The 123,638-nt window shown below is 56.6% G+C and overlaps 5 protein-coding genes and 1 non-coding gene across 12 annotated transcripts; 4 read left to right on the plus strand and 2 right to left on the minus strand.

The window, feature by feature from the left end:
* The first annotated feature begins 11,973 nt into the window (after positions 1–11,973).
* RBFOX3 (RNA binding fox-1 homolog 3) lies at positions 11,974–31,494 on the plus strand. Its single transcript, XM_022589433.3, has 10 exons — positions 11,974–12,854; positions 19,973–20,110; positions 22,102–22,155; positions 22,975–23,067; positions 24,650–24,710; positions 27,985–28,038; positions 28,328–28,460; positions 28,931–29,111; positions 30,022–30,083; positions 31,043–31,494. The coding sequence occupies exons 1-10, from the start codon at positions 12,486–12,488 to the stop codon at positions 31,155–31,157; spliced, it is 1,260 nt and encodes a 419-aa protein (XP_022445141.2). The 5' UTR covers positions 11,974–12,485; the 3' UTR covers positions 31,158–31,494.
* A 5,313-nt stretch (positions 31,495–36,807) lies between these two features.
* Positions 36,808–47,458, minus strand: ENGASE (endo-beta-N-acetylglucosaminidase). Of its 4 annotated transcripts, XM_089901586.1 has the most exons (15): positions 47,320–47,458; positions 46,581–46,648; positions 46,234–46,435; positions 45,091–45,239; positions 44,128–44,285; positions 43,477–43,625; positions 43,049–43,214; positions 42,056–42,159; positions 41,617–41,725; positions 41,247–41,437; positions 40,731–40,879; positions 40,172–40,280; positions 39,787–39,901; positions 39,527–39,589; positions 36,902–39,377 (listed from the first exon to the last, which is right to left on the minus strand). In XM_089901586.1, the coding sequence occupies exons 1-15, from the start codon at positions 47,439–47,441 to the stop codon at positions 39,159–39,161; spliced, it is 2,073 nt and encodes a 690-aa protein (XP_089757712.1). In that variant the 5' UTR covers positions 47,442–47,458; the 3' UTR covers positions 36,902–39,158. The 4 variants fall into 4 exon arrangements, with proteins under 4 accessions (XP_089757713.1, XP_089757712.1, XP_022445135.2 ...); XM_089901587.1 differs by lacking the exon at positions 39,527–39,589 and having other exon boundaries at positions 36,808–39,377; XM_022589427.3 differs by having other exon boundaries at positions 36,910–39,589.
* An 11,527-nt stretch (positions 47,459–58,985) lies between these two features.
* Positions 58,986–81,076, minus strand: C1QTNF1 (C1q and TNF related 1). 3 transcript variants are annotated; one of them, XM_030762104.2, is made up of 4 exons: positions 80,642–80,755; positions 64,199–64,361; positions 61,773–61,912; positions 58,986–61,191 (listed from the first exon to the last, which is right to left on the minus strand). In XM_030762104.2, exons 2-4 carry the CDS (start codon positions 64,345–64,347, stop codon positions 60,641–60,643), a joined length of 840 nt encoding a protein of 279 aa, XP_030617964.1. In that variant the 5' UTR covers positions 64,348–64,361; positions 80,642–80,755; the 3' UTR covers positions 58,986–60,640. The 3 variants fall into 3 exon arrangements, with proteins under 3 accessions (XP_030617964.1, XP_022445147.1, XP_089757720.1); XM_022589439.3 differs by having other exon boundaries at positions 64,199–64,364; positions 80,642–80,754; XM_089901594.1 differs by lacking the exon at positions 64,199–64,361 and having other exon boundaries at positions 80,642–81,076.
* LOC115803067 (U6 spliceosomal RNA) lies at positions 73,950–74,056 on the plus strand. Its single transcript, XR_004023691.2, has one exon. It is a non-coding gene; the product is annotated as a U6 spliceosomal RNA (small nuclear RNA).
* A 6,339-nt stretch (positions 81,077–87,415) lies between the features above and the next one.
* Positions 87,416–103,315, plus strand: CANT1 (calcium activated nucleotidase 1). 2 transcript variants are annotated; one of them, XM_022589440.2, is made up of 4 exons: positions 87,417–87,535; positions 97,577–98,229; positions 100,005–100,208; positions 101,063–103,315. In XM_022589440.2, exons 2-4 carry the CDS (start codon positions 97,599–97,601, stop codon positions 101,431–101,433), a joined length of 1,206 nt encoding a protein of 401 aa, XP_022445148.1. In that variant the 5' UTR covers positions 87,417–87,535; positions 97,577–97,598; the 3' UTR covers positions 101,434–103,315. The 2 variants fall into 2 exon arrangements, with proteins under 2 accessions (XP_089757719.1, XP_022445148.1); XM_089901593.1 differs by lacking the exon at positions 100,005–100,208 and having other exon boundaries at positions 87,416–87,535.
* A 7,289-nt stretch (positions 103,316–110,604) lies between these two features.
* LGALS3BP (galectin 3 binding protein) lies at positions 110,605–121,296 on the plus strand. Its single transcript, XM_022589441.3, has 6 exons — positions 110,605–110,735; positions 112,612–112,686; positions 113,761–113,952; positions 114,424–114,555; positions 116,834–117,086; positions 119,653–121,296. Exons 2-6 carry the CDS (start codon positions 112,635–112,637, stop codon positions 120,683–120,685), a joined length of 1,662 nt encoding a protein of 553 aa, XP_022445149.2. The 5' UTR covers positions 110,605–110,735; positions 112,612–112,634; the 3' UTR covers positions 120,686–121,296.
* The last annotated feature ends 2,342 nt before the right edge of the window (positions 121,297–123,638 follow it).

Consider the following 123,638-nt stretch of genomic DNA (forward strand, 5'->3'; position numbering starts at 1 on the left):
AGCTTCACCGTACTCACCTGTGAGGTGGGGGAAGCAGGTGGATGGGCTTGTCCCCAGACACAGCACCTCCGAGGGGCCAGCACGCTGCCTCCCAGCCCTTCTTGCTCTCACTTCCCACCTGGTTTGAAGAGGGTCCAGAGGGGTTGGCTTTTCCCAAGCACCTCCCTTGCCTCTCGCAGCCGAGGATGTCTCCTCCCAGCGCTCCTGACTTTCCTGGTCGGGAGGCCTGCTAGCAGCAGTTGAGAGATGCTTGGGGGCAACTGGGCAGCCACCTGACTCCCCCCACCCAGTGCTCCAGCGGGGAGCAGGGAGAAGAGGGTGTGGCCTCCAGACTCTGCAAAGGGGCCCATCAGGTGACAGACAGCGTCCCACCCCCAGCTCTGACCCCACCGGCTCCCGCATCCCTGCACAGCCACCATTTCCTGTTAACCACGGCCCCATCTGTCCCCAGAGGGGAGCGGCCCAGGGCCTGGTGCTGGTTCTTCATGGTGCCTGCACACACATGTGTGGACACACACGTACACACACACAGGGCTACAGATTCAGGGCCGGGCAGCACCCAAGGGGGTTTGTGAAGTGGGGTGAGGACCCCACTCATTGAGGGGCAGCGACCGGCCCCAGCTCCCTCAGCTCCCCTGTGCCACCCAGCGCCGTGCTTGTCCCCCTACCTCCCGCCGTCCTGCAGAGACGCGGCCCCGGGGGTCCCTGCCTGGCCCAGCAGCCTCAAGCTTGGCAGGGCCCCCGGGAGTCAGGACCTGTTGGGGGTCTTGATTGACAGCACCCTCACCCCACCCCTGCTTTCCTGGACCCACATCTGCCAGATGGCAGCTGCTGGTTCCTCACTGATTTCCCCAGGCAGGACGGACGGCGGGGTGGAGGTGAAGCTGATGGGAGAAGGAGATTTATGGGGCCACGTTGTGTATGATTTGTATGCAGTGAGCTTGGAGGGAATTATGGCTTAATCTTGCAAAAATCCGTCCCCTCCCCTGAGGCTTTTCAGCTGAGATCTGGGCCCAACTTGATGCAGGAAGAGGATGAGTCTGGGCTGAGGGACCAGCGTGGGCTCTGGCGGATGGCTGGGCTCCATTCTGGGGGATGGGGGTGGCATCTCAGTCAGTAGAGCGGGAGGGCCCCTGGGGTCCATCGGGTGGAGGGTCTTACCCTTTCTTGTGCCTTGAACCCCCTTAGCATCTGTTGAAGCACATGGACTCCCCCTCAAAAAATGGTCTTCAATGCATAAAGTACATAGGATTACAAAAGACACCATTTTATTGAAATACACTTTCTGAAAGAGAGAGAACATTTAAAATCGTAAGCTGTGGCTTCTTTACAAACGTGTGAAAGAGCCAGGCGCAGGGTCGGGTCTGCTCACACCCTAGTTTTGGAGTTGGGGTGAGTGTAAAGCGCGGCACGGTAGGAAGGACCTGCAGTTTGTGTTGGTGACGGGGTCTCGGGTGGTGCACACACCCTGGGTTTGCGGCCACGTTCACGGGTGCTGACATTTCAGTTGGAGGATAAGATGGAGTTGTAGGGTGTTCTTCTGTCCAGGACCACAGGTGCCCTGAGTTCTTTCCCCAAATAGCACAGAAGCACACACGAAGTACACAGAGCACACATAGAGCACGACCACGCTGCTTCCAGGCTCTGTGCCAAGTCGGTGCATTTTGTTCTGGAGCCACGGTGGCTCTGGGTCGGCACTGTCGGCCTTCGTGGTGCAGATGGTGGAAACCAGGCCCACCGACAGGGACACTCGAGAGGGAGTGTGGCAGGGCTCCCCCACCCTTGTGCCAAGCCTGGGCGGAGGGCTGGGTGACCAGGGCACCCCAGAGAGCTGTGTCAGGAGACTGGCCCCTGTGCTGGGGGCTAAGTGGGAGCCCAGGCTCAGGCCCCACATGTGCTCCATGTGGAGGGGCTCCACCATCAGGACTCACTGTTTGCCAGGGTGACCCGGCCCATTACCCACCTGGCAGCCACCAGGAGGGGCGTGAGGCCCTACTGGAAAATAAAGGTCTTTGGACCAAAGGAAAAGGAGACATAAAGCGGGAGAGACCCAGGATTCTGGAGGGAAGGTGGCAGGGACAGTGGGAACCCAGCCCGGGCCCGCCCGTCTTTGCCACTGCTGCCAGGAACGGCAGAACACGAGGCCACAGTGTCAGATTATAAACTTGCCGAGCGATGCAGTGTCCTAGGGGCTTACCTCTAGGGGCTCTGCTTGGATTTCCCCTGAAGTCCCTCTAGGTCTCAGGGGTGGGAGCAGACACGCAAGGCACCCTGTGCTCTCTAGAGTATCAGGTCTGCTAGACTCTCCCCCATCACCCAGCCCAGAGAAGGAGGGAGGCAGGGAGCTGGCGGCTGTGAATACACAACCCAGTGGGTCCTGAATGAAGCAGTACAGGGTGTGACGGGCCTTCCCACAGCCCTAATTAATAAAAGATATTAAACTGGCTGCCAGGGGACAGAATGGACTGGATGGGACAGAAGGAGCAATCGCTCAGGTGGACTCTCATCGCCGGCCTTGGAGCCTCTGCATCTCCCTCCCAGCAAACCCTCCCGGCTGTCTTCTGGGGGTCCCTGGTCTCCCCTCCATCCCCGTGCAGCCCTCCCCCAGCCTCCCCCAGAGCCCCCTCACACCTACCACCGGCATTGCTGGCCTTCCCTGACCTCCAGTTGCCTGGATGAGGAAAGGTGAATTGGAACCCGGCTGGCGCCGGCGTCCCCTCTCCCCAGGGGTGTGCTGGAGTCCTTCATATGAGCCCTGGATTGTGTGCATCCCTTCCCAGCTCCACGTTCAGTGACTCCGAGCTGGTAGCTTGAAATCAGTGGAGTGGGAGTATTTACACCACGGAAATCTGCAGCCACCACAAGGCAGGACATTCCCTCAACAGAACCCTTGTCAGACACTTAACTCCCTCCCCCTCTGGTGGGGAGGGGAGGGGAGCCCAGGTCAGCCTGTCTTCTGAACACTGGAGGAGAGCGTCAGTGCCAGAGGTGGGCACCTGCCGCCGGGTTAGAAGGAATTCTGTGAAGCCGGGAAAGCCTGCTCAGCAGAGCCCCGGGATCTTTGGGGAGGGGAGTGAGGGCGTTGGGCTGCCGCTGACCCTCCCCCTGGGGCCGTGGGTGGAGGCCCACCCTCTCCTACTCCCATCTGGACAAGAGTCCATAGCCGTCATGCAGCATCCGCTTGTTCCGGAGTCAGATGAGTTTGGGTTCACGTCCCAGCTGTGTGCTCACGGGCAAGTGACTTCTGGCTCTGAGTTTCTCTCCTCACACAGAGAATGCCAGTTCACGGGTTGTTTGACGATTACGTGAACTAATGAGCGCCTTTTTGTTGCTTATCACAGTGGTGGGCTCTGAAAAGCCCTCAGCCGATGGCTGTCACTCCTGCAGTCAGCATTATTCAGCATATACTGATATAGCCCACCCGCTATATCCCTGGGCTGTGTCAGGTGTTGGGGACTCAGTGGTGAGCCCTTGCCCCCGGGGGTCTCCACCCTCCACTGCTGAGGTTCTGAAATGTTCGGGTGGGCTCAGGTGCTAAGGCATTGCCCTTCCCACTCGAGTTCCCTGCACCGTGATGGCAGCCCTGCTCTGCCCTGAGGCATTTGTACCAGCGCCCCGGCTTGCCAAGACCATGCCCCAAAGTCTCTGCCTTGAAGTACTGGCCTGCAGGGATCCACCCACCCTGCACGCCTCTGGAACGACATCTTAAAGAACTCTAGGAAGGGAGGTGTGAGATTCCAGGAGGGGGATATTCCTGCCATGCATCTGGGGTGGCGGGCTGGAAGGGGGAGGAGGGGTCTCGAATGGAGATGGGCACTGGGCCTCCGGGACTCACCACAGGCTAGGACCTGGCTTTCTTCGGGTGCCTGGGCTGTTTGGGGCCTCTGTTCCTGTCTGGCAGGGCCACTCTTCCACAAAATTTGGGGGCAGGAGCCTGTGAGCCATGGAGGTGGCCTGTTTCTGGGCTGTGAAAGCAACTGTGTCCGAGGCCAGAAAGAACCTGGTGAGGGAGAGGGCTGTGGCCAGGCCGTGTGCTGTCCTGCCCAGCAGGACCCCGCTGCCGCCCTCCCACGTGTGACATCTATCCCGGGGCAGCCCCAGCTGAGTCCTGGATCCGCCCTTCCTTTCGCTCTGGGTCTTGGCAGGTCCTGGCAATCTCAGCTGTAACTGTTTATTTCCGTATCGGTGCTCCCGGGAAAACAAGCTCCCTCCCCTCCTTAAGTTACACAGGAAACACTCAGAGGCAACGGAGGTGCCCAGCCCGCGCACGCTTCCGCCAGGCCCCTGCTGTCAGTTGGCCGCCCAGGAAATTGGAATGTTAGCGTGAGCCCAACACAGTGGCGAGGTTAATTGGTTGTCCCCTGAAAGTCACGTCGTGCATTTCAGATTTAGCTGATGCTCACGGGGCCTCCCCGGGGTGTCCACTCCCAGAGGCAGGGCACACCCCAGCACCTGGAACCTGGCCTAGTGGGTGCTTGGTGTGTATTCAGCGAGCGAGTTCGCGCACACCGTTGTTCCCACCCCCGCTGGCGCGGATGTGGGAACACACAGCAGCAGGCGGCCCTGGACGAATCAGCCTCCCAGGGTGCTGATTCCTCCTCAGCTGAGTGGACAGAGCGTTCTCGGTCTCGGAGGTCCCTCTCTGGGATCCCAGTTGTCCTGGGTCTCCTTGGGCAGCGCCAGGATCCACCGTCCTTGGAGAAAGTCAGAGGACCCATGCTTACTCCTGCTCGTGCGCCTTGAGTCACAGCAGGACATCTTGCCCAGACCAACGAAACTCCCCCACGTGTCAGCAGGAATGTGAGCAGGCCCTGATGTGCGGGCCAGCGCGGACAAGAGTCCGGGGGTCTCCGGCCCCTTCCCTTGATATCGTCATGTGTCCCAGCTTCACCTTCATTCCTTTTCGATAATCTCATCATCTCTTTTTCCCCAAAACTTCACTTTCCTGTGATCAGCATGTTAAGAAAATAGGACTATCACGTCCAAGAAAACAACTAAATGTGTTAGTCTCATGACTCCCCTTCTCTCCTGTTCCTCGTATTCTCCCCTCCCCCCATCCTTTTCCCTTTCCCCTCTGTGAGCATCAATCCTCCCCTCTGTTACCATCACGTTATCGCCGGTGGCTCTCTTGCTCTATGAAAACTCCGTCCCTCTGCTCCTGAACCAACCTCCCTGGGCAGCCACAGCCAGAGGGAGCCTCCCTCTGAGCAGGTGGGTGTCGACCAGGCCCTCAGCCCCTGGGAAAGGAAAGGTGCGGTGGTCGCGAGGACAAGCGGAACGCAGCCTGGATTCGGATTCACACGGAGCCATGGACCTGCGTTTCCTCACCTGTAAGATGGGAACAGCCATCCCACGTATTCCTGGAGCTGCACCAAGGAACAATCAAGACGGGTAGAGTGTTGTGGATTCTTCGTGCCCTCAGAGGGTCAGCGAGTGGAGGACAGTCCACAGACTGCAGTAGTGTAGGCATGGGATGGAAGTTTCCAGAAGGCAGATTTCTGCTCTGCGTGTGGAAGAGCTTCCCAGCAGAGCAGCTCTGAGAGGGAAGGAGCCTCCATACCGGTAGTGAACATGCATCGCTAGGCTCGCTCAAGCAGAGCCAGGCGGGATGCCGGTGAGAGCGCAGAGATGAAAGTCACTTTGTCTGGCAGGCCGGGTCTGGTGTCGCCTGCAGTCACCTCCTGTCTGAGACTCGGAGATTGAAGGAGTCTCGGGTTTGCTCGGGTTGCAGATTCCCCAGTGTCCAGAGATTTGGGGCAAGGCCTCACTCGTGCATGCCCTGGGATGGGAAAGGCAGGACCATCCTGCTTCCTGGCTGAGAGGTCAGAGCTGTGAGGTCCCCTGGCTCAGCCGTCACTGGGGACTTGAACCCACACATCCTGCCTGCCAGCCGTCAGCCCCTAGGTCGGCCCCTAGGTCAGCTGCCTCCCCTTCTGACACTGATCGGCACGGAACAGGGGAGGCCTAGAGGCCAGGCCAGGGATGCTCACAGAGGGCCCTCTGAACCAGCCTCTTCTGGAAACTGACCCACCCATTCTCCTGGTCCTGTGAATTGTCACACATGGCATGAAGGCTCTGGCCGGGCCCCTGCTCCGGCCTTAGGAAGTTGACATCTGTCCCTCTTGTCCTGGGAGCATGGGCGGTGCATCTCCAAGACCCAGTCCCAGGTCTCTCCTCCCCACAGCCCTCCACCATGCCTGTGTAAGGACACTGTCTGTGCTGTGAAGTGTGGAGTGTGGTCAGGGATACCCTGGGGCGGCGTTCCTGCCCACTCTCCACGTGGCCATGGCCTCCGTACCCCCTCCGTGAAATGCAGCCTGTGACACCTGCCTCTTCAAGTCACCCAGAGGATTAAATGGCCAAGTTCGCAGAGTGCCAATGGCAGTCCCTGCCCACACGGGCACTGTGTAAATCCAGCCTGTTCGCCTCCTGTGTGTCCCCGGTGCCAGGCAGCAGCAGCTCAACAGATGCCAGTGACTTGGGTAGAGCTCAGTATTTGGGGGCGTGGCTGTGAGGGTGGAGGTCTGCCCCCCTCTCAGGGCAGGTGAGCCTTGTCCAGAGCAAAACAGGCAGGTCACGCACCTAACAGCTTGGCCCTCGGGACTGGTGGTCGTGCTGCGCTCCCCTCCTTCACCCCGTCTAGAAGCCGGCTTTGCCCAGAGGTGGTGGAGAAATGGCTTGGTGCCCAGCCTTTGCCGCCAGCCTCCCTTCCCTCTGCAGCCTGGCCTGTGGACCAGGGGCTTACGGTGCCCTCCCTCCTCGGGTGAGGAGTCTGGGAAGCAATTAGCCTAATTGTCGTGGCGGGGCTGTGAGCAGAGGGGTCCCCAGGGGACTGCACAGCGAGGGGCTGGGAGGGGCTCTGTCTGCTGCCACCTCCGCTCTTCCCTTCCCCCCAGCACCCTGCTCCCTGAGCATCCCGCCCAGCACACCACACACACAGGGGACCCTCACCCCGAAAGATGGGAGCTCACTGGCCGAGGCCTGAGTGTAGGGATTTCCATTGGGCGAGTGAGTGATGTGGGCAGAAACACTTGGGAGGGTCTTAGCTCTAGATCTTGAAGATAGAAGGTCCTCCCGCCCAGCCCCTGCCTCTAGGCAGACGAGTCACTGTTCCCTTCCCACAGACTAAGAGGTTGGGCTGTGCCCAGGGCCACCTAGAAATGGACGCATTGAGTCTGCGCTCAGGGTCTGGTACCAAAGGCAGTCCCACCCCGGATGCAGGAGCAGAGACAAGGCCGTTAGCCACAGGGCCTCCCTGAGAGGCTGGCCAGGCCCTCCCTGGTCAGAGCCCCTCCCTACCCATCCCTTGGGCTGGACAAGCCCTCCCATCCCACGTCGCCGTGTCATCAGGATCCAGCAGGGAGCAGGTGGCTCACTGGCTCTAGGATAACATGAGTTTATTTACAAAGAGACTCTCTGCAGAGGTGTCTGGAGGATGGGCAGAGGGTCACCACCAGGAACAGCGCAGGACCCCAGAGCTGGTGGTGACAGACCTGTTACCACCCCAGGCCTAACGGTCAGAGGAGGAAGCAGCAACCGAGACTGAGAAGGAGGGAGGATCCTGGAGCAGCCCCTCGAGAGGGGGGTCTAGGTCCCCCTTGGTCTAGGACAGAGACGGCCTCCCAGGGAGAGAGCAGGGGAATAAATACCCCAGACTCACTCCCCTGCTCTGGAAGCCAGAGGACAGAGCCCTAGCCTCACCCTCATGGCCAGCCACACAGCCTCCCCCGACATCTTCCTTCCTCCCGAATCGGTCCACCCTCTGTGTCCGTTGCCCTCAGCTCCCCTTTGCCAGATGAAAAAACTGTGATCTCTCTAGAGCTTACTGCCTTCCAACCAGCATCACTGTCGGCTTAGAGTGGTCGGTTCCCACTGGGCCAGAAACTCCTCCAGGGCAATAAAGAGACTGGTGAGTAAGGACCAAGAAAAGAGAGCGCGTCTGGAGAGAGACTAGGAGTCGGCACATTCAGTGCAGCCGAGGGGTCAGGTTGGATAAGTCCCGTGAGCTGACCGTTAGGTTGTCAGGTGGCAGAGGTGGGAACCTTGCCCAAGGTAGTTTCAGGGGATGGTGCCAGGGAGAACCGGCTTGGGGTGGGATTACGAGGGAATGGGAATAAAGGAGTTGCAGCTGCAGGTCTAGGCAACTCATTCAAGAGACTTTGCTCTGTAGGGAAGCAGTGCACGGGCTTTGTAGCTGACAGAGCCGTGTGGTCAAGGAGGGTTTTCCTTTCCCATCATGGCAGAGAGTAGACAACTTGCCGGAGCTGTGAGCACGTGCTGGTGACAAGGACTGGACAGCAGTGTGCACTGAAGTGATTGGTCACAGACAGGAGCGGGGACGGGAGGGAAGGCCGAGGGTAGGACCACAGGCAGGGAGGTGAGCAGGGGAGCATGGACGTCGTCTTCCATGTGCCGCGGGAAATAAGAAGCACGGTCGTCACTGAGAGCGAGGCTAGTGGAGCATGGCTGGAGGGTTGAGGAGGGAGAGTGAAATGGTCATTGAGAGTGAGGGGCAGTGCCTGACAGAAGAACGTGATCTAAGGAAATCAGGGTGATTTGGTGCTTTTCTCCAGTTGTGGGCCACGGAGTGGAGTGGGCAGAGGTGATCTTACTGGTTTGCCAGGCCAATGTGATGACAGGAGAGAGGAACAGATTTGCAGAGGGAGTGGGGATACGTGACCCGACCATAGTCTTTAAGCTTTAACCCGTCTGTCCATCGACCCATCCATTCACCTTTCATCAATTCACTCTCCATCCGTCTTTCCATCCATCTTTTTATCCATCCATCTATCCACCCATCCACCCCTCTGCCCATCCATCATTCCATTCATCCATCCACCCACCCATCCAGTGTGCATTGAAAGTCCTGGGAGTACAGCAGTGTTGTGCTGAGGAGGTACAGGGATGTGGGGATGGAGGGTGAGTGAGTGGCCCCCATTCTCTGGGAATTCATGAACCCCTGGGGAGCCAGACAAGTTCACAAGCTGCTCTGAGATCATCTGAAACCATGAGGCTATCTGAGATGAGCCCCATGGCCTGGCAGGGGGACTCTGCTCAGCTCATGCCGCCAAGCTCAACCCCTCCCTCATTGTGGCCCCAACAGACCAGGGAAGAAGGAAGAAAAGGAAAGTGACAAACACTCACTGTTGCAGCCCTCTGTGTGCCAGGCAGCTAGACAGCCTCTCAGGATGAACCTGATTACTCACTGCTTTTCCATCCTAGTCTGGTCTGGCGGCTCTCAGCCCAGGCTACACTTCAGAACCTCATGGGAAAGTTTGGTTGTAAAGTTGAGCTGCCCTTTGGTGGGGTCCAGCCATGCGTGTGCAGCCAAGGTGAAGGCCACTAATGGACGACAGCCACCATGCGTGGGCGTGGAGGACACCCAGGGCGGGGGTGTCGAGAATTGCCCAGGACCCACTGAATCACGCCAGAGATGACCACCGCAGACGGGGAAACAGAGAGGATAAACGGTGACCTGGGGCCACTCGGCGGCCAAGATGGGGGATTGGAGCCCTCCCTGTGCTTTTGCGCATCTAGACTGTCACTAGGCTGTGGAATCTCACCTCCCTCCAGTCCCCCCCGTCCCCCGCACGAGGAGCAGAGGGCCAGGTTTGGGAGCCAGTGGCCACTGCCAAGTCACTTTGCCCCGTACCTCAGCTTTATTAGCTGTGAAATGGGGAGGTGGCGTCTACCTTGTAGGTTGGAGGGAGTTCGATGAGTTCACGTCTGCAGAGCAGGGAGCACCAAGTGCTCAGATGTGCTGACTTTATTACGTTGCAGATGTCCCTCGATGTCCCCGTCCCATAGCTGCTTCCTGCCCACCCCAGACCCCTCCAGACCCTGGCACTCAGGACTCCAAACACACCTCCCAGCATTCCCACTGGGTCGAAGCTTCCCCTGACAGTCTGGGCTCCGGGCTTCTGCCCAGGAACCACGCAGGGGGAGTGAACAGCGTCTGCCCCTCTGCCAGCACGGGACCCGGGGAAGAGTGCACTGGGGAGAGCTATGGGTGGGGTGCTAAGGAAGCAGACGGGAGAGGAACCCCCCTTTCCTGGAGCCTTGGACGAGGTGGGGAAGAGGGGGCCCTGGGCAGGTGTAAGTTAGTGAAGGTTCTAATCAAATATTTATCAGTTAATTGATATCCGGAGGCTGCTGACAGCACCCTCTCCCTCACCCTGGCCTGTCCACACTCCTCGCCTGGCTCTCCGCCCCCTACTCCCCTCGGCCCCTTGCCCTCGCCGTCCTGGAGCCTGGCTGCTCGACCTCTGCCAGCCTCCCTCCCGCCTTGCTGGCCCCCTCCTCCCTCATCCTGAGCCCACCCCTTCCTTCTCCCTCGGGCCGGGAGCCGGGGACGTTGCCAGCACTTTGGCCGACTGGGTAATGGGGCTTTTCGGCTACTTGGGATCAATGAGGCGGGACCCTCCAGCGAGGAACGGGCCCTCATGAGTGTGTGCACGTGTGTACACGCGTGTTTCCCTCCACTCGTAAGGGGCGTGATCTCTGCCCCAGTTTCTGCAGAGAGAGGGGAGGGATCTGGGGGCTTCACCAAGGAGGACGTAGAGGACGGGACTTCTCATCAGGCGTCGGGTCACCCCAGGAGTGAGGGGTGTCGGCTGCGAGGCAGTGAAGGCTGGCACTGGGGCCTGGGGAGCAGGGCAGGGCTGGGCCCCGGGCAGAAAGTTGGGGGCCTCAGGCCTCCGGCTAGAAGGGAGGTGAGCAGGCAGACAGTGGAGGGGCAGGGCTCCAGCCTGAAGGCAGAACACCAGGCCTTGCGCTCAATCTCCATGGCGCTCAGGCCAGCCCCACCCTAACAACTGATTCAACATCTGGGTAGTTGGATTTACTCCCCAATGGATAGCAGACGCCATCAGGGCAGGGGCTGCCCATCCGGGTCCCCGCCGGAGCCACAAGCCTGGCACCCCCAGCTGCCCACTAAAGAGTTTTGGGTGAATAAATAGTCACCAACTGAAGGAACAGCGTCGAGCAAGCCAGCCCGCTCACTGGGAGAAGCACCTGTCTCGCGGGGGAGATGGACAAGGAGACAGACGCTAAAACTGAGGTCAAAACACGCAGAGGAGGGCTTCCCTGGTGGCGCAGCGGTTGAGAGTCCGCCTGCCGATGCAGGGGACAGGGGTTCGTGCCCCGGTCCGGGAAGATCCCACGTGCCGCGGAGCGGCTGGGCCCGTGAGCCATGGCCGCTGAGCCTGCGCGTCCGGAGCCTGTGCTCCACAACGGGAGAGGCCGCAACAGTGAGAGGCCCGCGTACCGCAAAAAAAAAAAAACATGCAGAGGTTGATGGGGGAGCGCGGGAGCACACGCGAGGTCCCAGGGCATCGGGAAAGCAGTCACAAGGGTCAGCCGTCCCTGTGTGTGCAAGGGTCCTTCCACACTGGGAGGCTACTCCAGTGAGAGGTGGCCCCTGTCCTTCCAGGTGGTGAGGAACCCTCTTCCCTGGAGACACCCTCAGAAGGCCAGGGGCCGCCTCCTCTGCTCCCCAGTGTGTGTCCACAGCAAGGGACAGCCAGAACCCTGCTCCACCCCTACCTCCCCTGGCACCACGAAGGACCCCAGTGGCTTCTCTGGGGCTGAGGGACCTGCTACCAGGGCTGCTCTTTATGCCTGACGTCAGTGGTTCTCACAAGCCCCCAGAGTGCAGGAGGAGGTCTGGGGCGGGGCCAAGAGTCTGCCTTGCTACCTGCTCCCAGGTGATGCTGTTGCTGCAGGTCCTGGCACCCCATGTGGAGAACCATGTGTTTCTGGGCCCTGCTAAGGGTCAGTGCTTCTAAGAGCCCCCGCGTGGCTGGGATCAGCGTCGAGGGAGCACTTTCCCTCCTGGGGCAGCAGGCCTTTAAGAGGGTGGGAGGGATCTTTGGCGCATCTCCGGGATCCTCAAGACAGAGGCGGGGACCCTACTTGCCCCCCTGATAGCACCTCACCCGGTGGCCACCGTGAGGCCGAGCGGTACCAGGCTCCACGTCTGCACCATCAACTCCAATCCTCTTCCCTGCAGGCTGTGAATCGTTTTCCCTCACTCCTGCTTTACTGATGAGAAAACCAAGGCTTAAAACCAAGGCTTAAAACTAAGGCGGGAGGGAGAGGGTGTGGCTATCAAGGGCCACAAGAGGGATTCTGGTGCTGCTGGGACGTTTTGTATCTTGACTGGACCCATGTCACTCTCCTGGTGGGGAAGGTTTCACAAGATGTCGCCACTGGGGAACACTGGGTAGAGGGTACACGGGATCATGGGGAGATATTTCTTACAACTGTTGTGTCTACAGTTATCTCAAAATATTTAATTTTTTTTAATTAGGTGGATTAAAAACAAAAAAAATCTTCAGTGTACTCAGGCCTGACGAGTTCGCACAAGTGGCCTCAAACACAGAGGTGTCTCACCCCAGACGTGGGCTCCCCAGAATTCCCCCTGCAGCCCGGCTCTGAGCTGGTGCCCAATGCTGGGGGAGCCCCCCTCCTAGGGGGCATGGAAAATGCTGCTGAAAGCACAGTTGGAGACCACAGAACCTTCTGGAGAGGGGGCAGTGAAAGGGGGCAGTGTCCAGGCCGCACGGAGGTCTAACCAGCCTTGCTCTCTCCTTCCCCAGGGCAATCAGGACGCCACGGCTCCGCCTGAAGCGATGGCCCAGCCCTACCCCCCGGCCCAGTACCCCCCTCCGCCACAGAACGGCATCCCCGCCGAGTACGCCCCGCCGCCACCGCACCCCACGCCGGACTACTCAGGCCAGACCCCGGTCCCCCCAGAGCACGGCATGACCCTGTATACACCAGCACAGACCCACCCGGAGCAGCCCGGCAGTGAGGCCAGCACACAGCCCATGGCAGGGGCCCAGACAGTGCCGGTAAGGGCCCCCCAACTTCAGAACTTCAGGGGGAGTGCCGGTGGGGAAGGGGCCTGGGGGCCTGTGTATGGAGAGGCAGCCCCATGGCAGGAGTCCCCGCCCCCAAGAAGGAGCTCCTAGCCTCCAAGCTCATCGCCATCCGACCCCAAGGATCTTTCTGGTGGGCAGGTGCCACGGAGGGGCAACCAGGCCCACCGCCTCTAGCTACCCCCCCACCCCGGTCTCCCCGAGCGGCAACTTCAGGCCAACTCTCACCTCATCTGGGAGATGGAGCGTGTCCTCAGCGGTCAGTGACCTGTTAATGGGAAGTGAGAGAAATGGGCGAGGCCAGTGGCCTGGGCTCGCCCGGCCCAGCGGCATCACGGGAGCAAGCAGGGGGCGGCGGGGGTGGGGGGTGGGGGGGGCTGGCGGCAGCAAGGAGAGGCCCAGGGCCCCTCAGGGCTGTCTCGGGTTGCAGGCACTCCTATCATTGCTAATCACTTGTAATCTACCTGCTTGGCTGCCCTCCAATCAGATAGCTTCAATTATGTGGTTGTAATGCAGCCCCAAGGAGAAAGTGCTGAGCCGGGCACTTCTCAGAGATTTCCTGATAGCCAGGGTCACGTCCAGGAGTGGCCGCCGCCCCTGGCCAACCGGGGTGGGCACCCTGTGAAGGTAGCCCCTCTGGAGACCAGGCTGCCGCATCCCCTCCCTGACCTCCTCCGCTGCGTTCTCCGGGCGCCCACGCCCCGCCGAGCTCTGGGGCTTTGCGCTCGTCCAGTTGGCCCTGCTGATCTGTCCCACTGCCGGCTAGCGGGGCCTGGCAGGAGGCCAGCACGCCCTGTGCTGACCGGGAGTGGTACCACCCATCTGACGGGTGCCCCCCTCTAACCCAACCTGGCTCCCACGGTGTTCCCCTGGATCCAGATATCACCTACCCTCCCTGTGCAAGCAGCAGCATCCAGGCTCTGGGGAGACACAGCCCCCCCAAGCTGCCCCCTGGGCTGGACCAGACCCCAGCCAGTGCCCTTCCTGCCTGCTCGAAGCACCGCCCAGCCTGAGTCAGCACCAAAGCCACCAGGCTTTTCCATTATCCCAGTGTCCCTGGTACAGGGTGTCTGCCATAGACGCCCCCAGGGTTCCACGGATGAGAAGGGCAGCGCCCACGGGCCTTAGAATGGGGAGGCAAACCATACTTCCCTGGTTTAGCTTTTCCACCTCGGAAAAGAGAGGTGAGCACGGGAGCCAGAGGGGCTCCCTGTGAACAGGTCATGGCCAGCCAACTGGTCTCTTTCTGATGGACAATAGCAGACGGGGTGTATCTGGAAAAACCTCTCACAACCTCCTTGTGAACAAATACTGACCCCCAGAGGTTTGCCCTGGAAGCAAGCCTGGGAGACAAGAGGATCAGCCTTGCAGCTGACACAGAGGGTGCCGAGACCGACAGCTAACACCCTCTAACGCCTCGACAGCACAAACGGAGGCCTCCTGGACCCCCTGACACAGCCTCACCACGACAAATTCAAAGTCGTCTCCCTTCGGGGCTTCCCTGGTGGCGCAGTGGTTAAGAATCTGCCTGCCAACGCAGGGCATACGGGTTTGAGTCCTAGTCCGGGAGTATCCCACATGCCGTGGAGCAACTAAGCCCTTGCGCCACAACTACTGAGCCTGCGCTCTAGAGCCCGCGAGCCACAACTACTGAGCCCACGTGCCACAACTACTGAAGCCCGCGTGCCTAGAGCCCGTGCTCCACAACAAGAGAAGCCACCGCAATGAGAAGCCCGCGCACCGCAACGAAGAGTAGCCCCCGCTCACCGCAACTAGAGAAAACCAGCGCACAGCATCGAAGACCCAACACAGCCAAAAATAATTAATTAATTAAAAAAAAAGAAAGTCGTCTTCCTTTGGCAGACATTTGTGGGGACCTGCTTGTGCCAGGTGCTGAGCCAGCACCGGGGACACACGGGGAAAATGACCGGCCCTGCCCCGCGGGAACCGTTGCTTCCCACCAATCAGGGACATAAAGTGGAAGGGGGCCAGTGTTGACCTCCGTGCCTGTGAGAATCCACGGCCCCGGAGAGGACCCAGGAGTCTCGGAGAGAAGCCAACTAAGACATGAGAGTCTCCCTGCTCAGCTGAGCGCCTCCCCAGGAAAGTGCCTGGGCCAGAGAGCCACTGAGCCCGTGAACGGGCAGCCTCGACCTTCCTTTCTTTACCTGAGGCTCTTCAGGTCCGGCAAGGGGGTCAGAGTCTGCTGCTGTTCCATCGGGATCCGGAGACAGAGGCCCCAGGGGTGAAAGTTACTGGATTAGTAGGTGACCTCGAAGACACCCAGAGCTGCCCGGCAAAGATTTTGGCGTGAGTGCTCTGACTGGGAGTGTTTCTTCAAGCAGGGGCTTCCCACCTTGGGAGCAGCTGGGGAGGGTGGCCGCCGGCCGTCCCGCTCTAAGATTCCAGGAGCCACTTCTACTAGAGTAACTCCTGGCACTCCCAGCCCTGCTTCTCAGCTGTCTTATGTCCCTCCTGTGTCAGGCCTCCGTCACTTCTCTGACTCTCCTCTTGGCCTTCCCCAGGCAGCCTGACGCTAGAAGCAGGAGGTGCGGGCTCCAGCTTTTGTCCAGACCTGCCCTCTCCTGTCTGTGGATTCCGTTTGTCATCACGGTGTCATCTACGTTCTTTTGTCAAAAGGCAGCAGGGGGAGCTGAGGGATTGGGGCTGCTGATGGAGCGGGCCCACCTTACTACCCTGCAGGGCCCCCCAGGGGTACGAGTTGGGGACCACCTCCCTGGAATACTCATTCATTCAAGGTCATGCGGGTCCCCTGCAGGTGTCCTCCCCACCCACTTGTCCACCCTCCATCGTGGGACAGCCAGAGGGACCTCCTCTCAGAAACTCCTCCCCTTCTCCCAAATCTTCCTCTGGGGCCGCCTCACCTTTACACCATGGGCCTCACACGGCCTGCCCCTTGGCTGTCTCTCCTCCCCCACCAGCAAGCGCTGCAGCAGCAGAAACTCCACCCGGAGCAGCGGCCTTTGGTCCCCTGTGCTCCTGGCTCTCGGGGCTTAAGAAAAGTAAAAGGGGTGGACCGTGGTGGGAGTGCAGCACTGCAGGGTGAGACTCAGCCGCGTGCCGCCTCCACGCAGGCATGGTGCGAGCAGACGGCACCATCAACACCAACGCAACAAGCACAGCGGCCAGCAGAGAGCTCCTGGAGCGTGGCATCATCCACGGAGTCCAAAGCGGACACACAGCTCCACTCAAGGTTCGGAAGAAGACTTCATGAGTGAACGGCTTGAGGCCACATGTGGAGAATGCCTCCTTCAAGGCTGGCTCACCGCCCACCAGGGGCGAGCCATGTCTGGCAGGCAGCTGACAGTCACTGCACGAGTGCCCAGGAGGTCTTGGAGGACCAAAGATGAGGAGAGATGGGGCCATAAAGAAAGGGCATTTCCAGGAGTCTCCCGTGCGGCATCGGCAAGCCTTGACTCCATCCCAGTGACGGCCACCAGGTCCTGGCCTGCTGCCTGTGGCCCTGCCAGACCTAACGAACCCTGCCCAGGGCCCTCTTGGCCTCTCCCTGTGCTGGGCTTGGGGAGGCCCAGGTGAATAGAGCTGCAGGCTCCTCGGAGGGTGCGAGGGTGGGACATATGCTGTCCCACCGAGATGGGCCGGCTGCTGCCTTGAAAGGTGGAGGGGGACCCACGACGACTCAGGTGACACAGAGATGGGGAAGACACAGAAGCAAAGCGGCCGAGGGCAGCTGTGGGAGGGGAGGGAGAGTTGCTGCCGCTGTTTCTCTTTTCCCTGCATTTGAGAACCAAAGACAAAAATTGCTTCAAAAAAGAAAAAGGAAGGGCTTCCCTGGTGGCGCAGTGGTTGAGAGTCCGCCTGCCGATGCAGGGAACACGGGTTCGTGCCCCGGTCCGGGAAGATCCCACGTGCCGCAGAGCGGCTGAGCCCGTGAGCCATGGCCGCTGAGCCTGTGCTCCGCAACGGGAGAGGCCACAGCAGTGAGAGGCCCGCGTACCGCAAAAAAAAAAAAAAAAAAAAAAAAAAAAGGAAGTAAAGTCCCTTGGAAGGCGGTGCAGGCTGCCTGGACCACTGTGATAAATGGTGGGAAGGCCTCCATCTCGCCTTGGGGCAGCCAGTGTGCTGTTGCACTCTGGGGTTTCTCTGCACATCTTACAATTTCACAGTCATTGAACCCATTTATCTGCCTCTGTCTGCAGCTGCGCTTGGGGGCAAGGGGGGCTCTTTTCTTACTTGTGTCCTGCCCCCATCACCCCATTTCTCCCACCTGACCCTCAGCTGCTCCCCTAAGGGCCTTTGGGGTGGGATGCAGAGGCAGGAGGACCCTGGATCTTGGAGACACACAGTGGGCTCAGTTCTGCTATTAGGAAGGGCCCAAGGCGGGACAGAAAGGACAGCCCAGCCCAGCCCCAGATGCCCCAGCTTCGTCAGCACCCTCCTGTGGTGTCCCCGCTCCAACCCCTGCCCCGCCCAGGGCTCCCCATCTCCTCTGAGCGCAAGCTGGGCCTTTCCTGTGGCCCTGGCCACTAGGTCGCGCTGACCGCTGCCCTCTGCTGGCCCAGAGTCAGCATTGCATGCCCCTCTCCCACTAGTTTTCCAAGTCTGGGTTGAGTCCATTTAGTCACCTGTACCCAGGAGCAGCTGAGGGCACAGGTCTGTGGGAGGCACGGGGTGGAGGGGGTGACAGGGGCACTGGGCCCACCCTTACCACTGCATGGAAGAGCTACAGCTTGTTGTAGCCAGAGGGCGGGGCTCAGACCTATGTAGAATCAGCACATGCACTGTCGCTTCTGCCTTGATTCAGGGGCACAGGTGGGCCCTCTGAAGGTGACGCACAAGCTTATCTTCTGCAAGGAAGAGTGGGACCAAGGGAGGAGGACAGCAGGACAGCTGGGGAGGGGGCTGAGCTCTTGGGCAACTCCAGGTCCCGGGCTTGGGGGGAGGAGCCCACAAGTGTCCCCGAAAAGCCCAAAGGCAGCTGCCCCATGTTGCCCATCAGGAATGAAGGCATGTACAGGCCAGATCAGGATTCTCAGAGACTTGCCACCTCACTCCCACCCCACCAGCTGTTCCTCCTCAGACGCCTCCCTGCTAAAGGTGGGCTCCTGGGAGCGGGGGTGTCGGCACTTGTTGGTAAACCCCCAGGAACAGGCGCAGGACCCACACTTGGGCTCAGAGAACACACACTCGTCAGAACTGGGCCTGCCACGCATGGGATGGCCAACCTGCTGAGCCCCAGGTCACGCGTGTCCCCAGGCACACGAGACGATGGTAGCTTCCAACCCACGAATGGGCCCTGACACCCTGTGCTTCCTCTCAACACAGGAACACAGAGCTGAGGCTAAGGGGCCTTTGAACAAGATGCTCCCACACCCCTGCAGCCCTCCACGCCCCCTGCCAGCTCACCACCTGGAAGTGTGCCCAGGAGCTGGTGACATCCCCTCCCCTCCCCTATGGCATCCGCTGAATGCAGGAGTTGGGGGAGCGGCCCTTTCCTTCCAGAAAGGATGACGAGGGTGGCCATCTAGGGCAGGCACTCAGGAGCCCAGAGACATCTCCAGCCACTGGCCTTGGTGAGGCTCTACCCCTCGGGGTCCATTCCTCAGCCACAGCATGAGGCCTCGGTCACAGTGACCTCGCCCTGCTCACTGTTCTGGCTCCAGGAAGCTTGTGGTACTGGTCAGCACTCCTCTGGTGGACAGAACCCACCAGAAGCAAACGGGCAGTTCCCGGGGACCTGTGGAAAGTGCTCTCCGGCACCTCTCCTCTCAGCTGTGTCTCCGCGGCCCAGCCTCCCGCCGCTGGCCAGCTGCCTCTGCTCCTCCAGCCACGTGGGAGACCACAGCCACTGGGACTTCCATTTGTGCAAAGTCTAACCCAGACCTCGAGGACCCTGCCCTCCCCGCTCCACTCTCTGTAGGCCCCCAGGCAGTCCGTCGTCTGGAGTCCTGTCCCAGAAGCAGACCCCCAGACAAAGGTTCAAATTCAAGCAGTGTATTGGGCTGGTGATCCCAAAAGACCCGGGAGGAGAGCCGGGACTTGAGACAGGAAGAGGAAAGAAGCAATAAAAGGTGTTTCTAGGCCCGGTGTGCCCACAAGGGGCAGAGGCACAAGGGGGCAGAGGAGCCCCACGGGAGGGAGCCGGCGTCTGTCCACCCACCCCATCCGTCACCGGCTCTGATCCTGGGTACTAACGCTGAGCAGCCCGCAGAAGGCCATGGGTGCCAGCCCCCGGGCCACGATGAGCCAACCAGGCCCCTCGGTCAGTCCTCCCCCACTCACCACGCCCAGCCTGCCTTTGGCTCTGGGGATTCAGCAGGGACCAACCAGGCTGAAGGGCAGCCTGGCTGTGAGCTGATGGCCCGTCCCTGTTGAAGTCCCCAGGGAGGAACCTCGCGTGCACGCCACCAGCCCAACCTGCTTGTTGCACTGCACCGCCTCGGGGCCTCTTCACGGCCTTGGCCTCTTGGGGAGCTGGTGGGAGGGCGGTCCTTGCTTTGTGGCAGCTTTGTTCCCTGAGACCCAAGTCTTTCAGAGTCCCTCTGTTGACCAACATTTGGCTCCAAAATGAGGACCAGCTCTGAAGCACTGGACGTGGCCACCCCTGAGCCTTGGAAGATGCAGAGCCCCAGAGCAGGGTTAGAAGAAGAGGCAGGCAGCCCCGGGGGGGCCTCCCTGTGGGGCAGCACCACCACGGATATGTGTGTCGCGGTGGCTTCTGAAACTTCTCCACTTTCTCATCGAGCTGGAAACCCCAAATGGCGCCCATGGTCCCAGAACTCGGGCTGTCAGGGAAGCAGTGCTCTCATGACCTCAAAGACCATGATAGCCAAGGGACCGCTGAGGTCAGACCTCAGTGGACAGGCCGAGCCACGGTGGGAGGACGCACTGCGCCAGGGAGGCCTGGCCCTGCCATGGTGTTGCAGACACAGCCCGGGGAAAGGCCTGGAAGTGGGACCTGAGGCTGAGGTGCTGCTGTGCCATGTCTCCTGCGGGTCCCAGGATGGGGACGTCCTAGGGGCCTGGGGAAGACCTGGCACTTAGATGGTCCCCTGCTGTGGGATGGGAGCTGAAGGGGGCACCTCCCAGCCCGGGTCCTCTTCCCGCAGCAGACAGACGACGCGGCACAGACGGACAGCCAGCCGCTCCATCCCTCCGACCCCACAGAGAAGCAGCAGCCCAAGCGGCTACACGTCTCCAACATCCCCTTCCGGTTCAGAGACCCCGACCTGCGGCAAATGTTCGGGGTGAGTGTGTGTGGCCCCTCCATCCGCACTCCCACTCCCAGTGCACAGCCCAGGTGTCAGAGAGGCCCCTGGGTGCCCTGCCTCCCGTTGCCCTCTGGGTCCAGCCCTGCTCTGACCTGAGCCTGTGGGGTAGGAGGGAGGAGGAGGGATGCAGGCTCGGGGTAGAGAGACCTGCGTGGTTGCCACCTCCACCACCTGCCCCTCAGGCCCAGGCCAGTGCCAGTCAGGTTATCACTCCGCTGGCCCCTCCTTCTGATGGGGGCTCCAGGGACCCCTGTGCCCCCAGAGCGGCAGCCCAGCCTCCTGGCCTCACACCCAGCAGCCCTGCCTGTCCTGTGTGCCTGGGGCCCAGGCACTCAACCTCTCTGGGCATCCTCCAGGCCCCGGGGTGGGGTGACGGGAGAGCACAGGATGGGAAGCAAGTGTGCGTTCCGTTCCTGGATTCTCCCTGTCTGTTCCTAGACTTTGCTCTGTAGGATTTCAGCCAGTTGTAGGGTTACTGTAAGATCCTGCAGGGAGGCCCCTAAGTCCCATGGTGACTTTATCCTGTCACTTGATTTGAACACCTAGCAGGTGCTGACACCCACTGGGTGCCAGGGCTGCCCCGTGGGCAGGTGAGGGGGCAGCAGCCAGGGTTCAGCCCCGGCCACAGAGGACACATGCGCCTGGCCCGTGTTCCCTCCCTTTCTTCCCTCTCCCACCCCAAACTCTCCTCGCCATGCCTGCCCTGTGCCCACTCCCCACTTCTGCCGCAAGTCAGGCAGGCTCTGGGCCCTGAACCCCAGCCCTCCCCTCATGCCACACACCACCCCAGATGGGATTTGTCAGGCAAACAGGAGGTGGCCCTCCTGGGATGGACTCAGCACCTACACCTGCCCTCGCCCCAGATATCCACTTCTCTTCCCGGGGGCCAGGCCCCACTGGATTTGGGGTTAGACCCAGTAGGCTGCAGGCAGGATTTAGAATCATCGGAAGATGAGAATTCTGCCCGCTCTTGGCCCTGGGCCTGGGCAGCTGCCAAACCTCTCTGAGCCCGGGGCCCCCACTCAGAGCAGCTGGTATTACGATGTTATTAGGTCAGTTCACTTGGACGCCCTTCCAGTCCCTACATCACGGGCCTCAGCACACTCAGTCCCTACAGGCCGCCCAGGGGCGCCCATGGTCCCTGCAGGATGCCCATGAGTTCACTCGCCCCTGCAGCACAGCAGCACCATCCTCCCTCTCCAGTACTTACCTCACTGTCTGGTTCCATGTCCCTCCCTGCCCACGTGACACCCGCCTCCCAAATGTTACAGGGTGAAGGGGAAACTCATCAATTGTATGCACTGGAGACCTCAGGACAGGCCTCTCGGGACCTCAACTGGGATTTTAGGGGACCTGGTTCACGGGTTCCTGGTCTCACGTGCCAGTGAGGGAGACAAGGCTGCCCCTTGGGAGTTCCAGGCCAGCGATGGGGCAGGAAGGGGGCAGCCAGAGCGTCTGGGCCCAGCTGACTGGTATGTCCTGGTCAGGCAGAAGGGCCTGGGGTCACTGCACCCTGCCCCACACACAGCCCAGCCCCAAACAGCACAGGTAGCAGGCAGCGCAGGGTCCCTCCCTAGCACCTTCTCTCTTCCAGGGGCTCCTCTCCCTGCCAGCACCCCACCTTTTGGGAAGGACTTACCCAGAACCCATGTGTGTGAATTAGGGCTGTCTGTCAGCAACTTGTGTCAAAGTCCCAGCAGGGAGAGGAGAGGATGCTGACGATACCGCACATGGGACCAGCGTCCTGGTGGGAAAAGCTCTCTGCACGGGAAGGTGGGGAGGGATGCCCCCCCGCCGCCAGGCTACCCAAGAGCACCTTCATGTCCCTGCAGGAGGCGGAAAGAGGGCCGGGGGCAGAGGACCTGACACAGGCAGGGGGCAAGGGTCCCCTTGGGAGCAGGCTAGCCGGGCCAGCAGTCTTAACACACCCTCTCCTGTCTCCCCCACCCCCATCTCTGTCTCTGCAGCAATTCGGAAAAATTTTAGACGTGGAGATCATTTTTAACGAGCGGGGCTCCAAGGTGGGTGCCGCCCAGAGGCCGCCACCATTACAGCGCCCGGCTGTAGGTCCCGCCAGGCTAACGTGTGAAATGTGCGTTTGCTTCCTGGAGAGCTCCGAGCCTGAGGACCCCTGAGCGACACGGGTGCTTGTACTCCCCGCTCCTCCACCCGCCCCGCCCTCCCCACCCCGCTGTCTGTGTTGTCGCTGCCGCTGCTGAGACTTCCTTCTCTCTAAGTCGCCGGGACCTCTCTGTCTGCACTTGGAGCCCCGGCCCCTGGGCCTGGGTCCCCAGCCTTCGAGCCGCTCCCCCGGGGGCCACCGGCCTTCCTGGAGCTGCCCGGAGACTCGGTGGAGGGCCTGCAGGGGGCAGGCGGGAGGGTGCCCGCTCCTGGACGGGAAGACCCCCCCGCCCCGGTTGGGGCTCCTGGGATGACGATGGGTGAGGCTGCCCCCACTCGGTCCAGAAGCCCAGCCTTGGCCCCCCAGGTGGGGTGAGGGCAACAGTCCTGGCCCCTGGTCAGGTCAGCATCTCTCTTATAGCTCTGGCCTGTCCCTTCAAGTGCCAGGCGGTCAGCTCAGGTCAGGCTCAGGCCAGGCCAGCAGCTGCCCCACCCCCGGGGCCGTACGTCTCCCAGGCGTCCTGCCGGTGGCACCAGGACAGACCTCTGGGCTGCCCGAGTCTCTCCTTCAACTCACCTGACTCAACCCCTCTCTCTCTCTCTCTCTCTCTCTCCCCGCCCCCCATTGCCCTGCCCCACCCCCACTCCCCACGCCTCCTTTTTTTTCCTTTTTCTCATCCTATGTCTTTCTCTCCATGTCTGTCCTTCTCCGCTCACAGGGTTTTGGGTTTGTAACTTTTGAAACTAGCTCAGATGCTGACCGAGCCCGGGAGAAGCTGAATGGGACGATCGTAGAGGGACGGAAAATTGAGGTGCTCAGATAAGTTTGCTGCGGCAGGGACGCCCTTGAGAGCCGCCTCGGTCACCCTGGGCCCCCGACCCAGCCCCGTTGCTGCCATGCAGAGAGCCAGGCCAGGGCCCCATGGCAGGGCCAAGCTGAGATCGGAGCCAAGCCCACCACCTGCCACGCCTTCTGGGTCTAGACCTCAGGCTCACCCAAGGGCCCCCCGCCCTGCCCCCTCCCTCTCATTCCTGGAAAAGGTCCCCAGCTGTGGGGCTCAGCCAGACACTGGGAGGAGCCCCAGAAGTCTCGTCTCCGAGGCTTGGCGGCTCCAAGGACCTCAACCAGCCCAGCCTGCCCATGGCTGGGAGCAGGTCATTAGTCTCACCAAGGAGCGGCAGCTGCCCCGTCCCCCCTCCCCATGCTGCCCCATCCTGCAGTTTGCCTCTTGCCTTTATCCCCCAGAGGGTGGGCAGCAGTACGAGCCAGAGCCTAGAAAGGGATCCAGCCCAGAGGCGCAGAGGGGAGGGAAGGCGAGGGGTCCCCCGACACGCCCCCCTCCACCACCCCTTCCCGGGCGGCTGCGTGTGCCCTGCTCAGTGCTGAGGCTCTGGTGTCTGGGAGCTGGGCTTCCCGAGCAGGGCGGGCAGCAAGGGTGGCCAGGGAGGGAGGGCTCAATGGCTAGTGTGGAGCCACTGGAAGAGCGGTGGAAGGACCTGAGGGAGGGTTTCCAGAAGCAGAAGGAGTGCCAGAGGCACCGACCTCAGCCAGGCTCCAGCCCAGCATCCAGCAGCCCAGGCTGCGGCCCCAGGCCCCAGGGGCTCACACTGACCGGGGGGAGGCAGTACGGCCCAGACCCCTCCCTCGAGCTCCACACCTGCCCTGCTTTCTCCTCCTTCCTACAGCCCAGCCCAGTCCTCTGGGCAGCCTGACCACGGCCTTAGATGTCTGCACAGTAGGACCCACTCCCTTGGTACCTACCTGCTCCTCCCCCATTGGGTTTGCCCCACCACCACGGGCACGTGTGCCCCCCGCCCCCACAGAAAGCTCTCTGCTGGCCTCAAGGGAAAGGGATGCTGCCCCCACGGGGAGGGGTGACCATCCTGGTGCCCACAACCAGGAGGGCCTCAGCAGCCACCCACGGCACAGAAGTCGTGGGGGCCATTCTGTTAGCTGCGCTGAGAGCACTTTGGGGAGAGTCCACCAGCCAGCTGCCCCAGTGGCCTTGGGTTGCCAGAGAGAGGCTGGGCTCGGTTTGTGGGAACAGTCCTGTGAACGGCAAGAGCCAGTGGGACTGGGTACAATGCTCAAGCCGAGGGCCCGGGGCCTGGGCCAGGCTGGGCACCAGCCAGTGCTGGGAACGGTGATGGCCCAGGTTCTCAGCCGGGGGGTGAGGTGCGGGCAGCACTCGGAGGGAGGAGGCCAGGCCATGGTGGGGGGCCAGGCGAGCAGAGGAGGTGGTCCTGTGCCTCGCCTGGGCGTCCCAGGGCCTCCTCCCCAGCCCCCAGCCCCCTCCGAGGCGGCCACGGAGGAGAAGTTCAGAGCAGGACCATGCGGCCAGTGGCCTACAGGCTAATGTTCCCCTCAGCCTCTCCCTCCCTTTCTCTGGGCAGGTCAATAACGCCACGGCCCGAGTCATGACCAACAAGAAGACCGCCAACCCCTATACCAACGGTAAGCGGCCCAAGACCCCAGGGAGGCTGCAGGGGCCACCAGTGGGGACAGGGCCCAGGAGGAGCCCAGGCTGCTGGAGGCCAGCCTCCCTGGATGCTGAGTGCCCCCTCATGTCCCGGCTCTGCCGCCGTCAGAAGGGGGTGGGTCAGCGAAGCAGGAGGAGAGCTGGGGCCACCCGCCTCCACCCACACAGCTGGTGAGACCCCCGTGCTTTCCCGAGCGTGGCCGTACCCAGAGGCCGAGGACAGGCTTCAGGCACGGGGGGAAAGTGGCCACTCCCTGGATCGTTCCTTATTTTCTAAGTGCCGAGGCTAGAGGCGCTCAGTATTTAATGAGCATGATGACAGTTAGAGGGACAGCCCCTACCGCCCACCCCTGGGCCTTGGAAACACGGAAAGCTTGAGGCCCCGCTGGCCGTAGTGTGCGTCAGCTGAGCGGTGTGCCCGTGTGCACCTGGACCCGGCCGTAAGCAGATGTGGCCAGTCTTCTTTGAAACAAAACAGCTGATGCTAAATGCTGGCTGCAGGGAGGCGTGGAGGGACGGCTCTCAGCCTCTGGGTGACTTAGCTCCACCAGGCAAGGATTGGTGCGGGGACTGGTTTGAGTGTAGCTGGGAACTCTTTGGGGCCTTTTTGACTTTGTTCCTCTAGCCAGGGAGCAGCAGCCCTGCTCCACCGGGACAAGTCTCCTGGCAGGGCATGGGCTTTGCTTCCCACCCCCACTAGCAGGGAAGAGCGGACTGAGCCACCCCCAGACTCTCTTGTCCTGGTCTGATCAGGTATACATGGAGTCAGGGGACCGGCCAGCATGGAAAACCTAGGGCAGGACAGTGGGCGGATCTGCCGCCTGACTCGCCAGCTGGGCCCCCCAATCTTCCCTCCTGGGGCAGGGCTGGGGCACTGGCCAGACCCCATTTAGATGAGATTATTGTCGCTCCCATCCTGCTTTTTTGAGGACTATCAAAGCTCAAATTCTTTCTAAAAATCTGGGGGCTCCCCGGCTTTGCGCCTGTCCTGAGCACACACTGTGTATGATTTCAGTGACCTGCTGCTCAGCCCAGGAAGGAAAGAGGTAGACGTTTTTACAGGCCCAGGGTGATCCAGGGGGCTGCGCAGCCTCTCCCGAGAGCCACACGCCCCTGCTTTCTGGGCAGACCTGAGGATGTTGAGGAACATGGGATTCGGAAGAGAATCCATCCCTGAACAACTGCACCCTTGGCTCGGAATGGGCACAGAACCGAGGCCAGTTGAACGACGGGGAGTGGAGAGAGGGAGAAACCTCTGCCCACTTCGGGGGCAAACATGGTTTCATTTAAACATCTTAGTTGGCCTGGGCAAGAGTGACAAGGGCTGCAGTGGGCCAGCCCTGGGTTCCCTGCAGGTGGCAGTGAAGCCCGGCTCATGGGCTCTGTTGACTGAGGCTTTACTCTGCTTAACACTTCAGAGGACTCAATTCATCAGTCGGTCAGAGGGGCAGAAATTTCCACTTCAGGAAATAGACTCACAAGGTTTGACCAGGTGTTACTATTTGCTGAAGAAACAAAGGATCCACCCAGGTGGGTCTCAGACTGCCTCTGTCATCTGGGGTCCCAGACAGTGAATTGGGGCCAGAGCAACAGGTGGAGGCACCCAGGATTCCAGAATTGGCAGAGGGAGGTGCCAGGGCCATCCGAAGCAGAAGTGCAGCCTCTCTGACTGCACCCAGGAGAGCCGCCAGATGGGACCTAAGGGAGGTGGGCTTGGGTCACTGGCTCAGGACTCTGCTCCATCGTGGATTTTTACTAAGAAGACTCAGTTCTTGGGACTGGAGGTCATCCCAGAAGATGAAGCGTTTCTTCCCTCATGACCTGGTATTTATAGAAGATTCCAGAGGCCTAGCAGTAACGTTCAGACGCAAACATCTGTGCTGGTCGTGTGATGGTGGACCAGGGATGGAAGGCGACCCACAGTCTCATGGAGAGTGTGGAGAACGGGCCCCCAGGAGGAACAAGGCCCCAGAAACTCTGTCCTGGACACCTCCCGGCCAGCCCAGCAGTGGGGCTGTTAGAATCTGGGCTTGAGACGTGGAGCTGGGCTGGGGGTATGCTGCAAAGATAAGACCCCGATAAGCTGAGGGGCCAGGGGCTGGGCCTGGTCAGGTGAGCTGACCCCACCCTCACTTCCTGACCACCTGGAGCTGGTACAGGCTCAACTGGCTGGTTTCTATCCCCAGAGCCTCAGGTGGGAGCAGGCCTTCACCCGTGCACCTGGGTCTCTGGTGGGAGAGGATGACCAGCCTGCCCATCTGCAGAGCGGGAGAGGCTGGGGGCCAGGGAGTGGCCAGGAACGTGGGTCTGGCATCCCACAGCTGGTCTGGCTCTGCCACTCTCCAGGCCTGTGATTCAAGGCTGCCGCGCCTCCCTGAGCCTCCATTTGCTCATCTGTAAGATGGGAGGTCGTGACACCTTCCTCGTTGGATGGGTCTAGGACAGTGTGGTATATGGTAAAGTGGTCAGAGGATGCTAGCTGTCCTTCTCATTATCCCTAATCCCAAGCCCCCTCCTCCCCACCTCCTCCCCCGGCAGCCCTCCCACCAGCTGCTTTGGGGGAAAACAGACACAGGATAGCAAAAGCAGGACTCAGCACTGAGAAAGGGAGACCCTCGGGAGCCCCTCGGGAGCCCCGACCCAGGACAGAGACGGGCAGGAGGTGAAGGAGGTCGCCGTGGCTGAGGCCATGCTCCTTTACGGCAGCCTCTGACCCTCCTGGAAGGCAGCCAGGTGCCCACATGAGACAGCTCCCATGAGATTGGGCCGTCAGGCACTAACGTACCCAGGCCACCAGCACCCCCCATCCCAGCTGGGGGCCTACAGACGTTGCATAATAACGCGTTCCACTTTCCCTCCTCCTGCTCTCCTGCAGACACTGCAGACCCCAAGCTGCTGGGGCCAGTGCCCCAGGACAGGGAGGGCCTGGGGCAGGCTGGGGAAGGCCGAAATGCGAAAAGAATCAAGACACCAGGAGGATCGTCAGCAGTGACTGGGTCTCTGTCAGGGAGCAGAAGGCACTCAGCCAGTGAGGCTGCAGCATCCCAAGAGGGGCCCAGGGACTGTGTTCCCACCTAATCCATCTACCCTGACTGCAGATGGAGGGGTCCCGCCCGTCCTCTGCAGTGGCCACGGCCTCGGAATGTCCCAGTGGGGCTCATCCTGGAGTCTTTGGGGTTCCCAAGCATAGTGTGAGGTGGGGAGACAATGGGGAAGACAGTGATTGGGTTTTCTTTGCTTCTCTTCTAGGCTGGAAGCTAAACCCGGTGGTAGGGGCAGTCTACGGACCTGAATTCTATGCGGGTAAAGGCTGGAGCTGCGGCGCGGGGCTGGGGCGGGCCTGGCCGGGTATTGGGTGGTCATTGGCCAGTCGTCCTGGGTGGGAGGACGTGGCCAGGGACGTGGCTAGGCGGGGACGGTTTTCGGGTGGGCGTGGCCAGGCCGAGGCGTGGTGGGGGCGTGGCCATGTGGGAGTGGCCAGGCGGGATGTGTGGCCAGATGCGGCCGTGGTCAGGCCCCAGCCCTCCTGCCTCCCCTCCTTCCCTTAGCCTTCCCTCTCACACTGTCTCCTCTCCGACGCCCTTTCCTGCAGTGACGGGGTTCCCCTACCCCACAACCGGCACAGCTGTTGCCTACAGGGGCGCGCACCTACGGGGCCGGGGCCGGGCTGTGTACAATACGTTTCGGGCTGCGCCGCCCCCGCCCCCCATCCCGACTTACGGAGCGTGAGTACCTGGGGCCCACAGGGAGGGAGGCTTGGAGAACGGCCCCGGGAGCGCGGGGAGGGGGGCGTGGTGCAGCCAGAGGGGCTAGGCAGCCTTTCCAGCACTGTGGCGCGGGGGTGGGGGGCGGTGGGAACCCCAAACTTCACACAGCAGTCGCTTCCATATCAGTACACCCACCTCCGCCCTGCCACCGGATCTCAGGGTCTCTGGCATGTGAGGGATGTTTAGAGCCCCAGCACCTTGCCCAATGCTTTAATGGGTGGTGGTCGGCCCTGGAGCTCAGTGGGCCTTCTCTAAGCCCTCCCTGGTCCGTTCCCCGGGGCCCGGTGCCCTCCGACCCTAATGGGGGGGATACAGCTGCCTGGGGTGGAGTAGGGGAAGGGTAAGCAAGGTGGGCCGACGGGCCCCTGGGTTTGTGGGAGAAAGGAGCTGACCAGCAAGGGTGTTACTCTATTGTTATACCAAAACAGGGCACTGGAGCAAACGCTTGTTAAAATGCCAGTCCCATGGGCAGGGCTGGCACCCTGCCCCCTCCCTCCTCAGCAGACACCGGAGCCGGCCTACCCCACCTCTCCAGCGTTCCCACCACTTTCTTGTCCGTTTGCTTCCAGGGTCGTGTATCAGGATGGCTTTTATGGTGCTGAGATTTATGTAAGTGTAGCCCCGGGGGAGGGAGGGTGGACTCTGGCATTTCCTATGTCTCAGTGAACAGTCAGCGTCTCCCACTCCCAGCCCCACTCCCCCAACCCCCTCCCGTCCTGGGAGCCCAGGGGGCGACCTCAGCACAGGTAAACCTGGGTTATCTGTGCTCAGGGTGCGAGTAGCAATGGATCCCCCAGCAGCCCGATGAGCCAGGCGTGTCTTCTCCGTTTCACAAGGTGTCAGTTGTATGATGGGGACAGTGGGTGAATCTCCCATATTCCTAACAGCATTGGGGTCACTGAGTGAGCCCCCATAGGCACCCTGTGTCCATTGCAGAGGCCAGAGAGAGACCAGGAGGTAGAGGCTCCAGGGCAGACCCCCTTGATGGGGTCCTGTCTCCTCTCTTCTTTCATGGGGCTGCACTTACTGCTTCCTCTAGCTCGGAGCCCTTGCTGGCGACCCCCACCCCCACCCCACACAAGACCTCATTTCCATCCTGGGTGGTCACCTGTAATTCAGCAATCCATTGGTCAGGGCTAAGACGGGGTCTGAGTTAATGCCCTTTGCCCTTGTCCCATCCCAGTGTCCAGGATAGCACCAAGTCTCCATACCCATCAGCATCAAAGTCAGGGGTACGCTGGCCTGGTGGCAACTCTGTGAGCACCTACCGTGTGCCAAAGCTTTGAACACAGCCAGACATATCATTGATGCTCACCCGTGTGTGTTGAACGCACAAATGGACGCATCAATGAATGAATGAATGAGGTGAACAGAAACCCCACCTTGAACCATGCCACGAAACCAGAAGCCAGGTGCCCCCAGGCCTGCACCAGCTACCCCTCACCTGGCCAAGATGAAGGTTGAAATGCTGTGTCCAGCCCACTAAGCCCGTGTGCCGTGTCCTCCCCTTACCCTGCAGGGAGGCTATGCCGCCTACAGATACGCTCAGCCCGCAGCAGCCGCGGCCGCCTACAGCGACAGGTACCCGTGGTGGGCGGGGGCGGGGAGAAGATGGATGGGTCGTCGGGCTGGGCTGGGACAGACAGGAACCCTCACCCACAACACTCAGGGCCTGGGGGTGCCTCCCTTTGGTGGACACAGGGTCTGGGCAAAGGAGAGCAGGTCCATGTGAGCTTGGAGACCCCAAGCCAGCAAGCCCCAAACTTCTGTAATCACTTCCTGCCTGCAAGAGAGGGGAGCCTTGGGACCCCCGGGTTCTCGGGTAGCGGACAGCTCCTCTGATGCCCAGCCCTGGAGGCCTAACCCCCCTCCCCAAGCTCTGGAGGCCCGAGTGAGAAAGGTAATTAGGAGCGTTTGCTTCTGCTCAGGCACGCCTCTGACGCTTCTCAGCGCTCCCAGGCCTGAAACCCTTCAACCCCGAGAAAGAAAGGCAGTGTGTGCACCTTGGGAGCAGAGGCCTCTGCCCACCTGAAAGCACACCCAGAGGCCCAAGGGGGGGTTCTCTTTTGTTTTGAGGGCAGGTCTCGTAGGGGGGGGCTGGCCTGTCACCTTTCCCTGTAGGCACTCGGCCTGTTGGCTGCAGAGCTGCAGGCTGGGGAAGCGTGTGGGCTCCAGTACCAGCCAGGCGGTTGGCGCTTCGTGGAGGACAGCCATCGTGTGCCGGCTCTGGCCTGGGAACTGCCCAGCCCTCCCTCTCAGGGGCAGGCGGCACCCTTGGGCCCACACCTTCCTCGCAGCCTCACACTGTGTCTCAGCCTGTGGGTCTTGTCGGGGGTGCAGCAGGCCAGCGCTCAGGGTCAGCACTCGCTGGACGTGTTCAGAGGGTGACCGGCTGTGTTCCCTCCAAACAGGCAGGAAGAAGAAGGGGGCGTGCAGGGGAGGGAGGGGCCTTGGGGCGCCGTCTGGGAGGAGGCAGGAGACCTGCTGGCCCCCCAAATGCCCCATTGTCCACACCCCACCCCCTGTGCTCACCTCCCCAGTTATGGCAGAGTCTACGCAGCTGCTGACCCCTACCATCACACCATCGGCCCCGCGGCGACCTATAGCATTGGAACCATGGTAAGGAGGCTGGGGCCTGGCTGCCCTGAGCCGTGACGAGACGGCTCGCGCTGCAGCCAGGTGTGTGGCGGGGGGCGGGCGAGCGGGCAAGCCCTTAGGGGAATGACCCAGCCCTTGGCCTGGTGCCTGGAAGACAGAGGCCTGGATTTGAGTTGGGGGAGGACTTGCCCCTTTGTGCCCTTGTGGAATTAGAGGGAGGCAGGTCTGCCCAGACAGTCGGCTGCCCAGTAGTGACGTCTGGTCGTCTGGGAAGCATTCTGGTGTGGCCCGGTTTTCTGAGCCCTGTAACGAAAGTCCCGTCCGGGACTTCCATTCCCCTCACCAGGAAAACCAAACAAAACCCTCCGGCAGAGGCTCCAGAGGCAGGCAGGGCCTCCACTTCCCCTCATGTGGGTGTGTCCGTGCCATGGTCCCTCTGTGTTCTGTCACCCCCTTGCTGTACCTTTTCTCACATCGAGGTGGGGAACAAGGGCTACCTGCTGTTTCTCACCCAAGGCCCTGCTCCGTGGCCCGTCTGTGGCTCCGGCTGAGTCTGCAGGCCCTCTCCTGGGGAGACGGGGCCTCTGACCACGGGCCTGGGGCGGGACGGAAGGGGCGCACTCCTGGGCTTGCTGAGGCCGGAGGTGTGTGGGCCAGTGTGTGTGTGTGTGTGTGTGTGTGTGTGTGTGTGTGTGTGTGTATGGCCAGCTGTTGACACATACAGCCCAGCTCACTCTGTACCCCCAAATCTGCTTGCAGTGGACACCTACCTCCCAGGCCCATCCCACCCCCAACCCCAGGGGGTGTTACTGTCGGTTTTTAGCTAGCTTGGCATCCAGCATCAAAGATGAAAACATTTTTGCGGGGGTCAAGAGGGAGGAGGTTCAGAGGCAATATGGATTTTTTTTTCATCTCGCTTGTTTTCGATTACTCCCTCCCAGTTTTTGTTTTGTCTTTTTTGATGTTTAACGAGCCTCAGACATCCCAGGCAGCCTGCAGTGACTGCTGGCAGCCATGGGGCCCAGGCCTCTGGGTGGGGGGCCCACACCCACTCCTGGATGGAGGCCCCAAAACCGTGGCTTGCAGGCCCCTTGGCTCCAGGATCGTAATTCACAGAGGGTTCCCTCTTTTTTCTTTTATTGATTTTTTTTTAAGATTTTCTGTTTTTTCCCCCAACTTTTCTTCTCTGGCACTTGCCATTTTCTTCCTTTTTCTTGGGAAACTGGTGGGTAGGGCAGGAGGTTCCTGTGCAGGCCTCCCTGACCCAGGGGAGCCCAGGGGCACCGGAGAGCAACAGTGCCAAAGGCCTGTCCTCCCAGCAGGATGGAGGAGGCGCAGGGACCCCAGAAGGCCCCACGGAGCTGGGTGAGCAGATGCAGCCCCTCCTGGTAGAGCCAAGGCCCTGGGAACCCTGACAAGAGGTCCCTCCACCCTCCCGTGCCTGGAGGGGCTGAGTCCTGACCCCGGCAGCCCCGCTGGGCGCTGAGGAGGTGGGGCTTTTGCTCAGACCTGCCCCCCAGATTACAGATGACAGAGAAAGCGGGCAGGGAAGGGCCAGGCCTGAGCCAAGACAGTGGCCGAAAGACATCTCAAGCCTCGTTATCCAGAAGCACTGTGGCTGGTGACCCCAGCACCTCCCTGACCCCAAGACCACCACATCGGAAACAGGCCCAGGGCCCCTCCTGCTGCCATGACAACCAGCACCCATTCTCCCCAAGGCAGACCATGAGGCGGGCAGAAAACGGGATTTAGCTATTTCTCTTTTTGTTTTTCCTTATTTTTTTTCTTTTTGCTTTTTCCCCCCCTCCCAAAAGGCGGTACTGATTGGCTGTTTTTCATCTTTGATGTTGCAGGCTAGCCTCTGCCGAGGAGGGTACAGCCGCTTCACCCCCTACTAGCAAGAGGCCCAGCCCCTAACAGCATTCACACTGACTGCCTAGCACACACCAAACCCAGCAGTCCAAAACCAGGCACAGCCACCAGGAGGACAGTGCGCCCCTCCCGGTCAGCGACACGCGCCGCTGACCTCTGCGACTCTAAGTCCATAGGTTTTACCTCCGGCCAACTGGTCTCCCCCACCACGATGGCGTGTGTGTCTTTGACCCTGGTCACCCCCGTATGTCTGAAACCTTGGTTCCTATTTTGACTCTGTTGATGTTGTGCCCCCCCCCAAGCCATTTCAGGTACAGTATGCACACAGTGGGAGGGGCTAGGCTGGCAGAAGACCCCTCCCCGATAACTAGCAATAGAGCCCGAGAGGGCCATGCCCACTCCCCATGCCCCCGGGCTACAGAGCCACGGAAGACGCCAGCCCGGCCTCCCCAGGAAGCCACCCCAACCAGTCTGGGCCAGAGCCCCGGCCCCTCCCCTGGGGTTCAGGAAGCAAGGGGCTCCCGTTTGTCTGCCTCAGTCGGTGGGTTCCTAGCCTCGACAGTACTCCTCCCTCCCCATCGTCACCCAGCTTATCGCAGGAGTAAGTGTCTCTGCCCTCTGTCCCCATCCAGCTAAACTAACATTTCTGATTAAACTTTATTGATGTTTCCCGCTGAAGTTGTCACAAGTCGTGCGGGAGCCCCACCAGCCTCAGGGGTTCCTTAGCCTCTGTTATAAGAAGGGAGAGCGTAGGGAGAAATTTCCCTGCCCCAGAGCCCAAAAGCAGTCCAGCCCTGCAGCGCCCGAGGGCCCTCCGCTCAGCCTGTCTGCCTCACCGCCCACAGTCTGTCCTCTCCAGCCACAGTTTTGAGATGGGGTCCCTGCCAGCCTGGCACCTGGGTCTGTGCAGCGCCAGAGTGCAGCACCATCTCCCCTTCCCCAACCTGAAACGTTCTTATCCAGGTACATTTCCGGAGGGGGAGTCTGAGTGAGAGAGCAGGGGAGGGTGGTGCCTGTCCTCCGGACTCCCTGGAGTAACAGTGCCCAGCATCCACTTGCCGTCCCGAGAGGCCTGGGGCTTAGCTCTGCTGCAGGGCTCTGGGGCCTGCAGGTGAAGCTGAGACAGCCGCGGGAGCTTTTGGAAGTTTCATATGCGGCCCTGGTACCTCTGCGACAGGAAAAAGTGGCAAGGACCAAGGAGGCCCAGGTTTCCTATGTGCCAGAGCTGGGCTTCCAGGGGTGTGGACGGCCAGCTAGAGGGTGCAGGTCCCCGCCAGCCAGGGCGTGAGCCTCCGCCGACTCCACCAGCACATCTGTCCTGGCTGGTGGAGTGGGCAGGTCACACGCAGGGTGCCCAGCCAACTCACCACCACTGCCCAGAGCACCTTCTCAGCTGCCTCATTCCAGACCCCCACGTGGCGCATGCAGCGTCATCCACCCACCACGCCCTGACCTCTGCCCTCATCTGCACCGAGCAGCCAGACCCTGCTCACCCAGGTCTTAGCGGAGTCCGACCGCCAGCTGCGCTCATCCCTGCTGCCCTGTTCTGCCCCCACCACCAGCCGTGCCCTCTCTGCCCTGGAGGCCGGAGGTCTGCATTAAATTCCCTTACGCAAGATGAGGGGGCTCCTGAAGCTGGGAGTGGGGCCGGTTTGGGGGCGCCTCCTCTCTTCCCTCCTGGCACCCGGGGTCCCGGGTCCCACTGCCCCGGCAGCACGCCTGGCCGGTGCTCCTGTGAACTGCAAGTCGCGCCTTTCTGTTTCTGTTGTAGTGAAAGCTTCCACCGTTTCCTTCTTGGACCATGAAGGGCAAAAACAAAAAAACACAAAAAAATCACAAAACAAAAAACAAAACAAAAAAAGATGTTCAGATCCAAGCAGCAAAACAGCCAACCAAACCGAGAAGCATCCACCGCGTCCGAGTCCGCGAGCCCGCGAGCCATCGCACCACAGCGAGGGAGCAGGTCCGCGGCCCCCGGCCGCCGGCAGCGTGCTGGCAGGAGGGAGGCGGGAGGGGAGGGACTCCGTTTTCTACCACGTCTTCCTTCCGGGCCCCACTCGAGGCAGCGTGGGCCAGTGGCGAGCGGCTGCAGGCCCAAGCAGGAGGAGTGGCCAGCAGGACTCGACCTTGGCTGCCGACTGTGCCAGCGGAGGGACGGCTGGGCGGGCGCGGGGACGGGGGCTGCTTTTCATCTCGGGGCTTCGGCTGTGCCCAGTCACCCTGTGTCTTGCGCTCTGGGCCCCGGCTACCCCTCCTGCCGCGCCGCCAACACCTGTGTCCTGCGAACCTGGGGAGGAGTTTGCAGCCACTGGAGGCTGTCCAACCAGCAGCCCTGGGGTCCGACCTCAACACCAAGGGCTGATATGTTTCCAGAACTACAGGGCACCCAGGCCCCCTCCCTCCACATGAGGGGGCTCTGGCTGCCCAGCCAGGGGTGAGGACCTTGAGGCCGAGGTCTTGTTCTGACTGGTCGTTTCTGGTTCCTTTTCTGGAGAACCTGGGCCTGGTCCAGGAGAGAGAAGGTCAGCCTCACGCTGCAGCTGGGAAGAGCCCTCTGGCCTCCGCCCTGCAGGGCCCAGTCCTGCAGAGAGGAACAGAGGGACGGGCCGGCACCTGGCTGCACGGCGAGGGTTCGGGTCACGGTGCTATGGGTCTGGACGGCACGTCCAAGCAGGGAGAGCCAGGGGTGGGGGAAGGCCTGGGCGGTCCGCAGCCCCCTCCCCTGCTCCCGGCTCAGGTCCTAGAGTCGTGGGGGCAACAGACGGCAGGCAGCAGGGAGGAGCCGCTGGCCAGGCAGGGAGAGCTGGAGTCGGGGGAGCAGCAAAAAAACAACAAAAGATGTAGGCTCCCAACATGGCTCCACTGTCTCACGAAACTTTAAAAGGAAAAAAAATACACCTCACTTTATATTTAGCATCAGCTCCTGAAGCTACTGAGATGAGGCTCCTTTTCTATTCCCGTTGTACAGAGCCCCGCCCTGCCTCCGGCTTCGTCCCCTGTACAGGCCCCTCCACCCTCTGCTGTTCTCGACCCTTTTCTTGCAGCAGCTCCACCCCCGGCCCTGCGCCCTCCCACCCCTCTCAACCCCGGGACTGCAGCCAGGCCCCAGGCTTCCTTTCTTACCATTCTGTATGCTTCCAAGGTGTGACCATTCAAATCAACCGCATTATTATTATTAAGATTATTAATAAAGATTTTTCTTCAAACCAGGACAACTCTTTTTGATTTGCCAGCTCCCGGGCACAGAGGGTAGAGGGCACAGAGGACCAGGACGCCCACTGTGGGTGGCCCCAGGATGGGCAGCTCCTCTCAGGAAGCCAGATGGCCAGAGGGGAGTCAGAAGACCCTATGGGAGACAGTCCAGAGCCCCCATGCTCTCCTCCAGACTGCCATCTCCCCATCCCGTCCCAGGAGTCTGGAGGTAGGGCTCACACGTGCTCCCCGCAGCCTTGCCCTGTCTACCCTGCGAGCAAGGTCTGTGACGTTACCAGCAGAGTCTGGGGCAGAAGGGCCCCCCGGCCCCACCAGCTGCTGAGTGGTGGCCGCTCCACATGTGTGCCTGATGACCGGTGGGGCAGACATCTGAATACAAGAGGGCCAGCTGGGCAGTTGAGGCTGGTGCTCTCAGGGATCTTGCCCACACCACTGGCTCTGCCTGTGCGCCAGGGCCCAGCCGTGGTCCCAAGGAAAGGAGCTGCCTGAAGGTAAGCCCACTGCTCCACCCCGGGTGTGAGTCCCCAGCCCCGGCGCAGTGGGGTGGAGGACAGTGGCCGCCATCCTCAACTCCCAGCCAGAAGAGGAGGGAGAGCTGGGAAGGGAAGCAGCAGAATCCAAACCAAGAGCCTGAAAGCCTTGGGCTGGGGGCTGCGATGGGGGCAGGCTCCAAACCCGAGACGCGCTGTCTGCCCCACGTCTCACCAAGACCTGCGTTCTTCATTTTTCACAGCGTCGGATCATTTATTTCGGAGCGATTACACACGCCAGAGGGGCACAGGCTTAAACGCCGACATATTATTTTCCTGCATACAAGCCTTTACCGTCGGTGGGACTGGGGACCGTGCTCTTGAGAAGCTGGGGCTGTGCGATCCCGCAGCACGCCATGCTCTGCTAAGCCCCCTTTTTTCTAATTGCTTGCGCGCCAGACTGTGAGAAAATAATTGCCACTATAAATTTTCCCTCCTTCTCAGCATAAAATATTCGGAAAACCAGCACTTTAAAAAAAAAAAGCCTCCTGAAATAAGAGCAGCGGGGCATGACAGCTGTGCTGCCCACTTCCGGGTGCCCGGTCCTGCCCCCCACCCGACCCCCACCTCTGGGAACTGGGGTGGGAGGAGCCAGGAGCCCCCACCCCAGTTCCCCCAAGTTCAAAATTGGGGGGGGATTCAAAGCATGCCAGGGGGAGTCAAGGGAGCGGTTCCCCAACCCCGACAGTCTCCTGACGCTCCAGATTCACAGGGAGAATCTGGGGTGCTGGGAGACCTGTTCAGGGTCAGCCAGTGGAGGTGTCTTCCTGGCCCACAGGAACCCTCTTCCCCCCTCTCAGACAAACCTATTCCCATCCTGGGGCTGAGCTGGGCCACACGCGTGGGGCATGAAGAGTAAAACGTTCCCAATTAGGAAAGACGTAGAACCAGAGGTCCTGCGTCGGGCTGGGAAAAGGGCACGTGGGCACTCATGAAGCAGGGCAGGTGGAGACAGAGGCAAACGTCGGCCCCGGAAGGAGAACCCCTCCGTGTCCTGCGGTCCTCTCCGAATTCCGAGGACCAGGATGGATGCCGTGTGGCTGCACTGCCGCCTGGCGGCCACTTCCTTCACTGCGGCGTAAAAATCAAGTCTGCTGACCCTGCGTGACACAGGGGGCCAACCCTCCAGCTGGGAGGTCACCCCAGAGGGTCCTGGCCCTTGGCATCGTCCACATCGAGTAGCACAGGGGGAGGACAAGAGGAACAGGAAAGTAACCCCCATCGTTGGCCTATGAGGCCTGGGGGTGAGAGACCCCAAGAACGAGGGGCTGACGGCCTTCGTCAAAGGGTCAGGGCACAGCCCACTCAGGCCTGGAGAGGGCAGGGGAGCAGGGTTACCCAAGGCTGCGGGGTCAAGAGACCCCTCCCGGGAAGCCACCGCAGCGGCCCAGGTGTCAACAGGGGAGCTGTGTGGCTGGAGAAACCATCTCTGGCTCGCCTACCCGCCTCCTCCCCGTGCAGAGCGCTGGGCAGAGGAAGGAGGGAGGTGCGGGGAGAGAGAAGGAAGCGGGAGGAAGGGGCCACAGTGGGCCGGGCCGCCGTCCCGATGCCTTGATGCTCTGGACTAACACCTGCTCAAGGGAGCGGCGGAGCCAGAGGGTGTGACGGAGGCGGCCCAGAGCCCGCACCCAGGGCTGGGGGGCTGCTGGGTGCCCCCCGAGGGCCTTCCTGGGCCCGGCCTGGCCTCCTGCTGCCCGAGCTCACTGGGCTCACCAGCTTGCACCTACGACCCGGAAGAGACGAAGCAGGACACAGGGCCGATGGGAATGCTCGGAAGTGGCTTTGGCTCAGGGGGACGGTAAACTGGGAAAGCCAGGACACGAGGTGGTCTGGCCCGGGTGCCTGCCCTGCCTGGGGCTGGTGTGACCTGGCGCAGCCTGGCCTGGGGCTCCCATTCCTGGGGAAGAGGTCTCCCGGGGACACCCTCTCAGCATTTGCAGGGGCCACTGTTCCTGAGCTACTGGCCCCACCCCACCCCACTGCTCTCCTCCCCCATCGGGGCCCCTCTATCTCATTCCCACCCTTGGAAGCGTCTCAAGGCCCTACTCCGAGGCCCTCTCGCCACAATTAAGCTCGCTTCTAATCGTCCCAACTGCAGGAATAAAAGGTCACCATTGTCAGCATAAGCGTCTTTCAGCCTATTAGGCAATTCCCTTTATGGAATTTTCTAGACTAAATTTTCCCAAATCTTTTCACTTGTACCCGGAAACTGTATACTACGGAGAGGGATTAGACAAAAAGGGGGGAGGGGTCCATTCACCGCTGGAATTATCAACTCAGCAAACTGACTTCTCAGTTTTCCTATCCCAATGCCCCAACGAAGAGCCACAGCCCACAGCCCACAGCCTTCCGGGGCCCGTGATCTTCTGGCCCAGCTCTTGGGACCCGGGCCTTCCCCGCACACGGGAAGAAGTCTTATCCTTGAGGTGGGAGACTCTGTGCTTTAATGGTCGCTCATGTGCGGGGCGTGGAGTACAGCATGGCCGCCCTGCCCCACTCGGCCCGCGGCACCAGAAACCCCTCCTTGGGGATGGGCTCCACCAGGAACTCCACACGGCCATCCCGGCCAGGCTCTGCAGGTGCCACTGCTAGGTCCACTATCCGATACCGGTTGACAAAAGCCAGGCCCAGGAGCGCGGGCCTCTCTGGCTCCGACGGCGCCCTGCAAGGAGAGTCACCTCCTGACCCTCGGCAGCAGTGGATCCGGAAGCATCGGACGTGAGGGGGGAGGTAGGCCCAGCGCAGAGTACAGCTGAGCCGGAGCCCAGCGGGGCCGCTCTCCCCCTCGGAGGCGGCCGGCTGCCAGCGCACCTGCGAGACAGTCACGGCCTGCACCTGAGGCAGAGGGGTCAGCAGGCTACTGGCATCCACCACCTGCCAGAAGAGAGAAGGCTCAGCACGGCCCGAGAGCCCAGGGCTGGTCGGAGGGTGCCTGGCCCTGCAAGGTCCACCCCCCGCACCTCTGCTCCAATCCCCCCGGGCCAGCGGAGGCAGCAGGGGGGCGCTCGGCCTCATCTGCAGCTGGACAGATGCCCCAGCCGAGCCCCAGCCGGCTCCCTGAGATGCCTCACCTGGATCTCTCCAAGGCGACAGACGAAGTTCTCCTCCTCCTGGCTGCCCGGAGGCCGGGAGAAATTAACGAAGAGGGCCTGCAGGAGGCAGCCCCGCAGATTCACTTCGTAGCAGCTGGGAGAGGCAAACAGGCCGGTCCCAAGGGGCCTCAGCTCGGCACCTTCAGACTGGCTGCTCAGAGGCCCCGAGCCACAGGGGTCTCCATCCCAAAGTGGATCCTGCGGTCTTGTGTCACTGAGCTGCCTGAAATCCGAGGGGTCGGCCCAGGGCCCCTCCATTCCCGCCAGTTCTGGGGTTTCTCAGTGGACGGTCCCTCACTCTTCAATCCCCACCCCAGCGTGGCCATCCCTGGCGGGGGATTCAACAGGAAGGGGAGGGACTCACCGCTGGACCCAGCCCCCGCTGAGCTGCTGGCCGCAGCGGCCCACCCATTTGGCCAGCTTGGTCGGGGGCACCCGGAGGGGTCGGGGACTGCGCCTTGAGCTCGTTTCTGCTGGGGCAGGAGACACAAGACTTCAACAAGGAGAGTCCAAAGGAAACCGCACTGGGAGGTGTCACTGAATCGGGAGCCGGGGGCCCAGCAAGACTCCCTGGTGGCCCCAGGTGCTCTCGGCCCGATGGGCTGAGGCCTCAGGAGAAGGGGAACAGGGAGGAGAGGAGGAAAACTCAGGGATGAATGACCAGGACTGGCCCGTGGACATCCTCGCTCTCAGGGCGCAGCTGGCACGAGACCCCCCATGGGAGCACACCTCCAACCCGCACCGCAGGGCCACAGCCCAGAGGTTCCAGCTGAAGGGCGAAACTCCCTGTCCAGGCCTGGACCACAGCAGTGCCCCCAACCCCAGCTGCCCCCGCACCCCATGCAGCTTTCTAGCTTCCTCCTCCCCGAGACGTCCCCTGAGAAGGCAGAAGCCTGTAAGGAAGGAAGGAGCCATCCCCTCACCGCTCAGCGCCGAGATGCCTCCCACGTGACAGCTGCCTGCGTCCCCCGTGGTGAGCTCCAAAGCCACCCCCACAGCCGAAGGTCCTTCTAGCTTGTACACCATGGACAGGAAAACCTTGGGTGGCACTGGGACCTGCAGGGAGAATAACCTGGAGGAGGAAGGTCCTGTGATGAGAGGCCACAGGGAAACTGCTGGGAAGCGGGACTGTTCCGGGTCCCATCCGCCAACTTCTCCCTCCAGGATGGGGAGGGGGAGCGGGCTGCCCGCGAGGCCAGCCTCAGGTCTGCGAAAGGAAAATGCACACAAGAATGTGCAGGTAGCTGACGCTACTCTCCTGGACACTCAGAAGCGGTGAAGAGGGTAAACTGTATGTTGCGTGTTCTTCACACAATAAAACAAAACCCCGGCTCTGTCCTCACTCTGGCCTCTGCTGCCCACCTGCCCAGTTAGGCGACTGACATGGATGATGGGGGAAGATGACAGGCCCTACGTCTCAGCCCCACTCACTCACCTACCTCACAGACACGTTTCCAACCTCGGGCGGAATCAGCCCCCGGATAAGCAGAGAGCTGCCCCCGTTCCAGGCGTCTTCCAGGCAGCAGTGCATCTTCACCCAGCCCCGTCCGTTCCCTTCCAGCCTGTGCTCTCCAAACAGGGGCTGGATTTCCTGGGCACTCAGGTGGTACCAGGGCCCCACGGCCTCCTCCTGAAGAAAGAGACAGAAGTGGAGGGAGGGCAGGGGGCAGACGGAGCCGTCACGCCCAAGGCCCCCCCCACCGGTCCCAGGTGAGGACCAAAGATGAGAGAGAAGGCAGCCCCTTCGCCAACATGCGGCACATCCGGGAAGCCCCTCGCCCCCGGCCACCCAGCACGGGACCCACGCACCTGGCCATAACAGACTCTTCGAGTCCCCATGCCCAGGCAGAAGGAAGTGACAAAGGGCAAGGAGCAGATGCTATGTGTGGGCAGATAGCGTTCCAGCAAACTCCAGAACCTGCGGAGAGACGCATGAAGGCTCAGGTCCACAGAGGGCTCCGCGATGCCCTGAACTCACTCTTGCGACTCCAGTCTTTCTGGCATCCCTTCCCGAGTGACCGCAGCCCCCCACTGCAAGCCTGCAGGAAGTGGTCCCTCGAGGTCCCCAACCTTTGTCCTTCCTGCGTAACTAACTGGTCTCCACGACCCCCAGGAGCAGCCAGGGCAGCTGAACCCCTTGCCCTGCCTTAACCCCACCCCCAGGGGAGCAAGGCCAAAAGCTGGCGAAATCACCTGAGACCCTCCCTGCCATTGGCCACACTCAGGTCCCGGGACACACAGGACTCACTTGTCCTGGTTCTGGAAGAAATCCCCCTTCTCCAAACACTCGTACACCCAGCCAGGTGCGAACAGAGCCACCGAGAACCCGTGCTTCCGGATCAGCTCCAGTGACTAGGGAGACAGCAGTCAGGGAGATGCCCCCGTCCCAGCAACCAGCGTCCACGCATGGCGATGGGGGGTTTGGGGAAGCGGGGAGCCTGGAAAGGGAGGCAGGAGCCCCAGCGCCACTCCGGGCGTTTAGGGCTCGCCCCTACAGTTCTGCAGCCGCCCAGAAGAGGGCGCGGGCGGCGGGGAGGCGCAGAGCGGAATGTCCGAGGGGCAGGGGCCAGCACGGGGGCCGCCCACGGGATACACGTCTCTCTCTCACTACACTTCACACTATATTATCAGCCTCACAGGGGGCGGAGAGAATCTTCAGTTATTGGATTAAATGTATTCACTTAAAGCTTAATTAATGAGTTGAGAACGTCCCCACGGCGCCCGGGGACAGGCTGATTCCCCACTTATCCCACACCAGGTGCAGCAGCCCCCGCGGGCCCCTCTTCTCTTTTCTCACTGCTGACACCGCCTGCCTCGCCAGAAAAACCTCACTAGTTATCAAACCAGCAGTTCCCGAAACTGTGGGAGTTTCACCTCAGTCCTTCGCCCTGGGCTAAGGAAACACCAAAATATGCCCCCCGGCTTTCCTCTGAGTCCCCGTTCTCGCTTTACAGTGCTAGCTCAGTGCCCTGCAAAGCACGTGGTCCAAAAGGAAGTAAAGCTACAGGTGAGACCAGCATTAACACCTAGGGAAAAATGGTACCATCTGACTGTAGAAATGGGCTGCAAGGTAGGATTTCAGGGCAGACCTTGTTTCTTGGTGCTTCAGTTTCCCCACTCTGGGGAGGATCACCGCTGCCTCTCTTTCCCTTGAGGTGCAGATAGCAATGAAAGGTCCCCAAGGACAGCAGGCACCCGGGCCACTGCCACCACCTCCCCGGCCTCAAAGGCCACCACCCACCTTGTCCGTATGGAACCGGCCCCCGACGACATTGCCCCGGGCGAACACATCCACTCCCACATACACGTCGGCCAGGCGCTCCCCAGCCTGCCCCAGCATCCGCTCCAGATGTTCCTCCCGCCAGTTATAGTTGGTGAAGAAGCCATCGCAGGAATCGAAGAAGACCCTGGGGGCGGCAAGGGTGGGCTGTAAAGCCCGGGCCTTCTCCCCTCAAGCACCTGCATCCGCTCAGCCCACAGACTGCGGCCAGTAAAGCTGGGCACGGCCGGGCTGACCAGGCGCTCCTTCTCTCTGGTGGTGCTCGGGGTGTCAGACAACTCTGCCCGTCCCTCACCTTCCCCAAGACAGCCATGCTGGCAACACCTCCGGAAGGCAGAGGGAGCTCCTACCCCTGTCCAGGGGCCCAGGCCGCCCTCCTGCAGGCTCACCTGTTGTGCTCGTTGAGCTCATCCTGCCACGTGAGTTGCCCGCTGCTCACCACGCTATCATACCAGAGCACCAGGCCCCTGGGGACCTGTTGATGCAGCTGAGTGGTCAGGTACCGGAGGAAGTGGGGCACGTTCCCCACGGCGGCCAGCTGGAGACAGGGAAGGAGACAGACCTTCCGTGAGGCCCAGAGAGGTCTGTCGTGAGAAGCGCCTGGCACAGGACAGACAGGAGGACACTTAACCCCAGGAGCAAACGGGTCCTGGTCCCAGAAGCCCCTCAGCCCCACGGCTGCCGAGCAGAGGGTCCAGCCAGAGGTCCAACTTTCCGTTCTTTCTGAAGCAGGAAGGACATGGACACAGCAATCAGGAAACGATAAAACGCAATGAAAGGGGAGGGCGGCGTGAAGAGGAAGCCACACATGCGGCGCGAGCAAAGCAGAGGCCACCTTGAAGGAGCCAGAGAAGCAAAGCTCAGCGCGCAAGGTTTCTGGACACCGCGCTGGAGAACATCCATCTCCCTGTGAAGAGGCAGAGGCGTAGGAGCCGGCTCCAACTGAGACGGAGGAAGTGCTGCCGTAGCAGGGACCGGCCTGATGAGGCCGAGGAGTGCGATGGAGGGTCCCCACGGGGCACAGGGGCAGGCGTGCTCACACTCAGAGAGTTCTCGATGTTGATCAGCCAGCCATCGAATCGGAAAAACTGGGCAATCAGGACCAGCTGACGGGCCACCGCCTGGTATGAGCGCTCGTCCCCAGCCAGGAAGGCCTCACAGAGCCGCTCCCCTTCTTTCCATTCGGTGATGAAAGTCCCTGTGGGACGGGAGAGAAACAAGGTCGGGCCCGGGGATCATTTCCCCTCTGACCCAGCAGTTCCCAAGGTGTGGTTCCTGCACCAGCAGCGTCACTGTCACCTGCAAACTTATTAGAATTTCAAATTCCCAGCATCCCCAGATATCAAATGAATCGGATCCCCTGGGGGCGGGGCCCCAAAATCAGTGTTAGACAAGCCAGTAAATGATTTGGATTCAGGAGGAAGCTTGAGGAGCACTACTCTCCCCAGGGGTGGACCACCTACAGCCCGTATCCAGCCCCCCACGTCTTCGTGTAAAAACGGTTTTACTGGATCACAGCCCAGCCCATTTGTTTGTTTATTGTCTGTGGGGGCTATTGTCTCTCTGGCAGTTCCAATAGTGACCCAGTGGCCTGGAAAGCTGAAAATATTTACTATCTGGTCCTTTCCAGAAAAAGTTTGTTTTGCCTGTCCTAACCCATCAAGGCAGGTAAGGAGCTCTACCCACTAAGAAGCAGCCAAAGCCCAAGCCCTTTTTTTTTTTTTTTTTGCGGTACGCGGGCCTCTCACTGTTGCGGCCTCTCCCGTTGCGGAGCACAGGCTCCGGATGCGCAAGCTCAGTGGCCGTGGCTCACGGGCCCAGCCACTCCGCGGCATGTGGGATCCTCCCGGACCGGGGCACGAACCCGTGTCCCCTGCGTCGGCAGGCGGACTCTCAACCGCTGAGCCACCAGGGAAGCCCAGCCCAAGCCCTTTCATCACTGGGTCACCTGGAAGGTGTGCCAATGAGTCTGGCAGGGTTGGAGGCGGGTCCCTGGCTCTTACCCAGCACACAGACCCCATGCCTGTGGGCAGCGTTGGTCCAGCCTACCGGGGGGATGGTGACCGTGTGATGGCTGAAGTACACAAAGATGTCGATGTACTGCCAGTGGTAGAAGGAATAGGGGTTCTGCGCGGCTGAGCCCTGAATAAACCTAGTGAAGAAAGAGAACAAAGTCAGGACCCAGAAACAGACAAGGACACGACGACCCCACGGTGAAAAGAGAGGGCAATGGCGAGTGAGTGAAGATTCTCTTCGGTTCCATCCGGTCGGCGCTAATGGCAAGCTTGCTGTGAGCCAGGCCCTGCCTACTGACTGGGCTGAGAAGCAGCCCAGGCCACAGCCCGGACGTTGACAGGCTTGGTCACAAGGGAAACGTTTTCACCAGGCCGCGCAGGTACCCCCCGCATGGGACCCGATGGACTGAGCGTGTTTAGCCTCAACAAGCAGACAAACACAGGACAGAAGGAAAGAGACGGGGAGGGGCTCATGCAGAGCTCCTGTGCCTGGGGTCCCACTCTATTCTGAGATCAGCAGCTCCCCAGGACACGGCCTGCCTGCAGGTAAGGTTGGGGTTGACAACCACGTGAGCTACACCCGAGGTTACATCACCCGCCTCTGTCTGTACCTTGATGGCCAGCTCTGACTCAGGCCTTCCCAACAGTTGTCATGTCCAAGATTGTTTTATGGACGTTTAAGATCTCTAAGCTGACCCCGCAGCAACCTGGAGGAAGTGCCCCCGGCTGCGGGGGGGAGGGGGTGGAACGACTCCAGAGCCAGTGGGCCAAGATGGAAGGGAGCTCGAGTGAGGAGGATGAAGAAAAGAAATCAGCTGAAGAACCAAGTTTCTGGGCCAGGCCATCTGAAGAGGGTCCCAGCTGTGGTGCCCTCTCCAGCCTCCCAGGCTTCAGGTGCAGGTAGTCCCCAGAATCAAACCGTTTCAGAGCTGAAAGAGGCAGCAGCTATTGCCTAACCCAGTGCCCTCTTCTTACAGATGAAACAAAGAGGCCTGAGTTCCTCTCCCAGGTGGTGGCAGTGTGGGCTGATGCCCCATCTCCTGACTCCCCATCCGGTGCTCCTTCTGCCACATGGCACGCTCCCGCCCCTCCATCCCCTCCCGCCAGGTGATGCCCTCGCAGTGTCCTCACTTGTCATCCAGGTACCCGCCCATCATGTCATGGCACATCAAAGTCCGGGGCCTCCTGCTGCTCAGAGGGGGCTGCCGACACTCGGGGGGCCCTAAGGCCACGTTAAAGCCGTCCTCCACGTTGGGCGTCCATGCCAAGAGTTCCTCCAGGGAAGACAAGTAAAAGCTGATGGGTTTGGTGGTGACCTTGTCATAATATCGAACTGGTTCAGAGGAGGGAAACAGCGAGGCATCAGTCGAAATTATGGGATTAATAACAGAAAACTTGAGATGGGGAGGGGACAGCCCAGTCCAGAAGCTCCAAGAGTGAACATGGACACAAGTGTTCAGAGCCTCGGTCCTTCTCACCTGGCAAAGGGTCTGGGGTAAAACTGACCACTTCTCGAAAGACTGCTTCTTCTTGATCCTCTTCAATTCTAAGCAAAGAAGGAGTTAAATTTCTTTTAAATAAAAGGGTAAAGAAAAAGAGCACTTTGAAGCCAACAGACCAGCCCGCGCTTAGACATGCAGGGGGAGATGGCCTCGGGCTTACATTTTTTAATGCAAACTATGGAAACGTGCCTTTGCCCATTCTGTTCCCTCAAACTGGAACACCCTTCTGTCCATTCTCCACCTACTGAAATCCTCCACCTCCTCAAAGACCAGTTCAGATGTCCCCGCTCCAGGCACCAACCCCTTTCCTGCCCAGCATGGGCACGAATAATCCTAATTACACACGCTGGCCTGCCCTGAGCAATTAAAAATGCCACGCTCGGATCCTCTGCGCAGATCCACCGCCAGGGGTGGGAGGCACGATCAAAGCATTTCGCATGTCAAAGCTTCCTGCCAGGGCGCCAGGATTCCCAGCCTGGCCCGCTGCTGAGGTCGCATCCCCGTTCCGAGACTCTGTCCGTGCCTGCTGCTGTGCGGGCTGGGGCGGCGGGCAGGACCCGCCGCGGACAGGGGACTTGGGGGCCGAAGATTGCTGTCCTGCGCCTGGAGCTCCCAGCGCGCCTCCCGGGGCCTGGGCCGGGCGCCCATCGACTCTGGCCCCACTGCCCGGCCGCGGGACGGGGCCGCAGGATTCGCCCACCGGTCTCTTACCCACCTCCTCTGCGGCAGCCGCCTGCCTGGCTGGGGATCCCGCTGCTCCTTCAGGGTCGCCGGCGCCTGCAGCCGCCGGCCCCGCCGCCGCGCAGCCGCCAGGGCCCGGGCGCCCGCGGCCTCCATGACGTTGCCCCGCCCGCGCCGCCCGGCAGCCCGGCTGCCGGCCAATCGCAGTCTGGAACCCGCCCCTGACACCGCCAGCCGGCCAATGGGGACTTCTCGGCGCTGATGCCCCGCCCCGACTGGGCTCCGGACAGACTCCCGGCTCGCGCCATGGGCTGGCTCACCTGCCACCGGGCCTTTGTAGAGGAGGAAGGTCTGGGGGCGGGGCCTGTGGAGGGGCGGGGCCGAGACGAGGGGCGGGGAGGGGGCAGGGAGGGGGCGGGGTCTGAGCCCAGGGCTCCGGAAAGCACCTTCGTACCAGTTCTGGCCTCGCCGGCCTCCTTTTTCAGATGAGCGATCTCCCGAAGGTCACAAAGTCAGTAAATTGTAGAAGCGATATCTGAACTCTGTTCGTCTAATCCCTATTCAAAGATAATTTTCAGAAAAAGGTGAAATAATAATTCTCATTCAGGTATAAAAATAGACAAATGTTAAAGACTGTCCTATTCGTTAATCAGAGAAGGAACCAGACAGGTATTATAACCAGTTCAAAAGCGAATCAAAAAAGAGAACCTTTTATAGATCAGGAATATTGAAATGAGAACGTTAATAGAGGCAGAATGAGTTTTTCCGCAGGAGTGGGGTGTGGGCAAGATCACTGAACGTCTGGACAAGACAATTTACACGTTGTAAAGATGATAAAAAGCTAGAATCAGATTAAGTGGTACAAACTACTGTGTATGTATAAAATAAATAAGCTGCAAGGATATAGTGTACAGCACAGGGAATATAGCCAATATTTTATAATAACTATAAATGGAGCATAACCTTTAAAAACTGTGAATCACTATGTTGTACTGAAACTTATATAATATTGTACATCAACTATACCTCAACTTTTTAAAAAAGCTAGGATCAGATAACAGCAGGATGTGCAGTATGTAGACAATGCCTAGTTTCCACTGAAGCACAAATTTTTTTCTACACCCCCAAATCTGCAGGGCCTGGAGGTATCTCAGATGTGGCACCTCCCCAGCATCTTGGGCACAGAGGGGTTCCCAGCGTGTGGAGTGTGAGGAGAAGCGCCTGGACTCAAGGCTGGGCCCCGCAGGGCTGAGTTTGGGCCCGCCCAAAGCGCCCCTCACCCAGCCCCCAACACCCCTTCGTACAGCCGGGAGTGTCCTTCTGCCCAAGCCAAGTTGAGTGGGCCTCTTTATTATCACTGCAGACTTTGAACTTTATGAGGCCCCAAGCTTCCATAAACCCTGAGAGTGGGGAAAATGACTAGGCTGTGGAATACGTATCCCGGCCATGCTGCAAGGGAAGACAGGGCCCTCGGGAGCAGGCGGCAGTGATCACAGGGAGGACAGGGACTGCAAAGCCCTGGGAAGTCTGCCTTGAGAAGGGGGCGCAGGGTCAAGACCCCCCTCTGGCTGTGCTCAGGGGAGTGCAGAAGATGTGGAGTCTGCATTCGATCTGCATTTAAGCCGCTTACCTGCAGCTTAATGGTAAAAATAAACTTGCCATCCTCAGAACTCAAACATAGTTCTTAGAGATTCCTTAGGGTAATGCTCAGTCTCTGGGGGGAAAAATACTCGGGCCTCCCTTCCCTGCTCCTCTTGGCAGTGTTGTCCTCTGGTCTGGGGGAGCAGGGAAGTTTAAGTCACCCTGCACACCCTCCCCAGAGCAGCAGGGAAGACTCTGGTCTGTGGCCTCTGCCTTGGCCCCTGCTTTGCCGCCTGCCCTGCAGGTCCCTGTGGCTCCTGGTCTCAAGATCCTTGTCCTGGGTCAGGGCGAGCCTGGAGGTCCCCACGTTTGCCTTGAGCTCACGCTGGTCCCGCTGGGGCTCCACACCCCTCCAAAGCCTGGCTAGGCCCCCTAAAACCCTCACCTTGTAGTGTTTCCAGATAAAGTACAGGACACCCAATTAAATTTGATTTCCAGATAAACAACAAATGGAAACGGGACATGATTATACTATGCAATTCTTTCTCATTTACCCGAAATTCAAAGTGAACTGGGATCCTGAGTTTGCTAAATCTGGCAGCCCTACCTGTGAATCTTCGCTGCAGCCTTGCTGCAGAGCCCCCTTGCCCCGCCATGGGGGCCCCACCGACACCTCCTGGCTCTGTCCATGCCAGCACAGGAAGCCAGGTTGGCTCGGGAACCTGAGCCTGGGGACCTCCCCTGCCTGACTGACCAACTGTGCCACTGGCTTGGTGCTGCGCACCTCGTGTTTCCTGCACTGGCTGCCACGTCTGCCCCTCGGTTGGGCCCGGCGGAGACCTGGACTCACACCTGCTTGCTTTGCCTTCCTCCACTCTCTCCCTTCCGGCCTCCACAATCTCCCAGGGCCAGGAGCGAGAACCAGGTCACCTGCTCCACAGGCTTCGTTGTTCATATGCTGAAGCGTGTGGCAGCAACAAATTGTCCCCAATATCTCTCCTCCCCTTGTACTTTAGGGAGAGAAGCCCATGTTTTAGCTGGCAGCTGGCTGCTGGCTGCCCAGACGAAGACAACATCCCCAGCAGTTTAGAGGGGCCTGGCGAGCACGTTCTGGTTTCCAGATGAGAATGGAAGTCACACTTGCAATTCTGGCTGTGCCTGCAAAACAAAGGAACGCGCCCCCCACTTTTTCTTCCCTGCTTTCGGCTGCCGGTCAGGTGGGTGTGAGATGTGATGGTAGGCACTGCAGCAGCCGTCTGAGACTGTAAGACAGAAGCCACATTGGGAGGGCGTGGAGCATCCAGAGAGAAGAGGCCTGGCTCCCCCAGTGGCACGGACCACAGTATTGCCCTGGACTGCTGGTGTTTGAATTCCTATGTAAGGAAAATAAACTATGGTCTGATTTAATCCGATAGTTTTTTGGTAGCCGAATCTAACTACGACAGGGAGAGGACACAGGAATTTAGAAAAACCTCTCAAAATAAAAGCCTGCATTGCAAGGCTGTTATCGGTTTTTGTTTGTTTGTTTTTTGTTTTGGGGGGGCTTTTTCTTCAAAATCTTATCTTATTATTGTTCCTCAGTGCATTCCTTCTGCAGTAAATCCCACTTTCCCTTCACTCAGAGCGCTACCTCAGACCAGCCAGGTGAGAGCAAAAATCACATTAAAGACTACTTCTGAACTATCGCTCTGTATGGTCAGGCCCCTCAAGGTGGCTTGTTCTCTTGCTCTCTTACATCCCCTGCTCCACCAATGCCTGTTCCACCTGCACCCTACTCACCTGACTGACCTTCCTACATACTTGCCCCTGGCCCAGGCTAGATTGTTCTAGTTTTAGATCTGAACATCAACACGATAGCTTATCAAAGGGTCAGTGAGGAGTGTGCCCCTCTGCTTGTTCCCCTGGTAACTGACGAGCCCACCTGATGTCAATTCCCCCCTATAACTGGTAACCACCCCCTCCCCCTGGGAGCAAAGACGCCGCCACGTCCTGCCCGCCGTGGACTGCACACAGAATGGTGGGTTGTCACTCCAGGACCTTGCTTCCGACATGTAAGCTCCCCGATCCATTAAACCATTGATGTGTCTGTCACTGACTCCAGGCTCTTTGGTCTTGAATCTGGGCCAGCACAGGGCTTGCAGGCCTGCATGGTGCAGCTCAACACACTCCCTTTTACAGAGTTCTCCTAGGTGCTCAGCAAAGACTTAAGGAATGAAAGGATGCTGGGCCCAGCTCCTGGCTCTAGCCACCCGCCTCACCTTTACACCCACTCGAGGCTGTGCCCAGACACCTGCTTGAATGTCCTGCACAACAAATATTGAGCCCCTCCTGGTTCACGTCTGCCTGTGAGCACACACTCCTCGACAATCATGGCAAACCTGGGGTGCCTGCCCTTGCCGGGTCCCCGTATCATTATACCTGCACAACAGTTACATTCATTTTCTCCTTTTAAAAATTTAAAGCACTGCAGATGAAATGAATGTTCCCTTTAATCCACCTCCTGATTTCCTTGCCTCCCCTGTCCTCCTGAGACCCCTCAATATTCCCCCAGTTCTATTGGTTTGACCTGTATCCTTCCAGATGTCTTTATTTATTTATTTATTTTTTGAATTTTACAAAATTAGCTTTATATACAGACAGAGCCATAGTGGAGTCTTTCAAAACACTGATATAATTTGCTATTAAGATTAGTAGGAGTGAGCACAAGTTATACCTGGGAGGTTATTCTAACAGACCTCAGTTGTCACATCTTGGGACGGCTATAGTGCAGATGTCTTTAAATACTTTGACACACCTGTATATATCTGGAACCATATGACATTGTTTGTGTTTCATAAAAATGGTATCGAGAGAAAGTGGCACCATATTGTACACATTATGCTGTATCTTGTTTTTTTTCACTCAGCAACATTTTTGAAATCAAGCCACATTGATTGAAATAGCTCTAATTCGTTTGTTTTCACTATTGTTTGCTCTGCTATCATTTTGACACATCAGTCTACTTACCTATCTACCCATCGGTGGACATTTAAACAGTAAACATTTGTTTGCTATTATTTTTTACATGTTAAAATGAACATATTTGTATAGACCGTTGGAGGTATACGTATGGTTAAGATGAACATATTTGTATAGGCCGTTGGAGGTATACGTATGGTTAAGATGAACATATTTGTATAGACCGTTGGAGGTATACGTATGTTGTTTTTCTTTTTTCAGATAAAACAGGATTAGAGCTGCTGAGGGTGACAGCACGCACGTTTCCAGTTTTAAGTCACTAACAAGCTGCCATCCGAATGCTCCGTCACCAACATCCTCCCCAGTGCGGGGTAAATACAGGTTATTCCACAACCTCTCAAACACTGATGTTATAGAACTTGAAGATTTTCGCTCACCGGGTGGGTGCCCGTAGGTATCTGACTGTTGTTTTAAATTGAAGCTGCAGCTTTCCGTGTTGGTCAGCCATTTGGAAATGAGGTTTCTTCTGTGTCATACCTGTTGCGGGGGGGTGGGGGGTTTGCCCATTCCTCCTGTGCTGTCTTTCCTTCCTGTTGTGTAGGTGTCGCATATATTCTACATACGAATATTTTGCCTCTTACATACATAAATGGAACAAATATATGTCTGCCTATCTTGTACTATAGGTCTTTTAGATTCCCATATGGTCAAGTTTATTAATACTGTCCTTTGTGGCTTTGCTGTTTTCTTCTATTTAGGGGTGCTGTCCCGACGTGTCATGAAGATGCTTTCCTGAATTTTTAGTTAATAATTGTGAAGTTTAGTTCTTTGTTTTTTATGTCTACAACTTCCAGTTGCCTTTTGAGGGTAGGTCTTTAATATTTCATCTTCCTTTCTGCTTACTGACTTATTCAGATGTTTCCCTTTCTTCCTGGGCCAATTTTATGCTAATAAGTGTTTTCTTTAAAAAGTGTCCATTTCATTGAGGTTTTCAGATGTAGGGTATTAAGTCATTTCTAATCATATTTTTTGATCTCTTGGTTATGCGCGCTCTTTAATTTCCAGTGTTGTTTATTTGAGTATTCCTTCTTTTTTTCCTGATGCTTTTTTTTTTTGTTGAAGGACTGTCTATTTTATCAGTCCTTTCAAAACACAAGCTCTTCATTTTGTTCTATTTTTTGTTTGTTTTCTATTTCACTCATTTCTGCTTTTATTTTCTTTCCTGTTATTTTCTTTGGATTTATTTTGTTGTTCTTTTTCTGGTTTCAAAAGTAGACAGTGTGGTTCACTTACTTTGAAATCTTTCTTGTTTTCCTATAAATGCAGTTGAGGGAATACATTTCCCTCTGAGAATGACTTTCACTGTATCCAACAGCTTTCACTTTCAGTAAGTTCTAGATGCTTTGTAATTTCTGTTAGTGCCCTGCTAACTCATCCAAAACAATCCTCCATTTTGTTGCAGTAGAATTCATCAGACTCTTCTGTTACGATTAGTACTTTTGTGTCTTTTTCAAAATGTATTTCCCTACCCCCAACTCATGAGAATATGGAATACTCCATCCTCTGTTATTTTCTAGAAGCTTTATTGTTTTGCCCTTCCCCTTCTGGTCTACAGGCCACCTGGAATTATTTTTGTTTATAATGTGAGGGAGGAGGTCACATTTTATTTTATTTTATTTTTTAATTGAAGTATAGTTGATGTACAATGTTGTGTTAGTTTCAGGTGAACAGCAAAGTGATTCAGTTAAATATATATATATATATTTCTTTTTCAGATTCTTTTCCATTATAGGTTATTACAAGATATTGAATATAGTTCCCTGTGCTATACAGTAGAACCTTGTTGTTTGTCTATTCTGTATATATGTTTTATTTTTTATTTATGTTTTATTTTTTATCCTATGAACCCTCAGTCATTCATGATTTTTGGAAAGACCGTCCTTTACCCCGTGCTTTGCACTGTCCCTTTCTGGAAAATCAAGTGCCCACACATGCTTGAGTCTGTTTTGGGCTCTGTGATATTGTGATTTATAATAAGAAATGTATGTTTGGTCTTCATTTCTGGCACAGAACTCCTAAAACCCTTGGAATTTCCTAAATGATAAGAACCGTAAAGGTGTCTTTTGTGAGTTATAACAAGCCCCTTTCAACCACAACAGAGTTCATGTTAATGAGGTGACTTTTGGGGAGCCCCGCCACCACTTGATGGAGGCTGGTTGCTAGGGAACCAACCTTGCTTAGAGGGTTGGCACTTTCAGTAGGCACACCTCCAACTCCGGGGAGGGGAGAGGGACTGGAGATTGGATTAATCACTGATGGCCAGTCAATGTAATGAAGCCTCCTTAAAAACCCCTGAACTATAGGGTTTGGAGAGCTTCTGGCTTGGTGAACCCATGGAGGTGCTGGGAGGGTAGCACCTTCCCAAAAGAGCATGGAAGCTCCCAGGCCCTCCCCACATACTTTCCCCTATGCCTCTCTCCCATCTGGCTGTTCCTGAGTTATATCCTTTAATAATTACAGATCTCGTGTATCTCCAATCCTGTCTTGGCATCTGCCTCTGAGAGGGCAAGAACCAACATACCGTCCATAGATTTAGATTTTTTTTTTCTTAATAATATTTTGTTCTCTATGTAGAGGTCTTACACATCTACTGTTAGATTTACTCCGAGGCAAATAACATTTTGTAAGTGGCATCTCTGATGGATTAGACATGGCTGCAGATTCTTTTTGTCTTCTCCAAACCAAAGATAGAGCCTTTTACCCATCCCTTCTCTGGGCTGACCACTGGAATATGACTTCTGAGCCTAGGTGTCAAGCAGGTCTTTCTCAGTGTCGCCTCTGTAGAGGTATCGCCTCTATTCTGTCCTTTGCTTCTTTTGTCTCTCCATGCTTCTTACTGGATATTTTCTTCAGGTTTATCTTCCAATTCACGGATTTTTCTCTTCAGCTCTGTATAATATGCTGGCATACTCATCCACTGAGTTCTTCATTTCACTCGTTTTATTTTCCACTTCTAGAGTTTCCATGTGGCCCTTTCTTTTTCTCGTTAGTTTCAAGTTCTTTGCCACAATTCTCAATCTTGTCTTTTCTCTCCTCAAAGGTAGCAGGCATCATTATTTTAATTTTTGATTGTGATAATTCTGCTGTGAGTTTTTCCCCCACATGGTAAGTATTTAATACATACTTGTTGGATATTTTTAGTAGGTAGGCTCTCAACTGAATGGACAACTAACTTAGTGGCTATCTCAATTGAACACTTGGAACAGTTTCTCTATCTTTAGGCAGGGATGTTTTCAAATTATCTAGAGTGTGTGGACTTCTAATCTTACTTGTGAAAATCTTTAAGGTAGAAATTTCTTGTCCTCGCCTGGTCATCTACCTATGGAGAAAAGGGCTGTGCTCTATTCTGCCCTGGGAGGAGCTGGTTACCAGGGCCAGTTGAGGTAGGGGCATTTGAGGTCACTGTGCCTTTCTAGTCCCTACTCCAGCTGTGTGGGGACTTCAGAGAGAAAGGCATGGTCCTCAATCAGCTGTCCCTTCTGGAATGCTTCGCTTGGCACCTGAGCCAGCCTCCTGTGTTTGCATGATCTCATCCATCATTTGATTCCAAAATGTTTGTTCGTTAATGCTCTTGGAAGAACTAACCCTGACACTCCCATCCCACCTCATCGGACCCCAGACCCTAGCCCCATACTAAGTCAAGCCTGGAGTAATGAGACTGGCTCTGCAGCTCAACAGAAGAGGGCAAGTCATTCTGGGGTGTGTGTGTGTGTGTGTATGTGTGTGTGTTTTGCGGTACGCAGGCCTCTCACTGTTGTGGCCTCTCCCGTTGCAGAACACAGGCTCCGGACGCGCAGGCTCAGCAGCCATGGCTCACGGGCCCAGCCGCTCCGCGCCATGTGGGATCTTCCCGGACCGGGGCACGAACCCGCGTCCCCTGCATCGGCAGGCGGACTCTCAACCACCGCGCCACCAGGGAAGCCCTGTGTGTGTGTTTTGTTTGCTTTTTATAACTACTTTATTGAAAATATGATTTATATACCATTCAATTCACCCATTTAAATTGTGCAACTCATTTGTTTTTAGTATAGTCACAGAGGTGTGCAACCACAACTGCTATCAATGTCAGGACACTTTCCTCACTACAAAAAGAAATTTCATACCTGTCAGCAGTCACTCCCCCTACCTCCTGCCAGCCCCTGGAAACCGCTAACCTACTTTCTCTCTCTATGGAGTTGCCTATTCTGGAATTTCATATAAATGGAATCATACAATATGTGGTCTTTCGTGACTGGCTTCTTTCACTCAGCATAATGTTTTTGAGGTTCATCCATGTTGTAGCCTGTATCAGTGCTTTATTCCTTTTTATGGCTGAGTAATATTCCATTAAATGGATATGCCACATTTTATGCATCCATTCATCCACTGATGGACATTTGGGTTGCTTCCGCTTTTTCGTTTATTACAAGTAATGCTGCTAAGAACATTCATCCACAAGTTTGTGTGTAGACATATATTTTCATTTCTTTTGGGTACATACGTAGGAGTGGAACGGCTGGGTTATCTGTAACTCTATGTTTAACGGTTTGAGGAAGTGCCAGACCATTTTCCAAAGCAGCTGCACCATTTTACATTCCTGCCAGCAGTGTACAAGGGTCCCAATTTCTTTACATTCTTGCCAACTTTTGTCATTTTGATTACACAACCATCCTATTGGTTGTGAGGTTGTAGCTCCCTGTGGTTTTGACTTGCATTTCCCTGGGAGCTAATGATGTCGAGTATCTTTTCATGTGCTTCCTGGTCATTTGTTTATCTTCTTTAGAGAAATGTTTATTGAGACCCTTTGCCGTTTGTAACTGGGTTATTTGTCATTTATTATTGGGTTGCAAGGGTTCTTTATATATTCTAGATACAAGTCCCTTATCAGATACAGTTTGCAAATATTTTCTTCCATTCTGTGTTGTCTTTTCACTTTCTTAACAGTGTCCTTTGATGCAAAATTTTTATTTTATTTATTTTTATTTTATTTTATTATTTTTTTTGGCACGCTGTGTGGCATACGGGATCCTAGTTCCCTGACCAGGAATTGAACCCATGCCCCCGGCAGTGGAAGCGTGGAGTCTTAACCATTGCACACCCAGGGAAGTCCCTAATGCAGAAAATTTTAAATTTTTATGATGTCCAATTTCCTTGTGTTACTTGTGTTTCTGGTGTCATATGTAGGAAACTATTGCCTAATACAAGGTCATGATGTATTACACCTAAGTTTTTTTCTCCTAAGGCTATTACTTTAGCTCTTCTATTTAGGTCATTGATCCATTTTGAGTTAATGTTTGTATATGGTATGAGGTAGAGAGACTACTCTTTTGCGTATGGAGGCATCTTGTTTTATTTATTATTTTCTGTAACCTTCTGGTTTTTTCATGATTTGGGCAAGAAAGTCTCATTTTATCCCAGTCTCATTACTGTGGCCCAATAAATCTAGCTTTGCCACCATGCCATTGTGTTCCCGTAGTGAGCCCCACAGAAAATTATCCTTGAGCGTGTGCACGCGTGTGCGTGCACACACACACACACACGCACACACACACACCCCATGGGATTGGGCGTACCCTCCTCGCTGCTCCCGCCCCTGGCTACAAAGACTCCTGAAAGCTCTAACATAAGCAATTCTTTCCTTTGGCTGAGTCATCAGCCGTTTCTAAGTCCTTTCGCTAAAACACAAACATTTGTATTGCAGCTGAGTTTATCAGAACTTTTCCAGGGATGGTTAGCCAATTCCTCAACAGCCGGGCTCAGGACATGGGGAAAGGAGCCAATGCAAGGTAGACTGCTTTGGCCAAGGGTCAGGTGGAGCAGGTAACTAGGGGCCACACGTGCTGTTCTTCTGAGAAGATGGCATCCATGTCACACTGCAGTTAAGGTCCTAGAAGAGTCCTCGAGATATGGCAAGTACCATGTCTTATTTGTCATTATGCCCCTAGCACCTAGCACCTGGGCTAGCAGAAAGCAGGAGCAAGAAAGAGCAGAGTGGAAATGTCAGCAGGAAGGGAGTGGAAGATCGGGTGTGGAGGAGCTTAAAGCATGAGGGACCCTGAAAGGGGACTGGGTGGGCTCCAGAGCAAAGGCTGCCTCCTCTCGCATGCCAGCTTGGCCGGCAGTGGGACAGGTGATACACGCTCCACGCCACATGACTGTCCCTGGAGAGAGGGCACGCAGTGGGCACCTGGATGAAGCTGATTCATTCTTTCCACACACCTTTGGGAAATGCACTCAGCCTCTGTTCCCAGCTGCATCCTCTGCCCGGTGGCCTCAGCTGCAGGATGGTGAGGCCCAATCTTTGTCCTGCAGGGAGCGGGGTTGCGGTGTCCGCCTGCTCCGGTCTGGGCTCAGCACAAGGCCGAGCACGGCCGCGCCGGCTCACCCAGAACCAGGCAAAGGGAGGCCAGCAGCTGTTTGCCAGCCTGCTGGCACCAACAGGACCCAGGCAGCTTCTGCACTGCCTGCTGGCCGTCTGGTAAGGGCCCTGGCCACTAACCCAGTTGGCAAACGATGGAGAGAAGAAACATCTGCTCTTCACCACTTGGTCACAAAGGGGGCTGTTGGTGGGTGTATTCAAGCCTGCGAGTTGCTGTAGTGGGTTGACTTGTGTCCATCCATGGGCCAAAAGATTGGTCCAGGTCCTGAGCCCTGCTAACTGTGAATGTAACCTTACTTGGAAATAGGGTCTTTGCAGATGTAATAGAGTCAAGGATCCTGAGAGGGGATCATCCTGGATTTAGGGTGGGCCCTAATTCCAACAACTGGGAAAGAAGGGAGGGGGAGATTTAAGAGATCTAGGAAAGAAGGCCACATGAAGACAGAGATAGGCAGGGGTTAGAGTAATGCAGACACAAGCCATGGAACACCTGGGGCCATCCGGAAGAAGCAAGGAAGGCTCCTCCCCTACAGGGCGTCCAAAGGGGCCAACTGTGAAATGCATTCCGGTGACGAATGAGGCAGTTCAAGGCCCAGCCTGTGCCTGCTGGGTACCAATGTCCCCAGGTACCAAGCTGAGGGCCCCCAGGCCTCCAACAGGCAGTAGGCGGCGTTCCGGCGGTGGGGTGGGGTGGATAGAACGGAGGAGGATTTGGTTCAACACCCAAACTGAGGAGGCCACGATGCTGAAACACACAATTCCAGGTTTAATGTTTTCTGGAAGAGCACTGGGGCAGCACAAAGCAGGAGGCGGGCGCCCTGCTCCCCAGCCCTCCCACACATATACACAGTTATTAAAGTCTGACCAGCAGAAGTCCTTCAGAGGGAAGGATGTGCAGACCCCAGACCCAATGGCCAGGCTCAGGGAGGGCAGAGGGATTGGTCAATCAGGGCTTAGCAGGCAGGCAGTAGGAAGGAAGGCTCCTGGAGGGGCTCAGGGCCCAAGCAGACGGGGTGACCCTGGTCCCGGGCGTTGATGCAGAGAAGTGGGGAAGGGCTGCCGGGCCAAAGTCAGCCACGGGCCACAGCACCAATCCAGGCAGCGCCCCACTCCAGGCATCCCCCCAACCCCCTCAGAGCAGAGGTTCTGACCCCGGTGGTTGGGACGTGCCCTCTCTCCCCCCTCAGAGGCTGAGCCATGCAGGAGCTCCTGAGATAGGCAGGGGGGAGTTTTCCGGTCCCTTCCAGCTCTCCCCTGCTCTGGGGCCCAGGAAAGCCCCCTCCTGCGTTGCTATTAGGCTGCTGGTCAAAGAGGCCCCAGGGGAGGGTGCTGGGGTGCTGAATGGTGAACTCTCTGGGAAACAGGACTCTGAGACGGTGGGTGAGGAGGGTCTATTGAAGTTGTGTAACCATGACAGCTGCTGCAAAATCAAAGGCCCTGGTTCCTTCCACAGCTGACCCGTTGGAGAGGAGGGACAGAAAGCCAATGCCAGTGTGACAGGCGTGGGGGCCCCGTCTAGGACGCAAGGGTGGGGTGGGGGAGTGGGTAGAGCCATGCCAGGATGCACGGCTCTGCTGGGTTGTACTGAGCTTGGCTGCCAGGGGCCATCTACCGCCAGGAGCCTGCGGGTTCCGGCGGGCAGGCTGCTCACCAATGCAGAGGCCACGGCCGAGGGCTTGGCTGTCCCTCTGAGGAGCTGACCCTTGCTGCCCAGTTCGAACCCCCTCGCCGTTGTGGCTCAGAAAGACCAGCTGAGCCCTCGGGCAAGGCCACAGGAATGTCCACGGGATGTGGACGTCAGTCCAGCTGTCCCCCAAGAAGGTTCCTACGTGGCCTAAAATATTAAGCCAGACATGGTTTTCCGGTCCCCACGCCCCCCACCCCCTTCCCCTGTCACCCTTGGCATCTACTTTAGATCTTCTCTTACAGGAAGTCTCCGGCAGCCTCGAGGGGAGACAGCCCTCCTGCCTGGAGCCAGCGAGGCTGGCAGAAAGGCAAAAATAATAATGCCTCCCTTTCTTTTCCATGGTTTACTTTGCTCCTTTCACAACCTTTAGAATTGGCTTAATTATTCCCAGCAATGGGAGCAAGGGTGGCTTACCCTGGGACACCCTGGCGCGTCGTGGCACGCGTGCAGGGGTCACTCAAGGACGTGCACACAGAGGGGAGCTCTCGTGGGCACCCGCCTGGTGATTTCATGTGCGGACACGGCAGGGCCTGGGACCACACAGCCAATGTTGCTTCCCACTCCCGCGAGGGGCGTCATGTCGAATGCCAAAGCTGGGGACGTGTGGGCCGGGGAAACCCGGGTCGGGGAGGGGGTCTGGCAGAGCGGGGGTGGGGCACGGAGACAACGGGAGGTTAGCCTATGGCGATGGAGGTTAGCCCTAGCGGGCAGCTAGGGCTCGGTGGCGGGCTTGACCAGGTAGCCACTGAAGGTGATGTAGGTGTCAAACTCATCGCTGAAGATGGCGTTCTCGCGCTCGCCCTTGAAGAGGCGCACCCACACCTCGTCTTGGTCCTGAAGCTCCAGCATCAGGCTCTGGCTCTGCATGATGCTGCGGTCGCTCACCTGGGCGTACAGGATCACCACCTCCTCCCCATTCTTCATGATGTGCAGGTATGTCTCCTTCTGGTTCCAGGTGTGCACATTGAGGCTGAAGAAGTAGATGCCGGGCACATAGCAGTAGAATTTTCCCGTGAACATGTTGAAGTGGCCATAGAGGTTCACGAACTCCGTGTCAAAAATCACCGTCTGGTAGTAGTCGTTGCTGTGCAGGGGCTTCTTCCGGCCCACCGAAAAGGCAGCGTAGTGGTTCTTGCACCGGTCCCCGGGGGCCCCCATGGACCCTTTCTGCCCTTTGGGTCCCGCGTGGCCCCTGGCGCCCACGGAACCTGTTTTGCCATATTTGCCTTGCACGCCCCGATCTCCTCGGTCGCCCTTCTCACCTAAATGGGACGGGAAAACACGTGGCGTCAAGCAACCTCAAGGATTATTCTATTTTCATCCGGAAGCAATCTTTTTTTTTTTTTTCCTTCTTGAAAGTCCTGGCGAAGAAAAGGGAACGTATGCGTTTATCCAAAAGCAACAGGAGCAGCAGCGGGGCCCAAGGCTCCCTCCGAACAAATGACCTACAGACACAGGGGCTGGGCCTGAGAATCTGGGACCCGGGCCGCTTGGCTTCCCGATTCAATCGTCCAAGGCTGTGCAAGGTTATCTGCTGCTCACAGGACCGTGAAGCTGAGGCTTGCGGTGCAAAGGCAGGTGGGGTGAGACCCCGAGCTGCCCTGAGGCTCCTTCCCCTGTGGATCCCTCCCCAACCCCTCTTCTTGGAAAGGGGCCAGAGCCTCAGAAACGGAATTTCCTTCTCCCCGCTAGATGACAGCATGCCTCTGCTGGGTGCCCTGAGGGAGCCATTCTTCTCCTGCCCACTCCTCCCTAACTCCATCTTCTGCCCTGCCCTCCAATCAGGACAGAGCAGTGCCCCCTCCCCAGGGGACGGTCCCCCCTGCTGGTCTCTGTGCCTGACCTTTCAGGATGGTGATGTTGATCTGTGGCACCGGGATGGCCTGGTACATGGGAGTACCAGGGTCACAGCAGCGAAAGCACCGGGATGCGGGGGGCTCGTCTTCCTGCCTGGAGCTGTATTTTTCATGCTTTTCTTCATCCCTAAGGGAGTAAAGACATCACTGTGAAAGCCAAGAGCTCTCAGAGCCAGGAACTCTTCTCTCTTCTGCCACCAGAGGGCCTAAGGTACCTGTCTCGCCTTCTCTCACCTGGATGTGTGAGGCTGTGTTAATTTTCCCTCCACAGAGACTGCGTTGGCTCTTGGCAAATTCTGAGGCTTTTAGTGAAGGTTCAGAAAGAGCCCCCTGCCCTCTGTTGACAGCAATGACAGTCGTGGAAACAACGATATAACAAAAACGGCAATAATTTGAGGAGCTTGGCAAGATAGAGGCTACATGGGAGAAATCGGGCACGTGACATGCCAGTGGAGTGACTGGACATCCCCTTCATGTATCTAGGATTCTAGAAGATGCTATGTTAAGCTGACTCATTTGCAAATGAGAGGGCTCAACCAGATCTGCTCCTGGGGGGCGGGGGGCAGCGGCAGCTACAGCTCCTTGCTGCTACCTCGAGGCGTCACACTGCACCGCACCGTGCTATCTGCTTGCAGCTCTTTGGCTGTGACACGGCCATCTTGGAGGTGGCACAGTCCGTCTTGAAGGGTCAGCTCTTTGTCTCACTCTGCTCCCATATTCAGACCACAGACAATCCAGGAAATGGATCTATACACCCTAAACTCAGCCACCTACAAGCCCTAGACTCCCAGATGGACCCCCGCCCACCTCTCACCAGAAGTCTCCATTTAAAGATTCAATAAGCCCCACACACGAGATGTGTCCCAAACTGATGGCCCATCACTGCCGCTCATCCCTAGAATCTTCTCTTTCCAAACCCTGTTCACAGCAGCAGCAGCATCGCCAGTCGCCCAGAATGGAACGCTCAGCCTCATTGCAGACGCTTCTCTGGCCTCACCAATCCATTCTGAGGATCACGGAGTCCTGAGGAGTCAGCCCACCCCACCATCAAAGTACCTCCAGGAGCTGGGCCCTCGGCTCTCCTCACCTCTAGGGACCACTGCTGTTCGGAATGCCCTCCTGGAATTCATCTCTCCCTTGCCAATTCATCCTCTGTTCTGCCACCCTCTAGCATTCTTTCTAGGGCACCATGAAATTTAAACCTCTCCATGACTCCCCTATAGATGAAGTTCCAAAGAGACCCTTTCCCACCAGGTTCATCTGCCCTCCCATCCTCCACCCTCCGGCATCCAACCACCCTACCCAAACGACCTACCAGCCCTTACACTGCCACACACTGGAATGGCCACACTTCGCATGTGCCATCCTGGCTGCCAGGCGGCTTTCCCCTCCTGTGCCTGGGATGCCCCTCAGGTGTCCTCAAGACCCAGTCACTCCTCCTCCTAGCCTTCCCCACCCCCCACCCCTGCCCCGCGTGTCCACACTGTGGACACACTGAACTGGATTGTGTGTGTCTGTCCCCCCATAGCCTTGGAGTTCCTGGAGGCCAGTGACTGTGTCATTCAGTGCCTAGAGGATAGCCAGACCAATAACGGCCCTCAATCAACGTTTGTTGAATGAAAAGAAGAGGAGAAGGAGAAGAAAAGACAAAGAAGAAGAATGATGTTACTTTGCCCCAAATCCTATGCAATTCCATTGTACTCCAAGACAGCCCAAAGCCTCAGGTATCACGTCAGCCCAAAGCTCAAAGTGATAAAGAAACTCAAAGTCAGCATCAGGTGTCTAGGACCTCACGTTTGATGAATGACATTTTCATGAGTAATCCTAAGCATTTTATGTATCCCTACAAAATATCCCAAATAGCCTGGAGTCTATATATCATCGAAGGTCATATATATGAAGACAGTGCCATTTGCAAGAAATTCATAACTTTTCAAGGAAAGCCACCACTTCTTGTGCCAGTCTTCAGCCACCATCCCCCATCTTGCAATGTGATCAGACATCAGGGTGGTGGAGATCAGCTCTCAGCCCAGCATCGTCCCTGTCTCCTACTTCCAGGTGGTACTTAGAACCCTAGAAGATATTCTCAAAGGACAGGCAAGGATGCGAAGAAACCGAGAGCTGGGGGTTGGGGTTTTGGTGTGTTCTTCTTTTAAGGATGTGGCTGCAGAACCTCACACAGACCCACATTCCTCTGGGGTTGGAATGAGGCTGGGTTACTGTCCGCAGTTTCAGATAACAGGCCCGGGTCACTGACAGGAGAAATGGCGCCTCTGTCCCCCAGCACCGGCTCCTCAGCCTTGGCCTCTGCTCCTTCCCCTCTAGCTGCCAAAGAGCCCTCTGGGGCACCTGACCCCCAGGCTCATCCCCGCTGCTGAGCCAGCGCTCCTGCATCCACACCGCACAGCCTCACCTCTCAGCGTGGTCCAGCGGTGGCTCCCTGGTCCCCTGCTGCTGCTGCTGTTCGAGCTGCGCATGGGGCACGCGGCCCAGCACCGGGCCACAGGCAAAGGCCAGCAGCAGGCAGCACGCCAGCGCGGGTCCCAGCCCACGGGGGCCCATCTTCCCGCTGAGCCCTGCTGGGGAGACACACGGGGAGGACACGGGTTGGAAGGGCCCTGCAGGGAAACAAGCCTGCAGTGCTTGCCCGACCCACCAAGCTGACCCACTAAGTGCTTCAGCTGCCACTCTCCCTGGGACGGCGATCACCCACTCACACTCACACACACAGTCACACAAGCTCAACATACACACTCACAAACCCCGGTGCACATTCATGCACATGCACACGTGCCCTCACACACGCACATACTCACACACTCAATACACACTCATACACAAACACACTCTGTACACACTCAAGACACTCGGTACACTTACACACACTCAGACCCACACTCTCTTGTGTTTACACTTGCACACTCAACACACTCACGTGTACTCCGGTGCACTCACGTGCATATACGTACGCTCACATGCACACATCCATGCCCACACCTGGCATTCACACTCTCAGCACACTCACAGACTTATACGCACAGACTCGCACACCCTCACGCACACGCCCTGGGGCCGGGCTGGCGTTGGAGCACCAGGCCACCTGCTGCCGCTGAGCATGGCTCTGCCTGGCCCCCCACGCCTCCCAGGAAGGAGACCCCTCAACCCTGAGCTCTGCAGATGGTCGTGTCTCGGCCCTGTTAAGACAATGAGCAAAATCCCGAATGAATCTGGGGGGTCCGCTGTCCAGGGACTTTGCCCCAGCCTGCACTGTGGGGCCCGGTGGGCAGGCAGGCGCTGACATGTCGCTCTCTGGCCACCAGGGGGCGCAAGAGCGTGTCCTCGAGCATCTGGCGTTGCGGGGGGGTGGCGCCCCGCCGCACAGGGCATTTATTGTCATCGAAGCCAGCCCCGGACCCTCTTTGTACAGGATTGAGATAGTCCTTCCAGAAAGAGCTGTCCACTGGGGGTTCCCAGTGAGCCCACTAGGGGGCAGTGCTTGGGCTTAAAACAGACAAATCCCACTGGTTTCTCACCGTCAGAGGCATCACCCCGGCTAACCCCAGCTGTGGGATTTACACGCGTGCCTCAGCCGTTTCTGGTGTGTGGAGTCAGAAGTCACACGTGCCTCGACTGTTTCTGGTGGCTGGGAAACCTCCCCATCACGGAGGGGGTGACGGTGGTCAATCCCAGCCCATTTTGTTCACCGAATCATACAATTTAACACCAAAAGGGCTGACAAGGACACCTAATTGGACCCTCTGGCCTGCACAGTGAAAGAACTGAGGCCGGGGGAGCAAGCACGCCTCCACCCTGCCCCTGCAGCTGGGCTGGGGCCGGGAACCAGGCATCGTGGGGAGGGGCAAAGCATCAAAGCAAGGGAACCTCAGAAGGTCCCGTCTGATTTGTCTTTAACTCCTCTTTCATGTCTAAGGAAAACTAAAATACCGAGACGGATTTCTGTTTTAGTCGGTAACCGTCTACCCAGATGAATGCTCCTTTCACGCATCTCGGGCCACCATGGACCTCCTTCAACTCCATGGCTCAGAGGCCTCGTGGCCGGTGAGGGCACGACCCTCTCCGCGGGGCCGACTCTTTGGCTTTGTTCTTTATTCTGCGTGTTAGCAGGCTCGCTGTTTTAGCTCGGAAGGCAGAATTCTCTGGCCGCCCTCGCTGCTGGAACCCCGTGCCAAGTCAGGAGAACCTGGGAGAGGCCGAAGACCGGGAACCAGAGCCGAGGCTCTCCCGATGGATCCTCAGAGATGTGCTATGAGACTCTGAGACAGGAAGCCTGGCCTCCCCAGGAATCCGCCCCCCCCCGAACCCACACTTCTGCCCGCTCTTCAATTCTCTGCACAACCCCCACCCCCTGCAGTGGATTAGCTGGGCCCCCCACCTCCACGTTCTCTACCTGCCAAGGGTCAGGACCCAGAGACCTTCCAAATGACAGAGAGACTGCTTGGACCAGCCCCCCTCCTCAAAATGTCCACTACCTCCCCTCCACTTGGCAAAGAAAATTTGTACATGTAAATGTAATTTATAAAATACATATTAAAAGAGTCTCTCCCTCTCTCTCCTCGCCCCCTCTACCCATCCATCATTTCTCCAGGCTCCTTGCCAGGGTGGTCACCACCCTCCCCAGTCTGCTCCCACACTTCGCCTGCATTGCCCAGCACCCCTCATCCCATGTTCAAGCTCCCTGCTTCACGTACTGCAACGTGCATACACATCACCTGGGAAATCTTGTGAAAATGCAGATTCTGATTTGGCAGATCTGGGACAGACATTTTCCAAAAGCCCCCAGGTGCTGCCAAGGCACCACAGTTTGAGCACCAGGTTCCAGCCACACCCCCAAACTCCTGGCACCTGCCCACCTGCCCACATCCTTCTCCCCTGGCCAGGAGCACCCTTTGTCCTCTTTTCTTCTGCTAATAACCAGGCTAACAGGACTGACAACTGCCCCAGGCCCAGTGCTGGGCATCCCTGCATCATTTTCACTCATCCTTACAACCCTAAAGGTTAGGGTTCCTTCCGAGAACACTTCCTCATTAATAGTTTTTACCCCATCACAGGTCTCGTATGGACCTGCGGTGAATCTTTTAAGGAGACAATATTCATTCATTATTATACTGAATTTACTAATGAAGAAACCGTGATGAGAAGTCGATTAGCCTAAGGCTGCCCACTTTTGTGTGTGTGTGTTTTTCTTTTTTTTTTTTTGCGGTACGTGGGCCTCTCACTGTTGTGGCCTCTCCCGTTGCGGAGCACAGGCTCCGGACGCGCAGGCTCAGCGGCCATGGCTCACAGGCCTAGCCGCTCCGCGGTATGTGGGATCTTCCCGGACCAGGGCACGAACCCATGTACCCTGCATCGGCAGGCAGACTCTCAACCACTGCGCCACCAGGTTAGCCCAGGCTGCCCACTTTTTAAGCCATGGGGGCTGGATTTGAATTCAACAGGCTGCCCTCAGATCACATCAAAATCCCACCCAAGGGACCTCCCTGGTGGCGCAGTGGTTAAGAATCTGCCTGCCAGTGCAGGGGACACGGGTTCAATCCCTGGTCCAGGAAGATCCCACATGCCACGGAGCAACTAAGCCAGTGCACCACAACTACTGAAGCCCGCCCACTCTAGGGCGTGTTCTCCACAACAAAAGAAGCCACCTCAACAAAGAGTAGCCCCTGCTCTCCGCAACTAGAGAAAGCCGGCGCGCAGCAACAAAGACCCAACGCAGCCAAAAAAAAAAAAATCCTACCCAAGACCCAACTCAGGTGCTTCATATTCCTTCTGAAGGCCTCCCAGACCCTCAACTGGAACAAACTCTCCCTGCTCTTTTTTGCTTGCGTTTCTCATATTGTCTCATTCTGCAGAGAGTTTTTCTTGGCCTAGAAGATTCTGCACAGCAGACCTGTGACCTCCTCTGGGCTTGGGATACGGTCTTGTTCAACTTGGACCCACCAAGCATCCTGCAGCACCCTGAACTCAACAAATATTTGTCAGATTGAATTCTCCAAATTTGTTTATTGCCCTATTTCTGTATTTCCCCTGTTTCTCCTTGGCGCCTCGATAATTACTCTCTTTTTCCTTTTCAATGCCAAGCTTGCATCACTTGAAAGGAAAAGAGGTTTTCCTTTCTTCAAACATTTTGTTTTCCCTGAATCCAAAGTAATATATATTCATTTGGGAAAGGCTGGAAAATAACAGGAAAAGAAAGTACAGAGCTGTCTTGGACTCTTTTGTCCCCAGGGTGCCTCAGCCTCGGCACCATTGACATTTGGGCTGGATCAGCCTTTGCCGTGGGAGGCTGTCCTGTGCATTGTAGGATGTTTAGCAGCATCTCTGGACTCCACCCACTAGATTCCATCAGCACAGCCCCACCCCCAGTTGCGACAATCAAAAACATCTCCAGACTTTGCCACATGTCCCCTGAGAGGCAGAAATCCTCCCAGATGAGAATCAGTCCTCTACCCTCAATGGAAGTACACTTCTGCACGTTGGTACGTTTCTTTCTAAGTCTGGAAAAGGGATTTTCTGTAGCTAGATAGAAGAGATGGAGACCAGGATGCAGCCGGCGCAGGGGTGATGCTATCAGTGGTGGGGTGGGGGGGTGGCCCGCGATGACCCAGCAAAGAGTCGGGGCGCCAGGAGGACTGAGTGAGGGCAGCAGAGGTCGGTGGTTCTCCTCAAGGACCTCCTCTTTGGGGTCAAAGCAAACCCAGACTGAAAGCTTTCCCTCTTCAAAACCATCTTCAGAACGCTTTTACTAAGTCCCACAGCAAAGTCAACATCATAACATTATGATCATTTTACTCACTTTTGGGCAAAAACAGTATTGCCCAGGGCTTCCCTGGTGGCGCAGTGGTTGGGAGTCCGCCTGCCGATGCAGGGGACGCGGGTTTGTGCCCCGGTCTGGGAAGATCCCACATGCCGCGGAGCGGCTGCGCCCGTGAGCCATGGCTGCTGAGCCTGCACGTCCGGAGCCTGTGCTCCGCAACAGGAGAGGCCACAACAGTGAGAGGCCCGCGTACCGCAAAAAAAAAAAAAAAAAACACCAGTATTGCCCAACATCTAACCAAACTTGGCTCCGGCCCTCTTTAGCAATTTCCAGTGAAACAGTGCCCTACAAGGGGGGAGGTGTGCCCCCAGAAAGGTGACTCAAAGAACGTGCTGTCAGGTCTGGGGAGCAGCCCCCAGGACTCCTTGGCCAGTGGTGGGTAACCCTTGTGTATCTGGACCCGAGTGGTCCAGTCTCCTGGCTGCCTTGCGGTCAAGACATCTGAAGTTAATTCCAACATGACTCAGAACTGGACTTGCCTACCCCAAACCCTGCGAAGACATTTGTGTTCCAGATTCCATAACAATTCCATGAACATCTTTATCTCCCACCCACGCCCTTCAGGACCTGCAGCTCCTCCACTCCCGTCTTCTCAACCCTCCCCATCTCCCTGCATCTTAACCTCCCCCAGCAAGGAAGAACCCCCCTCTACAGTAGGTGGGAGGCAAAAAGGAGGAATCGGGTCAATGACAGGGTCCGGAGAAAGGCAGGAAGTCTGAGAACACTTCCTGGTTAATGATTTTTATCCTCCCAGCCCTCGAATGGATCTGTGGTGAATCCTTTAAGGAGACGATATTCACACACAAGTGCAAGTTTCCTTATATCCGTTTAAAATCGGTCCTGTCATTTTGGGGGGCCCGCCTACCTCCGTGGTGTCATGCCTGTGTTCTGACAGTGAACTCCTAGCCCTCAAGCTCCACAAGTTTGCCTTTTGTCTTGTTGCCAACCCCGCCCAGTGCCCTTTGACAAAAGTATTTTATAAACCTTCCTTAATCTTCATCGGGTAACCAGCTGTTCTGAGAGGCGAGAAGCCTAGGATCTCCCTGGATTAGAAGGAGTTTAGAAGACAAGTCGAAATGCCCATGTAGCTCTGGGATTCCCTCTCAGGAGAAAATTGAACACAGGCACGGTTTACTGGATGCCCGTGATTTGCACAGCATCGGGTAAGAGCTTGGGAGACAGTGATTCCACCGCAGATTAAATATACTCCCTGACCCCAAGATTACCATCCATGGGGACTTCCCTGGTGGTCCAGTGGTTAAGGATCCATTTTCCAATGCAGGGGACGCTGGTTCGATCCCTGGTCGGGGAACTAAGATCCCACATGCCACAGGACAACTAAGCCCACGGGACAACTAAGCCCACGCACTGCGACTAGAGAGAAGCCCATGTGCTGCAACGAAGATCTCGAGTGCCAAAACTAAGATCCGATGCAGCCAAATAGATAAAAATAAATAAGTATTAAAAACAAAAAAAAATTACTGTCCGGTGAAGGAGACAGATATGTACACAATCACAGCTCAAGGCAGAGCAGCAGATGTGGACTCAAAATGTGATATTCTAGGCCTGTGCCGTCCACTGCAGTGGCCACTAGCCACCTGTGGCTATTTCATTTGAAACCAATTAAAATTAAAGAACATTCTAGGGACTTCCCTGGTGGTCCAGTGGTTAAGACTCCGCACTTGCACTGCAGGGGGCACGGATTAGATTCCTGGTCGGGGAACTGAGATCCCGCATGCTGCACAGCATGGCCAAAAAAATAAATTAATTAAATTAAAGACCATTCTAAATTCCATTCCTCGGTCACGACAGCCACATTCCAGGGGCTCAATGGCTACAGGGAGGTGGGAGCTACCTTACTGGACTGCACAGAACATTTCAAACGCTGCAGAAAGCTCTGTTGGGCAGCTCTCTTCTATTAAGATGAAGTTGGGGGGTGGGGGAGTAGGAACTATGAACAAACAGCGGGCCAGAAATCTGGGAGTCATTTAGACGCCTCCCTCTCACATATCTGCCACATCGAGTCAGTCATCAAGCCTCTTTAATACCTCCTGAAGGTCTCCGCTCCTCTGTACCATTTGATGCTTTCCAGGAGCTCTGGCTGTGTCCCAGACTTCAATTCACCCAAAACAAATATCTTTGTCTGGCTTGTCTAGGGCCTGGACACCACCCCCAAATTTTACATGCTTCTCCCGAGGAAGCTTGGCATAAGTTAGGACTGTCTCCCACACCTAAGGTCTTCTAGGTCGAGAAGGCGACGCGGATCAGTATCCAATCAGTCTCTGTTTCAACACAGCGTCAACTGTCCCTCAGCCACCAGCAATCCTTCCGCACATCTGCTCCTGCCACCCTCCCCTCCCCAGTATCTTCTCTACCAGGAAGGAAGCCCTGGGGCTGCCCCTCACTGCTTCGACATCTGGCGGAAATTCTCCCGTTGAGACACTCAGAGCTCTCCAGTTGCTGCAGAAGGTTCCCTGGACTCAGATCCTGGGGTGCCCAGAAAAAAGAAAGCCCCATGTTGGGGTGTCCCTCTGGCCCTTATGACCATCCGGACTGTCTAACACATGACGTCTGCTTTCCTTCCCCGGAAGCCATTCATCACATTCATTTTCCACTTACCAGACTCCTCTGGTGATGGGCAGGAGGGAGGTAGAGTGGCTCCCACTTGATAAATGACATTTGTTCGCCAATCCCAGGAAGCCACTTCATACCTAATTTTCCCTTCTGTAATGGGGCAGCCCCAGCCGGTCTCGGGCCCTCTCCCGCTTCCTCCCAACCTTGCAGAGGAAGCAGCAGTGGGGGCTGTGCATCCTTTATTAGAGGAGCTCTGGTCAACTGGAGGTGAGCTGTGCCTTTCCCAAAAGGTGAGGGCATCCTGGCGCCCAGCTCACTTGCTGAATCTCCCTCTTCCCCTTTTTCCAAGAAGCTGTCCTCTGGCGTAAAGGAAGAGGGTTTATTTTTTTTAAGGTTTGGGGTTTTTTTGGTTACCTCCAAAGCCCAAGGCCAGTGATAGAGATGGGGTCTCCCAGGGCTACTTGCTAATTAATAAACGAGGGCTTCCTTTGTGCTGACTTGGGATATAACAGTGAAGGAAAGAGGGGCCAGGCATCCTCCCATCCTGAAACATCTCCATCCTCTCCTGAGGCAATTCACTGCACCTAGACCAGGAGAGGCTTACCTGGACCTGAGAGAAGACACTGCCTAAGTTTCTGCCCAGGCCCTGCATACAAGGAGACCACGTGGGCTGCAGGCGGCGGGCCTTCGGGGGCACCTGGCCAGCCCAGCCTCCCCAGTGCAAACAAAGATTTCCTTGACTAGAGCCCTGTCCTTAGATCACCTCCCAGCTGTGAGGCCTCGGGCGGCAGGCTTGGCCCCCGCTTTGAGAACCGTGTGAGAGAGAAGAGCTACTGACAGCTTGTGCCTTGCCGTGCCGCAGGTGGCCTGGCCCACGTCCCACTGCCCCGCAGCGGTGACACCCTCGGGGGCTGACGTTCCCAAGACGGAGGGAGGAAAAAAGCTGGGAATTCCACGGCCTGTGCGCCAACCGCACCATCCCTTTTACAAGCACCACGCCGTTTTTCGTTTTCTAGGGCCTGGAAATCACTGCCGCATTTTACAGCCATCTCCGGGGAAAGCTTGGCAAAAGGTAGAACCTTGTCCCACATCTAACGGCTTCTAAGTCAAGAGTACAATTCAGCTCAGCATCCAGTCAGCCCTGCCACTGCCTGCTGCAGCCCAGACTGCTCTGGTTGAGGTCGCCGATGTCCAGCTCCCCTGCACGCTGCAGGGCGCCTGCCGGCGACGACCGCCCACCTCCCCGCCCCCTATCCGGCCCACGCTGTCTCGCTGTGTTTACCCTCCATAACCTCCCCCTTAGCGACAGGTGTCTTCCAGACCGTGTCCTCAGCCCTCAGCCCCTCTCACTCCAAACACTTTCCGCCCATCGTTTCCTGTGTGACAGCTTCAGTGGACAGCTCCTTGATCCTTGTCCCCAGCAGGCGTCCCCGGCCACCAAGCTCTAGGCCTGCGCTCTCCAGAACATTGGCCTCTGGCCTCTGGGGCCAGTCAAATCCTTTACAACTAAACATAGTGAAAAATTCCATTCTCGGCCACTCGAGCATATTTTAAATGGCTATCCTCTTGGACGGCACAGCTGGGAGGACACTTCCATCATCGCAAAGTCCTACTGCACAGCGCTGGTCCAGACCCAGAAGGCCAGCTGTCTCCAGATCATGTCCTCTTCGCTCTGTCGTAAGATGCTCAAGCCCCCAGTTAGTTCACTGTCTTCTTCCCCAGTTCCCGCCATCCCTGTTCCTCCTCAGCGCTTACAGCTGTTCACACAGGGCCCCCGGCCCACATCTCCGAGCTCTGCAGACTTCGGCCTCTCTTGCACCGTAACCAAGCCCCCTGGCAGTCTCTCCTTTCCCTCCCTTCGGGCGCTGTCACTGCTTCTTTCTCAGCCCTGCGCTGGTCTCCCCATCTCTCCCCTACCTTCCAAACTGCTGGCCAGAGGCAGCTTTCAAACCTGCAGACCTGAATGCCCCCCTTGGCTCAAAAGGCTTCCATGAAAATAAAGGAAACATTTAAGCCCTGCGCTTCACCATCTGCCTCCCACCTCATCTCTGGCCCCCTTGTCCCCACCCCTGCATGTGTATCCTTCACCCCAGCCAACTGGAGCCACCGGAAGTCCCAAGTCACACCACGGTCTCGTCCTCTGTCTCTTTCTCCTGCCACCTTCCTCGTCGCTGTGTCCTTCAGAGCCCGGCCTGATGCCACCTCCTCCAGGAAGTTTCCTCCCCCAGTATCTAGCAGAGACCAGCTTCCTTGTCTGGTCCCCCCACAGATCAGGAGGTCCTCATACACAGGAGATGTGTCTCAGTTCACACGTGTCTCCAGTGCCTGGGGTCTGACTTTCAGTATTGACCGAAATCCACAGTCCCTTTCAGCCCTTCCCAAGTAGCAGAGCCATCGTCCAAAGAGGACTCAAGCCAGTGTGTTCAAATCTCTAATTCAGGTTGGGGGTGGTTTGGGGTGGGGGGAGAAGGGAGGTGGGGAGAGTGGCCCAGGGCACACTATTGTATTTTATTTATTTATTTATTTTTGGCCACACCACGCAGTATGCAGCATCTTAGTTCCCCCGACCAGGGATCGAACCCATGCCCCCTGCAGTGCAAGTGAGAAGTCTTAACCACTGGACCTCCAGGGAATTCCCAGGTCACACCATTAAGTGTCATCAGAACACTGAATCCCGATGTGACCAGGTAGCCATCTCTTCCTCAAATGCTCCTCTTATCAGCACTCAGAAAGCCTCCTGCTTCAAAAAGAGTTACAAGCGCTCGCTTCGGCAGCACATATACTAAAACTGGAACGATACAGAGAAGATTAGCATGGCCCCTGAGCAAGGATGACACGCAAATTCGTGAAGCATTCCATATTTTTAGACGTAGAGAACGGACTGAGGACATGGGGAGGGGGAAGGGTAAGCTGGGACAAAGTGAGAGAGTGGCATGGACATGTATACACTACCAAATGTAAAATAGCTAGTGGGGAGCAGCCATAGCACAGGGAGATCAGCTCGGTGCTTTGTGACCACCTAGAGGGGTGGGATAGGGAGGGTGGGAGGGAGGGAGACGCAAGAGGGAGGAGATATGGGGATGTATGTATATGTATAGCTGATTCACTTTGTTATACAGCAGAAACTAACACACCATTGTAAAGCAATTATACTCCAATAAAGATGTTAAAAAATAAATAGAGTGAGATGCAAAATAATTAATTAATTAATTTAAAAAAAAAAGAGTTACCACCCATTGCCTCCATCAGCCAAACTTACAAAATACCTCAATGTCCTGCAAAAGCAGTCTAATCAAACAAATGATGGTGCAGCCACACGATGGAAAAGTAAAGACGAGGTGGTTGGTCAGGCTGGCAAACTCAAATGCCTTCAGCCATTGGCCATGGGCTGGGTGTAATGTGACAGGGAGGGGTGGAGATTGCTCCGAACCCAGAAACACAGGCTCCGTTTAAAGGCATTTAAATAAATAAATAAACGATGCTGGAGGGGGAGGGGCAACTTCAGCTGGTAGCACCAAGGACTGACCTCTGTAAACAGACGAATATTTACTGGCGTGGAAAGATGTTCGTAAAATGCTGATGAGTGAAAATGCAGGTTGAAAACATACATACATAAAAACACATCCACACATGCACGTACATTAGCCCAGAGATTTGAAGGCCACCCACCTGGCCGCTAACAGCAATTATCTCTGGGTGATGAAAATACGGATGCTTGCCATTTTCTTATTTGGGGGTCTCTGGGGTTTTCCCCTATAACCGTCACATATTTTTTCACATTAAGTACACATTATTTTCCACTTAGAGAAATGATAAGTAAGCCCCACCCTGGAGACTAAGAGAGCATTTTGTTTATTCAGGGGAATTTGAGTCTCTGCCTAGAAAAGGAGAACGGGGAAGGGGCTTGAGGACGGTGTGGCAAGTTTGTGGCTCAGGCGGGACTGTGGGGGATATAAACTGCCCTCGTACTGAAGTCCCACGTTCTTTTTTTTTTTTTTAGAGGATTTTTTATGTATTTATTTTTGTCTGCATTGGGTCTTCAGCACTGCGCGCGGGCTTTCTCTCATTTCGGTGAGCGGGGGCTACTCTTCATTGTGGTGCGCGGGCTTCTCATTGCGGCGGCTTCTCTTGTTGCGGAGCACGGGCTCTAGGAGCACAGGCTTCAGGAGTTGCGGCACGTGGGCTCAGTAGTTGTGGCTCTCGGGCTCTAGAGTGCAGGCTCAGTAGTTGTGGCACACGGGCTTAGTTGCTCTGCGGCATGTGGGATCTTCCCGGACCAGGGCTCAAACCTGTGTCCCCTGCGTTGGCAGGCGGATTTTTAAACACTGTGCCACCAGGGAAGCCCAGAAGTCCCACGTTCTTTCGCAAGTGTTTGTTGAGTGTCTACTGCGCACTGGGAAGAGGGCTGGATTCTAGGGACACGGTGGAACAAGAGGAAGAAAAGGCCCTCCGCTGGGGCAGCCGAACCCTGGAGTTACCGCGGGTACTGATTACGCCGGGAAAGGCACCCAAGTGGGGCTAGAATCAGGCCAGCCAGAGAGAACACGTTTTGTAGAAGCAGGGGATTTGTCCTGCCTTTGACACACCAGTCACTGGTGTACTTGCCACTGAAGGAAGCTGCCTGCAGCCACAAAACAGGAGAAAATGGAGCCAAACCTTTGAGGCCATCATCAGGACTTCTGCTCAACAGCCAGGCGAGTTAACCGGCCCAGGAGCAGCCCCGTCATTTATCACAGATTCCTTCTAACAAAGCTCTGGTTAAGCACCTGCTGCCTGCCAGGCTCTGGGCACGTGCTTTACGGAGGCTACTGAACTTGTCCCCTACAGTCACCTCGATTTCTCAGAGGAACAAATGGGCTCAGAGGGAGGGAGTCACTCACCCCAGGCCCTGCCGTGGCAGGGGCTGCAGCTCAGGTGAGACCCAGGTGTGTCTGACAGCAGAGGTCTTGCCACTTCGCCTCGAGGGGGCCTCCAGGAAGATGCCGGCTAGGTAGGACAGGCTGGTCCTGACAAACCACCGTCCTGAGGACACTCCTGCCTGCCGGGCGGGTGTCCACCTGCTAAGCTCACTCGGTTACGGTGGGAACAGCGGCAGCAGCCACGGGCCCTGAGGAACTTATCCCCCAGCTGAGACCTCGCATTCATCCCTTCAGCAGATTGCTGAGGGCCTGCTCCATACCTGGCACCATGCAGGGCACCAGGGATCCGTGATAACCGTCCTCATCAAAGCAATGTGCTAAGATCTCCCGGTGCCAGCATCTTAACATCCACCACTGGAGCTCAGTTCCTTTGGGTTTAGGCACAGGATCACCAGGAACCTCCCTCACACCTCAGAATGGAAGGGGCATGGGGGTTGTGGCCCACTGAATGTGCATTTTGAAGGCACTGCTTTTGCAGGGTAGAGAGAAAACAGTGCATGGGTGAGCTCTGCAGGGGAGGGGAGGGGGAAGCCCACATCTCACAGGGATGGTAAACGGTTCCACCCTGACCCCCATGCCCTCTGATGCTCAGAAGCAAAGGGGACTGAGGCCGAGTGCGGCTGGCAGGAGGGAACGATGTAAAGAACTGACATTCTTTACAGGGGGTGCAGTGAGCGTGCCCTGTGTCTGCCCATCCCTGGGGGCTGCCAGGGGTCAGGTGTGGGAGGGGCCCCACAGGAGAGGTCCCTGCAGAGAGGGAACCAGGAGTAGAATGGAACAGAAGGGGGAAGGGCAGGCATCAGACTCCAGCCCAGCGCCCCAGCTGCCTGGGCCTGCTTCTGCTTGCTCTACAGGGTCCATTCTCAGGGTCTCCTCCTTGTAGGTCAGGCCAGTTTACAGAACCATGGGTCTTGCTCTCATAGCTATACCTTAAGGGGTGGGGGGTAGATGTCCTGAATGCTGGGTGCCATGGCCACCCCAAACCCCACCCAGACCCACCCATCTCTCACCAGAACTCACTTTAGACTCTTCACAAGCAGAAAGGGCCCAAGTGTTTCCAAGCGCACCCCAGTCCCCCACCCTGACCACCAGCCTCAGAACCTGCAGGGCAGAGCTGCAGGGCCCAGCCCAGCCGACATCTGGCCTGCATCCCCCCGCAGCTCCACCAGGGCTGGCAGCCTTCTCAGGTGAGGTCCTTTTCCTTCGCTGGTCCCCAGGGCAGAGGGTGACTGGTAACCAGATGTCCCCACTTGGGGACAGCGTGCAACGGAGGCGAAAGGTTTGGGACCTCCCCCCAAGTGTGGATTCACCAGCGGCTGGCAGCAACGTCTGACCCAGCACAAGGCACCAAGCACCTGGCATCGGCATGCTCCCCACCTCCCCCACTGCCCGCCCTGCCTGCCTGCCCCTTCTCCCGCCTGTCCGGTTCTCCCGCGCTCCCTTCCCATCCTGCCTCCTGCCCGCAGTCTCCTGCTCTGCTCCATGTCATCTCAAGGAAACTTCCTACAGGAGCCAGGGAGGTGGTCAGGCAGGGAGGTGGTCGGACACGGAGGCGCAGGATGGGACAGGATGCCCCAGTAGGACTGTGCCAGTGGTGCCCACAGCTGGAGAGGGTTTGACTCCAGAGGCCTCTGGGCAGGCCAGGGACACCCTGGTGGGCAGTGGGGGGCCTCCGGCGCTCCTGCCCACACCCATCCTGCTTTGAGCCCAATTCTCGGAAGCAAGCGTGGGCAAGGATGAGTGGCTTCCCGGTGTCGGAGTGCCACTTCCACCTCCAGCTGCTCAGGCCCCTCTCAGCTGCAGCCTTGACGAGGACCCAGAGCTAAAGCTGCCCCCAATGAGCTCAAGAGCTCCCACTCCTGCGCCCAGCATTGAGCCCCTCCCTGAGAGGCAGGAAGACAAGGGTCAGAGGTCACAGGCTGCGGTGGCAGAAGTTTCACTGCGGGGCTTGGGGAGGAGGAAAAGAGCCAGCGTGCTCGCTTCTGCATGTCCTTGGTTGAGAGCAGAACTGGTCCTGCCAGGCTGAGGATGTCTGGGCGGGGCCCCAAGAATCCTGAATCCTGGGCCCGGGGGGACCGGCTCACTGGGCTGCCCCTAGAGCACGGAAGGAAGCAACTGTTCAGGCTTTGGTGGTCCTTTTCCAAATCCTTCTCCAAGTGGGCAGATGTTCCCTCGTACTGTGTGAGGGGTCAGGGAGGTGTCTGGGGTCCTGTCCAGGGAGCTGCCTTGTCTCATTTGACTTTACGAGAAGGCAGATTTCAGCAGGTGAAAACAGGGAGAAAATAAGAAGCCTCTGCCCAAACGGTAGTTACATCACCAAGACGAAGTGCCCCAGGAGACCGCCACCCCCGCTTAAGACCCCTGGACTCTCAGGGCAGGGAGACGAGGCTGCTCCGGAAACACTCACATCTCTCTCCAGTGGATGGGCAGGCAGAGTTGCCTTAAGTAGTCAGCAGAGTGTGGGGACCATAACAAAAAGGAAGCTTTTTATTCTTCCTTTCCTTTGCAAGCTATCACCACCACCTCTCCCCTAGGGCCCTGGAGCCTCAGCCACCCGAGCTCCAGGAACAGGGACTCATGCAAAGGTCCAGCCCCTGAAGACAAAAGCGCAATGGCAAGCTCTTGTCTGGTGAGGAGGCCCAGCAGCACGACTGTATCTACAAAATTCTTTTCATCTTTGTTTTGATGGGTGAAGTTCAATGCCAGAATATTTGGTTTATGAGTCACGCTAATTACATCGGGGGGGGGGGGGGGCGGGGGGGTAGGGCGGGAGGCACCAGGAAGAATAACAGAAAGAAGCATGTTCCAAAAAAATTATGCTGTGCTGGTTGCCCTGAATAGGGAGGTTACGTCCCAGGAATGAGGAGGGAGCTGCCTGCACCCTTCCTGGGGCCATGTCGGCCTTCTCGGCTCCCACCTAGGAGCCTGTCCCTCACTGGATGGCTGCCCCTGCCCCAGACAGGCAGCGGTATCCTCTGGCAGAAAGAGGGCCCATCCAAGGCCTCTGGCACCTACATTTGTCTGTCGCCCTGACCTCCTGCTCACCAGGAGCATGTTCCTTGGCATCCCAAGAGACTCAAGATGGGAGAAGGAAAACAGAGAGAGCCAGAGGAGAGGGCTAGAGTCCCTGAGAAGCAGACCCCGGCTGTCTTTCTGGCCCCAGGGAAATTTCTCTGTGGGCTGCTGGGAAGTGGAAATTTGGAAACTTGAGAAGCTTGGGTTCCAGCACACACACATCCATGGCTGCCGTTATTTCTATTGCCACTACTGTTGTTGGGTCATCTCTAAGCCCCACCTCAGCTCTCAGGTCAAGAGGGAGAGTGGAGAAGGGGGACCAGAAAGGGCAGCTCAACCCTCTGCACCCCCCACCTCTCCTTCACCTGTATGTTTCCTGCCTCTCCCTGCAGTATGCCTCGATTTGTGAACTTGCACGTGGGGCTGTCCGCCTGCTTCCCTGAACTATAAAAAGCAAAGGCCTAGCGTCGCTGAGGACCTCACATCCTCCCCCAGGGACCCAGGATGTAGCTAGTGGTTGAGAAAACTCAGTTTCTCAGGACGCTCCCCATTTTCAAAGCTTGGAAAGAGGAAGCTCCAAGTGTGCCAAACTGCCTCCATTCTTAGAAACCAAGTGAGAGAGAGGAGACGGAAGCAAGTCACAGAGAGAAGTCAAGTCACCCTTCCTCCCAAGTGGCTCAGGAGGGCCCGTGAGCACCTAAAGCACGTTGGGGTCCCACGGAAGACACAGCAGCTGTCCAGGAATCGGCACGGCGGGGCCCAGTTTAACACGACGTGGGTGCCCAGGACAGGCGGGGATCACACCTGTGCCGTGGAGATGCTTGGTACTTGGTAGTGCACAGAGAGGCATGCGCAGTCCAGAGGCTCAAGGGCAGCTCAGTGACTCGGGCCCAGACCAGGGCCACATTCAGTGGCGTGGGCAGACCAGAGGGTCCCCCGAGAGGGACATTATTTTTTCCTGTCCAGGCTGGATCCCCTCCAGGAACACCAAAGCCATTAGATGCAGGGGCCAAAGCCAGCATTCCCTGTTCTGTGTAGGGTCCAAGTTGCCCACAGGCAGGGCTGGCTCTCAGACAGTCCAGGCGCTATTGGGGTGGGGTCTCCCCACCAGGTGCGAAGGTGACTTGGGTATCACTCCTTTCCCTTTCACACCCAGGGAAGAGTGAAGCAAGATAAACACGCCACAAAAATCGGGGGAGGTAACAATCATTCCTGACAGCATCTGTCTGCCACAGAAGCCCCCTGCTCCCTGGTCAACAAGGGAAACCACGGCCACGGCTCTCCACGGCACCTCGGCTCCGAAGGGAGTGTCAGGAACCGGCACCCGGCCCTTCTCCGCCAACTCCTGGTCTTTCTGCCCCTTTGCCGCAACTGGCTTCTGGCCCCTCCCACTCCGCTCCTCGCCCCGTGTAGGTGTCTACTCCGCGACCAGGCTGAAGCCAGGAAAAGGCGCACTGGATCCCCCTCCTTCCCCCCACCCCCGCCACGGCCACGTCCCGCCCGCCAGGCCACCTACCTCCAGCCACCAGCGTCCGGGAGCGAGCGGGGCGCCCGCGTCCTCCCCGCGGCCTCTCTTAGAGCATCTCCCAGCGGCGGAGCCCCCTCCCAGCCAGGTCGGGGGAAGACCAGACTTGTCGAAGGAGAGAGCAGGCAGGAAGGAAAAAGTCCTCCGGGAAGAGGGCTCAGAAAGTTGTCGGGGTGCAGGACAGCCGGCCGCTCCCCGGCACCTGGATCTCCTCGGCTACAAGGTCTCTTTGGCCAGAAGCGGAAACGCGGTTTCTCGAAAGTAGAGGAAGGACCGAAGCAAGCGGGACAGACGCGTAAAGAGCAAACCCGGGCCAGATGTGAGCGGCCGCGGAGCCTCGAACGCTCCCAGCGCATTTTATCCAAACAGCAGCCGCCGAGGATTAACCGTGTGTGTGCCCGGGGGCGGGGGAGGGGAGCCCAGCGCAACCCTCCTCCTGGCTACCCTGGGAGCTGGCGGGGGCCGGGGACTGGGGGCGGGGCTCTGAGAGTCCGGAAGTCCCTCCAGGTGCGGGCGTGGCCGGGGGTCCAGGACAAGGAAGGTTGGGAGCTCCGAGTTGCTGGGGGGCAGGGGGATGCGCTCCAAGGAGCTCCTGGCGCGCTTGCAGCCAAGCCCCTGGAATCCGTCCCCAGATGGTGGCAGACCTGAGACATCCACCTGGGGTCCGGGGACCATGGACAGGTCTGGGGGAATCTGTGAACCCCCGAAACAGAACACAAACTTGCATGTGTGCCCGTGTGTGTACACACATGTGCGTTGTTGGACGCTGATGGTCTAATGCTTTGATCAGATTCTTGGAGGAGTCTGTGATCCAAAGGTTAAGAACCCTGGCTGGGGGTGCAGACTTTCCAGGGGACGTGTGAGCCAGGGCAGGGTGGGTGGGGCCAGCAGGAAAGTCAGCATTTCTCAGTCTCCATCAGGCCTTTCATTCCTTGATATGAAAAACAGACATTTTCTCCACCTCATACAACTTCCTTGGCCCCTCCTCGCATCCTGATAAGCTGCCCTAGGCTTCTCGAGGGCTGCCCCTGGTCAGGCTGGTCTCCATCCCCAAAGTCTGAATCTGGATAGTTCTAGAATCTTATCAAATCAGAAGAAGAGGAAGGATCTGGCCTGAGGAACACAGCTCTGCTGTAATGATAATGGTTTTCTTTCTTTTTTGTTTCTCCCCCTCTCCCATGGCCTCTCCAATGTTTGGATGTCCTCCCTGCACTTTTTGTTTTGTCATCACTCCTCCCAGGGCCTCTCCCTCTGGCTACACCTGGACAGGAGGTGTAGAAGCAGAGATGCCGGACTGGGACGCTCGGGGCAAAGCAGACTGAGTCTCACTCTTCCTTGCCTTGGAATTTCTTCTCCACCTCTCCTCCCCATGTGTCTGCCTGGAAAGCTAAGAAATCAAAACAGGAAGAGGAGGGGTGTGCATTTCTGACATCCACGTGGCACACCTTCTCGCCAGGGCAAGCTGAGAATGATGGAGATGAAAGGAGACGGAGGGCTCCAGGCACGGGAAAGACCCTGGCCACCAACCTGCTCCTGTGGGAGCAGAAGGACAAGTGGTCCTGATGCTCCGTGACCCTGGAGAACTTCAAGGACTCCGTGGCAAGATTAAGTACATGCGTCTCCCCTGGAGATGTGGTTTCACTTCAGCTGGCATTAAAAGACTCAGAACTGCTCATGATCTTTGGCGTGTGTCTGAGACTTGGCAAACCCTACATCCCTGGTTGCTTATCCACACAGGAAAACCCAGAGATAAGCTCATCTTCATTCCCACGCATAACCCAAGGACGTGTCCTGGTAAACAAGACCCGGGCCCAGCACACCCACTGACCTTCCTCTCGTCTCTCTGTCCTCAAATAACCTTCGCAGCAGGGTGACAGCAACACGAGAGAAGAGGCAAGTAGGCTACATCTTCATGCAGCCTCTGTGGGACCTTCGTCTGGGACGTTAGAGGACTTGGGTCTTTCTCAGAACTCCTAGGATCTGGAAACCCCCTGAGTGCAATGGGAAAACTCCCAGGAGACTCAGACCTGGGAAAGTCCTGGACCGATACCAGAATTCAATGCACACAAAGTTGGGCATGCAGCTTGGAAGAGAAAGAGATGAGAAGTTGGAAGATTTGTCCCCCTCTTGCCCCCCATGTAAGACAGCTTTGTTGTTGAAAAACTAAGAGAGTTACCTTTAAGATCCTTCCAAGACATGAACTCAGAGGCCCAATATAGAGCAGAGCTCTAGAAATACAGCCAGACAATGACCATGTCTTCCTGCAGCAGCTGGCTTGTTCTAAAAGGAGTCTTTGAGTCCTCAGCCAGGGGATGCTGCCCTACCTTGGCGAGCCTTAGGCCCCTTGCCTGTAAAGCAGAGCCAGGTCCAGGGTGTCTTACTGGAACCTGTGAGGACAGATGTACCTAGCATAGGCCGCAACTATCACTAGAGCATCTTACCCAGTAGGCTTTGGGCAGGGCCCCTTCATCAGACACGTACATAGTCCTAAGTGGCACAAATAAAGGGCATGTACAGTCTCCCAACAGTTCAAGTCACACTGTTCCGTGAAATTTGTTTTGTGCCACATTTAAGGGAACGCTACGTTTTCAGAGTTTTTTTGTACTGGGGGATTTGGGGTAAAGCATGAGAATGTTCATTATAGCTATCAGTGTTTTTCCAGGGATAATCTTCCCTCTCTCCTCTTGGGTTGAGTCCCCACATCTCCCAAGAGTTAGGAAGAGATTACTCATTTTTTTGAGGCAGAAACTGGGGGTTAGGGGGTGTTGATATTAAATGTGGCAACAAGAGCCTAGGGTTTCCCAAGATATTCATGAGAAAGAGAAGTCTCAGAGGTGAGGGAAGTTCCAGAGAATGGGAACTGAAGTCTGAGTACATGTTGGGTAGTGCCACCAGGGCCCACAACTCAAGCCAACAGGCAACTGGGCAAAGATTCGCCAGGCTAGGCTCCCAAAGAAAGCAAAGTCAGCTCTCAATAAAAGAAATATTATGTCACGCAAATGGAGCTGGCCAGGGCCCTGATGCCCGTTGTCAGGTACTTCCTTACTGCTTTAAAGTGGTAAGTAGGACAGATTTGGCAATGCTTGATTCTCTCCATCGTGGCCAAAGCCACCCGCCCCCAGCAACCAGGGCAGAATGTTCCCAGTTCAGCAAGTATCTTCCCGTCAGGCAGTCTGGGCTGGCTCTAGGACAAGAGTCATGGTGAAAAACCAAAATTAACGAATTAGAACCCAAAGCCAGCAGCAGTGACTGGGGGAGATTTCATCAGCCCTGAGATGGGTCAGAGGCCAAGGCCAACCAGAATGATGAGCCCTCCCCGCCCAAAGAGGTCTCTTAAGCTCCCAGAAGAGCCGTAGGCCACACCCATCCTGGAATTCCCTAGGAGCCCACACCTCCTGCACAAGGATGTCTGAGCCAAACTGCTAATGTCTTCCTGAACATTCATTCCCAAGTGGCTCCACATTCTCAGACAAGGGCAACTCACGGGATGTAAAACCCAGCGGCTCACGGTGCTGGGAGGGGGGCACATTCCCTGGAATCCCCGCCCAGACGCAGCACATTCTGTGCACTCCCTGGTTTGGCAATTCCTTCTCTCTCCCTGGGCATGTCACTGTGCTTACTCTGCTTGTTTTCTCATCCTCGGAAAAAACTACGTGACCTCGGTTAACGTCGGCAAGGCGCTCGGTTCCAGATAAGCACAGCCTGTCATTAACGGCGCTGTGACTTTTTCCCCCTGGGGCCCTAACATTCTGCCTCTCCCAGCTATTTTGGGCCAGGCTGCCCAGCCATCCCACTGTCAAGGGCAGAGACTGGTATTGCAAACTCTTGAATTCCCTTCCAAAGGGTAGCTACAGGAAGGCTAGGATGGTGGCTTCCCACTGCCAAGGGATGGGGGTGGGAGAGCCTCCATGAGGAGTTGGGAAAGGAGCTGAGATGGAAACTTGGCAGCCAGACCCAGCCTCCCTGGCCGCTGGCCCACCCTCATTGCTCCTGGATGGCGCTGCTGGTGTTCTGGAAGGGTTGGGGGCAGGTGGGAATCAGACTGGCGACTGCAAGGATGCAACAGGCTAATCTGCTGTGATCCTTACACCTGGAGAAGACACTCTCACTATGAGAAGGACTGCCCTCTGGACTCCATGCCAAGGTGGGAGGTCGGGGAGAGGAAAATACACTCACCGTCTTACTTTTGCCCTTTATATGCTGTCCGACTCTAATCAAGACATTAAATGCCCCATGCCTCGGTTTCTCCATCTCTCAACATTTACTCCCCTATTTTGGGAATTCCTTTCCAGCACTTTCAGTTACACAGAGATAGTCCTAGACGGACCAGTTAGGTAATACTACTTTACTTGATGTACAAAATAGGAGGGCCCCCTGGTGGACTGCACGATTCTAGGCATTTCACTCTGAAACGAATGAGTGAATGAGTAAGTAGACACATGAATGAACAATTAAAGTGAAGAATTTTTAGTTTTTTATGCAGAGCCACAGAAACAAAAGGAGGAGAGCATTTCCAGGAGAAGGTCACGGTGAAGTCTCCTAGGATGCAAAGAGGACAAGGACAATGAAAATCGGAAGGAAAACCTGGTTGTACATGATTGTAGACTGGGAGGAAGGCAATTCCATGCCACAGCCTCCCGGGAAGGCAGTGTCTATTCACCAGAGGATGCAAGGCCCCTTTGATCTAATCATTTTTCTTCTAGGAATTTATCCTACAGATATACTTATAACTGTGCTCAAATAAGTACGTTCTGGGATATGTCCGGAAGCGTCACTGTAATGTAGAAAGATCACAGGTAGCCTAAAAGGACATCATTAGGGGCCTGGTAAAAGAAATTACAGGACATCCACACAGCGCAATACCACGTGGCTCTCTAGAGAATGAAGCAGCTCTCTATATAATGATATGGAACAAGCATTAATGTGAAGTGAAAAATCACAAACCTTATTGAAAGACGTTAAAGAAGACCTCGGTAAATAGAGAGGCAAACCATGCTCGTGGGTAGAAGACTCATCACCATAAAAATCTCAATTCTCTCCCAAGTAATCTGCAGATTCAAAGCAATCCCATTCAAAATCCTAAAAGGCTGGGGTGGGTGGGATATAGTGGGAGGGGGTGCGGAATTGTCCTGCAACATATGAAGGCTTATTATAAAGAGGTAATGATGAGGGAAGTGATATTGGAGCTACTATGAGAAATTATATCAGTACAACAGAAAGCCCCCAGACAGACCCATGTGTATATGGAAACTTGATCTATGACAAAACTGGCATTGCATACATATCAATGCGGGAAGATGGATTCTTTCCTAAAAAGAGCACAGAGATGTTGGGGCATCTCCAGAAGAAGAAATAGAAACGACCGAAAAATATAAGAAACAAACTCTCAGTAGTCAGGCAATGAAAAGACATTTAATGCCATCAGTGGGCAAAATTAATACACCTGATAATACCTCTGGAGCGACCTGATCTTTCATCCACTGCATAGAGTTTTAGTTCATTGTTGTAAAAGTTATAATAGGTATATATGTTGTTTAGGGATACATACCTATTTGCTAAAATTATAAAATCAAGCAGGAGAATGATTATTAACGCAACATGCAAGATTGTGATTACCTCTTGGGGTGGGAGGGAATTGGGAAGAGGGAGGAGTAGCAAAAGAGCTTTCAGGAGAACGGGGCTAAGGTTTTAGTTCTTAAGCTGGGAGGCATATATAGATTTAGATATCTTAATAAATAAAAGATTTGAAGAATTTACAATAATAACAGTATATATGGTGTATGGAACAAATGAATTCAAGAAGGTTCCCCCCCCGAAAAAAATGCAGAACCATGTTCAGCACATTTCCATTTTTTTAATAAGGTAATTTAATATATGTGTTTATGATTAGTTTGTGTGTCATAAAATACATCTAGGAAGAAACTAGTAATAGTGATCGTCTCTGGGCAGGGAATGCAGAACGGGACCGGGGGTTATTTTTCACTGTGCACCATTTATATAATTTGAATTTTTCCCTTGTGCATCTGTAAGCTCTTGGGAGACACGAGGCTGTTTGCAGGCAGCGAAAGGCTGAATCAGGTGCAGACCTGCAGAGCACTGAGGCACCCTCCTAGCCAAGCTCTTGGGTGACGCGCCACTGCTACCAGGTTTTTTCAGGATTTCTGAAATAGGCACATTGCAGGACTTGGGGGGTGAAGGGCCAGGATACCTTTTAACACTTCCATTAAAACAGCCCCAGGGGCTGGGGAGGAGACTGGCAAAACGAGATGAATCAGAGACCCTGATTTGGGAGAGGATTCGTTGATTGCCAACCAGTGGCAGCGAAACCTCCACCCCATCCCCAGGACCCTCCACCTCCCAGGACAGTACAGCCTGTAGATCTGATCTTTGCTTTGGAAACGGATCAACATTCCGATGTGGCCGATTAGAAGAGCCAAGGAGAGGGGCTCTCTGAGAATGAGGGTGGCAGAAAGGGGCCCACGCTTCTCTGCCTCCAGGAGAGGGGTCCTGTAATCTCAGCTCGAGGAATGATAACCCCTTCCTCATAGCCTTCATCCCACCCCCTTCCCATTTTGCCTTGGCCAAAGTTCCGGAATTACGCGGCGGAGATGGCCTGCGGGTGGGCGCAGACTCCAACGCCCCTCCCTCCGTTCTATCCCCTGGCCGGCGGCTCCTCCTCCCGGACCCGCTCGCTGAGCAGCAAAAACTACAACTCCCAGCAGCCGGCTCGGCGACCCGCGCGCAGCCGCAGAGCAGAGGCTGCCGGGAGCGTGTTGGCCGGAGGCGGGGCGAGCACGCCGGGCGGAAGTCGGCCGCTCGCTAGGTCCCGGCACTGCCCGCAGCGAGGCCCCGCTGCCCGCGGGCCCCGGAGCCAGCCCGCACCGGGTGAGTGACGGCCTGCCCGCGGCCGCCGGCGCCCGCCGCCTCCTCCGACCCCGCCGCGTCCCGACCCCGGCCCCCCCAGGATCCCTCCCCATCTGACTGAGCGGGGCCCCTGCCCCCTGACTCGCTGTGGTGGGACGCCTCCCTCTGACTCTTGAGAAACTGTCCTCTTCTCCCGACTGGTGGCGGACACCTCCTCCCTCTGACTTGTAAGACTCTTACTTCCTCTGACTTGCCGGACACCTCCCCGCCTCTGACTTATGAGATACCTATCCCGTCTGACGGCGGCACTCCAACCCCTTCTGACCTGGGGGACTCCTACCCTTTCTGACTGCAGGACTCCTCCCTCTCAGACTTGCAAGACTCCCCCCCGCCCCAACCCCCGACTTGTGGACACCTCCCCGCTCTGACTAGAGTGGGACATCACCCCCTCTGACCCTGAAGGATGCATTCCCTTTCTGACGCTTAACTATCCTTGAGAACAACCCTCCCCTGCCCGCTGTGATTTCATTGCTGCTCCTCTGACCTACGCAGGGCCTCTCCTAACCAGTTAGGGAGCCCTCCGCTCTCTGACTGGCACTTTGTCGTACCTGCAGCAGGCCAGCCTTCCCCACCCCAGCAGGCCTTCCTCTCCTTCCCTTCAGCACTTTTCTTCCTTTTGCACCCAAACTGTACATCCTGCCTTCTCCCCTCCTCCCAGCCTCCATCTGGCCTGGATGGGCACCATCCCTGGGACAGGCACCTCCTGCCCATCCTTGCCGCTTGGTGCCTCTCCCTTGCTCTCATGTCCCTAGGCTTGGCAGGCACCTGCACCTGCGCTCACCCTTTTGTCTGCCAGGCACATCTTTTCCTGGGCACCTGCGTGTCCCCCAGGAGACCAGTGTCCCTTAGCACTCTTGCTCCATTTTGCCTGCCTGTCTCGGGGTATGTGCTTGACATTTTTTCCCACCACGTTCTCAACAGATTGTAGGTTTGGGAGCGCGCATCTGGTGTCGACTGAATCTTGCTGGCTCTTCAGTGTAAGGACCAAAACTTGACCAAAGCGTGGGGTCACAGGGGGTCCATGAGAAGGAAGCCAGTGCTGCAGTCCTTCAGGAGCCGGGGGTGGGGGGTGTCTCTGCAGCCTCTCCCTCCTCTCCCTTTGAGGAGCTTGATTGAGAAAGATCTTCCTGGATTAGGCTGTGGGCCCTCCTCCAGCCCCCAGCCCCACCCCACAGGCCTCTCAGTGGAACGGCCCAGCCTGAGCCTGTGGGCATGGTGGGGCACCTCCCAGAGCAACCAGCAGCCTCCCCGGGGGCCCCCTCCCTGCCGGCCTCAATGAGCCCTCTATTCGGCCTGAGAGGCCCACTGACTGGCCAGCCCCTCCCTCTGCACTTGGTAGGGGCTGCGTCCTGAGAGTGTCTTCGGGAGAGGACTCAGGGGAAGTGTAGATTTGTTCAGGAGCTGTCATGAGGCCACTGCAGTGGTCTGGGAACAGGATTCTCTGTCTTCTCACTCTTTTTCTCATCCAAATTTCTCATCTGCTCCCAGAAGGCACTGTGACATCACAGGGTGGTGGAGGAAATCCCGTGTGTGCAAGTATACTTTGTGCCACCATATGATCTGATCGTTTGATACCTTCTGTTAGCTGAAAGTCTCCTATCTTCCCCCTAAAGATGTTCACCAAATGTAGGTCACACCTTTTTTTCATAGCCCACAGCAGTGTCATAGACTTTAAGCCGTTGATACTTGAGGGATTTTTTACATGCCGGTCTGACGGCACCCTGAGCATGTGCCAGGCATTCCCGAGCCACAGAGGCAGGGAGGAGGGACCCAGGGTGCAGGAGGAGCGGCTGTGTCCACCCCACTCCCTGAATGTGGCCTTTGAGGTGAGCACTTGGAGGCTGCCACAGACACACGCCCCTTTCATCTGAGTCTCGGGACTTCCCAGGCAGCAATGTGGCCATCCTCATGGCGGCTGGGGGGGGGTGGGTAGGTGGATCAATGCCCTAGTGTTTTCTCCTTCAAAAACAAGAGTATCTCAGCTCTGGGAATGTGGTCCAGAGTCCTGAAATAGCTCTGCACTATGATAAGGAAGTCATTTCCCTATTGTTCAGATGTTTGTGGAATGGTACCTAGGACACAGGAAAAAAAAAAAAAGCCAGTGATTATTCTTTTCCCTCCAGTAACACTCTGGACTGTGGAGATTCCCGGAAAGATCTTACTAAATGCCAACATTAGGGGAATCTAAAACTTTCATATTGATCTTTAAGGACTTTTATGTTGATTTTCCTTTTTATTAGACCAAGGTGATCAATTAGGAAAAAATAATCCTGATAATAGAGAAATCTGTTTGGGAAGATGTTCGGTTTTCTCTTTTTCTACACTTTTTTTTGACTCCTACGTGTTTCTCTGTAGTAAGTCCAGTCATTAAGTGGAACTCGCAGCTCCAGGCTCTGAAGCAGAGCCCTACTTCCATTCGTGCTCAGCCGGCAGAATGGGTCGTGGGGAATGAGGCCGGAGCAGGGCTCCAGATGGCAGTGTGCAGACGAGGCCAGACCAGATACAGCTATGGTTACTGGCGGTGTGAGAGTGAGGGTGAGGTTGGAGCCCACCCAGAAGGGCCCCAAGGGGTCCCAAGGGTTGAATGAGTCCCAGTGATGATGGCCACTGAGAAAAGTGGGGGAGAAGATGGGTTCTTGCAAGCGCCCCTCCACTGTCGGAGCAAGCCCTGATTCAGGTCGATCGTGGGGTGATTGTGTCCCCATATTTGTGGGCTCTCTGGGAAGCAACCCCAATGATGTGTGGTTTTGTTTGGGACCTCACTTCCAACTGGGAAGATAACTTTTTGCTAAAAATCCTCCAAGTATAACATTAACGATACAACTGAAGCTCACGCAGCCCTACTGTGATGGGATAACTGCAAAACTGTGGATGGTCCTGACACTGTGCCACCTGCCCCAGAGACAGAGCCATGTGTGAATGGCCCTGCCCCGTGGGAAAAGCTGGAGGTTCTTTCCCTGTCTCCCTCCTTGTGGTTGGCAGAATAATGCCCCCCCAAGGTGTCCACATCCTGACCCCCCAGAATCTACAAATATATCACGTGACGAAGGGAGATTAAGGCAGCAGACAGAATTAAGCTTGTTAACCGGCAACCTTTAAATAGGGAAATCACCCTGGATTATTCAGGTGGTCCCAGTGTAATCACAGGGTCTTTAAAAGTGGAAGAGGGAGACAGGAGAACTTCAGAGGGAAATGATGGCAGGAAGGCTAGAGAGATGCAATATTGCCGGCTTTGAAGGTGGAGGAGGGGGCCGTGAAATGTGGACGGCCATGAGAAGCTGGAAAAGGCCAGGAAGCAGATTCTCCACCAGCCCCTCAGGAGGGCACACAGCCCTTGATTTTAGTGAGACCCACGTCAGACTTCTGTCCTGCAAGACTAAAATAAGTTTGTGGTGTTTAAGCTGCTGAGTCTGCGGTGATTTGTTACAGCAGCAGCAGAAAACGAATTCACTCCTCTTGGGTAGCGACTTCAAAACAAGACAGAGGGCTGAAAACTAAGTTATCTCAAGGTGTATTTAACTGGATTCAGTAGGCAGTTGTGAATGCCTGTTTGCAGAGAAAGAGAGGAGTCAGGGGAGGTGCAGAGCTAGGTAGCACGCAGAGTCAGCCCTGACCTCAGGAGTCCCTAAAGGACATACTGGACTGCTGGGACCTTTTCCTTCCTCCCTGGTTTCCGTCTGCTGCCCACCCTGTCCAAACTTGACATGGACTTTCCAAATACAAAATAGGAAGCCTTGGCGAGTCCAGAACAGAAGAATGCCATGAGTCAGGTCACATTCTCAAGGAGCTGAGACACATCACCCGCATCCTTTGAGATGCTGCCTCGCTGCGGCTTTGAAGCCCTTGGCCTCTGTCTTTGCAGCCCCGAAGAGTCAGTGATGTCGACGGGATTAGCTCTTGACTTTCTAACCAGGAAGTGCCCTTGGGCAATGAGCAGAGCGGGAACTCTGAGGCCCGTCTGCTGTCTGGATGCCGCTCCCCGGGACCGTTCAGATCAGAGACCGAGGCAGGGAAGGGAAGGCAGCTGCTCTGCAGGAGTGAGAGGCTGGGAGGAGAGTGGCCGCCACTCTGGGCGACAGGGAGCTGGGAGGGGCCTCCTGTCGCTTCCTGCCTCCCTAGATCCTGAAGGGGAGGAGTTTTGCCCTGGCAGCTGTCATTAAACCTGTTTGCCCTGCCACCTGTCACACCAGTGTTCCTAAAGGAAGCTACAGAAAGAGGCGCTCAGCTGTGTCCAGAGTTGCCGCCCGCTTTTGTCTAAGCCCTGCTAAGTCCAGTGGCGAAAGGCCCAAGGATGGCCCGTGGAGGTAGGGGTGTCGGAGCCCGTCCTCATTCTTCACCGTAACCAGACCTCGGAGGGGCTCCTGCTTCTGGGGTGGGGAGGCGGCGTCACCCTGGACAGACATGCAGGAAGAGGTCGCACCGCCTTCCTTGGGCCTGGGAACCCACTGGCAAGCGGACAGACCCCAATGCCACCCCTGGCTGTTTCAGGCCTGTTTTCTAAGGAAGTTTTGGTTCGACAGAAACCGGAAAAGCATGAGTGTCAGTGAGCCGTTCTTGATACCCACCCTAAAGAGGGGGGACCGGGAAGGAAATTAGGACTCGAGCCTCCTGGATGGTTGTTGCCCCTTGACAATCAGCGACTTCTTTCTGTGGATGTTGCAGTGGGGCTGGCGATGGAGAAGGAAGCCAGCAGGGGTGCCGTGCCCTGGGGTTTCTGAGCAGGAGAGGACTTGGCTGCAGGGCCCCTCAACAGGCGAGCCTGGCTGGTGAAAGAGCCTGTGACTTTTTACTGCAGCAACTCGGTTCCAGTTTCCCGGGTTATATAAAGTCAGCCCATCATGCTGCACGTGGTGGGACTGACAAACTTCTTGTTACACTAAAGCAGACATTTAACCTGCTTAGTGTTTGCAGGTGCGTGGGCAGGGGGAGAAGCGTCAGCCAGGCCCTACTGGGAACGGCTTTGTCCATTTCACCTCTCACCTGCGCTGGCTCGTTTCTCTTGGTTCTCGTGGTTTGGTTTGGTTTGGTTTGGTTTTTTAATGAAAATGCAAGCTCTCGCTTGGCACCAGACCTCCAGCAATAAGACACTACAGGCAGCTCGCCATCAGTTTTAGGTGATAAACCAGCAGACCGTGGCATGGCGTGAAAACGCATGGGATTGTAAACTTTCTTTTCTACAAAATAAAAGTAATTCCTTGGGATCCTAAAGGAGGGATGGAGACCAAGGTTGGGCTTTGATCCAGTGGTGAAGCTAAAGGGATTTTCTGGAAGGCAGCCTGAGTTCTCCTGTCACTGAGAGCAGTTGAATGATTGTTTATTTAACAAAAGGTGATCGAACCCCAGGTGTCCTTAGGTCTTGGGAGCCAACCTGACTGAGCAGAGCCCCTTCGCTCCTGGGCTCAGAGTCAAGTGGGGAGGCTGTGGACCGGATCGCAGCCAGACAGATGGCAGAGCCCCTGCCCAGAGAGAGGCCTCACACAGAGGTGCGGCAGGCACATCAGGGGTGCGTTGGTTTCTAGGGCTGCCCTGACAGATCACCACAAACTTGCTGGCTGAAAAGAACACATGGTGACACATCTTCACTGGCCCTCGTAGTTCTGGAGGCCAGAAGTCCATCTGAATGTCATTTCACTGGGCTGAAATCATGGTGTGGGCAAGGCCACGCTCCCACTGAAGGCGCCAGGGGGCAATCCGTCCTCTCCTCTTTCCAGCTTCTGGGGGTCCCCCGCGTTTCTTGGCTGTGGACCTCTTCTTAGTCATCGAGTCTCCCTCTGTCTCCCTTCCGTGACACATCGCATTTGCGGCCCCACCTGGATAATCTCCCCATCGCAAGGCCCTTGACTTGCTCTCATCTGCAGAGTCTCTGTTGCCGTAGAAGGAGACAGTCACAGGTTCTGGGATTCGGCCTGGGTGCCTCTGGGACCAGTGTCAGCCCCCCCGCAGGAGGGACGCTTACTGGTGGGGGAAGGGCACTTCATAGACGCAGGGCAGGAGGGGGAAGGGACAGCGGAGGCATGACTCTCATGGGACAGCCAGGGACTTCTAGGTGGTTCCGTGTGGCCGGGTGGAGAAGGCATCCCAGGCAGGGCTTCAGCACACGGATCGTGGGATTGCAGACAACGTGCTGTGCGTGGGGAGCGCACGCGAGGCGATGAGGCTTTCCCTGCAGGCTGCGGAGCTTGTCCTTTAGCAGGAAGGCGTTGGGGGCTAGTAAAGTTTCACTTTTTAGGAAAATCTTTCTGTCGGTTGTGTGCTGGATAGATTGGGAAGGGTCTAGCCTGGGGATCTGTTCCTGGGGGGGGAAAGAGCATGGATATTCTCAGCTTTGCAGGCTGTCCAGGTCACTGACTCTGCAGCCGTGCCTGGTGCTTGCAGGGATGGGCAGGCACCTAGCCAGCTTTGCCTGCAAAGCCGCACCCCCCCCCAGCAGGTGGGCGAAGGTGCTAGTAAAGTGAGGAACAAAGCAGCCAGCCAGTGGCAGGCAGTCAGCGCCAAGGCCTACAGCATCTGAGCCAGCGGCCGTGGCACTGGGAAGCCAGCACGTCACAGACACAGTCCACACGTGGAGAGACGGAGGCCCAGAGAAGCCAGGGCGCTTGTCTGAGGTCATGCGGCTGGTAAGTGGCAGAACTCAGGTTGGACCCAGACGGTCTGGGTCATCAGGAGGCCAAGGTGAGACAGGACCAGGGCAGAGGCCGTGGGGGCGGGAATCCAGAGCTGGGGTACAGACGGGTGAGGGGACCTGGCACCTGCCTGGATGTGAGGAGGTGAGTGATTTTGACTGAGGATGGCCCCTGAGGGCTGGAGTGCCCTCAGCCAGCAGTACGTTCCTGAGGGGAACCTGCTCCGGCCACAGGAAGCTCGGCAGCTGGGCTCCTAGCCTGGATTCCGGGGGAAGATTCAGGCTCAGAAGGTGTGGATTCAGGAGAAGAGGTGGGTGGCAAGGAAGGAGCCAGCCTTGGGGGCTGAGAAGAGACAGGCAGGAGGAGGACCACAGACAGGTCACAACTCATCCCCGTGCCTGCTGGCAGGAGGTGCAACAAGACACCCTACGGGCTGATCTCGGGGCTGGGACCCCGGAGCAGGCCTGTCGGTGGGTCATCTCCGGGGGCAGGGGGCAGACCCTGGCATGGACGGGAGAGTGAATGCTGTTCCAGGATGGTGAGGTCAGGGGGAACAGAGGTGTCACAGGGTGGGGGCGGGCTCTCCATTCATTCATAGATTCATGGATTCACCTTCATCCATTAACATACCAAGTGCTTTCAGTGTACCTGCGAGTGTAATCTGGAGATAGAGCGGTGACTCGGATGGGAGATTTGGACCAGTCCAGATGGCGGGAAGGAACCAGAAGAGCAGGCGGGGCTGCACTGAGCCTGAGCAGGAGCAGGAGGCGCTCCGCCCGGACCAGGGCTGGGCGGCCGGCGGGCTCCACTGGCCCCTGGACCGTGGCCTCAGATTCTCTGCTTGGCGCGAGTGGGCGGAAGATGGGACAGGATCACTGGTGACAGTGAGGATAGTGACTCAGGGACGGGGAGAGGGTTGACCGGGGGCGGTGAGGACGCCACATCGCAATGGCGACACATCTTCACTGGCAGACACTGTGTCCACTGCACCTGCGGCTCTGTGACCAGGAGGCAACTCGACCATCAGGGAGTGATCCAGGGCCATGGGCTTGCGCGTAACTAAGGTGGGGCTCAGGGGCAAGACGCTGAGGGGCTGCTCAGGAAGTGGGTGTATTTTTCACTCCTTCAGCACTGGATGCTGTGGAGTAGAGGGTGGGCGGGCACAGGGTGGGCAGGGAAGTCCTGAGGAGGTGAAAGCGAGACAGCCAGGAGCCGGGGCGGGAGGACGGCAAGCCCTGTCTGGGGGACGAGGGCCGGCTGGGCCGTCGGGACAGAAGGGAGGCTGGCGTGGCCAGTTGCTGGGGAGGGGTGAGGGCTGGCAGGGGTCGTGTAAGTAGCAAGGGTTTGCTCACGAAGCAGGGAATGACGTGGCCGGAGGGACTGGCTTGAATAGCAGGTGTCGCTGGCTGCGGGGCACCAGTGGCTGTCAGGGAGGGGAGTGGCAGCAGGGGCTGGAGGGCAGCCTGTGTGGTTGCAGTGAGAAGGGGCCGTGAGAGCAGATGGGAGCCGATGGGGAGGAGAGGGGTGGCCGGATTGCTAGGGCCTGCTGGCGGAGCAGGTGCTGCGAGGAGGGGAACCAGGGCTGTGCCTAGGCTTTTTGAGGTGGTGGTGGTTCATAACTTACTGTCAAAGTATGTTCAGGTGGAAAGTTCCATCTCCCAAGGTTTCGATGAAAGTTTTGACCAGGGCAACTGCAATTATGGCCGTCCTCCATCACCACCTCTATTCCTGTGGGGGGAGGATTTGTGGGCGAGTGCATGTTAGAAATCCAGGCAGAATTCTGACTAGGAGGTGAGATGCAGGAATTGAGAGCTCAGTGGTGACACTGGGCTGGACGTGGACACAGGGCAGCTTTGGCCTGGCTGTGCTTTTGAAGCCTCGGTTTGGCGAGACCAGAGGAGGGGCTGGGACTCCTGTTTCTCCTGCAGAGTCCTCAGCGACCAGCTTGCAGCTCCATGGCAACTTGGGGGGCTGCTTCCTGGGGGAGGAGGGAGCCCTCTCCCAGAAGGGGAGCTGGGAGCCAGTGCCCAGGGAAGGAGAGGAAGGCTCCGAGGCCGTTCTGCAGGGCCCCACGCGTCTTGCTTCCTCCTTAGAAGTCACTTTTCTGCACTTGACCCTGTGGACGAAACCTAAGAATGTCCAAAAAGCAAGGGAAGGGGAAGGCCTGGTTTCCATGTGGACCTGTTGCTGTGATTTTCCATCCTAGGAGCGGGGCCGCACGCTCTGCATTTGGGGGGCAAAGGGTGGGGGGTGACACAGAGCCACCAGATCCCCGTGAGACCCCACAGCCTTCCCAGCTGCTGCCTGGTGGAGGGAGGGGCATCTGCACGGAAAGTCACACCGTTGGTTGTTTTGGGGGCCAAGGCAGAAATGCTCCATGGCCCGAGGGAAGTTTCTCAGGCTGAGACCTACTGAGTTACAGCTGGAGGCCGAGACTGAGAGCGGCCGAGGGCTGGCGTTCTGCTGATTCCGCCCCGGAGACAGCGCCGGCCTGGTGCCGCTATGGCCTCGCTGAGCTGCGTGGTCTGTGCCGGGGACAGGAGCTGCTGTTCCTGGCCGCTACAACCCGCTCTGGAGCTGTGCCTCGAGCTGCGCCCAGGGAATGGGCTGTGGCGAGCCACGCTGTCCTTGGAGCTGACACGCTGGGCTCCAGTCGGTGAGGGCCCGTCAGACTCTGGTCCCTCAGCCATTTGCATTACAGAAAGATGCCAGGGGACGGATGTTGCCAAAACCAGAACTATTTTTGTTTGGATTGAATGTGTTTTATACTTATATTTGAATGTTACAGAAACCTAACCCAGGAGGAAGTAACAGCTCACTCACTCAGTGAGCACGCGTCTGCACTGTGCACTGTTCTAGGAGTTGGGGACACAGGTGAACAAACTGATAACTATAACATGATGTCAGGTGGTGACAGATGCCAGGGAAGGGGATGGAGAGTGCCGTCATCGGGAGCAGAGCTGTCAGGGAGGGCTTCTCGGCTGAGGTGACCTTGGATTAAAATACACACCTGTACTCTCTCTGTTACCCTGTCCTGCCTGACCCCCACCCCACCCCCCAGCACGTGCTGCCCCTCCAGCAAGATTGCAAAGCACGGAACCTACACGGAACCTTCTCTCACCGAGCTTTCTGTCTTGCCAGCTGGGATAGAGGAGATGGAATAACATTGCTTTGGAAAGACTTTTCTTCTTGCTGAATAAGAGTAAACACAGATACTGCTAGAGTCGGGGTTTACTTAAGCCAAGGAAGTAGTAATGGCACAGAGTCGCGGCAGTGCTCTTTACCCTGGTTGAGGCGACCTCAGACCGTGTGCCCTCACAGAAGCGGGAAGTGCTGTGCCTGGCCCGTCGCTGACTTCTCCTTTCCCCCTGGGTTGCAGGTCCCGCCTGCCCTTCAGTCTGATGCCCGTCCAGCCCTCCGACCCCCTGGAATGGAATGAGTCTATGCACTCCCTCCGGATCAGCGTGGGGGGCCTTCCCGTGCTGGCGTCCATGACCAAGGCCGCAGACCCCCGCTTCCGCCCCCGCTGGAAGGTGATCCTGCCCTCCTTCCTGGGTGCCGCTGTCCTCTGGCTGCTCTACGCCCACCGCCCTCCTCCTGGCCGGCCCCCCGTGCCCAATGCCCACAACTGGAGGCTCGGCCAGGCATCCGCTGACCGGTACAACGACACCTACCCCCTGTCAGCCCCCCAGAGGACACCGGGCGGGACTCGGTACAGAATCGCTGTCATTGCCGACCTGGACACAGAGTCAAGGGCCCAAGAGGAAAACACCTGGGTCAGTTACCTGAAGAAGGGCTATCTGACCCTGTCAGACAGTGGGGACAGGGTGGCCGTGGAGTGGGACCAAGGCCGCGAGGTCCTGGAGTCCCACCTGGCGGAAAAGGGGCGGGGCATGGAGCTGTCAGATCTGATTGTCTTCAATGGGAAGCTCTACTCCGTGGATGACCGGACAGGCGTTGTCTACCAGATCGAAGGCTCCAAGGCCGTGCCCTGGGTGATCCTGTCCGACGGCGACGGAACCGTGGGGAAAGGTCAGTCGGGCCATCTGTCCCCTGGGCTCGTTGCAGTGCTAGAGGACAGGTCCTGGGTCACCCTCAGCTGGCTTGGTTTGCACACGTGTGCAGTGAAGCAGTCACGGGTCCAGAGGGAGGGGACGTCAGGGAGATCTAGTCTCCTCCCTGCCTCTGACCTGCGGCCCCCAGAGCGTGAGCAGAAGCCTCCGAGACATCGAACGAAAGCTGTGTCCAGGAGCACGAGCTTCTGCTGGGGGCCTGCGGGGGAGGCGGGGCCTCTCCAGGAGCGGGGCTGGGCTCCGCCGCCGCTGCTCTCACTGCCCCCAGGAACCAGCCCCTTTCTGCGTCCTGCACCCTCCACATGCCTCACCTTTAAAGCCGGGTCGTCAGATTTTCTCATTTTGAACCAAGACTTTATTAAAAAGCAAACGTCTCCTTTCTGAAAACCCAGCAGAAGGAAGGTCTGTGTGAGCAGCAGTGACCGCCCCCCACCCCTTGAGTGGAATCTGGACCTCTGGCATCGGCTGTGCCCCACTGCTCTGCTGTTTGCCAGCAGGTGGATAGGAGAGCTGCGAGAGGGAGCCTGAGTGCCCAGAGCCTTCGGACAGGGCGGCAGGAGAGTTGGCACCAACTTCTGCGTGTGCCTGTGCCCTCGGGTGGGTCCGCACCTTCTAGAAAGCCAAACTCCACGGCAGGCGCCTGAGGTCAAAGGAGGAATCGCATTAACTCCCTGGGCCGCTGCCAGGCCCTCCCCCGCCCCTCTTCCTCCCCCTCTCCTGGTGATAAAAATCTCTCCCAAGTGTGCTCAAGGCTGGGCAGGTTGGCAGGACTGTCTCAGCCACCGTTTTATTGAAAGCATTGGCTGTCCGCTTCCTGCCTCAGGCTGTCAGGGCGTGAAGGGCACCATCCAGTAGTTCTGTTTGCCCCTTGGATAAAGGGAGCTCAGGGCTGCCCTGTGGTCCGTCGTCCAGAGCCACCTGCAGAGAAGCATCTTGCAGGGAGGGTTGCAGCCCCAGCTCCTCGGGGTGGCAGGAAATTTGCAAAACATTTGCGAAGCAAGCACAATTTAGAGCACGGTGTAGGAACAGGTGAGAATATGCTAGAAGAACAAAGCACCCACACAGCCTTCAAAACTAAGCTCGTAGTAAGTAAATATGTCTAAGAAAACAAACACTGTTTGGCGTGGCTACCATGAGCCCCCACGCCAAGCCCCGCTTAGGTCTGGCCACTGGCACATAGTTGACTCAGGGATGTGTCAGGTGTGGCCTCAAGGACCGCAGGCGCGTTCTGTGTGACACTTCGCTACACTTTCCTAGGATTGGGTGTAGTCTGAGTCGGGGCTGACGGCTCGAGAAACAGGGAGCTTGGGGTCTGTGGATTTGTGAGTGGGGGGTGGGCCTTTCTGGCTGTGCAGGGCGCAGCAGGGTTCACGTGGGTTGTGAGGCGGGTGGTCCCAGCAGGGTTTCTGGGGTGAGTTTGGGAGGAAGATGCGGGGGCTCCGGAGGGCCGGGAGAGAGAAGGGAGAGGCAGCAGGCAGAGGTGGCGTCCATCTGCGCCTCATGAACGCCGTGGGGTCAGCGCTAAAGAGAGGATCCCAACCGCCTACCCTCTGGGGTGGAGCTCCCAGCAGGCTGGCCTGGCCTCTGCTCTCTTGTGGCCGCCCCGAGGGACCTCTGACGCCCAAGGCTGCGGACCCAGAGAGCTCTCTGCTCTTGCCTGACCAGACACACGGAGCCAGGCCAGCAGAGGGCTGGCCGTCGCCTCAGGCCCGCCCCCTGTCTTCCTGTCCCCAGGCTTCAAAGCTGAGTGGCTGGCTGTGAAGGACGAGCATCTGTATGTGGGCGGCCTGGGCAAGGAATGGACCACCGCCACGGGGGAGGTGCTGAACGAGAACCCGGAGTGGGTGAAGGTGGTGGGCTGCAGGGGCAGCGTGGACCACGAGAACTGGGTGTCCAGCTACAACGCCCTGCGGGCTGCTGCTGGGATCCGGCCGCCAGGTGAGAGCCAGGCCCGCGAGCGGGCGCTGCGCAGACGGGTGGCTGCGAGCATGCGGCCTCCACCTGTTGCTTGCCGAGCATGGGCTTCGCTTCTTCCTTGTTTGACGATTCGGCTGTCTCTGACGGTTGCTCCCACCAGGCCACTGGGTTCAGGGGCCAATGAGACATTTTTTCTCTCACCCCGACTCACCCAGACAGATGGCCCGGCAGGCTCAGACAGCAGCCCCGTCTACAGCGTCCTCCCGGCCGCCACCCTGGGGTCAGGCCTTGCATCTGACGTGGTGGGAGCAGGTGCACAGAGCTTTGCTTCTTTGCCCTCGTTTCCAAGAGTCATGGTTTGTAGTGGGGATGGTGGTGCTTAGAGCGGCCTGGTCACCTCTAGGCCTGGGGCATGTGACTGAGGACATGGCTTCACGCCCAGATAGGCTCACTTCCCATACTTTTCTGCTTCGAGGCAGCCTCTCCCCACCCGCCCTGATCCATCTTCACAGATCGGACCTGCATGTTCCTCGTGCCTCTTCCCCTGGCGCTCTCCTTTGCGCCACTTGAGTAGCACCAAGGAGGTGAAATACAGACAGACCTTGCAGCCACGGCTACTCGGCAGCGCTGGGGAAGCCGGCGAGGAAGGGTGGCCAGAGAGTGGCGCAGCAGAGACTCAGCGCGGCCCCACGGGCTCTGTGCTGCTGTCCCAGGCTCAGTCACTCTGGACAGGTGGGAGCAAAGGCACATGGAAACCTAAAGAAAAGATGACGGTGACGCTGCTCCGGCGCCGGGCCGCTCGTGGGTCTGCGTGCAGGGGCGAGGCCGCCCTGGCTCTGGGGAGGGCGGGCGGTGACCGGTCTGTGTGTCCCCAGGCTACCTCATCCACGAGTCTGCCTGCTGGAGCGACACACTGCAGCGCTGGTTCTTCCTGCCGCGCCGCGCCAGCCACGAGCGCTACAGTGAGGAGGATGACGAGCGCAGGGGCACCAACCTGCTGCTGAGTGCCGCGCAGGACTTCGGCGACATCTCCGTCAGCCACGTGGGGGAGGTGGTCCCCACGCACGGCTTCTCCTCCTTCAAGTTCATCCCCAACACCGATGACCAGATCATCGTGGCCCTCAAGTCCGAGGAGGACAGCGGCCAGATCGCCACCTATATCATGGCCTTCACGCTCGACGGACGCTTCCTCCTGCCCGAGACCAAGATCGGGAGTGTGAAGTATGAGGGCATAGAGTTCATTTAAACTGGGAAAAATCAAGACGATGAACAAGGCTGGGGGGTGGACAGTTTTAAGCTACGTCAGGACTCAAATTTTATAAAAACCCGAGGACTGCACTTTTATGTGATGTTTTTCCTCGGAACTCTGAGGTGTATACCTGGTCTAGAGATTTCCAGAATTGGGAGCTCAGTCCCAGCCTGAGATCTTCTCAGAGGGGAAGGGGCGGGGGTCTTGGGACCGCAGGCCGGACATTTCCCTGCACTGCCATCTGGTGGTATAAGCTAGTCATTGCAGGCATCTTAATTTGGGGCCCATCCTCTGATTCAGCCCTTTCTTCCATCTGACCTACCTTTCTTTTCTCTCCATTTCTTCTTTTGTTCAATAACTATTTCTTGAGCTCCTACTGTGTGTCAAGCACTGTGCCCCCTCTGGGAACACAGCAGTGAGTCTGAAGCAGGCCTTCCAGTTAGGTGCTCCTGGGCTGCCCCCTTCTCTTCCTTCCTCGTGAGCCCCGGGCATTAAATCCACCCCTCCAGACCCCTGGAAAAGAACCCGTTTACGCTACAGGACATCACAGGGCTGTGAGAGCGAGGGCGGGCCTCCAGGAACGCCACAGGTGCCCAAAGTGCTGCAAGAGGGGACGCAGGCCCACCATCTGCGCCCCCATCAAACTTCTCCATTCAAGTGACCGACCCCGTTTTCTGCCTTCAGGAAAATTCTGCGGCTGTGTAGCACTTTGAAGTTTTATTATTAACTTATATTAATTAAAGTAATTTCCTTTCTTATAAAGTGGAATTGGCAAATCTTACCAGAACAAAGTCTTGTGGTTAACAGATTCATTCCCAGCAGTGAAGGAAATGGTGATTAAGCAGTTACAGTCGGTCAGGCAAGTTTTCAACCCTTTCTAAGTCCTTGGTCAAAGGATACAAAGATAAGGATAAGGATACATTGCTGTTTTCTAGCAATTATCAGAAATTGCCATTCCTTGGAAGACTTGCATGAATGACTTGAATTTGTATTTCCTGAGTCAAGTGGGGCCCTGGGCTCTGGCGAGCCTACACCCTGCCCCAGGCACTGGGGCTCCCTTACCCTGGAGGCTGTGGACGAGGCCTGCCCGGCCCTGTGGTTTCTGTCCTAGCCTTTTATTTCTCCTCAGCCTCTTCTTCCTGGAAACTCTTCACAGAAACCTTGGTGTGTCTCAGTACCTGTGGCCTCTTCTCCACGCTCCAGGGTAAAAGGCGGAGGGTTTGGGACAGAGGTCAGCCAGGACCAGAGCCTAGAAGGGCCGTTGCCATCAGCCCACGGCGCCCCCTCGCCCAGAAGCTACCTCACCCCTCAGGAGGATGTAGGGTTCGTGATGGCTGGGAAGGGCTGTGTTTTAGGCCCTGGCTGCTACTGTGTGGACCCCCTGTCTCACAGACTTTTCCCTCTTTGAAACTTTAATACAGATGCTTGGAGGGAACCCAGGAAGGATCCCTCATTCTTGTGCTGGTTGTCTGTTTCTTCCACTGTAAAACAAACAGCAAAAGAACAGAAAACAAACCTTTGAACGTGACATGTTTCTCTGGAACTCAGCTCCCACTGGACACAGTCTGAAGGCCCAAGTCTTTCCTGACTTTGCCCAGCTGGGCTCCCTGACACTCCTCCTTGATAAACATCCATGAATGACATCAGGGCTGTGTGATATTAAAAATACAAAGATGGAATTAGGAAGATTGGAGGACTGGGGACAGTCACTGAGTTGAGATCCAAGACTCAGGTGCCCAGAAGCACCATTTTCACACAGTGATTTTCAAATATTTTAAAGCTAGCCTTTCCCCCCTGTATTCGCTGCTGTAAGCATAATGATTGTGCCCCTTCCTACTGGAGCCATTGTTTTGGAAACAATAAAGTGTATTCTCTTTGTCTCCTGGTCTGTGCTGTCTTTCGGCGCTGCCCCAGCGGACATGAGAGCTGAGTCACACAGGGGCTCAGTGAACGGTGTGCTCCCTGTGGGGGTGAAGAGGGGGTCCTGGCAAGGAACAAGCCAGAAGCCTTCTTGACACAGGATGGCTGATGTGCTGTGGGAGTTCACAGGATAGGGACCCATGGACCTTTGCAGTCGAGGAGACTTTTTGGAAACTGAATCATCCAGTCCAACTTTTCCCCAAGTCTGAAGATGCTCTTTTGGTCAGAGTGGTTAAGAATATAGGCTCTGGGACTTCCCCGGTGGTCCAGTGCTTAAGAATTTATGCTCCCAATGCAGGGGGCCCAGGTTCGATCCCTGGTCAGGGAACTAGATCCCACATAACGCAACTAAGATCCTGCACGCAGCAACAAAGATGCCTCGTGCCGCAACTAAGACCCGGCACAGCCAAAGAAATGAATAAATAAATACTAAAAAAACAAAAAAGAATACAGGCTCTGAGCCTACTCTCGCCCTCTGAAATGGCCCACACTCTGTCTGTAGAGTGTGTTTCTCTCTGAATAAATCCACTTCTTACCTAAAGAAACAATATATAGGCTCTGAGTCACTCCCGGGTTCCAGTCCTGGCTCTGACACTTCCCAGCGGTATGACTGTGGGTAGATCATCTAACCTCTCTGTCCTTTGACTTCTTCCACTGTGAAAGGACGATGATAATGGAGCTACTTCACAGAGCTGTCGTGAACAGTAAGTGAATCCATTCACAGAGGGGAGTAGAAAATCACCTGATTCTTCCTTAGCAGCTGCTCACCCATTCTGTTGGAGGTGCTGGAAGACTGGTAGTGAGGTGGGCCCCGGCGAGAGGTCTAGACTGGTCCAGGTGTCACTAGGGAGTCTGGTGAGTCTGCAGGAAAGAATGAGATCGTTCTGCAGGACACGCGGGGCCCTAAGAAGTCCTAAGAAGAAGGCTCAGGCGCACAGAAGGAAGGGACTGGTGAGGAAGGGAGGCCTGCACTGGTACAGGACACCAGGGGAGCGTGGGGTCAAGTGGCAGCGTGCCCATCCTGCTTCGTCCCTTCTGTCAGACTCCGCAGGAGGTCAAGTAAGAAGGTTGAGCGTGTCCACGGGCCAAGCAACAAGGAAGACGTGATGTTCTTGGCGAACCTTGTGAGAACAGTTCCGGGGGGTCGTGGGGGGAGCCAGAGTGCATGGGGCTGAGCGGGAACAGGATGGAGAGCTGCACACGGATGAGGAAGGCATGGAAAATCGTCTCTTGACTGTGTCCTTAAGTAACCGCTGTACCCTGGACTCGCAGTGACTCGTGCCTGCCGGCCACTCACACCTGAGTGTCACTAGCAAAAAGAAATTTCCCAAAGTCATCTCAGAACTGGGTGAAAGAAAATGAGCTTAGTTTCTTTACAAATGTTAACGGTGTCTCCTTGTGCACTTTAAATTGGTAAATTTCCAGGTAAATTATACCTTAATAAACTTGTTAAAAGATGTGGGTAAAGTGGAAATAAAATACCTTCACACAAAGAAAATTCCAAGGGCAACTGGCTTTACTGGTAAATTGCGCCAAACGTTTAAGGAAGAAATCATAACGAGCCAACACAAAATCTTCCATGATTTTGGGAACTGGGAACACTTCCCAACTCATTCTGTGAGGGCACCATTACCCTGATACCAAAACAAGACAAATATGAGAAAAGAAAAATACAGACCAGTGTCGCTCATGAACATAGAGCCAAACGTCCTGGGCAAAAATTTAGCCAGTTGAATACAGCATCATATAAAAATGAAAATACTTCATGACAAAGTGTGATTTATTCCTGGAAGGCAAGGTTGGTTTAATATTCTAAAATCCACATAATTCACCATATTAACAGACGAAAAAGGAAAAAACGTGTGATAATCTCAAAAGATACAGAAAAAACATTTGACAAAATCCGGTACCTGTTCATGATTTTAAAACAAATAAGCGGGGCTTCCCTGGCGGCTCAGTGGTTGAGAGTCCGCCTGCCGATGCAGGGGACACAGGTTCGTGCCCTGGTCCGGGTAGATCCCACATGCCGCGGAGCGGCTGGGCCCGTGAGCCATGGCCGCTGAGCCTGCGCGTCCGGAGCCTGTGCTCCGCAACGGGAGAGGCCACAACAGTGAGAGGCCCGCGTACCGCAAAAACAACGAAAACAAAAACAAAAAAAATAAATAAGCAAAGAAACTCTTAGCAAACTAGAAATAAAAGGAACTTCTTTAAGCTGGTAAATGTCATCTGTGAAAAACCTGCAGCTAACATCATACTTCATGGTGAGAGACTTTCCTTCGAAGGCTGGGAACAAGGCAAGAAAGTCAGCTTTCACCACTTTTTCCCCCACCACTTTTTATTTTAAAGTCATTTTAAACCACAAAGAAGTTGCCAAACTAGAATAGTGTTGCTGTGTTCCCTTCACAGCAACAGTGTACAGTGTTGCTGTAATTTTGTCCAGTGACAGCCTCTCACATAACCACAGCTCAGTGATCAAACCAGGGAACCGCCATTGTGCTCATTACTTTCATTCACCCGCTGTCCTATGCGAGGTCCCAGACAGTGCAATTAGGCAAGAAAAAGAAAAGTCTTTAGATTGGAAAAGAAAGAGTAAAACCGTCTTTATTCACCAAGGACAAGATCAACTAGATAGGAAAACCCTAAGGACTCTTCAAAAAATAACTAACAGCTGAGTATAGCAGAGCTGAAGGATACACAGTTCAAATACAGAAATTAATTTTGTTTCTGTGCAGCTGCAGTGAGCAGTTGGAAATGGAAAATTTTTTAGACAGCGTCATTTATAATAGCACCGGAAAACATGAAATAGTTAGATATAAATCTAACAAAATATGTGCAAGATCTATATGCTGAAACTATAAAACACTGATGAAAGGTATCAAAGAAGACCCAAATAAATCAAAGAATATGCTGTCTTCATGGGTGGAAAGACTCAAATTTTGAGGAAGGGAAACAAAGTTGAAGGACTGATACTATCTGACTTCGAGCCTTAATGTAAGGCTGTAAGTCATCAAAATGTATTAGTGCCATAAGAAGAATAGATATATAAAGTCAGGAGAACAGAAGAGAGTCCAGAAATAAACCCATATGTGTGTGGTCAATTGATTTTTGACAAAGGTGCCAGGGTAATTCAGTGGGAAAATGATTGTCTTTCCATAAATAGTGGTGGGACAACTCTATTCGATATGGAAATAAATGACTGAAACCCTCATCTCCCGCCATACGCAAAATTAACTCACGTTAGATAATAGACCTAAATATAAGAGCTAAAACTACAAAATTCTATAGATTTCTGTGCAGTAGAAAATCTTTGTGAGTTTAGGTTAAGCAAAGATTTCTTAGATGTAACACCAAAAGTATGGAAAATTGAGCTTTTTCCAAGCTCAAAATCTTTGCTTTTCAGAAGACACTCTTAAGGAAATGAAAAGGCAAGTTTTTCAGCCAAACAATTTGCAAGTCGCGTATCCGCTAAAGGACTCGTAGCCAGAATATATAAAGAATGTATACGACTCAGTGATAAGACAACCCAATTTAAAATGTGTTTAAGATTTAAATAGACACTTCACCTCACCAAAGAGGAGGCATAAATGCCAAATAAGCACGTGAAAAGATGCTCCACATCGTGAGACATTAAAACCACAGTAAGATTCCACTACACACCCACCAGGATGGATAAAACTGAAAAGACTGGCAATACCAAGTAGTGGTAAGGATTTAAAGCTACCGGAACCACCATAGAAATTGCTAGTAGGGTCGCAAAATGGTTCAGCCACTTCGGAAAACACTTTGACAGTTTCTTAAAAAGTTAAACATACACCTACCATACGACCCAGTAATCTTATCCCTACACAAAAGAAAGAAAAACTTACGTTCACGCAAAGACTTGTCTCCAAATGTTCCTAACAGCTTTATTTGTAATACAGTAGTCCCGCCTTTATCCACAGGGGATACTCTCCAGCACCCCAGTGGATGCCTGAAACTGTGGATAGCATCAAACCCCATATATACTGTCTTTTCCTATACATACCTACCTATGATGAAGTTTAATTTATAAATTAGGCACAGTAAGAGAATAGCCGAGCTGCCAGCATACCACTCTTGTGCTTTGGGACCATTATTAAGTAAAAGAAGATTTGCTTGAACACAAGCACTGTGATATCTGGACGGTCGATCTGATAACGACAACGGCTACTAACTGACTAACAGGTGGGATACGCTGGATGAAGGGATGATGCACGTCCCAGGTGGGACGGCGCAAGGTTTCATCACGCTACTCAGAACAGTGCACAATTTAAAACTCGCGAATTGTTAATTTCTGGAATTTTTCATGTAATATTTTTGGACTGCAGTTTACCACGGATAACTGAAACTGCAGAAAGCAAAGCCTCGGATAAGGGGGTGGGGGGGGGCGGGTGAGTGTAGTCCAAAACTGGGAGTGACCCAAATGTCCATCAATGCATAAGTGCAGAAGCAGATTGAGGTCTGTCCACACAGTGGGCTACTACTCGTGAGAAAAGAACCAATTACTGATATTCTCAGTGACATCTCAAAAGCATGTGCTAAGTTAAAGGTTATATATTGTGTATTTCCATTTATATGAAATTCTAGAACACGCAGAGCTGCAGTGGCAGTAAGCAGATCCCCGGTTGCCAGGGTTGGGGGCTGGCAGAGGGGATTGTCAGCAAAGGCATAAGAGAACATTTGGGGATGATGAGAATGTTTTCTATATTATGATTGTCATGGTTACCATCTGTATACATTTGGCAAAACTCATTAAATCGATGCACTTTATTGTGTGTAGATTATCAGATCTCAAGCCAATTTTTTTTTTCTATAAATTTATTTATTTATTTCTGGCTGCGTTGGGTCTTTGTTGCTGTGTGCGGGCTTCTCTAGTTGCGGCCAGCGGGGGCTACTCCTCGCTGCGCTGCATGGGCCTCTCATTGCGGCGGCCCCTCTCGCCGCGGAGCACAGGCTCCAGGCGCACGGGCTTCAGCAGCCTCAGCATGCGGTCTCAGTAGTTGTGGCTCACGGGCTCCAGAGTCCAGGCCCAGTAGCTGTGGCGCACGGGCCCAGCCGCTCTGCGGCATGGGGGATGCTCCCGGACCAGGGACCGAACGAACCCGTGTTGCCTGCGTTGGCAGGGGGACTCCCAACCACTGCACCAACAGGGAAGTCCCTCAAGCCAATTTTTTAAAAAAGAAAGAAAAGTGTGTGTTGGAATCCCAGCTCTCCAGCTCCCAGCTGTGTAACTGGTTGGGTTTCCCCTCTCTGCACTTCCGTTTTCTCATCTATTAAAGAGTTAATAAGAGCAGCTACTTCCTGTAGAGGTTAGGAGTATTGAATGGGTCCTGTCAAAAGTTGACAGCAGTGCCAGCTACCTCGAGGTTAGTATTACAGGCAGCGTTCCGTGTTTGGTGGGGGCGGCGGGAGAGGAGGCACAAAGAATGTCGTATGGGCGTCGTAAGGGCTCTGGTCTCTGACAGCCCCCAGCACGCTCGCCACCACGTCTCGGCTGTGGCTTCCTGCTTACAGCAGCGGGCTCTACATTGTCACCACTGGCCCGATTGTCCACAGTGTCGGGGCTTTCAGTTGGTCTCCTTACCAGAGCTGAGCCACTCCTCTCTGGAGCAGATGGTCTCAGTTCCCCTTCTCAGTTCCCGTTCTCCTGTTCCTGGAGAGACCCTGAGAGCCGGAGGGGAACAGACACCCGTGCTTTGATTCCATGTCTGGGCCTCAGTTTGACATTTTACCACCTGCACACAAAGGACTTTCCAGCAGGAAAGGACTCAGGGAATAAAGATTCGGCAACTTGGGTTTTTCGACGTTGCCACCAGTACCTCCCAAAGGACTTCCTATGCACTCCTGACCTAGACCGGCCACTTATTGCTGCAAGTACCAATCGACACTAGAAGTGACAGTGCTGGGGTTTCTGTGTCAGCCAGCACTGAGGCTCCTTCAGCTGGATGGCGTGTTAAAACTCCCCTGTCTCTTCTGCCACTTTTGTTTCTGCTGCTCTCCCCACTGATCTTTACAGTTCCTTTGGAGGGGATTAGATGAGCCGGTAGCCCCCTCAGACCTCACATCTTGGGCAAATAGTCATTGAATAGTTGACCTGGGGGCTCACTCGTTTGGACGCAGGTCTGCCAGGGAAACTCTGTCTCCCCCACTGGTTCTCAACCCCGGCTGCACATGGGAACCACCTGCAAGGCTTTAATGCCAATGCCTGTCCCCACCCCAGAGATTGTGATTTAATGGGTCTGGGCCTTGGGAGTTTGTGAAACTCCTGGGTGATTCTCATGTGCCGACCAGGTTGACAGCCACTGGATTAGAGAGACCTGGGGACATTCCAAGGGGACAGCTCTTGTCCAGAGCCTGGAATGCAAGTGACAGAAATAGAAGAGATCGATTGCCTCATTTAACCTTGAAGGCAGGGCTTGGCCTTGACGTCAGGCCAGCTGGACGCAGGTGCTCAAGCCATAGCATCAGGACCGAGGTTCCTCCGTCTCTCAGCTCTTCCCTCACCTGCATCCCCAGCTGGGCTTTCCTCAAGGCACAATCTGGGGCACCACAGACATCAGCATCTCCAGGCCGCCTGCTCCCTGCAGGGTCCCGTTCCGGGAGTCTGAAGCTGACTCCCTGGGCCGGCTGAGATCACGGCGCCTCCCTGACACCATCTGTCTCCCACCCACCAGGCTCGGGTCAGCCCCAGAGGAGCCACACAACCTGAGGGTGAGACGGGGGTGCTTCCCCAGGGGAAAATCGAGGTGCTGGCTCCCTGTCAGAGGAAAGGCAAGGGAGTGGGCGTGAGACGGGCAGAACAATTTATGTCCACTCCAGAGGTTCTGCCCCTGCCCCAGCAGGGTGCAACATTCAGGTCAGGCTTGAGACCCAGGAAATGGTTCAGGGTGTGCGGTGAAAGAGCCCACAGTCCCCGGATGCACATCCTGCCTGTCCATGCCCACCCTCTGCTCTTCTGACCGCTGTCCGCTGCTGCCCCTCCTTTCCCCTCCCCCAGCGCAGGGGCCTGGCACTGGTCCAGCTCGGAAGAGTACTGAAATTCAAATGTGGCTGTCGGCCGCCTTGCTCTGGTTACAGAATCAGCCAGACTGCCGCCTCGGGCCGCTGCCATCCCCACCGCCCCAGTCAGCACCGAGGGGGATTGGGGTGGTGCAGGAAGCCTTGGCGGCAGCCAACCCCAGAAGAAAACAGTGTCAGGTGGTTTCTAGAAATCGAAACTAGACTGAGCTTTCTGAAGCATTTCCTGAGACCAGCCCGACCACGCTCTGTACTGGAAGGGCTTTCTGGGTTGAAGATTGATCTGCAGAAGGATCCTGCAGGTGGGAGGCTGTAGGACAGCCATCAGTAGCTGTCTCGGGCAGGTAAGCTTGTGCCTCTTGCTCTCAGGTGGGTGTCCCTCCCTCTATACCATGTAATCTCATGGGGGCCAAGTCTCCCTGCTTGTACCCAGATGGGGATCTGGCGCTTCCCCTGAGTCCGGGGACCATCACTGCGGCTCCGTGTCCAGAGGGTCTCTGTGGACAGTTAGTTGGGCAGGTTGTCCACTGGCACACAGGACACCAGCCCAAGGGGCAAAAGCAGGCTCGGAATTCAGCCAAGGTGCTCTCTCTGCTCAGTGCTTTTCAGCCCAGGCTAAACCTGCCCAAAGGAAGAGCACCTCTTTCCAGTCTGCATAAACTCTGTCCCACTTCCCAAATGAGTCAGGCAAAAATGGGTGGTCGCGGCCACCTGAAGTACTGTGACATTTGCATACCACGTGCCAAGTGCTTAAATGGCCATTTGTCTGGGGCCTTGAGTTCCTGTTTCAGGATGAGCAAAGCTGGTGGCTGCCACTGTCTGGGGAGTGCAGAGGGTGGCCAGCCATCCCCATGTGCCTGGAACCTAGGGCATGTCCCAGGACACAGGAGTTCCCATGCTAAAGCCGGGACAGGCCCCAGTGCACTGGGCGGTTGGTCATCCTAGCCCCTTGGCCATCTGCTGAGGTCAGTGTAATGAAGAGAGGGCACCCCCACACAAACACACGACGCACGGCTCCCCAGCTGTGTGAGCCGAGCCGGCTACCCCTTCACTTGTAAGGTGGGGTCAATGAAGCATTTCTCAGGCTCGTGGTCAGGATCCCACGAGCCAGTGGTGTGAGTCGTCCTGGCCCAGGGATGCCGTTCAATGATGGTTAACAGGCCTTCGTGCCTGGGCGCCCCCAGGGGTCTGGTTAACGCAGTCCCGGGGTGCCGCCCCGAGGTCACCAGGCCCTGACTTGAGGGGCAGCCACAAGAGAGGCCACATCTCTGCTCGCTGGGCCCCAGGGGTGAGTGTTGGTGTTGCAGTGACCACCCCCTTGTGCGGACAGGAGGGGAGGGAGACAAGTGAGGGGCAGGATGGGGGTGAAGGGGAAAAGTGAGCAGTGACAATTAAACGGAGCCAAGAAGTCCAGGCAAAAGTGGGGAGACCTGGGTCCCCCCTGCCTGCCTGCCCAGGGCTGGCTGTGTGGCCTTGGTGGTCCCCCACCTCTTCGAGCCTCTGCTCCTTGGGGACACTGACCTCAGAGGTCCTCGCATCCTGTGCCCCTCCCCGCAGCCTCTCCCCACCCACACCTGGCTGCACAGTCAGAGGCCTGGGCCTCAGCCCTGACCCCTGTCCTCCCCGCCCGACGCGCCCAGCCCAAGCTCTCTCACTGCTGGCTGTCCCTCTGTCACTCCTGCCCGGATTTCTGGGGCCTCCTCCTGCTGCATCCCCCTGCCCTGCTCTTGCCGCCCCCTCCCTTCCTGGGCTCACTTGGTCCAGAACCCACAGAATGTTCTCCATCTGCTGCAGACCTCAGGGCACCCCCTCAGGGCTCCATTGACTGAAGACAAAGCCCCATCCTGAGCAGGGCTCCCCAGGCCCTCCCAATCTGGGACCCGCACACTCTGCCTTCTCCCTCCCCACCCTCCCCACCCATCCCCCCTCACAGCCACGCCAGGCCTAGCTTTCTGAGATGGGCTCATGTTCCCACTGTCCTCGCTGCCCAGAGACCCCCCTTCCTCTGGGCAGGTCTTCCTTGTCCTCGGAGGACCACCTTCAGATGAGGTAAGGGGCCCCCGCCGGGCACTCCCCAGGCTCCCGGCTCTGAGGGTGCAGGCCCTGCACCCGCCGGCCGCCCTCCGTGAGCAGGGTCCAAAGGCTGGGTGGACACGCCGGCCCTGGTGCCACGGGCTGTCCAGCACCACCGTCTCACTCGGCTGCCTCCTTTCGCTGCAGGACAGGGGCTCCCAGGCAAGGCCATGGCCCCCCTGCGGCTCCTGTGGATGTGGCTGCTGGTCGCGGGGATTCACGGTGAGCGGGGCCCCGGAGATCTGGAAAGCAGCGTCTGTGAAGCTGCCGCTCCCTTGCTCTGCGGGGTCAGCCCCCTCTTTGCAGAAAATCAGGGCAATGTTCTGCCCGGTGCCTGGGTGATGGGAGTCAGCCCGGGTCTTCTCTCCTGCTTGAAGCGGTGTCCCGGGTGTCCCAAGTCATGGCTTGTATGTTTCAGTGAGGGGATGCCAAGGGAGTCACCATTTCATCCGGTGGGAACCAGAGGGACCCGGCAGGAGAGGCCCACAGATTGGCCAAACCCTGGGGGACACGAGGCCAGTGCCCTTTGGACACAGTCAGATTCCAGAGTCCTGGACGGCTGTCCTCACCCTTCACACTTCGAGGCCCTTCCTCATCCTGGTGACCCCACAGAGGCCTGTTGCTCCCCCATCTGAGAAGTGTCCTTTGACATGGCACCCAGCTCCTGCCTGACCCTGTTGGCTCCGGCGGGGGCTGAGGTGGGGATGGGCAGGGGAGGTCAGCGGGCCGAGTCCCAGAAGAACAGGTGTAGGGCCGGGACCCCGCTTCCTCTCCTTGCCTGGCACTCTGCCTGAGTTCCGGGGCGTCCTGGGCCTGCTTGCCCCCCACGTTCCCACACGCCCCTTCCAGCAGTCCTCACTGTGGTGCCCGGGTTGCACCCCAAGCCCCAGACACCCTCAGTGGGGTCAGTGTGGGCCTCCGCCCCATCCCCCATTCTTTCCTTGGGGTCCTGCCACCCTACTCTCAGGTGGCATCGGGCACCCCTCTGCCCCTCCTCTATCAATAAAGGGTTCAGACCTCAGAGACAAGAAAGGTGGAGTCTACCCTCACTGTGTGTATGGGGGGCGGTCTATGTGTACTTTCCATTCCTCCCCGGGGGGTGATCCCCTCGAGGATGGATGGAGTCTTCAAAGCTAACGATCCAGGGGTCACCCCCTACTGGGGAGAACTTTACTGCCCCCGTGAAAGCACATGACCCCCGAGGAGGGTGGGGCGGCCATGCTGCTGCCCTGGGATGGAGGCCCAGCACGCGGCTTTCATCCTTGCTGACCTCTGCTCTCCCTCGGGAGCTTGCAGGCGTGAAAGACGGTGACATGCGGCTGGCCGACGGGGACACAGCCAACGAGGGCCGCGTGGAGATCTACTACAGCGGCCAGTGGGGGACGGTGTGTGACAACCTGTGGGACCTGACAGATGCCAGCGTTGTCTGCCGAGCCCTGGGCTTCAAGAATGCCACCGAGGCTCTGGGCAGAGCCACCTTCGGGCCAGGTAACCTGCGAGTCCCCAGGTCCTCCAAAGCTGGACGCGCTGCTAAGTAACCAGGCCCAGGAAGGGATCGTACCTAAGGCGGGCAAATGGCGTTCCCGCCAGCTCGGTGCTGGCAGAGGTTTCAAAGAGGCCGAAGCCCCGCGCTGGCTGAGCGCTGGCGGCCCAGCACGCACGCAGGCTTGGCCGGCGGCCGTGTCCTCCAGCCCAGTGGCTCCACTCCGGGCAATTTACCTTCTCGAAACAGTTTCCCCCCAAAAGAAAAGTCTGTGTGCAGTGCCTGTGATTCAAAAAAAGGGAAATCATTCAAATATTCAGAGACAGGGGTAGACACATAAATCACGGTGTCATAATTTGCTATCTATGAGGCAGACAGACCTTGTGAGAACAAGGCTAGTTCATGGTATGACGCTACAAGAGCCCCGAGAGCCCCAGCTCCCCCTCCAGGCTCTGTCGTCCTTGCTGTGCCACCAGGAAGGGGCCCCATCATGCTGGACAAGGTGCAGTGCACAGGGACAGAGCCCTCGCTGGCCAACTGCACATCCCTGGGCTGGATGAAGAGCAACTGTAGACATGACGAGGACGCCGGCGTGATCTGCACCAACGGTGAGCGGGGGCGGGGGGGTGTGCCCCGTCCTGAGCCCCAGGGCCCTCCCTGTACCCCCGCCCAAGAGCTGCCACGGAGGCCCGAGCCCTGGATCCCAGGGACGGTGGTCACGTCGGCTCCCCACCCCTCCACGCGGATCACACACCTCCCCGTGCAAAGGTTCGCAGGTGGTGCCTACTCTCCAGGAGGGGCAGGAAAGGCCCAGTTCCCACCACCTCACAGCAACAGATCTCCACTTCCTTACTGCCCCCCCCACCCCGACCGGAGCCACTCAGAAATGCTCCATTTAACCCGATTCTCGGGCAATGAGCCACATTCCAAATACAGGCACACCTCGGAGATATCTCAGGTTCAGTTCCAAACCACTGAAAGCGAGTATCACAGTAAAGCGAGTAACAGGAATTTTTGAGTTTCCCAGTGCCTGTAAAAGTTATGTTTACACTATACTGTAGTCTACTGAGTGTGCAATAGTATTATGTCTAAAGAAACAATGTACATACTAAAATATTGAATCACTATGTTGTACACCTGAAATTAATATATTGTAAACCAACTATACTTCAATTAAATAAATAAGCAAGCACACTTAGTTGGAAGCAGAGCTAGAACTGGAACAAAGATTTTCTGACCCTAGTCCAGAGTCCTAGGTCACTCCTGCAAGAGAGAAAGCGGCTGTCACCGGGTGCAGGCTCCTGGCCCAGCAGCGCCCCCTCCCTGTGATGGGGGGAGGTGCGGGGAGACTGACACCGGTGCTCAGCTGTACACGGGCATGGCCTTGTTGCATTAAGAAAGGATTGAAGCTGAAGAGTTTCAGATAAAATAAATATGCATATTTTCTCTCTTTTTTTGTAGAGAACAAATTTAAAGACTAGCCAGTTCTAAATATAATAAATCGATGGCATAAAATCAGTGAACCAGAAAAGCTATCGATGAAAAAAAAACACTCCACACACCTTAATTTTTAAAAGAATAATGTACATACCTTAATTAAACAATACTTTATTGCTAAAAAATGCTAACCACCATCTGAGCCTTCAGCAAGTCATAATCTTTTTCCAATAGTAACATCAAAGGTGACTGAGAATTACCAAAATGTGACACAGAGACGCAAAGTGAGCAAATGCCGTTGGGGAAAAAAAAAATGGTGTAGCTCAAGGCACAGTTGCAACAACTTTCAGTTTCAGAGAAACGTGGCATCTGTGAAGCACATTAAAACGAGGTGCCTCTGCACCCTGTGTCTACATGCTGCAGGCTTATCTCTCGAAACGCCAGCCTTTTGTTTCTGCTGGTTCGCATTCCAAAACATATTACAGCACACCCCCTGGACCCGGGCTTAGACAGCCTGCTGGACGTGCTTTAGACGTTTCTTGGGGGCAGAAAGGCCTGATTGCAAACAGCCCCAGCCCTGCCCTCTCCCCAACGCCATCAGACATTCTAAATGGACCGAGGCTGCCCCGCAGTTTTGAGTCCTCGGGTCCCAGTTTTATCTCGTCTCTCATGACCACTTGTCCTTCTCCCTGGGCTCGCACAGGGAGCGCGGGAGCACGTGCAGGAGACACACCTGGGCTGTGGGGCTGGGGTGCAAGGCAGGAAGCAGCCCTGGCCTGGTGGGGAGCCCCAGGGTGAGAGTAAAGGAGAGCCTGGGGTGCGGGGAGGAATGCGGGGGCTGAACCCACCTGGTTTAATTGTCAGAATTGATTCAAACCTGTTTGTGGCAAAGAAAAAACAGATGGAATTTAGTTCCCTGCTAAGCTTTGGGAGGGGCCAGGAGAGGCGGTGCATCACCCCCAAACCACCCTGGGGGCTTCAAGTAGCTTCTCTAGGCCTCGGTCCCCTGAAGGAGGCTGCTGAGAACCTCAAAACTCTAAATAGGGTTGCCATTAAGCCCTCCCTCTTCAGACCAAACCAGGCAGGAGGTTTGGGTTTTAGAAGGTCATATCTGGGTGAGTGATTGATTGGGATGGGGCCCCAGGCTCTGGGAGTCAGCGCCTCCGAAACACCCACCTGGATGTGCTGTCAGAATCTGGAGGAGGCAGATGAGCTAAGTAGGAGTGTTTGACGGAGCGGGGGCTCTGGGCCACGGAGGGCAACAGCACCCTGTCTTCCAGGGCTGTTCTTTCCTTGCCTCCCCAGGAGCCTTTCTGAGTAGATAAGACAGGAGCGGGGCCACGATTTAAGGGAAGAAACTGACTCCAGGGAGCAAAAGTGTTTTCAGGTCACAAAGGAAGCAAGTGTCAGGGCCCCTCCCAACACGGCACGTTCCCTTCTACCCCTTAGAAACCAGAGGCATCCACACCTTCGACCTGTCCGGCGAGCTCCCTGCAGCTCTAGAGCAGATCTTTGAGAGCCAAAAGGGCTGTGACCTGTTCATCAGGGTGAAGACGAAGGAGGAGGACGAGCTGGGCATCTGTGCCCACAAGCTGATCCTGTCCACCAACCCCGAGGCACACGGCCTGTGGAAGGAGCCGAGCAGCAGGGTCACCATGGAGGTGGATACCGAGTGTGTGCCTCTCGTCAGAGACTTTATCAAGTGAGTGTCCTTGGGGCCAGGGGCTGGGGACTGGGCAGCATCCCTTCCAAGGCAAACCGCAGGGACGAGGGATGCGGCACCGACGGCAGCCATGCTTGGGTGAACACGCTTCTTCACACTTGTGTGCACACACACTCACACATTCACACGTTTGCCTTCACAGCCACGCATCCTCACATTCACACACACATTCTTATGCATTCTTTCCGCAGGGGCTGTGACAGATGGGGCAACACACACACGCACGCACACACACGCACGCACACGCACACACACGCGCACACACACACACACACACACACACACACCCCTGTCTCTCAGGTGTCGTAAAAGCATCCAAAAAACAACCATCAAAGGATTCTCCCTCTTCTCACCTGACTGATCTGCTCACTCAAAAAATTCTTTTAAAAACCGAATCCAAATCTGTTGCTGGAGAAAAGTGGGGGGAAGCCCTCAGGCGGGGCCGCCCGGGCCTCGGGTCTAACCAGTGGGCCGGCCACGCTCAGGAGCCCGTCTCCCAGATGACAGTGGGCCCCGAGGGGCGGCCCCTTCCCGCAGACCGCCCCGCTGGGGGCCACTCTGTGCCCACCCAAGGGGCCTCCCGGGGGGCTGGTGTTCTGCGAGCATCAATTTGAAAAAAGAACCACGTCTATGAAAGCTGTTCTCTCTCGTGACCCAAAGCTGTAGGTAGCTGAAAGTGACATTTAAGAGAAAACAACAAATGGCAGTTAAAACAGATTAAAGTGGCTTCTTTTCAGCCAAGGACAATATAAGAACTTGGCAGCCATCCTGTACCCCTTCTAGCGGGACTGATATCTGTAATGCGTTTGCGCCTGTCCCCAGCTTCCCGGCCCCAGCTGGAGTCACCGCCCTTGGTCAGAGTTCAGTGATTTTCTGGACTGTCTGGCCATGTGCTCCGGCTCTCTCTCCCTGTCTCTCCCTGTCTCTTTCTGTCTCCCTGCGTCTCTCTCTGTCTCTGCCTCTCCCTCCCTCTCTCTCTCTTCCTTTCTCTCTGCCCCGTCTCTCTCCCTCCCCTAAGGCAGAGAGGCTGCAGTGAGCCCCGTCCAGGCCCCAGAAGGCCTCAGAAGACCCCTGCTCACTGCGGCTGCTCCGCACGCTCCCCTTCCCTCTTCCCAGTGTTCCCCACGCGGCAACTGCTGTTCAGAGCCTTCTGTCAGTAATCCGGCTTCTCACCAGTTTCTGGGGTCTCTGGGGGTCACTAACATCCCAGGGCCTTTGGTCTTTTTTCTACCTTTCAGGATGTTTTCTTCCCTGATGGTGGCGCAGGGCCGAAGGGCTGATTGCGACCCCCTGTCCCCAGCCACTCGGGTGCCCGCCTGAAGCTGAGGGTGGCCAGTGTGCCCAGACCAGGGAGAGCCAGCCGGGCTGGGGCATCACCAGGTGGGAGCTGCACAGCTCCCAGCAGCTGGGAACCATCCCTCTCTGGCCCCAAAGCGGGATTAAGAGGTGGTGACAGAAACATTCTGTGGTTTCCTTGCTCCCTTTGTCAATGGCCATCTGCGGGGCCCTCGGTGCCACCCCTTGCCTATGAGAGAGGCAATGCCTCGTCCTCTGTCCAGGTGCTGCCCAGGGCGGAGGTTCCTGGGCTCAGGCCACCACCAGGCAGATACCCAGCTATGGGCGACGGGCCAGAGGGTGCAGATGCCCTTTTTTGCCCCAGAGTTCACGGTCATCAGCAGGATCACGTGATGTGTTGAGCGCATGAGGGCAGAGAGGGTGGGAGGAGGGCGGGCCCACCTCTGCCACCGGCACTGGACACTGTGGGGCCCCAGCTCTGCTCTGGGCGCCCCCAGCTCTATGTTCAGGTGACAGGGTAGCCACCAGGTCCGCTGCTCCCTGGAAGGCTCAGCGTTCGAGAGAAGCCATGGGGAGAGTTTGGCTCTTCCCAAAGCAGGACCCTACTCACCATGTCCCAGGAGACAGCAGCCACAGCCTATCGTTTCCCCTCCCAGCAGGCTCCCTCCGCACGCGTCTTCACGCAGCAAAGGGCTTCCTGGTGGCTCACTGAGTTACATGGCAGATGGCACAGACTGGGTGCCGCCCGCAGGGCTCACGGCTGGTGGGGAAGGCAGATAGGAGGTGGCCAGCGGCGATACCTATGTCACGGGAACACCTGACAGGTGCTGGGGTCAGAGGGGCGCCTACGGGCACCCAGTGGGGGCCCGAGGGGGTCTGGCCAGGTGCGTGACGGTGGGAAGGGAAGGGCAGGGCAACGCTGATGCCCGGGATGGCCGGCAGGCCCTGGCGCCCATGGTCCGGCCCGTGAGGACGGTGGTGATGGTGCAGGAGGTGGTGGGACCACCCCCCTCACGGATGAGGATGAAGCAACATCCTCAAAGAGCCTGGGATCCGCCCACACCTGGCTCTAAGCAAACGGGAGCTTGGAATGTGCGTTGACCCAGGAGATAAATCAGGGGGCTCTGAATGCCCCTTGAAATAGCTAGCACCGCGGGTGTCAGCGGTCAATAGCACACGCGCATCAGGGCGCACCTGCTGTCCTGTGGGGAAGGAGTATCACCAGGCATCAGCCCTTGTCTCCCTGCAGGTACCTCTACTCCCGGAGGATCGACGTCTCTCTGTCGTCAGTGAAGTGCTTGCACAAGCTCGCCTCTGCCTCCGGGGCCAAGCAGCTGCAGAGCTACTGCGGGCACCTCTTCGCCATCCTCCTCCCCCAGGACCCCTCTTTCCGGACGGCCCTGGACCTCTATGCCTATGCCCTGGCCACCCGGGACCCCGTGCTGGAGGAGATCTGCGTGCAGTTCCTGGCCTGGAACTTTGGGGCCCTGACGCAGGCCGAGGCCTGGCCGAGCGTCCCCACGGCCGTGCTCCGAGACCTGCTCTCCAGGAATGAGCTGGTCACTCCCAGTGAGCTGGCCGTGCTGCTGGCCTTGGATGAATGGAGCCAGGAGAGGCGCATCTCCCGCAGGGAGGTGGAGGGCTTGGTGGAGAGGGTGCGGTTCCCCATGATACCGCCCAGCGACCTCTTCACGCTGCAGTTTAACCTGTCCCTGTACTGGAGTCACGAGGCGCTGTTCCAGAAGAAGATGCTGCAGGCCCTGGAGTTCCACACCGTGCCCTTCGAGCTGCTGGCTCAGTACAGGGGCCTGAACCTCACCGAGGACACCTACCAGCCCCGGCTTTACACCTCACCCACCTGGAGCGCCTCCGTGATGGGTTCCAGTTACAACCCCTACCGGTCCTTCCAGACGCCCCAGCACCCCAGCTTCCTCTTCCAGGCCAGCTCAGTCTCCTGGTCTTTAGTCTACCTCCCCACCATCCAGAGCTGCTGGAACTACGGGTTCTCGTGCTCCTCTGACGACCCCCCCCTCCTGGCCCTCTCCAAGTCTAGCTACTCCAATCCCACCATCGGTTATGAAAACAAGGCCCTGATGCTCTGTGGGAGAAACTTCGTGGCAGATGTCACCAACTTCGAGGGCTGGAAGGCCCTGATCCCCAGCGCCCTGGGCACCAACAGCTCCAGGAGTGCTTCCTTCTTCCCCTGCCCGGCAGGGTCCTTCAGCAGCTTCCAAGTTGTCATCCGTCCCTTCTACCTGACCAACTCCACGGGTGTGGACTAGACCCGAGGCTGGGGGAGCCAGGGTGGCAGGAGCGCCCAGAGGCGGGGCACCTCCCATCCTTCACCTCCTCTCTGCAACCATCTCCAACCACCAGCCACCAGATGGCCCCCCCCTGCTTCCGTTGATCTCTCTGAGCTTAAAGAAATTACTGGAAGGTTTCAACTACTGCAGTCCACAAACCGAGAGCTCCCACTTCCCACTGCCCGCCCAGCTGGTTTGTCGGGAAGAAACAAGATATGAGCAAGGAGCTGTCGGGTCTCCTCCCCTGCCTTTCACTCTGCCCTCTGCTGTCCCTTATCTGAGATCATTAAAATTGCACTGTGGGGGCTTCCCTGGTGGCGCAGTGGTTGAGAATCTGCCTGCTAATTCAGGGGACACGTGTTCGAGCCCTGGTCCGGGAGGATCCCACATGCCGCAGAGCAACTAAGCCTGTGAGCCACAGCTACTGAGCCTGCGCGCCTAGAGCCTGTGCTCCGCAACAAGAGAAGCCACAGCAATGAGAAGCCCGGGCACCGCAACAAAGAGTAGCCCCCGCTCGCTGCAACTAGAGAAAGCCTGTGCACAGCAACGAAGACCCAATGCAGCCAAAAATAAATAAATAAATTTATTTTAAAAAAAAATGCACTGTGGTTCCCAAGTTCTCTTGTTCATGCAGAAAGAGTTGTTGAGTCCGGACATTGGGTGTGCTGGGCCCTGGGGTCCAGTGAATGAGCAGATCCAGTCCTTTCCATGTGAAGCTGCAGTCTTGTGGGTGAGACAGGCGATCACAAGTAAAACACTTGGGGTAAATACAAGCTGGAATAACAGGTGATGGAAACCAGAGGGTGGCAGGGGGAGGCACAGGCTGGAGCTACTTTCGTGGATCTCAGTGGAGAAATGAAGAGTGCGGGGCAGCAGATGTGGGGGAAATGGGAGGAGGGTGTGTTCCAGGTAGAAGGAACAGTACGTGTTTGGAATCTTTTCTCCATCAATCCTTGCACATGTGCACAGGGATGGGGGCAGAGATCCTCATCTCAGCGTTGTTTGTAAAAATGGAAATTTGCAAAGAACCTTAAAAGGCCACCAACAGAGTGCTTGACCACAAATAAAAGACACCCACCATGGGGTGGTCAGGCAGAAGAAGGATATACTAGAAGGATACTGGAAGACCCACAGAATCTAGGCCAAGGCGGGGGGACCGGGCCTGGGGTTCCGTGGGTTCTGGGTGCTGGAGGCTGCCCCTACCGGAGCAGGGCAGGAATTCTAAACTCTCCCCGCTTCTTTGTGATGCACACTCCAGGCACCTGGCCCCAGTGGAAGCATCTGGTTGGCCAGGCTCAGGCCATGTGCCCTCCACTCTCGGCCAGGGTCTGAGAGAACAAGTATCTGGACTGTTTTGGCCTCGAGAAGGGAGGCGGCACAAGGCTCACCCAATGGGAGGGAGGTTCACAGGCTGGGCAGCCAAGACACAGCCGTCCCCACCACACACTCCTCTTCCCCAGCGGCCCTGCGAAAACAAAACCAGGGACACAAAGCCTCCACCTGATCCCACACAGCCTCACCCTTTCCCAAAGGGTGCCCCCAGGCCCCTCAGGCTCCAGGCCCACCATCTTGGCCACCTCTGTAGCGGTCCTTTGACATTTTAAAAATCTATGACTTTAAATCACACTGTTGACCATTGCCATCACCACTCTTGGCCACATCAGCACGTAAAGGAAGACAGAAAGGATATGTTCATTATCAATGTGCACCAGACACACACGGGGGAACGCTGTCCTCGCTGTAGCAATGAGTCAAGAGACCAGAGCATCTCCCCTCTCCTACCCACTCCGTGGACCTCTGCCCACAGACAGCAACTCGGCAGTGAAGGTACAGGCCTGGTCAGATAACCAGAACCTTCCAGAGAGCTCAAGGCCCTGGTGGATCCTGGCTGTAAGGAAATCTACAGCCCCACATTGAGCCATTGGATCCGGCAGTTTGAGGAGACACCCGAGAAATCACCGAGTTCCTTCCATCCTCCTTGTGGGCTTTTGAGTGGCGGACCTGTCCCCCTGACGATCGGGGCCCACCAGCCCAGGGCAGGCCTCCTGCTTTCTCTCTGCATGCATTTGCCCAAGCACATGAGTGGTCCCACAGGCCAGATGCTGCTCTCAGCTTCTGGTCAATGCAGCGTGGAGGTGTCTCTTGGTGGAAACATTCCTCTCATAGGTATAAAACCTCTAAACCAGCAGAGCCCAGAGTTAGGGGGACCAGAAGCAAAACATCTGCCCCTGGGGCACTTGCTGTCCTGCTCGGCCACCACTGGCTCCCATACTGGGGTTCCAGGTCAGGGAGAACCACACACTGGCCGTGAGCCCAGTGTGTGCCACAGACTGGAGGACAGGGTTGGGTTTTTGTTTGGGGTTGTTTTGTTTTGTTTTGTTTTGTTTTGTTGGCAGTAAATGATAAAAGAATTTATTAAGGAATCTGGAAGTAGGTTGATTCCAGGATTGGCTAATGGGCTATTGACCTGTCCTCAGACCCAGGTTCTTCCATCTTTTGGCATGGAAGAATTCACAAACCAATTCCATGTCGTGGGCTACTCATACGACAGCGAGTCCCTGGGCCTCAGCACCTGCATGATCTGGGGGCAGCCATCCAGGCACCATGCTGTTTGGTGAGTCCAGGGTTGGTAACACTAAGGCAGACTGATGGGTGGGGAGGACCAGTCCAAATGAGTTCAACATTGATTCCTTGGATGGATGGCGTTGATACCTCGGGGCAAGCTGCCTTGTGCTCTGACTCCAGTCTTTTTGGGTCACGTGTCACCTCAAATGTCCAGAGGTGGTACCCTTTTCTAAGTGGCCAGGGCCACCTGTCTTCAATTCGGCCCAGGGCGATGGCTGTGGCATGGTGAGATGGCAGGAGGCGGGCCCAGAATCAGAGAGCTGACATGGTCCCGAGGCAGGTCGTACGTGTGTGTGTGTGCGTGTGC

The sequence above is a fragment of the Delphinapterus leucas genome, chromosome 19 (genome assembly GCF_059928025.1).
Source record: "Delphinapterus leucas isolate spDelLeu-1000000601 "Yukka" chromosome 19, BTC_Dleu_Yukka2, whole genome shotgun sequence".
NCBI classification, from domain to species: domain Eukaryota; kingdom Metazoa; phylum Chordata; class Mammalia; order Artiodactyla; family Monodontidae; genus Delphinapterus; species Delphinapterus leucas.

Bases quoted from the DNA above. Each gene is read 5' to 3' on its own strand.
- LGALS3BP (XM_022589441.3), top strand. From the start codon at position 112,635: ATGGCCCCCCTGCGGCTCCTGTGGATGTGGCTGCTGGTCGCGGGGATT. The intron at 113,953-114,423 runs GTAACCTGCGAG...CTGTGCCACCAG, and splicing joins CAGAGCCACCTTCGGGCCAG to GAAGGGGCCCCATCATGCTG. The intron at 114,556-116,833 runs GTGAGCGGGGGC...TCTACCCCTTAG, and splicing joins CGGCGTGATCTGCACCAACG to AAACCAGAGGCATCCACACC.
- ENGASE (XM_022589427.3), bottom strand. From the start codon at position 47,441: ATGGAGGCCGCGGGCGCCCGGGCCCTGGCGGCTGCGCGGCGGCGGGGC. The intron at 43,626-44,127 runs GTGAGCACGCCT...CCCTGTCTCCAG, and splicing joins ACATCGAGAACTCTCTGAGT to CTGGCCGCCGTGGGGAACGT. The intron at 41,726-42,055 runs GTGAGTCCTGTG...GTCTCTCCGCAG, and splicing joins TTCTTCCAGAACCAGGACAA to GTTCTGGAGTTTGCTGGAAC.
- C1QTNF1 (XM_089901594.1), bottom strand. From the start codon at position 81,006: ATGCGCTGGGAGCGTTCGAGGCTCCGCGGCCGCTCACATCTGGCCCGG. The intron at 61,913-80,641 runs GTAGGTGGCCTG...TTACTCCCTTAG, and splicing joins CCGGACGCTGGTGGCTGGAG to GGATGAAGAAAAGCATGAAA. The intron at 61,192-61,772 runs GTCAGGCACAGA...CGTCCCATTTAG, and splicing joins CAACATCACCATCCTGAAAG to GTGAGAAGGGCGACCGAGGA.
- RBFOX3 (XM_022589433.3), top strand. From the start codon at position 12,486: ATGCTGCTGAAAGCACAGTTGGAGACCACAGAACCTTCTGGAGAGGGG. The intron at 20,111-22,101 runs GTGAGTGTGTGT...CTGTCTCTGCAG, and splicing joins ACCTGCGGCAAATGTTCGGG to CAATTCGGAAAAATTTTAGA. The intron at 22,156-22,974 runs GTGGGTGCCGCC...CTCCGCTCACAG, and splicing joins TTAACGAGCGGGGCTCCAAG to GGTTTTGGGTTTGTAACTTT.
- CANT1 (XM_022589440.2), top strand. From the start codon at position 97,599: ATGCCCGTCCAGCCCTCCGACCCCCTGGAATGGAATGAGTCTATGCAC. The intron at 98,230-100,004 runs GTCAGTCGGGCC...TCCTGTCCCCAG, and splicing joins CGACGGAACCGTGGGGAAAG to GCTTCAAAGCTGAGTGGCTG. The intron at 100,209-101,062 runs GTGAGAGCCAGG...GTGTGTCCCCAG, and splicing joins TGCTGGGATCCGGCCGCCAG to GCTACCTCATCCACGAGTCT.